The 144179-nt window shown below is 39.5% G+C and overlaps 1 protein-coding gene across 1 annotated transcript; it reads left to right on the top strand.

Moving 5' to 3' along the window:
- Nucleotides 1-58849: 58849 nt before the first annotated feature.
- Nucleotides 58850-143730, top strand: htr2aa (5-hydroxytryptamine (serotonin) receptor 2A, genome duplicate a). Its single transcript, XM_003449546.5, has 3 exons — nt 58850-60907; nt 114931-115131; nt 138157-143730. Exons 1-3 carry the CDS (start codon nt 60466-60468, stop codon nt 139017-139019), a joined length of 1506 nt encoding a protein of 501 aa, XP_003449594.1. The 5' UTR covers nt 58850-60465; the 3' UTR covers nt 139020-143730.
- The last annotated feature ends 449 nt before the right edge of the window (nt 143731-144179 follow it).

Raw genomic sequence — 144179 nt, 5'->3', positions numbered from 1 at the left:
AAATAAAAATCCCAAATGTCAGTTTACAAAACTGAACATTTCCACAAAATTAGATCAATCAGTGCAATAGCTACTTTCTCCTTTCATTCCCATTCCCTTGCTGAGCTCTCACTGTTAATGCCAGCTGATTTAGATTTATTTTCGCATGTTAAGCTCTTGGTAAGTCTGCTTTGAAAGGTTTTGTATAAATAAACTCTGTTGTTATTAACGTGATCTCAGGTCAAAACCTTCCTGTGGATGATTCATTAAAGCCTTCCAGGCCAAATATCCTTGATTGCTTTGTCCCTGTTTCTTTTCTAACTGTATATCACATTAAGAGGAGTTGGGTTGTAGTCTTATTTCTGTGCACATGCAATGATAATCAAGTTGCATTTTAGTTTAAAAGCAAAAGGGGAGAAGGTGCTTTGTTGATTCTAATGCTTATAGCAAAACCACTAACAAGTATATTATCATTTCAATAAGTTTTCCAAGTTAATTACTTTTGCGCCTTCACTGAGACCTGCACCACTTGGCAGACTGATGTTTTCTCCTAGATGGAAACCATCTAAAATGCCCCAGAAAAATCACAAATTCCAAGTTTCTTGGCAGTGTCTAAGAAGCAAATCTCCTGTGGATAGAGCTGTGGGAACTCGGGAATGTCATGCTGCAAAAATGTGACATCAAATGGCATCATCTGTACGCTACAACACTTTCAATAAGAGTTCTGACCTTTCCTGACCTTTTGCTGTCCCCTATTTGTATTCAGTTGGATTCTGTCTGGAAGGAGAACAAAATGGCTCCAGATGGTAGATTTCAGCTGCAGAGCAGGTGAAGGCTGTGGATAAGGAAACCAGCCAAACAGACTGCATGTTTAACATCTAATGCATGATGTCCACATTTTCCTATAGCCTATCCAAGGCTTTTTTTACATGACTTAGCTTAATGTTCTCATAAAAAAATATACTGATAGAAACTTAGCAGGGACTGGAATAAAAGAATGACCCCTAAATTAACCCTTAAATGGGCTGTTAGTCACCCATAACTATATAAAAGGTATTTTATGCAATACATGCAATAGAGAGAACTTAAGGATATTGTTTGAATAAATGACACTCATACATGTCTATGATTCTGTTGCTCTAGTTCCCTTGCAGCTTATGTCTCAGAACAGCAATGAGATAAACTCTACAATACCCCACTACTGGGTGCACTGAGCATCCGTTATCTTAATAACTGAGAGATCATCACATGTTTTATACCAGTATCAGTCTAATGACATGAAAGTTTATTTTGAGGTGACCAATGCCAGAGACATGCTGCATAGCTAAGTAAAAGCTAGCTTGTCATCTATCGCCATGTAGAAGGGAAATGTTAATTATACAACTTTGCTTTGAGCAATTACATAAGTTAATATTATGGATTACAGCCACAGGGAATGGCTAATATTTCGCTTGCACATATTGAGGTAAATTTAAATATATTAGACCTTTAGTTTGTAGCATTTGTTGTGCTCTTGAATACTTAACTCTAGTTTCTAATTTAAGATCAAATTTTAATTCCAGCAGAAGTGGAATCAGGTTAGCTGGTCATTTAAGTAATTAAATAATTTTGCAAGCTACCAAACTGGTAGCTTGCAATAACATTAGCAGGCAAACATAGCGAGCCAAAAGTCCACCGTTGGGCCATTTCTAACATAATGCTTTCCATACTGCTTTCCTATCTGTTTTATTATTATGCCAAAAATAAAGACTAAGCTTTTACTTAACTAGCTTTTACTCAGCTATGCTGCATGATTCTGGTGACAAGTGTAACAATAATTTATAATCTTAGCAGATAAAGTATTTGAAAGTTGAACCAATAAGTTACTGGTGGAATCCAGAGATTAAGATAAATTAATGGGACATATTTAATATTTTAATAGAAGATTGTACTGTGAGAAGCTAGAAGCTAACACAGATAGCGCCTGGCTAACCTTGGCTGCTTCCTGGCTAACATTGTCACATAAATACTTTCTATATCAAAATGTGTCAGTTTTTTGTTTTGGTTTGTTTTTTTTTGCCCTCATATGGGGTTTGCATTGGAGTCTAACTGTACCGAGCGTTCCCTTTGAATACCAAAAAATTGACATATCTTTGGTATTATTAAAGAAAATTAGACTTGGTTCCTTCAAATACAAGTGCTTCCAAAGTAATAGAGGGGGTTAAGGAAGGTCTCATACTTTAGTTATGTTAAAATTCATTTAGGCATTAAGAAAAAAAGCTTTTAAAACATGAAAAAAATATTACCCAATACACAATTTCATAAATCATTTAAAAAAAGAACCATACTTTTATTTAAAAAGCTAGGGGCCTTTCTACTCACTTTCAAAATACATCCACACCTCTACAGCTTATGTTGGTCCTCACATTCACCACAAAAAACACGTACATGAGCAGGCTGACCTTTGTGCTGGTCACTGGGTCCAGTCTGCTTCCCTCAGTTCTCGTGTCGCTGCCAATTACAGATGCTTCCCACTCGTCTGACAGGAGCGGAGCGGCCAATCACAGCCAATCATTGTCATTCAGGAACAGCGTGACAGCAACTGTTTCCAAGGTACCCTAACGCTACATCAAGGCAAACTAGATCCCATCGAAAGTATCTGCAGACAGACTGTAGCATACACACACACTCACTATATTTGGTTGTGAGGTGGCTTATTGCGCTGTCAGGTGGTTTTATTTGCTCTAGCTAATGCGTGCACACACAAGTACGCAAACACACACGAGCTGCTTCTCTATTTGTTTGATTGACAGCTTCCTCTCCAGCTCTGAGCATGCTCCATGTGAGAGCAGCAGGAGAGAATAAAAAGGTATTTCATTATGTTGGGTCTCAATGCTTTGCACTGTTATCGCCTTCACGTCGACCCCACCCTTGGTGGAGTAACATGCAAAGCCCCTGATACCTAAAACATATGGTATTTCAGCCTTTGCATCCTCTCCAGAGTAAACCAACCACATCGGACGGTGATCTCCAATGTCTCCCATTGATGCCGCTCTTTCCTGTGCTAAATCTGTGACACAAGGAAGAAAAGAAAAGCAAGCACCTGCAAAGTCACAATGTGAATATTGGCATCAAACAAATTAATAGAATAAAATAGGACTTAACCATAAACTATATATGAAGACCACTTTGACGCTCTGCATAAAAGTGAAGCCAAAATATCTGACTACAATCTTGTGGAAAGTTCTTCAGACTGAGTACTAGACTAGTAGATTTCAGACACACAACTCTGACAGTGTATAAAGGTACCATGACATCAACCACTGGTTTGATGAGACTTAGGTGTGTGGTGGATTTTCAAAAAAGGAGGTGTCCTATTTCCTGTTCTGGAGGCTTGAAGTGAGTGTTTTGACTTCTCATTTTGGTTTCAAATAACCGGATGTGACAAGAAGGGATGCGTCTGACTGTGAAACTATGACTGTGACTTGTCACTCACAATTTGTTAGCCAATGTGCATATCATAAACAATTCTCCATTTTGAAACATAGTACAAAGACTTGCAAAACGGACTTAATGCATCCTAAGAGGCATCCCAGTGAATGACCAGTGCTTGAGAGCATCTCTGTATTAATAACAATAAGCAGGCCTCATGGTCCTACTAGTCCTACCAGGAAGCAGGTTATGTTCATTAAGGCAGAGGTGCAGCCAAAACCACAGACCAGAGCACCTGCTTGAAGGTGATCTGGCTTTATGGTCCTGAGACACAAGTCAGGACTTGATTAACCCAGGTGAGGCGAAGTGTGTGATTGTGTTTGCCTTTTTTAATTCATAATGAATAAAGAAACTAGTCAAATGACCCCGATCAAAAGTTTACCTGAAGGTGAACATAGTTGAACTTTATTCAACAGTAAAATGACTTAAAAAGATTTCCAGGAACCTGGGAATGCCAATCAGCAGTGTTCAAAATCTAATTAAGAAATGGAAAATGAAGGACTCTGTTGAAACCAAGCCACGGTCAGGTAGACCACTGCAAACTTGATCCAGAGCTGCTAGAAAAATTGTTTGGGAAGCATAGATAAACCCCCACAGAAATAACAAAAGCTGTTACTATGCTAATGGCACAAAGCAGCCCATTTTTAATATACCAAACAGCACAGAGACAAGCCTCAAATCCTCTGGAACAAAGTTATTTGGAGTGATGAGGCCAAAATTGTGAAGTTTTTGGCCACAACCATAAACACTACATTTGGAGGGGAGTCAACAAGGCGTATGATGAAAGTACACCATGCCTACTGTGAAACACTGACGTGGATCACTGATGTTTTGGGGATGTGTGAGCTACACAGGCAATTGGTCAAAATTGATGGCAAGATGAATGCAGTGTGTTTTCAGAAAGTACTGGAGGAAAATTTGCACTCATGAGGCAGGAAGCTGCACATGGGATGCACTCGGACATTCCAAAATGACAATGATCCAAAACACAAGGCCTGGTCGACCTTTCTTCGGTTACAGCAGAAAGAAGTGAAGGTTCTGGGAGAAGCCATCTCGGTCTCCTGACCTCAGTATCATTGAGCCAGTTTGGAAATATCTCAAACATGGAGTTCATGCAAGACAGTTTACAGGATTTGGAGGTATTTTGCCAAGAAGAATGGGCAGCTTTACCATCTGAGAGAATTAAGGTGCCTCATCCACAACTACCACAAAAAACTTCAAACTGCCATTTATGTTAAAAGAGGCAATATATAGTATTAAGAACTATGGATAAAGAGGATAAACACTGTAAGTGTATCATTTCCATTCTCTGTAATAAAAAATACAAAAGTTCTGCTGGAGTATGTAACTTATGAGCATAACTGTAGGTAGAATGCAGGTTTAAGGCATTTCTGCATGGGCAGCTACGTCCATGTGTTACACTGTCTACGCTCTGCTGTAAGCATGCAAGCTCCGCCCAAATTCTTTTCCATTCTTGTGTTTTATATGCAGTTAGAAGAAAACTAACTTAAAGGGAGAAGAAACCGGCTCATTCTTCTGTACAATTCTCCAACAGAGGTTAACACGTGAATATACTTGCCGACATGCTTGGACAAATCCCAGATTAATAAGAAATATGTGTACTTCATAAACTGTGTTTGGGAGAATTTAATTTGAGGGATCATGTATTTTCTTTGGTTGTAACGTGAAGGGAGCTGGCTTAATATCCTATACTATACCCCCTTTATATACAATCTGTCATTCAAAAAATGCAAAATAGCCATTGGTTTTCAAACTTCCCTCCTTTTTATGTTGTTCTGCAGCACACGATAGACTGTACAGAGAGAAAACACATAATGAAGCCCGAGTCAGAGAAAATGTTTAAGGAGTTGTTTGAACTTTGAGTCAGCTGGTGTTTGGTTTTAGTTTTTATGCAGACATATGTTTTTTTCTGAAAGCTGAAGAAGCGCTCAGGACTGAGAACCTGTTTGTTGTTTGCAGTATGTGTGTGCCAGTGTTGCTTGGAAAAGTCCACACTGAGAGTCTGTGAGTGTTTGCTGTGATGACTATACAGAAACACTGATGCAGTCGGAAACTTAAGGTCCTATAAGAGACACAAATAAATCTCATGCTGACAGACATGTATTTCACATCCACACAGAGCTCCTTTCAGCTGTCAGACTCGTAGTCCCGCATATCACAGACAGAATATTAACAACACTGATATACTGCAGCTGGGAAGAGTGAAAGGTCTCTATGGAAGTTTTTTAGTCAGAAAAAGCACAGGCATATTTTCATATTTAAAACATGTTCTTGTACTATTAGAGGTTTGTCTTACAACTTCAGCACTAGTTTGACACAAAATGTGTCTTAAGACTAGTCGCCATGGTGACAAATGATTTGGGATCAGTGGCTTTCAGTTCCCTGAATTATTTGAATGAATAACGGCACAAACCATGCATTTCTCTTTTATCACAGCAAAATCATAAAATAAATGCTCAAAACCTCACTTATGAAAAAGGAAAGGTGGGTAAACTTTACCTAGTGCATGAGTGTCTCTTTGTTTCGGTGTCCTTGTGCTTAAGTGAGGTTCATTATTATGATGCTCTTCATTTTAACTCACTGCTAGTTTTACAGCACTCTTTAATCCAGCTCAGCATCACTACTTGTTTAGGAGCATCAAACCAAGAACTCTTACAGTTTTAGTGAATGAGTACAAATTCTGGGAGGCTACATACACAGGAGGGCAGCATCTGAATACACCCTTAAACAGTGTTTGTAATGTCTCTGTTCAAAGGTTATTGTTTTTTTTGTTCTGCGTTTTATATTTTTAAAACCATTAGCGAGAAGGTTGTTATAGTCGTTTAAACCAGCTGCATTTGTCAGTGTTAGGAAAATTAAGTCTGCTGTGATTAATAGAAGAAGAGCAGAAACTTAAAAAAGTAAAGAGAAATGGTCTGTTAGCCTCCTTCTCTACTGGCTTATCAGAACACAAACTCTGGGTTAATGAAATAGAATAGAATGCAATAGAATAACCACTTTGCTGGTTATTTGCTGGCTGTTTTGTGTATATTTATTTAGTTTTCTTTTGTTTTTTAAAAAGTACTTTAAAGTACTTTGTAGTGCTGTTAAAATGGTCTATATACATCCATCCATCCATCCATCCATCCATTTTCTTCCGCTTTCCCGGTCCGGGTCGTGGGGGCAGCAGCCCAAGTTGAGAAGCCCAGACCTCCCTCTCCCCAGCCACCTCCTCCAGCTTATCCGGGGGAACACCAAGGCGTTCCCAGGCCAGCTGAGAGATATAATCTCTTCAGTGTGTCCTGGGTCTGTCCCGGGGCCTCCTCCTGCTGGGACATGCCTGGAAAACCCCTCCGTGAATCGCTACCTTATCGTGGTGGAGGGCTTTGTGTGTCCTAGGGATCCCAGGGGCTATGTTGTCTGGGGGCTTTTGCGTAGGGTCTCCCATGGCAAATTGGTCCTGGGTGAGGGACCAGACAAAGAGCGATTCAGAAGACCCCTATGAAAAGACCATTGAGGGAACAGTTCACCCTGCCCGGGATAGGGTTACCGGGGCCCCGCCCTGAGGAGCAAGGCCCGGGGAGGGTGCCCGAGGGCGAGCGTCTGGTGGCCGGGCCTTAGTCCGAAAAAGGGACATGGGCCCATCTCCCTGCAGGCCCACCACCCGCAGGAGGCACCGTAGGGGTCGGGTGCAATGTGAGTCGGGCGGCGGCCAGGAGCGGAGGCCCTGGCGGACCGATCCCCGGCTACCAAGACTGGCAATTGGTCTATATAGAAATATTAGTAAAAGCTAAAAACTATACATTTTATTAGAAATACATAAATGTACAGTTTAAAATAAGCAGGCAGTCAGAGAATCCTGTGCAGAAATCTACAGGAGTCAAAATAGCCAATCAACATCAGAGCATGAAACCTATTAATCAGTCAAGTTGTCACACAAAGTATAGCAGAGGTTCAAAACTGAATGTTGAAATTCTGTGCGTGAGAAATAGAAATACAAGTCACAGACGAAAAAAAGAATAGCATAGCTGCCACACAGTTTTTAGTGGATGTGACTTGATATATGCTGTTTAATGATCCAGTGACCATTAAAACTATAGTTATGGCTCTATCCCCATCTTTTATATTCAGACTTCAAATAAACCCCCTGATTTGATCTCTCAGATGGTTGTCGAGATGTAAAATTGTGCAGATGTACAAAAGCAGAAAACCTTCATATAACCAGGTTTTGAAAAACTTGTTTTACTCTTCAAACATTTTGTCGAGATCTAAAAATACTTCTAACTTTCTGCACATTTTCACTCCTGTCCTATCGATCAGCATGTGCGCAGGAAAAAAATAAAAATATCCACATTACAGTCTCCTTCACTTACATTTGGACTTCAATTTTCCTCACTTTAATATGAAGTAATCCACTCAGTGAGATGATGTGAGGAAAAATCAAAAGGTCTCCAAAAAGTGTGGCATCTCTTCCTTGGAGCCTCCGCAGTTTTTCTCCCATTGAACACATGGACCTACTTTCCCTGCAGATGTGCTGATGGGATTCCCGATCGTGCTTCAGTAAGAAATGATTATGTTTGTGCTGTGATGTACATGTAGTGTGCTGGTATGTTGTAAACTGCCCGGATTTGCTTGGAAAGAGAAAAATTGTTTTATTGCATGAAATAGCGCTGATTGCTTCAGCTGATTGTGCCACTCGGTGCACTTAGCCAGACGAGGAAAAATCATTTTCTGTTTGGCTGGAGAGAAACTTGTCACCTGGCTCAAACAGACTCTCCTCCACACAAAGTGCTACAAAAACACAAATGTTATGGCTAACAGCTAGATTTTCATGTTTGAGTGCAGCTAGCCAAACAGCAGAGAGTGAAAGTGAAAAGCATATCCTTGTTTTATTGTTGCAGCCAGGGGGAGCACAAATGTGATTCTCTTAAACTGATTTTTAGTTTTAATATCGATGTTTTCCTCTGACTAATTCTGTCAGTAGTTAGCAAGCATAATCTAATGTAAGTCTATTAGCAGCAACCAACGAACCACATAACGTCATGTTCTGCACTGAGAGAAGATGGCACTAAACATCTTTTTAAAACTTTAAGCACTTATGTCTTATATCCAGCTTCACAGACGGAGTTACATCTATGTCAGTTTTCGAGAGCAGGGCTCAGTTGTGTATAGTAGCCTTAATGTGTGTAGAATTTCATGTCCATTTTAAGTGAGACAAAATTATGAAACGCCTTCAAGTTCATATTTGGGATGTAATGTGTTAATTTGTAAGGCATTTTGAAAAATGTGGTTGGCATACGTGCTGTGTATACTGAAAGTATGCTCTATGTATCAAATTCATAAACATTTAGGGCATTACAATGAAATATCTTGGATTTGTAAACATAAATATCTGGTGTGTTTTACATGAAGACTAGAGTTGTCGACGTACATAAACATGTGCGGTGCTTCATAAATATATTGGGCATTCTATATAAATATTTTTGGAAGAGTCCACAAATATCCGATTCGAGGTGCAGAGCATACATCCTTGGGCATCCTGCACATTTGTTGGCATATCCAAATATTTGGGGTGGCATTATATTTTTTATATTCTGAATGTCTGTGCTACATAAATATTTGGGATGTACTGTGTACATCACATTGCTTCTTACTACTGATGCGCTTTTCCAAGATCTAGCCATAAATAAGTTATACTTTTGTTTATCCTAAATTACCATATTGCAGCAGTCAAAACATGAAAACCAACATAGCTCTATGAAACAAATACAATATTAATAAAGGTAAACAGTTTTAAATAAATAAATGAAACACATACAAAGAAGGAGCTTGATTAAACGGAAAATAAAGCAGAGGCTGGTTTGGATCCAGTTATTATTTGCCATACCCAAAGTCGTCTGGATAATCTCTTGCCAGTTAATGGGAGATCCGAACAATGGATTGATTCAAAATGAAAACAGACAGCAGCGTTGATGGAAGAAGAATTCCCTGTGGATGCATTCCCACAGCTAACATTTCAATAGTCAGGCCAAACAAACACTGCTTCCCAATAACGTGACGGGATTACAATTTTCAGTCTTCTGTCCCCCAAAAAGTCCTGATGTCATACACTGTCGCTGAGTAAGTGTGAGTCCAGTAACAACTTCATAAAACACACCATCACTCATTGCGTTCCTTTGGGGTTTTCCCCAAGATCATTTTTAATATTTAAAAAACCCCTCATATTCCCCATGATAATAGCTGGAAGAGTTCCATCTGTGGAACAGTTTCTGTCTCCTCTGCAGTACAACTGGCAACAGCTGTTGCAGATTCTCCATATACATACATATAAGAGAAGAACAAACTCAAGAAGACTTGCAAAACTTTATAAAAAACTTTTACCATTACAGGCTGATAAAGCCATTAAAATAAAAATCAAAAAACAACAACAGGATGTGCTGCAACAGACTGCCCCTCACTATGGCGCCAGGAGATACAGATGCTGCCGCCATGCTTATCTGGTGCCCCAAGAATCAAAGTCTGATTATACACATAAATTATAAAGATGAGTCATTTCTGCCCATATAAAAGCTCATTATGCTTTGGCACAGTCTGATAAAAATGCTGATAGTCCTGAAGCACTAATATTAATGGTTTTAGTTTTAGCATAGTGGGCAAAGAGCATTCTGCTGATGGTGCTAATGAACATATTTTCATTCCAGCTACAGTGATCCAGCTGCCATGCATCTACAGCATAAGGTTCCTGCACTGGTCTGAGGGTAAGTGAGCGGATGAGGAGATGAGCCAGGAGAAGGAAGCATGAGCAAAGAAGAGGTGAGAATGTAGGCGGACACCATGAATACAATAGTTACTTGAACTTACTTTAAGCCAGTGTGCTTTCTCCTTTCTGTGCGTGGTTAGCCCACAAAAGCAATATCAACCACTTCATTAGGCATGAACTGTAGTACTGGGATTTTCCCACACAGTCATCTCTATGATTTACAAAGAATAGTCAGAAAAAAAAAAAAATCCAGTGAGAGAGAGTTAACTGTCTGGGTAAAAATGCACTGTTAATGTCAGAGGCGAGATGAGATTGGGCAGATTGCTTCAACGTGCAACAAAGGCAAGAGTAACTCAAACAACAATTTGTTACAGCAAACGTATGCAAGAAAGCATTTCTGAACTCACAACACATTGAACCTTGAAGCAGATGGGCTGCAGCAGAAGAAAACCACATTATATGCTGATCCTGTCAGCTAAGAACAAAAAAATAAGGCTACAATTTGCACGGTCCTACCAAGATGGGAAAACCTGGTCATGCTCTATTGAATCTCAACTCCTGCTATCATTTAGCATCCGCTACCATCCAAATGTTGACCCTGCCAACTAGGGATGGGTACCGTTCTGACATAAACAGTAGTAACCAGACCGAAAAGCAGCGCACATTTCGGTGCTTTTTTTTTTTCATGAGATGTCATACACTTTGGATTCTAGCCAATCATTTTACCTTTCCAAGGATAGTAGGCGAGCCCAGGTACATATGTTCTTTTAGAGCAGAGCTACAGATTAAAAATGCCCAAGGCGAAGCGGTCAAAAGTCTTGCTGTACTTCACAGCAAAAGATGCAAACTCAGCAGCCTGCAACAAGTGCTTTAAGCCCCACGCCCCCGGTACCGGGAGCAAAAAGGAGGAGATCAGGTTTAATCAGTTATAACACGGGGTGAGAAATATAAGTCCAGACATGTGTGGTATCCACAGAAACCTCTGAATCTCAGCTAAAATGTCATATAAACCATTTCTACAATCAGCAAACTCGACGAAAACAAGCCATGATTAAACGAGCAGTTATTTAAAAGCGCACAAGTCGGCTATACAAACAAGGCAAACCAGAAATTCTCCAGACTTCATGTAACCGGCTAAAGATAGGCTGGTTATCTTCCAGAGCTATCACCAATTCCAAACACCAAGTTTCACCACACTCTGACCAAAATTCACTGAATGAGCCGCAAAAGAAGACCACAAAAACACACAGCGGCGCAAATGCGCTAAGACAGAAATTGCCTTACCCTCCAGATTTCCTCCGTTATTTTCGCCGGTAGCCGGTAGCCACGTGATTATCAGCAGTTACCATGCCTACCTAGCTGCATCACAGCCCTTTTCCGTCAACAACCTCCATTTTAGACCCACCTACAGACACTTGACTGGACAGACGTCACATGCAGTAATTTGTGCCCAAGTGGGTTTTGGCCTTGGAATGTCTGATTGGTTGAAGTAACGTGAACGTGGCATCGTTACTGTGACTCTATTGGCTCAAACAATTAAAAAGAGGTGTCAATCATGCAAATTGACCAAAAGAAACCAAAGTTACAGCCCCTCAGAGTTTAAAGGGCCAGAGGCCAATTAAGCGCTCCATGCGCAGAAAAGGCCCATTACCATGTAAATGTGTGGTTAATTCTTCAAAAATGTATTTTTTTAAAAAAAGCATTTTTAGGCATGTTAATAAAATTAATTAATTTCTGCTCTTAAATACCTAAAAAATTCAACTGGCAAGGTGTCCAATTGTGTGCCAAAATTGGACATTTTTGTACAACGTCTGGATATTCATGTATTGACAGCGCTGTAATTTTTCACTGTTTCACTTTAAAAACATAAATCTTTGCACAGATGATGTTTATATGTTGGTACGGTTCTTATCATTTTGCAGAAAAAAAGAGACCGCTAAAAATAAAAACATAAGAGGTTTTTGGACAAAGTTTGTGTTCTCCATTCTTTTAGCACCGGTTCGAGTACCGGCACCGTTTCAAAAGTACCGATTTGGCACCGGTATCGGATAAAACCTAAACGATATCCATCCCTACTGCCAACATTCAAATGGATTTTGGATTACTATTTTATTGGCACACATTAAACCTCTTAGCACCCATTATGCATCATCAAAATGCCACAGTATTGTTGCTGACCATCCCTTTATGACCATGGTGGACCCATCTTCTTAGGGCTGAGTCCAGCAAGATATTGTGACAAAAGCTCGCATCATCTCCAACTAGTTTCCTGAACATGACAAGGAATTAATTGTACCTAAATGTCCTCCACAGTCACAAAGTCTCAATCCAATAGCCCACTCTGCGATGTGGAGGAACAGCAAATTAGCTTAAAAAATCTGCAGCACCTGCATAGTGCTGCCATGTCAATATGAAACAAAACTTAAGAGGGATGCTTCAAGGACCTTGTTCAATCTTTGCCACAAAAAAGGGGAGTTCTGAAAGCAAAACGGACTCAAACTCAGTACTACCAAGCTGCACAAAGGCCATTGAGCATAGAGCAGTAAGCAATAAAATGACTGTTTACATGACTCAACATTCAGCACTGATTGTCTTTTTAGATGTAGGTGTAGCATTTATGCACCTATGAGATCTAATAAAAGCATTTCTTAATTTTTATTACTCATTTGTATCCACAAAGGTTGAGTTAATCATGTCTGACAACCATCTGGTGGGCTAAAATGACCCAGTTTTTTTTCTTCTTATAAATAACTAATCACCTCTAACTAACTTCACTTTTCTTAGTGTGATTAAGTATATCAGTTTGTCAACAGCACAAATAGACGATACAAGTTTAGGTCTACAAAAACATACAGATTAGGCTCCAGGTAAAAGATTAAATATATGTCACAATATAATGACATGAGGCATTCTCTATTGACAATAAATATTCTCACCACTTTAAGGTCATTTAATCATTAGTTATTATTATTCTCTTCCACAATGTGTCTTTCTCCTGTCTTCCTCCCCAACCCCAGCTGGTTGCAGCAGATGGCCGCCACTCCCTGAGCCTGATTCTGCCAAAGGTTTCTTCCTGTTAAATGGGAGTTCTTCCTTCCCACTGTCACTAAAATGCTTTTTAACAGGGGGTCGTGTTGTTGCTGTTTTCTCTGTATTTTTGTAGGTTCTATACCTTACACCATAAAGCGCTTTGAGGTAAGTGTTATGGTTTGGCAATATATAAATGAAGCTAAATTGAAATGAATTAAACTGAACTGAATAAAAGAACCGCTTCTGACATTATTCCTCTAATTTCTCCACTTCGTTCATGCTTTTTATTGGTATACAAATGCATGTGTTATTAAGAAATACCTATGAATTCAGATTAATAAAGAAGTGGTTACAAAACCCAGTTAAAATACGTTAAACAAAACCCTCTCAGCAGATTGATGTTAGTGCGGGTTTCTTATAGCTATATTTGCCACAGTTCAGAATGCAGCCACAGGTGGAGAGATGCAATTATATCTAGAAAACAACTGATTTCTGGAAAATCTGAAACAGTGCTCTCCGTGTTATATAATCAATTTTAAACACTGTGCTAGGGTTTGTTTTTCTGATGTCCCAGAAATGTGACAGGCAATGAAGAAGACAGCCCGGAGGCTTGCAGGACCTCTTGAAAGAACTTGAAGGAATCTGGGTGGCAGAGATGCATCGCTCGGTCTTATCTCACTCTGCAGACAAACCCTCCAGCGTTTCATGCTTTGAATTTCCACCTCTGCGACAGTCCTACACCACCAACACCTGAGATATCTGCTGATGTGTTTTATGTTTGCCACTGTTTGTGGGGTTGTGTTGGCACAGATGAATAAACCATGCAGAAAACCAGTTGGACTGCTGTCAATTTTTAAATTACAAATCTTTTCCTGGTAAGTTTCTTTGCATTATGTTTTTTTTTTAATCTCAAACTTGGCAGTATTAGTTCTATGTTCATGAAAATAGCACTTGGAAAGCCCCATATGGACAGGGTTTATTTCTCTATATGAGTTGAGGTAATAATTACCTGTCATCATGAACAATTTGAATTCTTATTTTCAGCAAACTAGCTTTAGAACTAGCTGTAAATTTTAATCCAGTCTGGAGTCATGACCTTCAATTTGAAAGCGAGTCTCTGATTTTGTCAGGGTCCCTGTGCCTACCCGGTCGGCTCAGCATGGCTATATATGTTTTTATTTTCATTTTTGTTCCTGCTCTCTCCCTTCCTCTCTTTCCCTCCTCCCCCGGCCTGGGTGGAGCTCACCTGTGGGCTCCTGCCCCTGACCCACGCACCTGTGGCTCATCACGAGAGTGTTCCAGCTCCTTTATAAGATGGCAGCTCTGTGTCTCTCGTCGCTGGACCGTTGCCGACCCTCATTCCCTGGACCCACCCCTGTGTTTTCTGAAGTGATCGAGTGTGCGTAAGCCATCGTGCTTTCTGTGGAGTGTGAAGAGGAGCGTGTGGAGTGGACGGAGTGTGTGCGTGGACTTTCAGCGTCTTTCCCTTTCGTGTGTGGACCCCCGGAGTCTGGCCTCCCCCTCACCTTTGTAAATAGATCACCTGGTGTACTGTGATAAAGACTCTTGTGTTTTCGAGACTTAGGGCCTGCGCGTGAGTCCGTTCTGTCCCGCTGTGACAGATTTAGCCAAATCCAGCAGTGTGAAATTCGACTTTTGAGTGAAAACAGGGGAAGCTACACACTGTAAGCTCAATAATTTAATGCTGTTTTTTGAGGAATTGGTACCTGCCTTAAAGCAAGATTAATTAGATATCAGCCAGAAACTGTGATAGTGAAAACTAAAAACATGAATTATTGTCAGGTTATCTTTGCATGGTTTCTAATAGAAAAGGGGTAATAGAAGTAGAAAATTACCTTTGCAGGAAGTCCAACATTCTTAATTTAGTTGAAACAACAGCAGAAAACAGTGGCGCATGAGTAATCACAAGCAAGGCAAGGCAATTATACAATTGCTGGGTGATTCATGGTGTTTATGTGTTTAAGGTTCAGTTGAAGGCAGTTCAGTACATAGGGACTTTTTTAAGCCACTTGAGTTGTTTAAGTATTGTCCAGCACAATAAATAAGTGATGCCTCTTCTTGTTTAGGTCTCATCCTGGGAACTTTTGGCCTAGAGTGTATCCTCTACCTGATGACCTGAAAGGTCCACACAGTTTGGATGGTGAAAGACATGTCAGCAACAACAACAACTCACTTGTGATGCTATCTATCCATCCTCCAAACTGTTTAATTCATTTCAGGGTTATAGTTATAGTAGTAACAGCAGAGCAAAGACCCTCAAGCCTTCCTCTCTCCTGCCTGGTAGATTTCTCAAGGGAGTCCTGGGATGTTGTTATCAGGTTCCCAAATCCACTCAGCTGGATCATCTTTATAAGGAGCAGCAGCAGATTAACTCTAGGCTTTTCAGAATTTCTGACCAGAGAAAGTTCTGGCCTTGTTATCAAGTTCATACCACTGGTACTATAACTACAGTCTGTTCTGCAACTATTAGAAGAATCCCACTGGGTATGATGGTGGATCAGTTATAGGAGATCACTTTCACTCAGGTAAAACATCTATAATTTCTTTTTACTTCCTAAAATAATGTCCATTCATCTGAGCTATGAAGCTGCAATACGCAAGTTTTCAACTGCAAAGATGGCAATTATAGGTGAGTATTACAAATTCCATCAATTCTGCTTTGAGTGCTGAGGGTAAACATGCTCGTCGTACAGTTTTGGCTAATCTCAAGCCTGGATAAATGTGGAGGGTTGCACCAGGAATGGCATGAGGCACAAAATTTTTGCTGTCAAATATGCCAATTAGAAGCAAAGAAGGTAGATGATTCACTGACAGTTTTTATATAAAAAAGGAAAAGAAGTTGCCTGAAACAGTAAAGACATAGGAAACAGAACGTGCTAATTAAATGAAATTTGAGAAATACAAATTAGAAAAAAGATTATTTTGGAAGAAGAAATTCCTGTTAAACATACTGGATTCCACACAAGAGACAAACCTCAAGGGTTCACAAATTGTGGTTGGCCCAAAAGTTAGCTTCAGCCCAGTAACCAAATGTTTACAGCCTGGTATTGAAAAAAAAGAAAAGACTTTTTGTCTCTATAACTGGCTTTATATAAACTTTCTAAATAACTCCTTCGTGTGTATAAATGTATGTAATAGTAATGCTAACACAAGCCGCCGTAGACCTTTGCTAACTGCTAAGCCACACCTTTGCTAATAGGAGTCACTGTGTAAATCACTAAATTGTGTTTGAGGTCTTGGTGCTTTAAAACAAAATCTGACGAATACTAAGGCCTGTTATGTGGTATAATTGGTCCAAGAAGTGACTCCTGAAGTGAAAATTGGGAAGTGAAATCTAGTATTTTATTAACCTGTAGTTAGCACAAATCAGCAGTTATCATCACGATGCCTTTGTTCCTCTGTTAAATAGTGTTTGATTTTCCCTGATGTGCACCTTTTATCCCATTTTATTTGTGCCTCACAGACAAATGAAAAGGAAGAAAGCAGGAATTTCTACCTCTGTTCAGCAATAATGAATCTGTCTGCATATTCCTAAACTTTACAGTATGAGCGAAGAAGAAATTGATTTTGTTCCACTTGTGGCAATCACACAGCTCCAGGAAAGAGAGAGAGAGGAAAAAATAAATATGTTTCAGTTCAGTACTCCAGCAGCAGATAAATTAATGTATTAATAAGAAAACCTCTGTGAGAATTTGAACCAAGCTCTGGTCTCACTTCATTTCCCATCCGGAGAGAGTGTTAGGGTTCAGCAGGGATCTATCTGGGACGTGCACACGTGACTCACACTAAGTGACACATAACAAGAGAGAGCGCCACAAAAAAACAAAACACGTTACAGCTTCTCGTCTGGGTGCTTGCAGCTTCAGGGTGAAGGCAGATGAAGGCAGTTATGTGTAGTTTTTCAACTACTTGCTTCATTGATGTTTAAATTTAAGTATAAATGACTCTTACAGTAACTTTAGTCTACAGGCCTTTGAAAAAAGCTGTAATCCAATCGTTAATCTTGAAAAAAATATTAGTTCAGTCAGGCACAGCTTCACGAATGTTAAGACTAAAATGAAGATTAATGACTAAGAGACACTTGAGGGAATTTTGTAGGAAGTGTCCCTATGAGCAACCAACATTTTTAAAATTGAGGCTGTGAGTGAATAACAGTGTTATAACGGGTGCTGAACCTGATATACGTAGGCTGTTGATAGAGCAGGAAGGAGGCACAGTTGCTATGCCCATTATAGTGAGAGTACCAGGCAGACTCTCCATTTTAGCCATTTGGAGAGACTCAGGCAGTGGGCCATGATTTAATAACATATTTCTGGTGGAAAGGGTTAAAAAACTAATAAATGGAATCGTGCTTTGCCACAAGCAGTGGATGCTCAAGCATGGAAATAATAACGGCATTAAAGAAATGATTTCTTAAAGTTTAATTCTAAACACAAATATATTTCTGCTTATCAGAAGCCACAGAGTAAGTAAATGGATGTAGGTTCTGTCCACTGTTAATTTAGTTTCTCTGTTTTATTAATTTAAGTTCACTTTATTAGCTCATTAACATTTATTTATTCAAATACTTTTCCATTTGCTCTTTTAATATTTCAAAATGACCAAAAATTACCTCATGACTAAATAAACTGCATATTAATCAAAGCACTCTGTGAAATGAAGAGAAAAACACAGGTCTGCTTAAAAAACTAACTGTATCAGAGTCTGATACAAAAAGATAGTTTGAAAAAGGATCACAGTAAGTGGTATTTTAAAATAATTTGGACATTATAAATATCAGCTCTATTATGTCATAAGGACCCTTAAAGTGCTGAAAATCTTTCTTTTATTAACCCAGAGTGGTTTAATTTATAGTACTTATTTGTTTAACTGAGAGACATTTAAAAAGCACACTCATGAGGCTGTTTTGTTTTTGAGTTCACAAAAAACAGATTTACACAGATAAAGTATATAACATTGGAGTGTTTTTTTCTTTTACAGTGCATTACTATGTTTTACATAAGGGGAATAATCTGAATAATGCTTTGATCTCTTAAAATTACCAAAATCATACTAAAAAGTACTAAAAATATTTGTTGTTTTCCGATTTTTCTTGACCAGCCCCTGTGCAGGATCACACTGAGTGTCCCAGTCCTGGACGAGGTGTGTGGCCTGGAGGACGTACCGCCAGTCCACAACTGCTGTTAACAGGCAAGTACAAATGTAGCTAAGAATCTTGTTTTGTTTTATTAAACAGCATTTTGTTAAACTGTTTTCTGCTAAAGAGGATTATGCTGTTTTGTTTCCATCATTTTCTGTTTTTGCATATTTCTGAATACATCTTTGTGATGTGGCAGTCGAGACTGTAAAGACATGACTGGAAATATAATAATTAGGTTTCTTTAAATCAATTTATTCATAAAGCATAACTTACAAACTCACAAATTCTTGAACTAATTTTGAATTAATTTCTTAAAACAACTGAACTAATCTCTTAAGTATTAAGAGATTGGTTAAGTATTAAAAGCAATCTGTCCATCCTTTCCCTGCTTTCATGCGTTGTCCTCTCCTCAGCTTCTTTTTTCTGTCTCGAGTCCTCTCTGATGAGGTTTGTCAGGTCCTCCCTGCCTTTGCTTCCTCTCCTGACGCTGAATATTTACAGTCCCAAAGACAAAGGAAATCAAAGAAAATCAAAAATGGCAGTTGACAAAAAGAGCAAAAGCTTTTAACTTTTGTACCACTACATTTTCATATCCTTACATTTAAAACTGTATTATTCTCCCACTTTGACCACCATTTTTACAAGAACAGAAATCTCCCGTTCACCTTTCAATTAATTTTGGGATAGGGTGGGGAAATCCTGGAAAAAGGAGGATGCAGTTGTGGGCTGTGTTGGGACGAGCCTTCGAATGTGGACAGCCTCCATCGTTTCACTGTGGTGTAATCGGCCTTCCAATGCTACCTTTTAATAATAACCACAAAGGTAGGTGTGTTTTTTTTTGGTTGGTTTTGTCATGTCCAATCACTCATATGTACTTTACATAGAAATAGTAGTAGCAGATCCTCTTCAAAAAGGTTTCAGCAACAGCCATAAATAGCAGGCGAACAGGACCTAACAGCAGCACTTATACTTACAGATATCATCAAAAATTCATCTCTGTATCACTGTGATTAATTAGAGATGAGCTACTTTGACTCATTGACAGTGTAAGGAGTAATACACAGAAATGTGTCAATATCAAAATGTAATAAAAATCAGGTACAATACACCAACTGACTTACACTAAATGTCTCATTTCAAAGGACAAATTTGTGGCATTCGTGGTCTTTTGGATCAAGCTTGATTTTTCAGTCTTTTCACGTGCAAATAAACAAATCTGGCCAATCAGATTGTAGCTCAAAATGTGCACCATTACTGAATATGAAAATAATAAAATAATACAGTTTTATCTCAGACACACTGCTAGATGCTGCTCTGGGTCAATTGGCTCTTTGAACTAGTTTGGATGTTGTTCCAACAAGTTTGCCTCAAACAAATTCAGAATTTCGTGGTTTTTGCAATGTCCAGTAAATACAGCACCATCATCCTCACTTTCACATTAATGAAACAAAATGTTTTTGGGTGAATGCAATAATAAGCTTTTGAAAATGACAGAAGGTGTTTATGGATTGAAGAAGCGAAGAGCAGGCAGGATGTCCTCCAAGGTGTCCTTGTTCTAAAACTCTAATTGGCCCTCACAAAGTAAAGGAGTGAGCACTCTCACACAAGCAGCTCTTCTGTCTCTTCCACAGCACCACAGACACAGTACTGCTCTCTCCATCTCATTATCTTCTTCACTGTTTACCATCAATCATAAGTTTGTTTACTGGCTACTCTTCTTCAAAATTTCACTCATCTGTTTTTCTCTTCTTTACCTCATGCAATCTCCTGCTCTCCTTTGTTCCCCCATTCCTTCCTGGCTCAACGTCGGTGAATAAAACCTGGACTTTTGTGCTTGTCTTCCTGCAGTACAGTACACCCTGCAGGCTGCAGTAAATAGCAGTGTTTGTGTGAGCAGAATCTCCTGTAACTGGAACACAGATGGGTTCCTCCAGCAGCAGCTGAGCTACAGATGGACAGTAAGTCCAAAAGTAAATGTTAAATGGGAAGGGTTGAGTTTCTATCAAACTTAAAGGCTTCAACAAAGCAATGTGGGAATGGTGTTTATTGGGACAACTAGTAATGATGGAGCTCGGCTATACTGAACAGACACAAAATAGGCAAAACATAAGTGCCATAATGGTGGTAGGTTACTGCACATTAATACAGGAATGTGATGTTTCAATCATGTTCTCTCAGTCTGTAGGAGTCTGAGGTTGAGGTTTGCAGAGGTTCTATATAGAAAAGCTGCACATAAAAAACTGGGACAACTGGGACTAAAACTGGTATTCTGTCCATTGCTATTTGAACATCACAAAGCAAGACTCATTAGTGTTTATTTTACTCTTTAGATTCAAATATGTTATAGTCAACACCATTTACCCAACAGCAGAATGTAGTGCATCCTCTACACTGTAAAAAAAAATACAACAAATACATATTAAAAAAGTTAAACAGAATAAAACACAGTCACACTTAATGTAAACTGTTAATGTAAATCATGAAATGTATTAATTCATAAGACAAGTGAAAAGTAAAAGGCTTTGTGCTTCACTTCTTCCCTTATCGACCTCTTCACAGTTCTTTTTGCTACCGAGACATCCGCCCCCTGTTGGCCATAATAAAGAATGCAGTTTAACGGCGCTTTTTCAGACCTGAAGGCTGTGTTCAGCTTTTATATACAGTTGTTTCCAGTGATTTTGCCTCTGTACAACACTGGCAGATTTTAAATCAAACAGTCAAGATGTGATTGAAGTGCAGACTTTCACTTTTTAATTCAGTAAGTTTTACAGAGATTTTGCATTAAATGCCATCATTCACTTTAACAGACTTATGTGATGTTTTATGGTAAATGGACTGATTCTTATATAGCACTTTTTCTCTCATGGAGCACTCAAAGGGCTTTATACAAGATGCCACTTTCACACAAGCACTTTCTTCTATGCTTTTTAAGTGCTCACTAACTAACATACATACTCCGATGGATGCATTGGAGAGAAACTTGGGGTTAGTATCTTGCCCAAGTATACTTGGCATGCAGACTGGGGGAGCCGGGAATCGACCCACGATCAGTAGACGACCTGCTCTACCTCGTGAGCTACAGCCACCCCGCTGTAGCAGGCTTTATATTTAAAATTAGAATGAAAGGCAATGAAATACAAATTCAACACTTACATCAAATTCACCAGGCATTAAAACTGCATGCCAGTCAATTGTCCAGTTAATTCGGAGCAAAGGGAAACTGTGTATAATAATGGTTACAACTCCTAAAAGGTTAATTGGAAATTTGTATAAAACTCCTTTAAGCTTAAACTGAAAGATTTATGGTAAAACTCTAACTTGTTCCAGAGCAGGCCATGTTCAAGATATTACTGCACTGGACCCTGCAGGAACACAAGATAGATAGATAAGAACACAGAAAGTATTCACAGCATATTCACAGACCTTCAGATGCACTGAAAACAGAAAGCTATTCAGGAAGTTATGGACAGTGTAAGGTTAGCCACATGAAGCATCAAAATAAGTCAAAATCATTCCTAAGTTTTACACTGTTTTCATACTACTGGTCTGGCATTATGGCAGAGTATTGTTACTAAAGTCACTAAAGCCACTGGATCATCCCTTACCTTTTCACCAAATCTAATGTGACATCTCTTTCTACTCTATTTCCACATTTATTGAGCATGTTTTTTAAGTTTCTTTGTTTCTGAGTGCTGCTTCCCAATAACTCCTAAAGTCAAGCTCACCTTCAAGTGATGCTCCAAGCAAACGGAAATTGACGTGGCCCCGTTGACATTTCCGTGAAGCACAAGATGCTACGTGAACCAGCTGACCTCATCTGCGCCGGCGTCGTCTCTCTGTTTGTGTCGCCCCTGGGTCATTACCAAAACCGTCTGAGTCTGCGTTCATCCTCTGTAAAAAAACAGAGAAGAGGTTAACTACTTCCCTCTCACCATCCCATGTTTACAAAAAACATGCACACGCGTTCAAAGGCACCTGCTGAGCCACCTGAAGGGCACTGTCTAATACAGAGTTTGACTGACAGGTGGTATTTGAGAGGGCGAGCCGGGGGGAGAGAGGCGCAGCAGTCGGCACTTGCGATGAGAGGCGCCGAATCAGAAAACACAGCACTAATAGCGGTGACACAAACATACACAATGAGGCACGCTGCAGTGCGTGCACGCTCATCACCATAGGGAGGAACACTGGATGAATATAGTTTTTGACTTCACCTTTAGGCTTAGAAAAAGCTGGCATTTTAGATGTGTGCTTTTGAGTGCGTGCAGTATATTTACATTTATAAATGAAACAGGCATAATGACAACCTAGCAATGACAAACAGGTGTGCTTAAGCATTGTTTCACCAGATTTTTTTGTTTTCTCGGAGTATCTGCACACTAAAAATCAAACGGAATCACTCACTTTATTATGCAGTCCAATAAGATTTATTTCCTTTCTCCTTGTTTGACCTACTGCAAATTTTGGTATCGATCTGATACCAAATAAATGCAGGGCCAGTATTGCCAATACTGATATTGACACAGATACCTTTAACCTTTAAAGGTATCTTATGTAGGGGAGAATAGTGTGTCGTGATTTATGAAATCAGTCATCATAAATTATAATGACACACTTTTCAGCCTTTTCCAGCATTTTGGGTTAGCTTCTCTTGTTTAACTGTACTATCGGTTATAAATAAAATAGATGGAACAGTCAACAAAAAAAAAGATATTTTTCATAGCGTATGTGTTTTCATTTCCCCCCCAAAAAAGAGAAAAAATGTACACAGTTCAGGCTACATGGTGAACTTGGAGGACAGAAACAAAGTATCAAGCCTATCACACTGGTATCGATCCAATACCAGCGTTGGTATCGATAGTACCAGTCTGCCCACCTCTAGAAATATCATCTGTGTTCAGTCTGCCACATCTGTTCCCAGTCAGCCAGTGTGTAACTGGTATAAAAATGTAGCTGTTCCTTAACTTAAATCTACTTTAAGATGAATTTTTGGGGCTCTTATATTTTATCATCATTATTATTATTAATGCTTTTTACTGATTGTAAAAAGTGAGCTGTCACTTATGACAGGCATGGTCTTTCAAATAATTATGTGTGATTATTTATGCAAGTGTGACTGGATTTTCCTTAAAATGCACCAATATGTACTCAAATAACCTACAGATAACAGCCACAACAAAACCCCGAGTTAGCAGATTTGGAACTTTACAGGTGGAGTTGAAGAAGAGTATAGGGCTAAATAAAAGTAAAGGCTCCAAATTGGAAGATCCAGAACACCAATTTCAAGCTTTTTCCAACATCGTGATGAGCAGGGAGAAACGATGAAAGTGGGAAATGAAAATGACAGCAAAGGATGGAAAAGAAGCACTATATCCTACAGTAGAAAAGGGTGGAATGAAGATAAAAGGGGCAGAAATGGTGTGACAGCAAAAAAAAAAAAGGCAAGAGGAAAAGAGGCGATTCAGCGCAGGTGATGCAAGTCTGCCTGGAACTAATTCTGCTTAATCTGTCTCACCTACAGCTGTGGAAAACAAACTGGCTAATGGGCTTAGGAAGCAAAGGCGGCATGTGTGGAGAGAAGTGAGCTGAAAAAAGGTGAGGGTGTTGATTTAAGAGAGAGCAAAGAGGCAAAAAGGTGAAGACTTTAAAAGGGATAGATGGGCAGACAGAAAGCCTGTGGTTACTTCAAAAAGGGGGGTATTCACTTGGTAAAAATGATGGACAGGGAAATGACATAACAGAGATGTAGACTGTCAGGCAGAAACCGGGGATTTCCAGGACAAGTACTAAAGTCCTCCGGAAGCTTTTTTCTTCCTCTGTCACTTTATTCACTGTCTCAGATGAAATTAACTAGAAGTAAGAGTGTGTTTTGGTGTTTCTGGTTATCAAAGATCAGTTGGTAGTATGTCAGTAAAATAGGACTAGCTGTAGCTCTCTGGGGGCTTTACAGCATCCTTGAGCTCATGGTTTAGGCATATAAATAATAAGTCTCAGTCACAGCCCATGGGTTTGTACCTCTCAAGTACAGGTATAAGCACGGCAAAACACAGAGCTTAGCACCTCAAAGACTCTTCTATCCATATGGATAAAAAATGCCTAGAAAAAGTGATGTGCAGTATATGTAATGTGCACTTTTTTAGGTACCACTGGATGTACAGACAGCAAACAGTACACTTAATAGGTGAAAACACACGTGTTAGCTCTGTTTTAATTTGACATTTTCTGTCACGTATTAAAATGACAGATTTTGAAGTGCTTTACTCAGTTTTGGACATATTGACTATAGTGAATATGATGGAACAAAACGCCACACATCTTGTGGTGTTCAAAGTGCCAAAAAACCCAAAACATTTAGAAAAACATGTTCTAAAAATCCTAAAAACACATATCCTAAAGAAAGTGTGCAGCTTATCAGTCCAGGAATGTTTACATCATGTCTCACTGTCACAAGCATGAGCTTTGTCACGAGTTCAAAATATTGGGGATGGATACAAGAGGAAAACCAAAATAACAACACTGGTCCGGCCGGGTCAAGTCAAACGACGATTTTAATGCACACACGTGTGGGAGATGAACACTGCACGCAGACAGCACCAGATCTCTCACCGAAAACCACACAACAATAGTTTTTATGAAAATCAGGGTATTGGAACGCCCCGTCATGCGTAAAGTAGGTACACTACGATCAATGTTGACAACTTTTAACACATTAAAAGAACATCTTCTTCTTCCCGAGGCCAGATCCTTCCCGGTAATCTTCTAACTCTGCTTATCCCCTGGAACAAACAGTCTCTTCTGCAAACATAATCTTACAGCTACAAGGCTTTGCAAACTATTATTTGAATATCTGAACTGTTACCTAAACATGAGTCTTAACTACTGTTTGTGTGTGTGTGTGTGTGCGTCTCGACCTCAGCATCCACTCTGTCTATAAGGACAGAGGCCAACTCTTCATGTGTGCAATAACCTAACTGAAACCATACATGTAATATGTTGAATAAATGTTCTAATCAAATGCCACTATTCAAAGCTTAATAAAAGAATATAAATGAATAAAGGATAATAATAAATCACATAGTATATGTGTTTTGTAAGCGTGTTCTTTCCATAGCTCAAAGTCCTTAACACAATAGATTGTTCGGACCTCGCGCCGAACAAAGCTTCCGACCCTCCGCTAGTTGACCGAGCCCCCTCATTGGCAAGCACAAAAATACAATGCATGTATATCAAAATGATTATCACTGCACCTGTAATAGAAAATGTTAATATGGGATTATGACAATACCTGTAAATAGAAGATTAACATGAGGTTATAACAATCACTGTCATCCAAACTTTAATGTAATGTCAATAGCTTCAATAAATGCTTTAATGCAATGCTTATTATATGATTCTGATGCAATGATAAAATAACAGTAAAATATCTCTTCTCAGCTTCCTGTCAAGGGTAGATTCATGCTTTTATCTTCACACTGACATGACTTGTGGGTGCAGTAGCAACAAACAGCTCCTCCATGAAACTGGTGGTTTCATGGAGGAGCTGGTAATGACAATAGTGATTGTCTTAAAAAAGAGAAGAGTCTTTTGAAGAATGCATCACTGCTTCTGTAGTTGCTATGATGTCCCACAATGGCATTCTAACAGGGTCAACCCCGACGGTGTGCTGTGTGAACTCAAATAGAAAACAGATGTAATGCTTAAGTTCTCACTTCAAAAAATAACTGAATGACTTGGGACAAAACTATTCTGCTCTAAAGTAGTTCATGGCTTTGGAACTCTTAAATGCAGAGACACCTCACCTTTTAGTCACTAAACAATATACAATTCTACCCTATAAGTCACCTGATTGATGACCCCGTTGGTACCAGATTTGACTGCAGCATCTACTCACTTCAGTTCAATCCAATTTTATTTATATAGCACTAAATCAGTTCCCTCAAAACCCTTTATATATAAGGTAAAGTCCCCAACAATCATATGACCCATTTTGAGCAAGTCCTTTGGCGACAGCGGGAAGGAAAAACTCCCTTTTAACAGGAAGACACCTCTGGCAGAACCAGCCTCAGGGAGTGTCAGCCATTTGTTCTGACATGTTGGGGATGAGGGGAGGAAGACATGACAAAGACACGCTGTGGAAGAGAGTCAGAGATTAATAATAACTGATGATTAAATTCAGAGGTATATAAAGACATATTGAGTGAAAAGGAAGCACTTGTGTATATGTCACTTCCTGGGCTGCTATCATGTATTTTTAATATCCCTCTGCTTCTACTGAGGATTCTGGCTTAAGATGCTGCATATTCACATGAAAATCAACACTAAACCTGTCGATGGCTTCCAAGTGCTGCAACAAAAGATGTCAAACAGCAGATCAACGTCTTCTCAGTGAAAAACATAATGATCATGTTGACTCCACACAACCTAGGAACAGTCTGAAATATTAAAACAAGGTTGTCACCATGTTTGTAATGAAACAGAAACTGTGAAAAGTCTTTCTTCATCTCCGGCCATCTTTCTCAGCAAGAGCTAATGTGGAGCCCTGCTCCAGTAACAAAGACATCTCTCACAATGAGGGCGTTCACAGAGAAAATCGGCTTCTAAATGGCATTTGGTAACCAAAGTAGGCCATTATAATTCATCATTGTTCATTCATGCAAGCCTCATACATCATCACAGATAATGTTACAGGCATCAGGAATGATATTAACCGCTTCACAGATGCAAGAAAGACAGCCATGGATTCACACACTGATGACGTCGTTAATAAAGCCCGTCGATACAGGAACAAACACGCTAACATTTAAAATGACATTTGCGTATAGCATGCCACAGCAACCACACAAATTACATGTACATACACAGACGGCAGATGCAGCAACATCATCATAACATCCATCATTCAACAGTCCAGCTTCATGGGCGCCAACACACAGGACAAAGATTACTCTCAGTCGAGCTGCTCACAGTGTTTCCAAAGCACCTTGTCCACCAGACCTACTTTTCTTATTGAATATGTTTAAAGCTAAGCACATTTTAAATGTAATATTTTGTTCAGTCTGTATTCCATAAAAATCTGTTTGCAGTGTTGATGTTGAAATCATGTTTTATTTAAAGATATAAAGATGTTATTTTAGATGATGAACTCATTTTGAAGTTGCTTAGATCTAGGGAGCTGATTGGTTTCCCATAGACCTCTAACCAATCAGTTTGTTTTGGAACCAGAACAGTGATCTCTGCTGGCCATCAGAAAGAAAGCAGGTTTAAGGCATTTTCATACCCAGAGCCTATTACCATCATTTCCAGTCCCACAGTAACATTGAATTGGAAAAAAGGAAGAAAATAGATAAGAATTCATCATTTTAGTATAACTGCCTTCCCTGATATGAGTGTAAGCTTGACCAGACTGAGTAGCATTCAAAGATATCAAGGCTGAACTCTATAACAACTATTAAGCTACATTCTCTGATTTCACTGAGACATTTTGATGATATTTATTATATATTTCTGCAACTACTCTTGAGCACGTTTTTCTTAATTTGTGATGTTGTTATTATGTGGCTGGCTGTCTCAACTTTGTAAATATTTTTGTACACAGGTCTGTGCATCATCCTCAACTGTAGTAATCATTACTTTGACATCAGCAACAGCAGAGGCATTTTACGAACGCGTAAGGGAAAACTCAGTGAGTGAGGATGTGGGACGCTGAAATGAGGATAACTGATATGTGTCTAAAAGCTGGCTTGTGATAGATAAATATTTCTGTGTCTAATGTTACACTTTGTTATGTCTCTGGAGGACAGAATGACAGTAAATGGCACAGGATTATCTTAGACGATCTGAATGAAGGTTATGAGAGGCTTCTAATGTTACACTGGCCATACAGAGTATCAGGCCACCCCTTACATAACTGGTTTCTAAGACTGGTTGATTTGAAAACTTTATGGTGAATTATAAGTAGCACTGCTTACTTCTAAAGACTGAGCACAGGGCTGAGGAGCACTAACAGACTGTTCTATTGTTTGTATATTTTATTTATTAAGGCTATTTGCCTGTATTTGATAGCTCAGCAGTAAAGAGTAGAGAGGAAAGATAGCGCAGGGGGAAGCAGACATACTTGTACCCTGGACACTGCATTTCAGGTGTAAGGTATATGGGGTACCTGCTCAACTAGTGAGCTAAACTGGTGCCCATATTTCATTTTTTTTTTCATGTAGATGGATCTGTGTATGTTTGTCTGGGAGGTATGTATCTCACAATTCAAAACCAAATTAATACTGATAGTAGAGCATATTATGTTAATTTTATTGAACGTGAGAGGGTTAAATGATATTGTCAAGAGGCCTAAAGTCTTCCAACATATTAAACTCCACATAGCTGATACTGTCTTCCTCTGTTAAACCCACCTTAAAATTAGTGGTCACATGAGGTTTAGGGGGTCACGGTTGAAACAAGTATTTCTTTCCTTGTTTAACTCAAATACCAGGGGGACACCTGTTTTGATTTCCAATAAGCTTCAGTTTATAGCAGAAAAAATAGTACCTGATTGCAAAGTGCTGGAGTCTTCATCACTGTCTCAGACTGAATCTTTAATATACCAGTTATTCTAGTCTGTCTGTATGCCCCCAGCTTTGATGATGACAAAGTTTTCATTGCACTTTTATCCTCTTTCCAAATATGAATACACATCATTTAATCTTTTGAGGAAATCTAAATTGTGTTATGGAAACCCAGCTGGATTGCTCAAACTCCAGGGGATATCACTCTGTCAGTGATGCCATGATGCTAAAATCATTTATGAAGGACTATGGAAGTTGCGATCCCCAGAGACTTTTGCATCCAGATTCCAAAGCTTTCTCATTTTTCTCATGTGCACATCACATCTAATCTAAGATAGATAATTTTGCAATGAAGAAGCTTTATTATCATTTGAACACTTCTTTTAGTATTCAGCAATAGTCTTATAAGACCATTCCACTTTATTTCTTGACTTCAGATTTTATTCTTCTGCAGCTGGAATAAAGATCTACTCCTACTGTATAATGATGCCTTCTGCAGTTCAATAATACAATAAAAAAAGACAAACTGAAGAATTATTATCTTTGGGCAACTCAGATGAGACAAATATATAATCAATTTGGGAAACCTTAAAAGCTGTTCTCAGAAGAAGAGTTAGCTCATATTTAGCTCATAGAAAGCTGAAATAATTCATAAAAAAAATCTGATGTTGACAGGCAATTTGTGATTAATCCAACTTCAGAGCATACAAAGAGAAGGTTATCCCCCATTAGAGCACTTCACTCTCGTACTGCAGGCCTACTTGTTGTTCCTAGAGTAGAATGGGAGGCAGAGCCTTCAGTTTTCAGGCCCCTCTTCTGTGGAACCAGCTTCCAGTTTGGATTCGGGAGACAGACACTATCTCTACTTTCAAGATTAGGCTTAAAACTTTCCTTTTTGCTACAGCATATAGTTAGGGCTGGACCAGGTGACCCTGAATCCTTCTCTCACCCCAACCGGTCGCAGCAGATGGCCGCCCCTCCCTGAGCCTGGTTCTGCTGGAGGTTTCTTCCTGTTAAAAGGGAATCATTTGATTGTTGGGTTTTTCTCTCTATGTATTATTGTAGGGTCTACTTTACAATATAAAGCGCCTTGAGGCGACTATTGTTGTGATTTGGCGCTATATAAATAAAATCGAATTGAATTGAATTAAATTGAATTATCCAAAGTCAATTCCAACTCTCTTGAGATTGAGATATATTGAGATTAAAGGGGACAATCCATGAATGCAGTGATAAAACAAGTACTCTGAGGCTCTTCAGGTCATTAATTAAGCAGAGATTTGACACATCTGTTAGATCTCATTAAGGGTATCAATAATAGTAAATAAGACTGGGGACCTGTCCAGGGTGTACCCTGCCTCTCGCCCTATGACAGCTGGGATAGGCTCCAGCGCCCCCCGCACCCCTGAAAAGGATAAGCGGAAGCGAATGGATGGATGGATGGATAATAGTAAATAAATAAATAAATGAGTTCTATGAAAAAAGCTTCTCAATCATTTTTTATGTTTAATCACTCTCTGTATACAGGAGTTCTGACCAAGAGTTGAACAGAAGCCTCAGTTTCAGTTAATTTTAAAAAAAGAGCCCAACAGAATGCACTTCTTATCAATCTATTGTGCTTTTAAATGTTGATGTTAAAATATTAAGAAAAGTCCCAGCAATGTAAGTAGAAGAATATCTCTCCTCAATAAAATCTGAAGACCAGACTTCCTACATGAAAGGATGACATTTATTCTCAGACTTAATCCATCTGCTCAACATCATTTTTGCCCCATTGGAAGCAACAGACCCTGAAGTGGTACTTTTTTTGGATGTGGAAAAAGCATTTCACAGAAATGAGGATACTTCTTTAAAACTGGGGTTTTCGTAAGGCTTCTTTATTTATCACGCTAAGCTTGTGTCCATAGAAATAGTCAGTACTCAGCATACTTTCCACAACCCTGCAGAATCCATCAAAAATGATCATTCTCACCATCATTGTTCACACTCACACTTGAACCCTTAGCTTTAGTGCTGAAAGCAACAACACAGCTGCAGCGCAAAAGATGGGAAATTGTGGAGCACCATGTCTACCTGTATGCAGATGATCCATTGCTTCATATCACAGCGAGAGCAAATTCCTTTTTAACTCTCATCCAAAGGTTTTCATTATCTAGGGATTAACCTTACCCATTTAAGAAGTTCCATAAAACTACTAGAATTAAGAAAGGCACTCTGCAGGTTTGAGAACCAGAATGCTTTTTAATTCTAGAAGAAATTATGTAAGTGGTAGCAAGATGGGAGGAGGGCTTTTTTAAATTTTTTGTTTTATGCTTTACTACTGGGCAACAAATACAGAAAAAAAAAAAAACGTAGTTGGAAATATGAACATGCATTAGATTTGTATCAAATGGAGTCCAGTTCTTGTCTAACATCCTCACTGCTGCCCCTTGCCAATGAAAGCAATGAAACCACACATAAAATCTCCTGCAAATAATTTATTTTCTGCTATCTTTAGGTTTGTTGTTTGGTCATATTACTGCAGCATATTCCCACATCTACATGGGGAAGAATCAAATATTCTAGATAAACCAGCAAACCCAACGAGGTTATATACTGTACCGATATTTTTCACTCTGACTGCTCTCCACTCACTTAAATCAAACAAAAATGCGAGGCTGAGATGGAAGTGCAGCTTTAGGACTCCTGGTGGGACAAAGTCAAATTGAAAGTTAATTATTTCTCATCCTGGACACATCTTAATATAATGCAATTTAAAGAGCTGCACAGAAATCATCTGAGCAAAGCTAAATTAGCCAAATGTTTTCCTGGCACTGATGAGGCCCACAATACCTGTGCCTCTGTCCTCACCCATGTAGCCCATACCATCTGCTTGTGTTCAAAAGTAACAGGATTTTGGAAAAACTTTTCCACAATCATATCTGAAATCCTAGAGACTGAAACCATACCCTGTTCATTCACTGCTGTTTTTGATGTTGCCTTGTACTATCCTGAGTTAAAACATGAACTGTTTTATCATTTGCCTCTTTGCTTGCCTGTAGATGTATCATCCTGTGGTGGACGCCTTTTGGAAGATCAATTTAATCTTTTTTTTCTTAAACTGGAAATATTAAATTTTCTCTTTGAGGATCAACTGAGAAATATTACACCAAATGGCAGCCTTTTGTTCACATGTGGTAAAAGGCTTACAGTTCTTTTTATCCAGCCAAGGACTTATTGTGACACACTCAGTATTCTGTAAAACACCAAAAGGTTTTAATAATATATACGAACTGCATGCTTGGTATGCTATGATATATTCATTTACAAGAGCAAACTAATTTGGGATGGGATGCTGTTTATTCATTGGTTATATCCTTTTTTGGTTATTTCCCTCAATAAGCAAATATACGGTTATAAGAAAATACAAATTACAGGTTTTTATACAGTTTTATACAGCATTGGCTGAAATAATATTTGTACGAGATATACCAAGAATGGGGCAAATTTTTAAATACTTACAAAACAGTGATCAGTGAGAAGATTACTTTTAAATAAAGTACAAATAGGTGGCACATTAGCTGTATGACTTCCTGCTCACTATAGAACACTTGTCAGAATGGGTTGTTTGCCTCAAAACTCAGTGTAGACGGGGGTCATGTTATTGCAGACATAGTGACTTTTTTAGTTATTAATTATCTCCCCTTTTCTTTGTAAAGATAATTTAATAATAAATTGAGACTAACATCCACAAATAACGTCAGCCACCATTACTTAAAAGAGTTCTCCAAATTATAAACACGGGTGTTAAATACCTGCTGCAATTGTCAGTCAGCAGTGATAACATCAGCATATTTATACATTTCCATTTCCCTTTGCCTTATTTATTGTACTCTGAATAGAAATGCCACATATTTTCAAAACATGTCATTGCATTCACTGTACCTCTGTCATGTCATATGAGAAAACAAAGTTTGAAAACATATCCACTAGTTTTTCTAACCAAAATTCTGGTAGAACTCACAGAGTAATAATGCACAGATTGGTCAAATAGGGGAAGTTAAAAAAAATGCTGTAACACCGCGGAAAAGTCAGGGTATGTGGGAGTAAAAGCTTAATTTACCTCCACTTTGGCCCTAAAATTTAACAGAAAATCAGAACAGTGCATGCTGCTCTGGCTCTCACAGCTCACAGGGTCAGTGCCAAGCTCATGTCTTCATTTCTTTTTTTTCTCTTCCCCCGTCCTCTCCTGACTCATGCAGTCATCAGGTATTAGTCAGTCGGGCACATGTGGAGTATCAACATCCCTGAACAGCCTGTGGACAGACAGGTCCTTTAGGTCCAGGACCAGAGAAAAATACAACCTATGAGTTTTTACTTTAGTGCTATTTACAGATTTTGTTGCTTTTTTAAAGTTCAAACTCTTTAATAGTGTTGAACCTGGAAAGTGGTACGCTGCTTTCATACTTCCTTCAGCCATTTAACAGAGGATCAAATGGCATGGTGATTTAAAAACCATGAGGATTTTTTTAGGCTAGAAGACCAGCTTGAAAATAAACCTAACATTCTTATTAATAGGTGCTTTTAATATGCGTTATGCATTCTTTTTCTTTCATGTGAATTCTAATGCATTACACTTTCAGTTTCATTTAGTTTTATTGTTAAATGTGGAAGAAAAGTGGACTTTATACAATGTTTGATATCATGTCTATGTTTTTCCATTTTTTGGAAAGTAGAAGTGCTAACAAGTGTCTAACATGTCATGAACAAAATGTGCAGAAAAGTGCCATCTATGACTGATATTTCTGTTTTACTACTGATAGCAAGTTTACTTCAGTGGTTTTCCAAACCGAGAACCTCCATAGTATCACTGTGAAATGACTAATGGGATTAATAAAGAAGACAACTTTAATTATTTGTTAATACACAAATCTAATCTGAAGAACTAATGAATTATCCACTTACATATGTGAAGAGTTGGTCCTCCAGTTTGTTGGATGTTGGGGAAATGGGCAGGTGTAAAGACCTGAGAGGTTTTAAAAAATGCTAAGTGATATCTTGTATGGTGCTTTGACCAATGGTTGTGTGCCATTTTAAAAGTCATCCAAGACAGGGAGCGAGTTAATGAACTGGCAGCACAGTGTTCAACGGTCACTGCTAAGGGAAAAGAGGTAATCTGTCTGATATGAATTGTGCTTCTAGGGCAAAACATGCTTGCATCACATCCTGACGTGTATTAGGGAGACTAAAAGCCCATGCCGACGCTCTCTGCCATTGAAAGTGTAAAGAGTTGACATGTAACATTTCCCTAGACATAACAGAAGATTGTTGCTTATTTTATGTAATAGGCTTCACGTCACATGGATTTAAAGCTGTCCCCTGTCTATTCGGGGAAGTGATGGCACAGACTCAGTGTGGGAAGAAGACAAGTCAGAGGAAGAGGTGTGATGCTCTGGGATATATTCTGATGGGAACCCACAAGTACAGGCATGAATGTGGGCATTCATTTGAAACACACCACTAACTTAGACACTTAAACCTGGCAGGGGCCTCTTTGTGCTGTAGAATGTCAGCCATACTGCAGATATCAGAACATGACAGACTCATGAAAGTGTTATCCCAAACTCCACATTCCTTGGATTTCTATCTGACAGGTTAAAACAAAGTCAGTTTCTTTAAATGTTTGAAAAATTAGCTTTTCTGTAATTTTTTTCCCTTTTTTTCAATTAGAGGACAAAAGGGAGAAAAATGGGGAACTCAAAAAAGAAGAAAGCTCTGTCATTTCTGCATCAACAAGCCTCCGTTTGATTGAGTTTCCAAGTCACATCTAACAGGACTTAAAAGATTTGCATTTGTCTTCTTCCTTGTGGCTGCTTTAGCAGCACTCACAGCACATTAAGAAAGTAGTCATAATGTTTTTATTATTCTGTAATTTGATTACACTTTCTACTTAAATTATTATACTAAAATTAATTAACACTTGTCCCTTATACAGAACTGATTAATCATCTGAACATAGTAAGAGGTTAACAACTTGTATAAACTTATGACACACTTTTCAAATCTTATATTTTTAGAACTTTAGAGGAGAAGAATAATTTCTCTGAAATTATATTGTAGTAATGACAGCGATTCAGTTATTTCCTGTAACCTTGAAGCCATTTAGTTACTTAAACAGAGTGTGGTGTTGGGACCTGCTGATGATGTAATGCATAAAACATTGGGGATCAAATGAGTCAATCCCTTTTTTGCTCTGATGTTTGAGCTGTTCTTCAGTGAATGTGGATACTAGTGAAGATTATTTTCAAGTGAAGTTTTTCCCTCCTCTGTTTTGCTAAAACTGTCCCTGTTACTGTACACGCTGATAATTGGTGGATCGTTCAGTGAATGACAGTAAGGATATTTATTGTAGATAACAAAAAGAGAGAGGGCACATTTCTACTACATTGGCTTCTCTTCACTGGCTCCCTGTTAAATCCAGAATCTAATTTAAACTCCTGCTCCTCACATAAAAGGTCTTGAATAATCAGGCTCCATCTGATCTCATAATACCATATCACCCCATTAGAGCACTTCGCTCTCACACTGCAGGCTTACTTGTTGTTCCTAGAGTATTTAAAAGTAGAATGGGAGGCTTCAGTTTTCAGGGATCCTCTTTTGTGGAACCAGCTTCCAGTTTCAGTTCGGGAGACAGACACTATCTCTACTTTTAAGATTAGATTTAAAACTTTCCTTTTTGCTAAAGCATATAGGGATGGCTCAGGTGACCTTGGATCCTCCATAGGTATGCTGTAATAGGCGTAGGCTGCTGAGGGATTCCCTGTGTGTTAGTAGACCTCTCTGTTTATAATTATGTGTTATCATTAATCTCTGCCTCTTTTCAATAGCATGTCTTTGTCCTGTCTTCATCCACTCACCCTCAACTAGTCGTTGGAGATGGCCGCCCCTCCCTGAGCCTGGTTCTGCTGGAGGTTTCTTCCTCTTAAACGGGAGTTTTTCCTTCCTACTGTTGCCAAAGTGCTGCTCATAGGGGGTCATATGATTGTTGGAGTTTCCACTGTTTTCTTTGTATTATTGTAGGGTATACCTGATACTATTTCCCTGAGGAAACTGTTGTTGTGATTTGGCGCTGTATATATAAAATTGAATTGAATTGATTGTCAGTGTACGGCAGCACAACAACACAAATCACAGAGGAGTGCTTAACTTCTGCAGAGTAAAAAAAAACGAATAAAAACTGTTGTGTTGGTGTTTTCCACAAGTCTACTGTGTCTAATTATCTGAAAGTCTGCACGCTTATATACACAGAGATTTCCTGGATTGTCACTGTTGATATATTACATAAAGAAAAAAAAGACCAAAGAAAATGAAACAAAAAAGCTCCAGTCTCACCAGTCTAGAGACTTTGGCAGTGGCCATCTGGCAATCACTGGGCTCTAGGGCTCAGTGGTTGAAATTGGTTTCAAAGACTTATACAGTGTTACACTGCTTTGGCCACCAGCATGTTACCACAGTCATTAGTAGTTTAGATGGAGGATGTCTTGTCAGAAAACAATACTCAACAAAAAAGTGAGTGCAATGCAAACCAGAAGCACCTAAAACATGTTAAAATGTGTTGATTGCAGTAGCAATGCACGACTTTTCCTTTGAAAGTGAACAGTCTTCTTCTGTGGTTTGTGATGCACTGTGTAAATGTCACTACTTGGAGAGTAAAAGGTGAATGTTTGAAGACAAGTAAGCATCTTCGATGCAAACTACAGATGAATCTGCTAGAGCCAAAGTAATCACAAGGAGCTTTTTGGTGTGGCACCGTTTTTGGGAACAGGCAATAATGTTTATACTAGCTAGTAGATTTGCAAGGAGCAGCAAGCAATAGTCAGTGTTAGTGTACCTTATTAAAAATATAATGGCTGGAAGAAGTGGTGGATGCACTGCTAAGGTGCTTACATCTCTATTCAGTCCCAATGCATTACCACTTATAGGTTGGTCAAGGATCACCTGACGTCTTGGGGGTTTAGCTGGTATTAGTTCTCTTTGGCAATATTAGAATTGATTTCATATGAATCTTACTGCAACACCTTGTAAAGCAAACCAGAAAACCAAGGGAAAGAAAGCCTGATAAGTCTGATAGAGGAGCCACATCACCATGACACGTTTGAGTCCGTGATTTTTACCCAGTTACTTGTTTCAGATGCCTTTCAACTACACAATGAGACATCAGCACAGAACAAAGGATAGTTATACATTTAAATCAGGGTCAGGAGCTCAGTGGAAGACAAACAACAGCCGGACAGATGTGTGTCAGCTGTGAGCTATTATTAATCCTGCGGGGAAGTAGGGCCGACTGATTCCTACAAAACACAAAATGTGTACAGTGTGTTCACATATTTCTTACATAAGACAAGCACTGCTGAAGAAGGATTTCTGCATCATAGCTTTGCAATATGAGTGTGAGGATCTGGCTGGGGACTTTATATTAAAAAAACCCCCTTTTTGGAAATCAGTCAGGAGGGCAAAATATAGCTAGATTTGTGTTTCGCTCCAAGTCAGATTCCTGATGTGTTTTAATCTCTCTTGAATCACAGGAAGAAACTTCATTAGCTTATTTTTTGCCTCAAAACGTTTGAGACTTGATTGCGAGATGTGATTTTCTGAAGTTCACAACATTTCACTCTCTCCTCAGCACTTCAGAAGTCTGTGGTGATTGTAGATTAACTTTTTAAACTTGAATTGAAAAGGTGGAAAAAGCTTCATGCTTTGACTTTCACCCCAAATAAATGTATGAATAATAATGATTTGACAAAAAGTACTATAACCTGACGGTGACCTTGCGGTTATATTTTTGTGTCTGTCAATAAATTTCACTGAAAGAAAAAAAAAAAAGGATATAAAGATATTTTTCTGCAATAGTTTATTTTTAATTGAATGAATACCTTAAAACCTGGAATGCCACATATCCATCTACCAGCCCCAGAACACAACCTCACCGTATTCTGCAGCAAGACATCTCTATGTCTTTGTGCATTTCCATGGTGTTGAGGCTTCCTGTAGATCTGTGATCATTGCACATGTACCAGAAACATTCACTGGACAAGCTGTATTTCACAATTATGTTAACTGGTGACATGCAAGCACACATGCATGTGCAAGCATTTTCAGAACATCTACTGTATTAAAGTGCCTTGGAATGTAACAGCCTCAACTGATTTTGACATGGACTGAAGCCTCCTTTTTCCCCGGTGAAAGGGTATGGAGTTTATGCTACCTCCCAAGGCTTTGCCTCAGGGCCTCTCTTCAGTACTGCACTGTTGGTAATTTGTAGCTAGCCAGCAAATGTTCAGTGTCTGTTTGGCAATGTTACATCTAACAAGATGTTAGTGGAGTGGTGTGGTGGTTAGCGATGTCACCTCACAGAAAGAAGGTCCTGGATTCAAAGCCTACCTGGAGGCGGGCCGGTGGGCAGGGGGCTTTCTGTGCCGAATTTGGATTTTCTCTCCAGGTACTCCACCTTCCTCCCACAGCCCAAAGGCATGCATGACATTTTGGTAATTAGTGATTGTAAATTGACTGTTGCTGTAAACGTGAGCGTGACTGGTTTGTGTACTCTGTGTACTCTGCCTGTCAGCCTTATACAGCTGGGTAGGCTCCAGCCCTCTTGTGACGTGCAAGCAAAAGAAAATGGATGGATATAAAGACAAGTTAAAGAGAGAGAGCTGAGATACCAAGAAGTGCCTACGCTTTGTCTGTAAATTATAAAAAAACCCCTACTGCTGTGTTACCTGTCACCCTGCAGCATATGCTCTGGGTTATTTGGTTAAAGAGTGGTATTTGGGGCAGTTTTGGGGTAGGAGGTGTAAATGAGTGGGTTTTTTATGCTTAGACATTACTGTGCCGTGGAAAAGGGTTTACCCCCTTTCTGAATTCTTAGTTTTCACATATTCGTCACATTGAAGAGTTTCTGGTCATCCATATTAGACAGAATAACCCGGAACACAGCTTTTTTTGACAATGTAATTTATTAAGGGGAATAAAAGCTATCCCCATCTACCTGGCTCTATGTGAAAAAAATCAATTGAGTTTCATTTTATTTACATAGTGCCAATTCACAACAGCAGTCACATGAAGGTGCTTCATATAATTGCCCTCTAAACCTAATAACTGGTTGTACCACTCTTGGCAGCAAGGAGTGCAATCAAGCATTTGTGATAACCAAAAATGACTCCTTCATATTGCTGTGGAGGAATTTTGCCCACTCTTCTTTGAAATGTAATTTTAATTCAGCCATATTGGAGAGTTTTTGAGCATAAACAGCCTGTTTAAGGTCATGCCAAAACAGTTCAGTAGGTTTTAATTCCAGACTTTGACTGGACCACTCCAAATCATTCATTTTGTTTATTTTGAGCCATTCATAGCTGGACCTCCTGGTGTGTTTTGGATCATTGTCCCGCTGCATAACTCAAGTCTTTTTGAGCCTCAGGATATGAACTGATATCCAAACACTCGCTTCAAGGTTTCTGGTAAAGAGCTAATTCATGTTACCACCACTTACAACAAGTTGTCGAGGTTGTGAAGCAACAAAGCAGCCCCAGACCATCACACTACTGCCACCATGTGTGACTGTTGGTATGAGGTTCTTGGATAGTTTGTTTCCCCCCCATTTATAGATGAGTCACCATTTGAAATCAGCATTTACTTTGTCTGACATTAAAATGTGATGATTTCAGTTTGACAAATATGCAAAAATACTGAGCTATCAGGAAGGGAGCAAATACGTTTCCACTTCACTGTACAGCATGCATGTCCCTTCTGTGTTTTTTGGTTTTGTCACTGTTTTTGTGTAATGTGTTGCAACTTTTTTCATGAGCAGCATCAAATTCATGGACCTTTTGGGGGATTCTTTTATAGTCATCAGACAGTCTGCAGAAGAGTGCACATATGAAACATATCAACATTTTATACTGATATCTTTTTCTTGAAACATTTTTTAAAATGGTTGGTGGTAGATTGCAGGATGCCATAAGGAGACTCCCCAGTGTTCGACTTGGTGAAAAATGTCTCTACATTACTTCAATGCTAGACTGCTGCCACGAACAACTACTCTTGAGTATGTTTTTTGTGATGGAGAGATCATTCAGAGTAGAGGACGAGTTGTATATGGGCATCACATATAACAGAAGCCCACTAGAACCCGCAGTTCACCTCAGCCACCCATCAAGAAGTCCTAACCAGACTGGTCCTGAATATGGACTGGTCCATTTCTTTTAAAGCAAAACTAAACTTTATGGGACTTTAATAGTGACTTTGGAGAGGGCCAGTTTAGATTCCTAATGGTATCTAATTTATCCCCTGCAAAGGATTCAAGAACTAAAATACCAAAAAGAAATGACTTGCATAACAAGCTGAAAGGCTGCAAAGTACAGGGTGGGCCATTTATATGGATACACCGTAATAAAATGGGAATGGTTGGTGATATTAAAGTCCTGTTTGTGGCACATTAGTATATGTGAGGGGGCAAACTCCTCAAGATGGGTGGTGACCATGGTGGCCATTTGGAAGTCGGCCATCTTGGATACAACTTTTGTTTTTTCAATAGGAAGAGGGCCATGTGACACATCAAACTTATTGGTAATGTCACAAGAAAAACAATGGTGTGCTTGGTTTCAACGTAACTTTATTCTTTCATGAGTTATTTACAAGTTTCTCTTTGTTCACAGCCATTGACATGTCGAACAGGTTAACACGTGAGGAGCGGATCGAAATCGTGTTGATATCTGGTGAACGCAGTAACCGGGTCATTGCAGCAGATTTCAATGCAAGACACTCTACGAGACCACCCATCTCCCATGCTACAGTTATCAAACTGCTTGCTAAGTTTCGTGACACTGGTTCAGTGTTGGATTTGCCAAAATGTGGACGCAAGAAAACTGTCACTAATGAAGAAACATCAGTGGCTGTCCTAGCTTCATTCAGCAAGAGCCCACAGCGTAGCACTCGCCGCATGTCAGAGTGGCATTAGTCGAACATCCCTTCGGCGGATATTAGCTACTCACAAATGGCACCCTTACAAACTCCAGCTACTGCAGCATCTCAACCAGGATGACCCAGATCGGCGCACAGAATTTGCAGGATGGGCAAAACAAAAATTGGAACAGGACCCTCAGTTCACGCAGAAGATTTTGTTCAGTGATGAGGCAAACTTTTATGTGAATGGTGAAGTTAACAAACAAAACCACCGCTATTGGTCTGACACTAACCCACATTGGATGGATCCCTCCAAGACTGTTGGAACAACAAAAGTGATGGTTTGGTGTGGTATATGGGGTACAACGATAGTGGGTCCATTCTTCATCAATGGAAACCTCAAGGCCACTGGATATTTGAAATTGCTACATGATGATGTGTTTCCCTCTTTATGCACTGAAGCTGGCACGTTCCCTGAGTTTTTCCAGCAAGATGATGCACCACCACATTATGGGTGCCAGGTCCGAGCATTCCTAGATGAACAGTTTCCTGGAAAGTGGCTTGGTTGTCGTGGGCCAGTTGAATGGCCCCCAAGGTCTCCCGATCTGACCCCCCTTAGACTTTTATCTTTGACGTCATTTGAAGCCAATACGAGATGAAGATACGAGATACGAGATGTGCAGCACCTGAAACTACGGATAGTGGATGCCTGTGCTGGCATTTCTGATGCCTGTGTTGCTATCAGTGTGTGAAGAGTGGGCGAAGAGGGTTGCATTGACAATCCAACACAATGGGCAGCACATTGAACACATGTTATAAGTGGTCAGAAACTTGTAAATAACTCATGACAGAATAAAGTTACGTTGAAACCAAGCACACCATTGTTTTTCTTGTGACATTACCAATAAGTTTGATGTGTCACATGGCCCTCTTCCTATTGAAAAAACAAAAGTTGTATCCAAGATGGCCGACTTCTAAATGGCCACCATGGTCACCACCCATCTTGAGGAGTTTGCCCCCTCACATATACTAATGTGCCACAAACAGGACTTTAATATCACCAACCATTCCCATGTTATTACGGTGTATCCATATAAATGGCCCACCCTGTAGTTTGTTACTGCACTACAAATCCTGCTTTATAGTGCAGACCCCTGAAGTTGTTGAAATGAATCCAAATGAGAAAATCTGAGCTAAACAATCAAAAAGAGATTTCATCTGACACCAAAACTGGGAGTGAAATGTGAGATTGAATGACATTTTCATGGCAATTTAATGAAAAATCTGAGCCTGCACTAAAGCTCACTGACTTTAACAATATTGAATATATAAAGTACTTCAGTTAATGCACATTATATTCATGTCATTCCTTGATTAAACCCAGAGTCCCAAAGGCCTGTTGCTAAAAGATACAAATTGCTCGAACAGTACACAGTTTGACCTTTGCTTGAAGACTCTGCTTATTTCCATTCTTAGAGACTTTGATTTGCTGGTGATTGATTTTTTTTTTTATTTTGTTTTACTTAGTATTCATTGTGGTTTAATAGCTCTCATGCAGACACCCTATTAATGTCCCGGGCTAATTACGACAGCCAATAAAACCAGTCAAGCACACTTGTAATTATGAAATATGAAGTAGTTTCAAAGGCAGAACAAGAACAAGGGCGAGAACAAGAGTGGATCGAATTTCCACCAAAAAAGAAACCTGTCAGTGTTTCCCTCCATTGTGTTCCACGTTACTCAGGAAGTGTAAGTTATTTGTTATTGCTTATCTTTCATAATATTGCTGTAGTTATTACTTAGTATAAAAAAAGCCCCTTCACTAGTACCTTCAGAACAGTGATATAGAGATGTGAAGCCAGGTACTTGTTTAATTTCTTTCACATTAATTGGAACAATACAGAGTAATTTCTGCGAGAGTCATCACAAACACAGAGGGCTAGTGAACAGAAAGCAGTACTCCTCGTGGCACATCTGGCAGAGATGACAAGGAGCTGTTGAAGGAAAGAAACCAGACTAAAGATGCATGGAAGATGTTTAACACTTGAAATCTTAACATACGCTTGATAACAACAGAAAATTACAGAACCAGGGCATTAAAAAAATTGTATGCATACAGGTTTTCCTCTATATAATTACTGGGCTTTGTGAGATAGCTGAACATATGAGGATTGCTGGTTACTTGGACTAACCTGAAATTCATTTGTGGTCTGAAATAGCATCACAGCCAGCTAACTTTACTAACTTCAACTAAGTTAAAGCAAAGTTAGCTATTATACCAATATGGCTGTTCTACAAAGATTATGTAGTGGGATAATTTCATTTAGAGACAGTATAACTGAGAATTTAAAAGAACTTAAATGTTTAAAACTGAATATTTTTGACTCGCACTTGATTAGATAATCGAATCATTTCATTAACTTTAATTAAATTTGTATCTGATATCCTGAAATAGTTGCTGGAACACCTGGAAATGGACCAAGACTGTCAGCTACAGATAAGGTATCCCACTCTGATCCATCCTCAGTTTTCTATAATACACTCGTAGACATTATCAAACACATTATTTTTATTTCTATCGTTGTATCTGTGCGAGGAAGTCACAGTTTGAAAGTCTTCTTGAACATCTTTAGGCGGTGATGTCTTGTTCAGATAATTATGTTTCAGATTGTGTCATAAAACCCTGCAAGGCTTTATGTGGCAAAAAGTAATTCTTCACTCCAAGTTGTCAGTGTGATGCTGATGAAATAAATAGCCTCTAATGTAAAACATATTCCACTCAATGCATTAATGACTTTCGAAACTGCATTTCGTTGCCTTGTACTTGTGACATGTGCAATGACAATAAAGTTGAATTCTATTGTATTCTATTCTATTCACGTATGTTTTTCAATTGAGGGATGGTACTGATTAATAGCAGTGCATACACATGCAGGCAGAGTGTGACGTCAAGGTGTTTGAACTGAATGGGACATTGGGGCTGTTTGATAATGTAGCATGATTCACTGGTCCTGGTGACAGAACAAATGAGAACTTTTCTTCTGGAAAACACTATGGTGATGACATCAATTCCTGATACTGTCCAAAGTTCCAAAGCCAGACATCAATAACTTTCACAGTGAGTTCAGTGAACATTTTGGACCAAGGACCACAGATTTAAACACTTTTCTAAATGTAAACTTGAGTCCTAAGGCCGTTACACATTGAACACCTTGCAGAAAGAGACATGAAATTCTGAGTTTTATGAATCTAAAATTGACGTGTAAGCTATATACACATCGAGCTTGTTGTGTTTTTGTGGAAAATTTGTCCTCAAAAAACACAATGTGAAAAAAATGAAGTTGACATGAAATGATTATGAGCTGGTCTTCATGCTCCTAAAGGAGAAATGGAAAAAAGAGGAGATTCTGGGTTCATCCATTTCTCCTTAGAAAGCAGCAGCAGGGAGAATATCATGGAATATCATATGAAAGGATGTGAGTGGGACAGTTTGAACTCTTGTTATTTCCCTATCATTGTACATTTAGTACTGGTGCAATATTTGAGCGCACTTGTTACCAAAAGAAGTGATCTGATTGGTCAAATCTTGGTTCAAATAAATAAATGCCACAAATTCGTCCAGTGAAAATACACGGTGGGTATGAACAGCTGTGTTAAGAGTAGGCAAGCCTTGAAAATATTTCACTAAATAGTCTTATTGATTTTACAGGTCAGGTGTGTAAAGGCCAAGGAGTCTTGGCTGGTCACTGTACACAGGCCTGTCTGAGTTCATTTTAACCAAATAAAAAGTTAATAGGTAAAATATATAGTGCACATTTATACGCTAAACCGATTTGAAACACTTTTTGTGCCGCCCCTGGCAGCAAGAACTGCAATCAAACATTTCCTATAACTGGCAATATGTTTTTCACATTGCTGTGGAGGAATTTTGGCCCAGTCCTCTTTGCAGAATTATTTTAAATTGGAGGGTCTTCAGGCATGAGCGGCCTGTTTTAGGTCATGTCAAAACAGTTGATTCCAATTCTTGACTTTGACTAGGCCACTTCAAAACCTTCCTTTTGTTTTTTTGGAGCTACTCAGAGGTAGACAATCAAATCGAAGAAATATAAACATTTTGTTTCCTGGATGTTTTGTCATTGATTTAGTACTCTACTGTGGTACGAAAGACCATAATATTCCAGCTTGTTCATGTTGACTGTACTAAACTATATAATCACTTAATCAATTCAATTAAGCAGCCCTTGTTTTGAACAGCTTTAATTTGACAGTTTCCAGCTGTCACTCTTTGTCAGTGGGTTGTTTAAAAAGCTCATTGGCAGCTTCCAAACACAGGAAACAACTGGTGAAATGCTAACAGTCATAAAATGTCTCAGGATACTGGAAAAACCCAACTTTCCTTTTGCATTTGTCATTTAATCCATTGAGGCTTCGAAAGAACTTGGTGTGCCCCGACAGCTATAGAATTTCTTCACCAAAGAGGGCATGCAGTCCTTCACATCAAGTCTAAATATATCAGCTAAATCAGAACTGAAAGGACAGAACTCCAAAACTGTCATGCCTGGTGTGTCCCTCCTGAGTTTCTTGTCATAGCTGTTTTCACCTGTGCTGTTACTGAAAGAACGCTACAGAAACATCAAACTTGCTCACAGGATCACCAGACACTGAATGGAAGGTACAAAACGTGTATTTTTGTGTTTTATTGTGGGATTTGTTTTCTCTGCATGAGTGCTCATCTGGAGGATTTTGTTATTTATATGTGAAGGATAACAGGTGATCCTCTGCTCCTCTTCATCCCTCTTTATCTCCTTCCTACCCCACTGACTCCATCCCTGACTCCATGACTTATCCCTGCTGTCCATCTCTCTCTGCTTCTCTTATTGCTACAAAGGCATTTCATTGTGTGTGTCGCATTTATTTTCTGTATGTTTTACAGCTCTATTCACAGTTTTTAAATTTTAATACTGTTTTTGGTCATGATTCTTTTCACCCATGCACATCCATTCAAAATGTGTGTTGTGATGTGTCAGTGGGAGTGTCTGGTCTCTCCTAACTTGTCTTTTGCCAACAGTCAAGAGTGTGTTGTAACCCAAACCTCTATCTTTTCCTAAACCTAACCACGAACATTTTAGTGCCAAAACCTAAAAAAGTTGTTTTTAAAGCATAAACCCAACAACCCACCAAAGGTGACTAAACGAATGGAAAACACTAGGGTTCGACAGGGATGCAAGTCCCCTCCCCTTTCACATCTGTAAAACAGGGCTGCTCAGTCCTGTGGATCAGAGCACCAATGCTAAAGGACTCCTTGCACTTAATGGGAGGATGCAGCAGGGATCTGACAACATTGCAGCACACTCACATGTTTGATATTTGCTGTATAAAAAGTTGCATTTTCTTTTCTCGCTTTTCTAGCAAACATGTACAGTATTATATGAATCAAAATGCGCATTACTTTGTATCTTGGTCTCCCTGACAACACTAATGATGTTTTGATTTCTGTCACTTCTGCAGCTAATCCATCACATTATTCTGTCCTTAAAAATCTTCTATTGGGTTTTGTGGTAGCGTGGTTTTGTCTACTTCCACTGTTTTATTCAACTTCTGTTGTGTTTTGTGTGTTTTTCTATTTGATGGTGTTTTCTTAAGTTTCTTAAGTCTGTTTGATCTTTCAGGGCAACCATAATTTTTATCAGTTTGACCTTCAGATCAATTGACCTTAAAGGAGAGGTCAGAGATCAAATGTCACAATAATTTAAATATTTATATTGTAATTTCTATATGTTGGGAATACATACCACACTTGAACCGACCCTGAAGACCTTGGTGGATATAAGGGAAATATTAATGTGTTGTTAACATGACCCCACTCAAGACCCATACAAAGGTTTTATCAGAATTCATTCAAAACTATGGTGTTTACAGACAGAATGATGATACGCATGCACACAAACACTGACAAAAGATGTTACCACCTTGGCAGAGGTAATGAGAAATTGGGCAAAAAGTGTTTTGTGCTTTGTTGAACTATAAACTCTGATGCAAGGTGCGATTAAATGTGATGTGAATGGTGAGAGTTAAAATAAAATCAAGAGAAAGTCACATTCTAAACAGCAGTTTGGTAGACATGTGCATACACACACACACACACACACACACACACAGTGTCAAACAGTGTATCTCTTTTGGCCAAGGCTTTAGCTGATTGATCTGTCAATACAGGGTTTCTGTTTTTTTGAAAGGCTCTGTGAGGCTGTAATTCCTGCTGTCGCTGCAAAACAGGGACAGGAAACAAATTAGAAAATGGAAGTGCAGAGCGATGGCTCTGCAGAGAGGTTGACACACAAGTCAGCTAGAAAGAGAATGAAACTGAGTAAATGAAAAAAAGTGCAAGAGACACTTGGAAACTCAGTGAGTGAACGAGGGAGACAGTAATTACCCTTCTGACTGAGAAGGACCATAAGGTAGAGAGTGAAGATGAGTTAATGTGAGAGACTGGCTGAAAAGGAGGGTACTTTATCTAAGACTCACTGCACCCTTAAAGCCTCTGATGCAGTTTCAAAGGAGAAAATTATTCCTCAGTGGATAAAAGGCAACATTTGTTCAAATTACTGTTGTGAAAAAAGCTGTTGAGATTTTACATAACTGACTAAAAACAAACAAAAATCACATCAAACACACTTTTGGTCCACTTATCAAAACAAGTGCTTGAATCAGACTAGAACACATGCATGGCTTGTTTTTCTATTGGACTGAGGATGGAAAGCTCCCTGGAGAAAACCTTAATTAAGAACATCAAATCAGTGTTATAGGCACAAAGTTCTGAACAATTAAAGGGAAAAATCACTATCTACAAATAAAGTCTGTCCATTTTACTACATTTTACATCCACCTTGTTGTTGCAATCCATGTTTAAGTGGCTATAACTGAAATGTGACCAGAATGTTTCAGCTGAATTAAGTCAACACAAAGTAACTTTAATTATTGATGACCTTGGTGATTTCCCAGTTTGTAGCATTTTATACTTCTTAATGATTAAGTTATAGATTAGGCTAACATAAAGTTATGACTCATAAATAGACGCTATAGCTTGAAACTTCTTTCCACTGCATTTTTTACAAACCTTACATTTCTCTTAGATGTGAAAGCCAAGTTGGTGTTTGCCGACTCCTGCTACCAATCAGTGTCTATTAAAATACCACCATATTTTTAACTGCAGACAAAATATAATTATTTTGTCTGCAGTTAAAAATATGGTGGTATTTTAATAGTTTGAAAATGAAGACATAATACCATATAATGATCAATGAAATGTTATAATGTAGCTACAAAAGCTTTAAAATGTTAACCTGTGTGTTTTGTACTATAATTTATAGCAACATTTTATTTAAAAAATGCACAGTTCTTTATGGTAATTGTAAACATAAAACATTACAAATTACTAAATTACAAATGACAAATGTATTTGACTAATCAGTATCTTTAAGTTTCCCCATTACACTGTTTCATAAACTTCAGTGTATTATTATACATATACTTTACACATTTCTTATTTGCAATATTCTAATTACTTGATCCAGCTCTAATGTTACTGTAGGGCTGGATCAGGTGAGCCTGAATCCTCCCTTAGTTACACTGCAATAGGTCTATGCTGCTGGAGCTTCCCATGATGCACTGAGTGTTTCTTCTTTAGTCACCTTTTTCATTCACTATCTTTTTATACACCACTCTGCATTTAATCATTAATTATTATTAACCCTTTCACGCATAGTGGTCACAACAGTGGACAGCTATTCAGAGGCTGTTTTCTTTTATTTGCATCAGTGTTGATGGTATACTTGCACATAAACCACTACATTGGACACTGATGTGTCACTCCATACCCTGCCACCCACTGGTCAGCCAGTGTTACCCACCTAAGTGGGCATGTAAAAAACTCTTTGAAAAGTATATGTTTACAAAAATGAAGTTCAAAAATCTTTTTTTCATGCCTAAAGATGAATAAAAATACTTAAGAAAAAAAAGGCCTGATTGGGTTTGTCACAATTCATGCATGAAAGTGTTTGGCTCTCTTCCACAGTGTGTCTTTTGTCCTGTCTCCCTCCCCTCACCCCCAACCCCTGCTCCCTGAGCCTGGTTCTCCTGTTAGAGGTTTTTCTTCCTTGTCACTGTTGCCAAAGCGCTTGCTCATCAGAGGTAATATGAATGTTGGGGTTTTCTCAGTTTTTTGTGGGTTCTTTGCCTTACACCATAAATCACCTTGAGGCAACTTTTGTTACATTGTACAACTTTCCTCTTTATCATTAACCCCATGTTACCATTTTAACATAAAGTGCTCCCAAAAATACATCTTATGCCTTTTTCCCATAATGTCTCACGTTCTCTTTTCTGTCATTTCGTGTCAGCAGAAACTTGGACTGTAAACTGTGTAAAAACAACTAATGCAATATGATAATTCCAAATGTCACCTAAAAAGTGTAACATATTTATTTCTAATAAACCTGTTTCACATACATGTGGGCTATTTCTTTAAGATTTTCGTGGCAGTGATAAAGTAAATAAACTGATAAACAGCTCGCCTATTTTCCAAAGAATAACAAAGGTGCAGTCCCTCTGCTGTGAAACGTAAACAGTTAATGTGGACAGTAAATCATTCTTCATAATGGATCTGTCCTCTCACACAAAGAGCAGTAATAATGAGTCTGAGCCTGGCTTTGTGGCGTGCTCGGTGTGGTGAGGAGGAAGAGAAAAGAAATCAAGTCCTCGCCGTTAATTCATTTTACGTATGTGCCACTGTATAGAGTGCAAAATGGACCAATACAAAATGAAGAATACACACTATTTGTTACAATTAGTGAGAAGCATGTAGCACAAAAACACAATTAACACAAATCGAAAGCTGCGTTCACTGCTGTTGTCAATGGGCTTTTCTTTGCCTACAAAGGGGGGAAAAAGCATATTGATGAAAAAGAGATGGTTGTTAGATCAGACACTCATTACGAGCATGAGTCGGAGACAGAAAGAGGCAGTGCAGGAGAAAATGAGGCAAATTGTCGGAGAGAGAAAGCAAATGGTTTATGCTCTTCATTATGATTTTCCTTTAACAGCTTCTGCTTCATTGAAGCGCGTCTGTGTGGTGACGGCCTTTTGTTTCACCAGCTGTTTTGGAGCGTAAAAACACCTTTTTACCTCACCTAAAGGGAAGTGAAAGGAGAGTGTCAGCAGCACAGAGAAATTACACAGAGTCGGATTCAAACATCACATAAGTGGTATCGCTGAAAAACACACCTGCTGTCGTTCGACACCTTTATTACAAGCAGTTGCATGTACCATAAAATCTCAAGTGAAAGCTGGAATTCAAAGTGAAACTGACATGAACAATTTTAAAATGAAAGGTTAAAGTATAAACATTCATATTCCCACCTGTTTAATGCGCTTCCCAGGCTTTAATCGAGACACAGACTGTTCTGTTATTTTGGTCACTTTAAGTTTAAGCAAATGACATTAAACCTTTTATTTCCTCATATAGTTGCCTGCTGCTCTGTGCAGAAGTCCTATGTACATTACACCTACAGTAGGCCTTGCAAGCATTAATAGAATATAACCTGCAGCACAGCTTTCCAGCGGAAACAAAAGAAGAAAAACTGCATGGAAATATCCACAAAGATACACTCTGAGATGTAAATACACGTGTGTGTTAACCAGCTGTCATTCCCAAGGCACTGACGCTCCAGATGAAATCATTAGCTCATGATCAAAACATTGTCTGACAAAGGAAGAAAAACACAGGTTAATAAGAGCAGCTGTGCCGTGTGATCCGCCATGCTGACATTTAAATTGAGTGATGACAGAAAGTTAGCAGGTTGTCATGTTCAAGTACACATGTGAAGCATCTCAATGGGCCCCTTGCAAAATGTTTTATAGCACGATTGAAAACAATGGGTTTTAGAAAGTGTATTTAAGCAGTGACTCTGTCCTCAGTGTTCACAAAAAGGGCGCTAATTGCACTGCTATCTCTAGTAGCTTATTTACTTGTGAATTTGTAGCACTTAAGTCTTGATGGAAATTTTATTTGATTGATTTTATCATCTTACAAGAGAAGAATGCTGCATCTGTGCATGATTATTTTCTTTACTGACAGTATGCACTGTATGTGTGCCTGATCTGTTACAGTGAGTTATTATTTGATAAGGCTTTTTCTTATGAGTGACTTGCTTTTGTCTTTTTTGTTTTCCTTATTCTTCATCAGAAATTGGGGGTGGCTGTAGCTCAGGTGGCAGAGCAGGTCAGCCACTAATCAGAAGGTCGGTGGTTCGATCCCAGGCTGCATCCTGGCTGCATGCCAAATATCCTTGGGCAAGATACTAACCCCATGTTTGCCTACTGGTGGTGGTCAGAGGGCCCGGTGGCGCCTGTGTCCGGCAGCCTCGCCTCTGTCAGTGCGCCCCAGGGCAGCTGTGGCTACAATGTAGCTTGCTATCGCCAGTGTGTGAATGTGTGAATGACTGAATGTAGTGTAAAGCGCTTTGGGGTCCTATGGACTAGAAAAGCGCTATACAAATGCAGGCCATTTACCATTTAGAAATTATTCAATTGAGATATGAAAAATAGTGAGAGTGTTTTTTTTGTTTTTAGTGAATGAAAATTTCTGAGAATGATTTGGTGATTATGCAGTGGAGTTTCTAATGTCTTCCTCCAACACAGCACAGAAAACACTAGGGAAGAGCCTCTCTGAGTCTCCAGCTGAGGGATAATCTTAATTGTTCCCTTGCCCAGGAGTGAGACTATTTCCTTCTCCTGCAGTGTTGAATTGTGGGATTGTGGAAGCTCAAGCATAACCCCTCCACAGTCCATATGCATTTTTTTCCCTTTTTTTTCCAGTCACCTTTTTCTGTTATTTTCAGTCCACATTAATTTCGTTGGGCATACTTGTCACTCACTTGCAGCAAACTCAATGTTTTGTTACTGAAAGAAAATCTGTATCCAAGGGTCATTAATCAACCATAATCATTATGTTATTATCAGGCAGACTTTTGCTGTAGAATACTCATCAAAAATGGGAATTGTGCAAGTTTTCCTTTTATATCACACAACAGAAAACTTGAAGTATGGTGTGTGAATTTGTGGCTTGACATTTCCCTCTCGTATCCAGCCTAGTATACGCTCCAACTGTGTCTTTGTTAATTTGAAAGTTCACACTATGATGGATAACACCAGGAACTCCATTTTTTCATTGTTGTTATTTTTTACTTCTCTTTGTATTTTTGTGTAATTCACATTTCAAATCTGCCATGTTCGAGCCAACACTTGCCATCCCAGGTGTTGACGATTTCGCCTCAGCTTGGATTTGTCCAATAAAAGTTTTGCTGTGTTTGAACTGTCTGTTTGTCATCTATGTAGTGCACTGTATTGTTAATCGCCCATTTTGTAATGCTGTTCAAAATCTAAAATGTGAATTTGATCCAATGTACAGTGCACTATATAAGCATCATATGAGACACGGAAACTGACAGAGACCTTCTTGCATTTTGGCTCTTATATCTGTTGTCAGAAGTTAAAAAGAAAAAAAAAGAGGAATCAGGGAGCTAATGTGATTTTCTTCAGTGGAAGCGCCTACTTCTCAGAAAAACGGGACAAGGCTAATCTCTCCTTTCCAAGCAACAACATTTTTTTTAAAAAAGTCTTCTTCTGGATATATCGGCATACAATTCAGCCACATAAATAACAGTATTCAGGTGTCCATGGCTTCAAATGCTGTTGTGATGACCAAGATATGACAAATTCAGTTTTGTCTATATAGCACCAAATCGCAACAGTCACTTCTTGCTTTATATTGCAAGTTAAAGAAAGACCCATTTGAGCAAACACTTGGAAACACTGGGGAAAGAAAAACAGGAAGAAAACACTGGCTGAACAAGGCTCAGAGATGGCAGCCATGATTTGAATGATGGGATAAATGATTATGTGGCAGTGGTACAACCATAGAGAGCCCCAAATGATCATGAGCTGTGTGTGCTGTTGTACAGTATTTATGTCCAGACCTTTATTTCAGTTATTTAGGTATTTGTGTGATGACTAGTCAAAGTGGTGAACCCAAACACAGACACAAAACACTCAGTGATAGTGGTTGCAGGCTGAGCTCCTGAGTGGAGGGGTTAATACCAGGGATGCACCAATCTGATATACAGTATCAATATCAGTCCAATCCTGACCTAAATTACTGGATCGGATATTGGGATGAAATAAAAAATGTAACCCGACCAATTAAATATCACAAAAGCGCTTCACAAAACTTGCGACATCGCATAACCCAATGCATGGTCTCACACATGTTGTTGTGTGTGAGTTACTTCAGAAAAAAAAAAGAGCAAGACCGCAGAGTTTGACTTATGCAATGCAAGTGTTTCACGATGGCAGCAGTGTTGGGAACTTTAACACCACTAACATAATTAAACACTTGCAGAAACACCAAGGAAAGGAGTACATGGAATTTATACAAGCCTCCAATGCTGAGAACAAAAAATGTACTGTATCAACAAGCACTTTTGGAAACCATTCAGAAGCATGAAAAACTCCCTCCAGAAAGCAACAAAGCAAAGCTGATAACAGAGAAAATTGTTGATTTTATAGTGCTTGATGCCCTTACTGCTGTGGAAAATGCTGGTTTTCAAGGCTTAATGGAGCATTTGGTGTTGCCAAACTGCCATTTCATCTCCAAGCAAGCTATCCCAGAGATGTACAAGCAGCTGTGTAAGTTCCTCTCTGAATGTTTGGAACGCATTCCCACATTAAACAACTGATATTTGGATCTCGGACGTCTGTCCATCGTCATTTCTTAGTCTGACCACACAATTGACAGGCTCAAGTTTTACTTTTACACTATAAAAAAGCAGTGATGCAGGCTAAACAGTTTCATGGTAAGCACTCAGAAGAGTCCATCTCTGCAGCTATGGAGGAAATGTTGGAATGAAAAATTTCGAAGAATTAAGTCCACGTTGTTTTGGAAGACAATGCAAGTTACAAGTTTGGGATGCTTTGAGCACACATTGCAATTCGTGGTGAGGGACTGCTAGCACACTGTAGTGGATGTGATGCTGTGGTAGTTGGAAGAAAAATAGTGGGTCATCCTCAACACAGGCATATTCATGTTTAGAGGACATTTGAATGGAGCTTAATATGCCACCAAGAGGAGAGAGTGTGTGTCAGAAAATGGTGAGGACATTCGAGATTAGATTAGATAGACTTGTTGTTCAGTCCATACACCACCAGTGAATGTTAGAAAATACGTTGCCTGGCTCAGAATAGTACAGCAAAGTATGTTGAGATCCAACATACTTTGATGGTAGAGGTAAGGAAGATGGACGAGGTTTTGAGGAGAACTATTTAGATTCATCAGAGTGACATAATGTTTAGCAGTCTTGGAGTCAGCAAAGAAGACTCCTCGGGTGGAATCTTCAAGCCCAAGACACCTGAAACGGTTTTGGATAAAATCCTGAAGGAAAACACTGTGAATCCTGTTCCTCAGTTAGCCACGACAATTGCAAATGTGCCTCAGTGAGCCAACCATTCAGCGCTCAGACAATCCACTGCTGTACTGGAAAGTCAACCAACCTAGATTACCCACTCTGGTTTCTACAGCAGCTAAATTTCTCTGTGCACCTACAACAAGTGTGGAGAGTGAGAGACTCTTCAGTGCAGCCTCTATTATTATTGATGAAAGGAGAAGCAGCCTGACAGCTGAGAAGGCTGAAATGCAGATCTTTCTAAAGAAGAACCTCCCTCTCATGTTAAAGTGGACAAATTGTTACAAAAGGGTTATTTTTTTTCTTTAGGGTTTGGGCAGCTAACATTTTATCATAAAAAAAAAGTGGTATCGTGCCATCCCTAGTTAATAACAAAGGGACTGGGCAGGTAGAGAGCTGAAGAGTGGACAGACGGAAATCGGCTTAAAGGGGAAGAGGAATCAAGATGTTGCTCTCGAATAAACAGAAGCCTGAGACACTGAGACACATACCAGAGGAACCAGTACAAGGTTGAAATCACCAGAATGCTAAAGACAACTTGAACTGAACTGGTTACCACATCACTGCAATGTAATAATCTGGCAATCAGTGAATGAGTCCTTTTATACAGGCAGTGATCAACGGATGTTGCAGGTGTGCCAGCGAGAAGCCAGACTGGTTAGAGAGCACGCCCTCCTGGAGGACATCACACAGCTGGAAAGACCTGTCTGTATTCACACATGCTCACAAAAAATGGGTAAAAGGGGGAGAGAAAGAGAAGACAAGAAAGAGGAACAAAATGAAGAAGAAGAAAGGAGAAGGATAGTCCTGTTAGAGGAGGATAAAAGGGGGAAATCTAGGAGCTGACAGGCACTGATTGACAGCCCAGCTGTAATAAATATCTACTCCCTTTTCAGAGCACAATCAGGTGAGGAGAGTGTGAATCATGCAGAACCCAGATGTTCAGAGGCTACCTTCTGGTCCTGAACACAGGTACTTTCACGCAACAGAGCACAAAAGCAATGTTGGAGGGGAGTGAAACTTGTCCATTACAAGTCATGGTTGTACATAAGGCATTGTAAAAGGTACCTTTTAAAGTGAGCTGAATGGTTCCCAGCATTCCTGGGTTTTAGTCAGACTTCTAAACAGAGATCAGTCCAGAAAAGCAAAACTGCAGAGAGCACAAAAGCCTGTGTGTGTATTTACTGCAACATCACAAATCATGCTCATGACTTTTTTTGTTAAACTTCCTACTAGTATTAGATATTTAACACAAGGTATTAAAATCTAGGTCGATATGTAATCATTGATGTCACTCATGTATCTGAAATGAATTTAAAAAATATCTGAATTGTCTGAGTCATGTCTCATAACTAATGTGTTCCTGTACAATCTAACAGGTCCAATCGTACACATAAGTGGATCTGTATGGCAGACTTTTGTTGTAATGAAGGATTCCTTCTCTGTGCTCCACCTGTGCTTTCAGATGTATCCAGAGAACAGCTGCCTTTCCTCCAAGACCCCACAGAGTGCCCATCAATCTCTAACAGAAGAGTTTGCCCTGATGTCACAACATCGGTTTTCCTTAAGCTCTCTCTCTTTGATCTAAACTGCCATGTTGCTCCCAGAAACAAACACTTGAATAATACCTGCATTTTTATATTGGATTATGTTGGTTAGTATGTTACCCACTACCTCAAGAGGTGTGCTCATTTTTGATCACCTAATTTGCACTGCTTATGGTGGATGTCTTGCATTCATACATTTATGGATTTTTTAAAATTTTAGCATCCCAATAGCAGTGTGCTTGTGGCCTCTGTAATATGTACACGGCTGAAAAAAATGTGGACAGTTTAAACACAGCCTTTCTGTAGATTACAAAGCACTATGAGCTGCTTCCAGATATGAATCTACTTTTTAGATGAATGCCTTATGTGTTTGGAAATGTGAGATTGCTTGTAATGTATTTATATGAGTTAGACTACAGTCTCCTCAGTGCTCCTGCTTAATATGAAGCTTTGTGTCTTCATTTAGAGTAGACTAGAGGATGGAAACCTGCAGTAAATCTGTAATTGACTACATATATGCATTTCAGGCTTTAGCACTCTTGGCTCAGCATTAATTTTTTTGATGAGTTGACGTCATCCATTGACCAATTGAAATTGTGAATGCTTTGCTTTACTTGTGACTATGAGCTGAGTGTTCAAACACCAGCACAGATGGCAGCAAACTAAAATGCATCTGTTCAAATGTATCTGCACTTTCCGCCAGCCAACCAAATCATGTTGTGAAAATATTGGGCAATATTGGCAGCCATCAAAAATCTTCTCGTATAATTCTGGGTGGATGTTTGACCATTTTTCTTGTCAGAGTTCCTTTAAATTGCTTTGTTTCCTGTCATTTACCCAGCTTTTCAGTGTAGTCCACATATTTTCAACATGGTTAAAATCAGGGCTTTGGGAAAGCCTTTCAAGAAGCCTATGTCTGTGAAGGTTGTCAGTCATCCAGGTCATCGTAGTCTAAGGAGCTTGGAAAGAAAAGCGTCTGGACTTCATTAAGTTTCCTTAAAGATGTTTCACCTCTCATCTGAGAAGCTTCTTCAGTTCTAAGAGCAATTGGTGGAGAGTCCCAGATTTTAAGCCCTATGGGAGTGTCCCCAGGAGGGTCATGGACCCCCTATTGATCCTCTACCTAATCACACGAGCCAAGGTGTGAAAAAGGGTGTGGGTCATAATCAGCCAAGGTTTCGGGTGAACCCATTGTGAAGCCTAGCCCCACCCTATCATGTGATTCCCTGAGGTCAAATGGCCCAGGATGTGAGTGGGAGTTAAGGCATCTGGGAAGGGATTTCAAAACTGGATTATAGATGGCAGATAGTTGGTGTCGTAAACCACCACCTCTGTTTAAAGATGGTCGCTCACAGTGGACATACATCACTTCTTTCACTGCTCTTTCAAACCATTTGTCTTCTTTGTCCAAAATGTGAACACTGGCATCCTCGAAAGAGTGACCTTTGTTCTTTAGGTGCTTTTCTTTCCAAGTCCTTAGACCTTTCCAGAAGCCTAATGTTAGCCTGCTTTATCCACTTCAAATATAGTTTTGATGTGTGTTTGGGATAACCGTCCTGTTTGAAAACTGAGCTGTGTCAAGCTTCAACCGTCTAGCTGTAGATTTGAGGGTAAGTTGAATCATTTGTAAGTACTCATTATTTCATCCACTTTATGCAGTACTATTAGCAGGAAAACAGCCCTAGAGGCTTGATGCTATGATGATTGACAGCTGGCAAAATGGCCATAAAGCTCAATCTTTGTCTCATGTGACCAAAATTTTTCTCCAGAAGGCATTTAGCTTGTCCATGTACACGGTTGGAGCAGGTCCTTCTTTGTTGGTTGGCACCTTCTCAATTCATAAAAATGTAAAACACCACCTGGACAATGATGCTGGTGTTCCAGTGGTTTCCAGGCTTGAGTCCTGGTGGTTCCTGGGTTGATCCTGAATAATTCTCTCATCTGAGGGTGACAACTGAGGTCTTCTCCCAAACCTTGGCAGTGTGGTGGCAACATATCTAAATAATTTGAACTTATATACAGTTGTTTAAACTGATGCTCCTGGAATCTGCAGTTGTTTAGAAATGACCCAAAAAGCTCTGACCTCAACCCTATTGAGAATGTGTGTTCTACACTTAAAAGCCCGCTCTGCACCAGGACGTAAACTCATTTAAATGAAGTCTACTAATTTTGCCAAGAGGAATGGTCAAATAGCCAGGCAAGGTTGTTGATGGCTACAGCAAGTTTGACCAGTTGCACCTATATATATTTGTTTTTTTTAATATATATATGTATAAAACACCCAGCACGCCCCTGAGGGCGGTTTATCCTTCAAGCTCGGGTCCCCTACCAGAGGCCTGGGAGCTTGAGGGTCCTGCGCAGTATCTTAGCTGTTCCCAGGACTGCGCTCTTCTGGACAGAGATCTCCGATGTTGTTCCCGGGATCTGCTGGAGCCACTCGCCTAGCTTGGGAGTCACCGCACCTAGTGCTCCGATTACCACGGGGACCACCGTTACCTTCACCCTCCACATCCTCTCGAGCTCTGGATAGCGTAGTGGTTAGACTGCACACCTTTGGAGCAGAGGATCACAAGTTCTTGATTCCTGCCTGGGGCGTCTGTATCCAGTAAGGGTCCTAAAGCTAGACCCCCTATGCTAAGCGAGCCTACCACAGACATGAGAGAGAAAAAAAAAAAAAAAAAAAAAAAAAATATATATATATATATATGTATGTATGTATGTGTATGTGAGAGAGAGGGCTTTGGCATATTGCTGAATATGGTAGTGCTAGTAAAGCCATTTGAAGTGAAGTGAATTGAGAGAGATGCAGGTTTAACTTGAGTGAGAGAAACACAGAGAGAGTGTGAGAGAGGAGGGAGAGAACAGGACTTCGAGATTCAGCAATAAGAAGAGGAAAGAGAAAGCGGCACAATAAATAGAAGAGAGAACGCTTGAGAAAGCGAGAGAGGGAGCATACCAATATGGTATGCGGGGGAGAGACCCTGGGTAAAAAGGGAGAGAGAGCAGGAGATCCCAGTGAGAGAGCTGCAGAGAGAGAGGGAGGGAGAGAGAGGCTGCATGTGAGAAGCAGCGTGAGCGAGTAGAAGCAGAATAGCATTCAGCTCCTGTTCACCACAGAAGACGACTCAACAACTTAACGACACTCTCCTGGAAAGCTGAAAACACACGGAGCCTCTTCAGTCTGCTGATGGGAGAGAGAAAAGAAGTTTGCTTTCCTCCTCCTTTTCCTTCTGCTTCTTTTTTAGTTTTTTCCTTTTTGGAAAGTGACAAGATGTGCAGAGTGAATGATCAAGGTCTGTGAAGGAAGGAGATCTGTGTTTATTCATGAAGGATTTGAAGAGTGACTGACATTTTCCACTGAGGGCTTATGCAAGCACAAGGAGGAAAAATGTAAGGAATATTTAATTCTCTGGAGGTCTGACATTGTTCTTAGTTACAGCAAACAAAGAATACTTTCTTACTATGAGTCAAGAAATGCAAGTGAAGGAAGGAAGGAGACTGGAAAGTTAGTGACACATACTCACACATGTCAGATATCATCATGTTCATCATCCATGTCTGTCGGCTGCCGACGCACTCTCACAGGTGCAGGGATGAGTTGAGACGAGAGAGCGAGGACGCTTGAAGATTTCCACACACATTAGGAAACACACACGTGCAGCATAATGACATCTGTGCAGGAGTGTCAGTTAGGATAAACAAACTCTGAACATTCACACGTCAGTCAGGGTTTGTGTCAAACTGATAACACCAGTATTCCAAGGCTGGAGGTTTTTTTTTATTTGTTTGTCTCCTTAAAGATCATACATTAAAGACTGAAAAGAAACAAAGTTACTGAATAACTGCTTCAACCAGGCAATGAAATTCTGATTTGTAACATTCCCGACTTCACATGGACCTGATATTTTTAACATGAACACAGCCTTGACTTCAAACTCTAAACAGGAGAAACCTGCAACTGCCATCGCACCAGCTTTGAGTGGATTCTATAATAAGAAGAGAAGTTATTTTTTTCTAAATCACTGAAGATATGGGAGTCAAAACAACTCCGTTCTGTTTGGGATATTTTGGGCAACGGAATACTTTTGTTTCTTTGTTTTCACAGAGCCAGATGACGGACTGTGGGCACAGGGAGGTTATTAACCAAGCGAGATATCATTTTTAAGCGTTCGGCATTGTCCTGTGAGATCAAACAGCTGCTCTTCTGGTTGCGCTGAATTCAGCAGAATGCTATTTTTGTTTCCCCGTTGTGAAGATGATTTGTTGATCCTCTGACAGTCAATTCAGGGATTTTTCTTCTTTTTTTTATTTGACATGATGGAGCAAAGAAGTGGTAAACCATATTGAATTACAGGTTAATTGCTAGAGTGATGAACGGTGTTGTATTTATAATATTCAGAGCAACGGGAATGGAAAACAAGTGAGCGATGAACAGACTTTCCTCTTTTCTCCGCCACTCTGACCCACTTTCCAGGCAGCGGTCCTGAGCATTTATCGAGCTGACACCATGAACCTGCATGGTGGCAATGTGTCACAGTTGATCTCTAACACTGTCACAGCCGTTACCACTCTGGGGTCTAACCCCTGGCCTCCACACGAGGAAGGTGGCCTCCAAAGTGGCAATGCCACGAACCTGGGCTGCCAGAGGAACAATGTGGTTCATAATGGCAATGACGCACAGCTGGGGAACTGGTCTCACCATAACGTGGCGGGAGTCTACGGGTCTCAGTGCCCTCCCTTGGAGCAGCTGATGCAGAAAAACTGGGCAGCCCTGCTGATTTTAGTGGTCATCGCTGTCACGGTCATGGGCAACATTCTGGTGATCCTGGCCGTCTCCCTGGAGAAGAAGCTGCAGAACGCCACAAACTATTTCTTGATGTCACTGGCAGTAGCTGACATGCTTCTCGGCATCTTGGTCATGCCGGTTTCCATGGTGACCATTCTCTATGGTAAGCATTGAGTGACACTCATATTGGGCTTCACTAAGTTGACATTTGGTGTGTTGCTGACTCGAGTCCAGCAGGCACAGTGCTTTGTTGTTGTTGGTGTGGGTTTTTTTCTCCTCAAATGAATGAATGGTTACATGACTAATGACTAAACAAACTCCACCTGCCTGCATGTGTAAGGCTTTGTTAAACTGCAAATCATTTCTGAGACATTGGTGAGAAAAGGAAGTGAAGAAATCACATTAAATCTGATGTTTTTCTTTGCATTTTGAAAAACGTATGTTTGCTTTTTAGAGAACTGCTCTTGAAAATATGTCTTATGAGGCAATCCCAGTCTGTGCATGTTAGAATTCATGCATGGCTGTAGCTTGAGGACAGATGGAGAGCAGCAGTGATGGAGGTGTTCGGTGCTGTTGTTGTGAGTGAAGTGTTTACTCCAAGTGCTACTTCAGCATGACAAGAAAGGGGCACACAGAGGTGGTGCAGAGACCAAGTTACTGCAGTCCTTGAAATCACTGTTGCACAAAAATACGGCAGCATGCAAAAGTTTGGACGTCTTCAGATTTCTGTTGCTGTCATGAACACAGGGTGAAGTGGTCTTTAAAAGGCATAAAGTTATAGATAAATACTTTCTTTTCAACATTTTTAGAAAAAAAGGGAGAGTGACAGTAAATACGAGGAATATGATTCAGAAGTTTGGGAGACTCTTTAAGAGAAATGACCTACTATTACCAAGTTGTGTCAGATTTGTTTGTTGTGCTTGGTCACACAGTAGGCATCAGGAAAGTATTGCAGTTTTCAAATCTAACGGATCCCCATTTTCAAAGAGAATGCTATAAGAACAAAGCAACAAGTAGCTGGTCTAAGGAGCTTGGAAAGAAAAGTGTCTGGACTTCTTTAAGTTTGAGACGTTTCACCTCTCATCCAAGAAGCTTCTTGAACTGAAGAAGCTTCTTGGATGAGAGGTGAAACTGCTTGCAGTTCTAATCCTTCCATTTAAGTGCAAAAGATGTTTAGGTGTCACACATGCACAAATATGACCTTCATGGAGGAGGCATCAGAGAAAAAAATACTTTGTTCATCACCATCAGAAATTTCCATGCATTTTGAAAACAAATATTGTGGACTAATATAGTTAAAACAGAACTTATTGAAGGCAATGAGAAAAAATGTGGGAGAAAAATGATGCAGAATTGTTAAATATAGGGCTGATCAGTCACACTTATATATCTGTTCCAACCAGTAACACTATGAGCGAGCAAGAATGAATTTCATTAAATATCAGTGAACAGTAAAATAAATAATGAATAAAAGCAAAGATTAAATTAAAATGTTTTCTATAATCCATAGGTGGAAGCTGAAGGTTTTACTATGGCCCTCATAGTCACCCTGATCAAAATATCAAAAATCTTTTACTTCAAGACAGCTGCACATGCAAAGCAGCCAAGAATTTTCAAAGAACTACAAACCTTTTGCACAAAGGAAGAAAAGGCAAAAATCCTCCCAAACAAGAACTGAACAAATCTTAGCTGCTACAAAAGCTGCGATAATTACTGAAGGGTGAGCTTCTAAGTTCCCAAAGCTTTTCTTCAGACTCCTTTACTCATTTGCTACTTTAAATCTGTTCTGGAAACAGAAAGTTGTTTTTTCTTTAAATCAGGTATAACAATATGATCACTGACAGATGCAGTAGATAACACTTATTATCTCTTCACCATGGCACCTGTTAGTGGCTGAGATATATTACAGAGCAAGTGAACATTGATGGTGAGGGATGATGTGTAAGAAGCAGGAGAAATGGGCCACATTGTGATAGTTAGATGACTGGGTCAGAGCATCTTCAAAACTGCAGCTCTTGTGGGGGGTTCCTGGTCTGCAGTGGTCCAAGGAAGGAACAGTGATAACCAGTGGGTCATGGCCTGCTAAGGCTCAGTGATGCACACTAACTGGTCTGCATTGCTGCAGAACAGTCAGGGTGCCCATGCTGACACTTGTCCACCACAATGGAGAGCATCAGAACTGGACCATGAAGGAATGGAAAAAGGTGGGTCTGATGAATCACATTTTCCTTTATATTATGTGGATGGCTGGGTGCATGCGCATCACTTATTTGGAGGACACCTGGCACCATTATGTACTATGGGAGGAAAGGAAGCAGGTGGAGGCAGTGTGAGGCTTTGGGCAATGCTCTACCGGGAAACTTTGGGTTCTGCCATCCGTGTGGATGTTATTTGACATCCACCACCATCCATTTGAGATCTCAAATCTAATTTAAGCATCTGTGGGATGTGCTTGACAAATAATTCCGATCCTTGGAAGCAACAACTCACAACTTTTTCAATGGAACAAGCAACATGGGGACCAACACAATATTAGGCAGGTGGTTATAATTTTGTGCCTGAACAATGTATATATTACCAGCAATCACATAAAGCCATAGTATTGTTAGGTCACATTTAGTTCAATTTAATTCAGTTCAGTTTTATTAATATAGCACCAAATCACTGTGGCACAGCCAAATAAAGATGTCGAGATGTGAAATGACCACAGGGAAACTCACAGTGGATGCATGCCTGTTGTTTGCTCCCAGCTCCTATTGTCTCATAACCCAAAATGAGGTTATTCAGAATTCAGAGACTGCCATTTAGCACAGCCTCTGGGTGTCTCTGGAAGTGCCTTTAAAGAAAAATGGAGACCACATAAAGGATGAGGGAGGGATGATTATCACAAAAAAAGAAGTCCAATGACCCAATCAAACTTTCATATTTGGGGTGAGTAGAGATGGCCTCTCTCTCCATTGTATGTAAGCACTGCTGTCATTTCTGGTGGTTCAGGTGCTGCTGATTAATGCCGCAGGAAGCTGAGAGTTTCCTCTGCCCTCCTTCATTTTCTTTGTTGATTTGCCTCTCACTGTCCCACCATACTCAGATAACCTCACCAAGACATACACACATACACCCACCTTCCACCGTCCTTCACTGTTGCCCATTTCCTGCTGATCCATTCTCATCTTCCTTGAGCTTCCCTGTGTCTCTGTAAATGTCACGAGCTGCTGCTCACATAAGAAGCTTTAAGCCCTAAGTAGCAAATTCATTTGCATGAGAAGAAGTGCAGCAAATTAGTCAAAAGGAAGAGTGCTTCCAAAAGAACGACCTCCAGTGCCTATTACTCGCCTTCCCTGGTCTTTAATGAGAAGACAAAGGAACTCATTAGCCACACCGATGCAAAACAAACACACCAAAAGCAATTATTTTCTCATGTTGTTACACCGTCGCAGTGATTCTGATTTGTTTACTGATTCACTGAACAAACGCAGCTTTGTTTCAGGGTGAGAAGGCATAATGATGATATTACAAGTGATCTTATGAAATGTGATAGTGGCCATGAGTGGGATTGTAAGAGGTTATTATTGATGTCAAAAGGAAGATTATAGGCGAAATCAAGTGGCGCGGTTATGGATGGTTATTAACAAGGTCACAGATGAGTTTGTGCTGCTGAACTTGTCAAGATTATATTTGTAATGGGGTCAATAATGAGGCTAGGAGAGCCCACATTTTATGCATAATAATAAGTGAGATCACTGATAAAGCTGAACCAGTTGAGAGGCCCTTGGGCAAAAATTTATTGCGCAAGTGCCAAATTACCATTCCAGCCAAACCTCCTGTGCTGAGTCATAAAATTCTAACAGCTAAAACGGTGCAATTAATTAGAGAAAGTGTAGAAGTGAAAGAAGCCAGCTCAAGTTAAAAATGTGGGCTATTTAATTACTTTTGGCAAGTTAGACCTTTCATCAACTAATTGTGTTGGAGAAAACTCATCTAGCTAGCACCTGCTCCACCTGACTTTCAGTCTACAATCTGAGAAGTTTTCTATCCATACACTGGGATAAATTGCTAGCTATAATTTAATAAACTTGTTCATTTTGTTGGCACTCAATTAGAGTTTGGCTATGACTTGAATCACCTGATAACTCTCTTGGGAGAATCATCGGAGCATCATCTACCACAGTTAGCATAACTTGCCTGTTTTGCTTGTTCAAATGTTCACTAATTAAGCAATATGGAACAGGGTGCTGCACCAAAAACCAAGTTGTGATTACTTTGATTGCTAGCAAGTTGCAGCTGTGTTTACACGAAAGACATGAAATTCTCCTTGAATACTCTACATTTATTCTCTGAGATGTGCTAAAACTTGAATAAGTGGAATACAAATGGAGATGGAGAACATTCACCTATAAAGTTGCAGCAAGTGAACGGATCAGTTTCACTTTTCACAGCTTACTACCATTTGGCAGGTATTCAGGATCTTCCATGCAAACTATAGGTGACTGTGACAACCTGCCAGACACAAAAGTAATCGCAAGGAAGTTTTTGGTACAGCGATGTATACCTCATTACAACGCCAGCAACCATTCACAACCCCTAGCGTACTGGTTGCGGACACTGTACTTTGCTCTAGTGACTGGTAGTTACCAAGATATCACTGACCAGTGTCTAGGGCTGTGCAAATGTGGCTTTAGCAATCACTTCATATTGACTTCCACCAACGATTTGTGGCCAACTGGGGAATAAAGTTACCAGGGTTCACCAATTGGTCCCTAGGCCCGTGTGACAGTGGCTTAGGATGGTAAGCATGGTAAATAGTATACTGGCCAAGTCAGCTACTATGAGACAGAAAATGACAACCATTAGACACTTCAGAACGATGCATAATAGCAATAAAAAGTCAACACGACTACAGAGAGATACGTCAAAAGACACACAAACAAAAGTGATTACAGAGGTGTAAAACCACTACAAAGAGACATAACATGACAAGTACAAAGACACAAAACAGCAACATTCAAATTGCTAGAGCAGGGATAATGCAACCACAGAAGCATATGAGACAGAGCAAGCTGGAACGTAACTACAAAGAGACTAAAGGTAACTTTAAATCACTCTCCATTGTTTTATTTTTGTTTTTTAAATCCTGCTGTCCTGCTGCGTAGAGGAGTTTGGGCCTTTTTCTTGCCTGTGCTCAGGGACTCAGTCCATGGCAGCCTAGGCATGCTCACACTGTCACTGTATATGTGTTGAAACTCATAGCATGGTGTCTCACAGAGATGCCAGCATAGCTGTTATTTGCCTTGATTTTGGGAGAATCGGATGTACCCAACATGAAAATGCTTTGTCTTTAAAAAGGCCTCCGGAAGCTTTGTGGAGCAAAAATACGTTTCTTCACTTTTCACACTGTTTTGAAATTGCATTCCTTGAACGAGCCTTGCTGAAGCAGTCAGGTTTATTCTCTTCAAATTCCCTGTTATGTTACTCAGGCAGGAAGCATAGCCATATATCTTATTAGGGAGTATGTTAAACATGCCACGTGCATATCAGCTTACCAGCCAAATGCTAATACTTTGTGGTGTTGGCTGGTGTGCCTGTCTTGTCTGGCCATGTTGGCAAGTGGCCAGGTGATGATTTAGAGATCCAGTTCTGCTCTAAAAATCTATTTGGCTAAAACAAACACCCCAAGTGTCTTGGGAAATTGAGGATTAACATAACATTGTGGCTGTGTGAACACTGTGGACACAGAGCTTGTTTCTCATCCATTTTACATAAAACCACAGGGGGCAAATACAGTTCTTACTGTGCAGTGCTGGTTTGCTTCTCCCCTCTTCCATGCCTTGTTTTTGTCACGCGGTCCCTGGAGATGAGCTGTCAAAATATACTTGACAGACTGAAGTGCTCTCACACCTTATAAAACCCTCCTGACACTCCTCTTTAGTGCTTTAAAGAGCTTGAATAACTTGGGTTTCACTTGACTAGAATTTGCACCCATGATAGTTGAAGATGTACAGTCATACATCACCTAAAACAGAAAAATAACTGTTTCCTTTTAACAGATGTTTCCACCAAGTTTTAGAGATTTCTTTGGAGACATTCAGGGACTGTTTACTCTCCCTTCAGAGATTGACTGTGTTTTGTAATATAACTTTATTTCAAGGGGAAGGTGAAAGTGTGATTTGTTAGACTGCATTGGAACTCTTTTGCTGTTCTTCACTACAAAAAGAAGCATTGGAAAACTTGCCATCGGAAAATGCCAATATTTCGAAGTGACCGAGTGTTAAAAGTTTAGGAAGCACAGAACTGGCAGCATCCTCGAGAGAGAAACTTGCCTAATTGGCAAGCCTGAACACTAGACAAGGAACTTATATAAATAGAAGTAGTTGTCATGTTATTCTTTGGCCATTGTGTTCAAAGGCCAGTTTGCTCAGTTAGCAGCAGTAAAGTGCAATTCCTCCGAGACCTAATGTGGGTTAGCTAGAAGTTACATTATTTTTTCACTTTGACATCACTTGGACTTGCAAAAAGAGCGTAACTAGTGTTGTTTGACCGCGTATACTTTAAGTAGGGACATTGCAGTCTGTCGTTATGTCCAGACTGAGATCTCTTGACAGCTACTGGATAGATTATAAAGATCTAAATACTAATCAGTGTGAGTTTCTAGCTGTTAATCTACAAACTGCATTCATTTCTCCAGCATGCTGCCATATACTTGAATTTTCATTCTGAGCTTATGTTTTGAGACTGTGTGCAACTGCCAGGAATTTGAAAACATGATACAGAAAGAATGAGCAGTTACTAAGAAACACATGACGAATGAATACGAAACAACCTGATAATTAATGAATTCATATTAAGTGGTTCCTGAGCAACACAAAATTGCAGGGAACTACAGATAATGATGAGTTACCATGGCCCCAATTTTGAAATACTTTAACAATCATGAGGTAGCCTTACTTCTGTAAAACAAAGACAAAAAAGTCAGTTTTGTGTGGCACAAACCACAATCCCTCATTCATTAACTAACAGTTAAATTACTTGTTGTGAGTTCCCCAGAAAGAACTCAGTGGCTGTTTGCCATATTCAAGTAATGAAAGACTACATAGTAACTACCCTGTAGAGAAGGGAAACAAGGCTTTCCTGAAGAAACTAGGCCTTATGGGAAAGTTCTCAGAGGATTCACTAATTCATTCATTAAACAGCATTCAATGGCCGCTGTCATTACACAAATGCCTAACCGTTGGCTTTGCCGCTGACATTCAATAAGGGTGTCTTCATGCATTTTCATCATCATTATTAAGTGCCACCGACTTCATCTGCTGTGACATTCGTAAATAAAGGAAAAAGGACAGATGGCATCAGGAAGAAGATATAACATGAGAACAACGAAGGAAAAAGTTGCTAATACAGAAGGTGAATGGTTAGTAGGGAAATTAAATAATTACTTTTGGCTGAGTAAAACCAAAGCTTATCTGTAACATTACCTCACATGTAAAGCATTATTATAAAACATGTATTTGGACTGCAGTAAATAGATTACATACTGTGGTCCTGCCGTGGTAGTCAAAACACAAGTTATACAACATCATTCAGAGGATTAGGATAGAGATATAACTGTGCAAGGCAGTTGCACATGAAGACCACATGAAGCATACCATCAGTCTGATATCATTAAGATTTGATTCATGAACAGTTTATTGAAAGTAAAGATTATGGTTTACATCTGAAGTCGTTTGTTTTTGGTGGTATGGCTCTGTTCTGGCACCTGAGCAAGCAGCAAGACCACAGATATGACATTCACTAAGTCAAATACAGCATGAACAGAGGAGCTGTGGTGAAGGTGGGTTCCAAAGTGGTTTGCAGATGTGCAGAAGCGTAGGCACCACAAATAGTGCATTCACTGAAGAGTATCAGCCGATGTGGGTTGGCACTGAGATCAGCTGATCTCCTGGGATTGTGGCTGAGTGTCACTATATAGAGTGCCAGAGATAAGGATAGGCTTGATTAGAGAAATTATGAGTTATTATTAGAAATTATTAATTATTAGTTATTAGTTGTATTGTACACTAAGGTAAAATCAAAATAATTATGAGCTTGCTAAGAGTTAAATTGGGCTGCAGCCCTGGATCAACCTCTCTCGCTGAACTTAAATCCACTCCTGATGGACTTTTAGAAAACTTAGTGTAACTTCTCCTGGTTCTAAATCCTGCAAAGGAGGAATTAGCCATACCATCTGTTCATCAGGAAAACTAATGAATGCAAATAAGAGGGAAATATCCAAGCATTTACTCTTGCCTTATGACCCCAATTCCAAAAAGAAGAGATTCAGTGTAATAAATAAAAACAGAATGCAATAATTTGCAGATCTCATTGACACGTTTTATTTAGTATAGAACAAAGAAAATTAATAAAAAGTTAAGAAAGAGGTAAAGAGAATATGTACTGAAGATCACGTTTACCAGCATGAGGATCCTGTTTTCTTTTAATATCAGTCTGTAAACATCTGGGGACTGAGGAGTGCAGCTGCTGGACTTCTGGGAGAGAAATGTTGTCCTGTTCTTATCCGACAGGATTCTAGCTGCTCAGCAGTCCTGGGTCGTATTTATCTGTGGATACATTTGACACTGTCTTGCTGCAATAGGCAAGGCTTTCCCTGAGGTACGATCTGGATGGGAGCACTTGCTCTAAAACCTGAATATACCTTTTATCAGATGTGTAAGCTGCCAGTTCTATAGGCACTGATGATGCACTGCCATACCATCAGAGATGCAGGCTGATAATAAGTTGGATATCCCTTCTCCTCTTTAGTCTGGAGGATGCACTCAGTTCTAGTTTTCCAAGTTCAATCATCCGACCACAGAACAGTTTTCCATTTTGCTTCAGTCCATTTTAAATGACCTTAGGCCCAGAGAGGAATGCAGGATTTCTGGATTATGTTCCGGTATGGCTTCTTCTTCAGAACTGTAACCTGCATTTGTGGACCGCACAGTGAACTGAGCCCACGCTGTGATTTCAATGACAGAATCATACCTGTTTTTAATCCAGTGCCTTCTGAGTGCCTAAAGATCACAGGTATCCAATACTGTTTTTTGGCTTTGTCAGGATTGGATGATATTATGTATGTGATATTCAAAGTTTTAGGATTTTATGTTGAGCAACATTATTCTGAAACTCTAGCTCTCTAAGTTGCTCTTTTTAATATCCAGTCGTGTTGCTCACATGTCGCCAGTGAATGCAATTATTTGCAAAATGTTTCATTTTAGCAATTCTTATTTTCCAGCCTTTTGTTGCTGCATGTTGTTCAAAATGAGCTAATATTTTTTTTATGAAATAGTGAAATGTCTCCTTTTAAACATCCGATATGCTTTCTAGGTTCCATTGTGAATAAAATCTGGGTTTATGAGATTTTCAAATGATTGCTTTCTCTGTATTCTTTGTCTTCATTTTTAAATCACATTTCCCAGATACTGTTTCCTACCTCATAATGAATCAGAATTTATGGAACAAACTTATCACCCCAGGGCAAGTACATATCATTCTTCACTCAGCCTGTGCTGACTGATATCAAAAGACGTTGTCTGTAGAAGCATGTGTGTTTAAGTGATTTAGGTGTATTCTGTTCAGTGTGGACTAACAAAACTGTCCACACACTCAAACAACTTCTCAAATGGAAGCAGTGTCTCTTCGGAGCATAAAAGGCCAGCCTTCTTTCCAATTCAGTTGGTTAGTCAGTGCTTGTTGGTGCTAAAACACTAGTCACTGGTCATTTGGTCAATAGAGACAATAGTGAAAAACAGGCTCTGTGGGAACAGAATTTTCCAGCTTCAATGAATGCTTGCCAGGTTCTCCAGTTTGCCAACTTCTTCTCCTGCTCCTGTCTCAGTCCGACCTCTGCTGTCTAGATAATTTAATATCATATAGATTTTTTTTTTTTACATTTTAGCTTCAAATGCTCATTTTCTCCCTCTCATCCCTCCCTCACTCTGGGCTTTTGGGCTTGTTAATGTCTTTCCTCTCGCAGTGCATCATTTGCTGCTTTTGGTTCCTGTGTTTCTGAATTGAAAAGTTCACCTCTTAGAAGGTGTCTGGTAGAAAGAAAAACAAGCACTTCTGTATCAAAGCCACTGGATTTTGCCCGCTTGTCTTGGATGGGCAGCTGTGTAGAATGAGATTTACTTAAAAGATTAGGCTGTGTTTCTCCTGTGGATTCCCCTGTGATTCTCTGCCAAACCAAGCACTGACTCCAGATCTTGTGCATGTTACATAATTCAATGATGGAAAAACTATAAAGCCAAAAAAGGGAATTCTTTTTTTATTTACTGTCTAGATTTATTAATAGAAGTTAACTCTGATTTATATCAAATGTCAGCAATATTTTTTTATTTATTTTTTGTTAATATGTATTAACCATTCCCGCTCATGCTAACTATTAGGGGTGTTATTATATGCTAATTCTGATACAGCTCAATGTGCTGATTATGAAGGACAGGGAGGTAGCAATTCAAAAATAAAACCATGCTTAAGAATTACAAGTAAACATATAAATAAATAAATAAATAAAAGGTTAGCTATAAAGCATTAAAATGCAAGTGAGAATGGAGCGTGAAATTCTCCGGGTAGATTTGTGTTCGCTGTAATGTGAGAAAGCTAGCAGAATGTTGAACAGGAAGCAGAGGCAAAGGCAAACCTTTGATCTTCTTTCCAATGCTCCCCTGTGTTCATGAACTTTGAGGAGCAAACTAAAAGAATGAGAGTGTGAATACAAGAAATGAATTTCTTCTTTAGGATGTCCAGGTTCAGCCTTCAAGACAAGGTGAAAAGCTCAAACATTAAGTTCAGAGTCAAGCTCGTGCTTCTTTAGATTGGAAGGATGCGGTTGGAGACCCAGGGGTAGATCCCGAATGGGATAAAACGATTATGTAATTCATCCAGCCTGACAATTCCCAGGATCTCCAAGGAGGAGCTGCAAGATCTGGAATCTGGACTGGCTTTCTTTTCCGATAGCGACCCAATGTTTAGGTCTTAATTAAGTCCTTATGTGAAGCCTCGAGCTGCGCATTGACTGAGAAATCATGGGGTACTTCACACTGAAACAGTAGCAATGGTACTCTTGTGCTTTTTTTCTTTCTTTCTGACTCAAATGAATTCCAAAAAACATGTTTTGTAAAATAAGACTTAAAACTTGTGACTCAAATAATAAACTCATGAGCAAAGTATTGTCTGCAATCCCAGTGAAATGAAGCTGGTGTCCATTTTCGCAATAACTCTTAAGGTCATATTGCGATCACAGGTATCGCCCCCTGTGTGCCATTAGAAAGAATGCAGGTTTAAAGTACTTCAGTTTCAGATTCGTAGGAATCCGTAGGAATACAGCTAGAAAACAGCTAGCTTAAAAACAGGCCTAAGTAAAGAATGAGCCTTTGATGCATAATATTTTGTAACATAGAATTTTCCTTTTTTCACTGCTACTGTGCTTAATAAAAGAACAAACACATTAATGAACCTAATGCAGGTTTTTCTTCTTGGCTATAAACCAGTTTACAGACTTTTTAGTTCATGCAGAATTGAATCATTTGACTGAACATTCACTCTTCTGCAGTAAATTGTAGCTCCCCACATTATCCTTTGTTCCTGTGTTTAAAAAACACAAACCTTATAAAAATTCACAGGTTTCCTAGAACCTTGAACTTAACCCTGTCCAGCTCCTCTAGGATGTACTAAAACACAGACCGTGAGCCAGACCTAATTGGATGTTACATTTAATAGCTACTGAAAAGGGTGTAACTGCATGTCTTTACAGCAGCAGCGTAGTGATAATATTGTGATTTCTAATGATTCCCATTCAGGGAAATTTATGGCTGTTGTCTTTCTTGCCTGTGTTTTCGGTCCTGACTGTGTGATTTTATTTCAGCAGCCTCCATGTTTTTGTTCAGTTCATTGTTTTATACTTCAGCAGAGTGAGTTCATGATTCATGTGGTAAACAGCCTTATCAAGCAACAGATGAAAATACAGCTGAAGTCATTACAGGCCGGGCTGTTTGTTCTTTCACCTCATCAGGTTTTGTACCATCTACTGAAATAACACTGCAAGAGCAGCTGGGTTCTACACCATCCCGGTCCCCACACATTCAGAATCAAATGGTCCCCAAGTGTAAAAATTGAGCAGTGTTATATTCTAAAAATTCTAAATCATAATAGAGGCCTCTAAAGGCTGCGTTGTTTATTACATTTGTGTAATGTGCAAGTGACATAAAGAACAAAATTGTAATTATGAGACTTAAAATTTAAAAAATCACATTGGTCCACATTAATCTCCATGGGAAGTGTTGTACTGCCCTCATAATCCATCATTTTATGCCAACCAAGGGACACTTTCAGCACTTTAGTGTTAAACGATTACTTGATTAACTGCTTAGTTGATTCACCATCTTCGTTTTACTCACTTTTTAGGCACAAATGCCCTAAAAATATGCTTATTCCAGCCTCTCATTATAAATATTTACTTTCGGTGCAACCAGGGTAGAAAAAGCTGAAAGTGGCTTTTTCTACCCTCACACAACCCTGAAGAGATTTGTGTCTCCTTCTGGGCTCAAACCTGGCACAAGTGTAAATCACTACACTACACTGAAAGTCCAAATACAAATAAAGTTAACAGTTACAACCAACATGATCATATCAACACATTATGCATTATACATAAAATTATAAAATATTCTTGCTATATAAAAAAAATCTGCTATGCAGATGATACCCAGCTTTATCTGTCCATGACGCTAGATGATACAAATCAATAGTTAAACTGCAGGATTGTCTTAAAGACATAAAGTCCTGGACTTACTCTAATTTCCTGCTTCTAAATTCAGACAAAACTGAGGTTATTGCTCTCCACCCTAAATATCTTATAAAGATGGTGTCTAGCGATAATCTAAACATGTACTGGACAAAAGAACAAAATGGAATACAGGTGTACGAGAACAATGAGCAAGGGATAGATAAAGTAACATGCAAGACAGTGGTGACAAGGTAGCAAAAAGAATGGTTTGTTAGCGTGCAGAAACATGTCTCAATTTTACTGTGTGGCTAACTATCCACTAATCATGAGAGAGAGCACAATGAAAACATTTTGTAAAGCAAATCAATACATGAACATGGATTAAAGTTTACCAGTGGTTGTTATCCCAATGCCCAGTTATGTGTGTGCACTTACCAGTCTGTAAAAAGAAGCAGTTCCAATAACAATCTGCTGCCAAGGCGGGAAAGAGTGGAGTCTTAAGTGAGGCAGGTAAAAGGAAACTGTAGTTATTCTAGCCGCACAATTAGCAACTTAATGCTAATTTGCTGTATGTTGTTTCTGCTGCTTGCACAGTTACTTGGTGGACCTTGTGCCTGCTGAAGCTGGATACACAAGCCTAGGCTTCATGAATATATTTTGTAATAAATGCTAAATAACTGCTTTAACACACCACTTGTAGCCCTTGTAGTATTCATATCTCTACACTTTAAGACCATGCACAAACATTAGCCAAACATTTCAGAAGAGGCATTTAAAGAATAGTAGAAGAGATGCGCCAGTCTTTGTGAGAACAGGTGGTAGGTCAAAAGCAGAGCAGGCAGCAATATATGGACAGATATCTCTGAAAAGCCGTAATAATAATTCAGCTGCAAATGTCGTTATCATCACACAACTACAGTACTGATAACAACATGTAAACACAGCATTTGTGAATTTCTCTTGTTGAGTAAACTTTTCTCTTTTGGTCAGATACCTGCAGATGAGCTGACTTAGATGTATGTAGCCTTCTTTTACAAAATTACAGTCTTGCAGGTGTGGCGGCGCAGGTGTGAGCCTTCAACATAAAGCATTCATGTAGAAAACTAATTCAAATGCCTTTTTTTTAAAGGAATTTCTCAAAAGCTATTAATATATAGCACTACAGCATCTTCCAGCATCCCTTTATGTCAACTTCTTAAATGCCGAGACCAAATAAAAACCAACTAAGAACAAAAGGTGGAAAAGGTTAAACAGATCAAACATGGCTGAGGAAATTCTGTTTTATGGTGCTCTGGGGTGCTTTCCTTTTAGAGATAAGGACTTCTGACAGGCTGTGGACACAGTTTGAGCTTTAATATCCTGAGCTCACATTTTACACTGTGAAGTAGGGCGGGTGTAACAAGACTTATGCAAGAGCTAAAAAGTCTTCAGACGCTGGTTTTGTGGTAGCATTGATGAGGCGTTGACCGCTCTACGCAAAAATACTCTCTAATTCCTCTCTTGATAGAAGTGGGGATAAGGAAGGGATGTAAGCAGAATGTGACTGAAAGTCAGCTGAGATACAACGTCCCATGTGGAAAATATCCTTTGTTGTGCTCATCCATTTGTGCTCAACTGCTCGAGATGGAGGAGATTTTTCTTTTTGTGTGTCTCTGAGCCGTAGAGCGAAGCACAAAGCAGCCGGAACAAAAACAGAGCAGCAGGCAAGCGTTCAAATCATCCAACATCCTCCTTCTCCTGTTCGCTCGCATGACCAGATGGAACAAAGTGAAACAGATGCAAACAAAAGGGCAGACCCATTATAAGGTTCTGCTTCCCAGATGTGAAACCACCAGGCAAAAGGTCAAGATGTGAAAAACAAAAACAAAAATATGATCATGGGTGGAGGGTAGTGAATAGGTTAACAGATAAATAGAGATACTGTATAGCAAGATGAGAGGAGAGGGGGCATGAGATGAATGCAGCCTCTGAAGTCATTTAGGGCAAATACAATGGCTGATATCTTATATAACACACTTTATTTACATAGAAAAGCCAGAGGCAAAATTCTGCCAAAAAAGATGAGATAACGTTTCATTGTCTGTTAACACGAGAATCTGCCGTGGATCATATGTTCCAACAATCACCAGAATAATGATGGTAGAATATAAAAGAAGCTCTAAAAATACTGTATAAGAACATAAGCCAAGTGAGCAGAGCAGTCTGCAAGTGCCATAAACAAAGTCACGAAGAAAGAGAGACAAGTATGTTTACAAAATTATCTCAATTTCAAATTTTATTCTACATGAAAAAAAATCTCCCCACCAAGCCAAATTTCTGAGATGAATTCAAATACAAAAATCTCAATGATTTTATTATTGATAAAAATGTCAAAAAAGGTTTCAGGAAAAACAAACAAAAACACTGAAAACTTGTATAAAATGTTAAAATGCAAGAATAAAATGTCAATTCATCCCTCTCTAAAAATGTTGGGACAGAAGCAGCACAGGTTGCAAAAGTGAGTGATGCTAAAAAGAGAAAGCTAAAATAACATTTAACTAGTTAGTTTTACTGATTCAAAAAAAAAGCATCTTAGAAAGACAGTTTTTTCTGCAAACCCCCCCCCAAAAAACCCCCCCAAAAATGCTAAAGAAAAAAGTGGAATAACATTAGAATAATGTTACTCAATAAAAATAGACATAATTCTGTCATTGAAATCACTGCATGGGCTCAGGAATACTTCACTATGAGCATAGTTTACTATGCTAGCCACAAATGCAGGTTAAACCTCTATCAAATGAAGAAAACACTACATGTAAACATGATACAGAATAAGCTCTCATTTATGTGTATGAGATGTGCAAATTGGGGTTGCACTGCAGGACTGACACAGAGAGACAGACAACTATTGACAATCACACGAGAAACAATTTGGAATCAATCAGGCCTAAGAAACAGGTCTTGGGGAGAAACCCGGAGTACCCAAAGAGAGGCGATGCAGGCACAGAGAGAACACGCAAACTCCACAAAGAAAGGTCCCGGCTGGCCGGCCGGTGGATTCACTGGCCAGCCACAGTGATTAGCACTGTCACATTCTTCCTGTGAGGTAACAATGTTATTTACCTCAAAAAATGCTAATTTTGTCAATATTGCAACATAACTGGAAGGGTCTTGTGAATTGATCCCAGTGTCTATACTACCTTTTAATTTCAATAATAATCTCTATAACAACAGATACTCAAAGAAAGGCACGTCTTTTAAAGTGGTGAACCAAACCTTACATTATTGCAACTTATTGCAAAATAATCAAGAGAGAAATCAAACACTCTTATTTCAGCTAGTCGATAGTTGTGGACGTTCACTTCTAAACACTTTTCTCCTGAGTCCTGAGAGCAGCATATAATTAATGTTGAGTAATTAGGGCTTATGATGCCACACTGAGTCAGAATGTTGTAATTTGGACTGAGCACGTTCGTTTCATTCTCAGGGGAGGAAAACTCACGTTTCTGTCCAAGTCCACTGAAGATGAAACTCATCAGCTGCCTTCTCACACGTGTAGCCATCTCAGTGCTGTTATGTCACATACCCGTTATAGAGTACATGTACTCTATAACGGGTAAGTGACACAATCTATAATCAGACACATATATGCATATGTGTCTGAGTTATGGCTGACCTTTAACTTAAATTTCTGTCTTGTTGTTGATTCTAATGAAATGTGAACATAACCAGTGTTGCACCTGCCATAGCTGCCCTCTTTACCTCTTCACCTTACTCTTCCTTTAAATAACTTCAAATTATATTTTGAACTTATATATTGAAACTATATTTTTACATTGTATTGTGAAAAAGCTCTGTCTCCAGCACAGACATAATTTCCTTCATTGACTTGAAAACATCTTTTCAGCTGTTATTGGTACCAAAGCTAAAGCCCCACTGTTCATTGTTAACAGTTTTTGTCATATGGTGCATGAGGGCTAAGCCAGCTGATGTAATGTGCATTAAATAAAAGAATTCACTGCTCACATCCACTGGAAACTGTTACTGCTTTCATGATATTGCATTAGACAATGTTGCATCTTGGAGCTTATAGATGTGTTAGCTGGTCTAAACTGTGGATGGAAAAATCCATTCACATAACAGTATCGATTCTTATTTTCTAAGATTCACTGCTTATAGAAAAAAAACCCACATTTTTGTAACACCTGAATATAGGCCTTGAGAAAATTACTGCTATATTGACTGGGATCAGCTTTGCTTTAGAGCACAAAGCCTCACAATTCAAACAATGAAACCGTTTAAAATAACCAGCACCACAACAACATCAAATATGGTCTCCTAAGAATGTGTCCAACACAAAAATCTACTGTTTAGTCTGTTGAGGTAAATATGTGGAATGTGGGTGATCTTGACCCAAAGAAAACTTTCATTGTGGCTCATGTTCACAATTAAACACAAACATGAGGAGCAACGGTATCTTCTGGACAACAGAGCAGCACAACACAGTGTTCATACTGTATATACGGGCGGCTGATTGGGGATAAGAAATGGAAACGTGAAAGTAATCATACACGGGTGAGGACAATCACAGAAAAATGAAGGGAGACAGGAATTAAAAACAAAAACAAATCACATAAGGAAAGAAACTGTCAAAGTAAAGTAGGGAACAAACCAAAAAGGCAGATGATTAACAGGAAGAACATGATTAAAAGGAAGACCATAGTCTGGATTTGGTAACGTAATAATTAGCTTCATAAAGTTTTGAAAATTTTGTGCTCCGTTGACACAGATTAATGTCTGCATCCAACTTCAGAACATCTGACCACACTGAAGCAATTTGCAAGTATTTAGCTGATATCTGCTATCATTAAATATATCCACCATATAAACAGATTTCTTAATGGCAGCGCTGCATTTGGTCATAATTTGGTTGCATAATTTTGTAGCAAAATTACCAAATGCTAAGCAAACTACACAGAGGCTTTTCTATAGATGTGGATGTGTTTTACTAATCTAAGTATGATGTTACATGAAACTAGTGGTAATGCTATTATAATGCTATTATCAGCATGTTGGGTCCCTGCCTGATTGCTGGTCACATCAATGTGGGCAGAAACTCTGAGGCAAAACCAGAACATGCTAGAGGGATTATATCCCATCTGGCTTCAGTGTCCTGCGCAATGGGGGCAGGGGGCTTATCCTGATGTCACCCTGAGCTTGGCCTAGTTGGATGGATGGACTTGCCATTCTTTGTCAGAATAAGAAAATGAAAAGAATGAAACCTGGACACTTAGGGATCTGTGTCCCGAGGTTTCACAGGCCGACATCCACATTTGTGGAAATGAGATCACGCCTGAGAGATTTACTCAACTTCAGTCTCATCAGACGCTGCTTTTCAAAGTAGCCGTGTACCATGAGTTAAGCATTGAGAGTTTTAAATTTATTTTCTGTTATTATCAGGTCAATGAAACAGGATGTTTGAACGGTAAGTATCCCTTTTTTTGATTTACCTCTGTTTTCATGTGGTAGTGTTTAACTGTGTACATGTGCACTGTGTCTGATCTCACCATGTGCTCATTGCAAAAGCTTTTCATGTGCAAAACAGAGTCTGTCCCAGCTAATTAAATATCTGTTTAATTCTTTACTCTTTTGCTCTGAACAGTTCGACAGAAAAGACAATTAAGATGCTGACAAAGTTCCCTGCAGCAACAGAAACACACGAACACAGATAAACTCAGACACACACAGGAAGGTGGTCGATGAGGATTAAATAAATCGCAGCAGGGGTCCTGTTGGTTTATTTACATGCTTTATCTTGTTAGCTCACAAGCTAGTCACTAGCTAATTAACTGCGTGTTGACAGTAATAAAGCATGGCAAGGTGTGTTGTCAGAGCCCATTCATAAACGGAGATAATTTCCAACACGAGGGGAGTATTGAATGGGTCTACCTAGCAACTCCCCAAGGGGCCTAAACGTTTAGAGAAAAATGTCTTCAAACCAGTTTCACAAAAGCTCTTCAAAGAAGTCATATTTAATGTTTGCATAAAATGATGCAAAAAAAAGGAAAGAAATCATCAAGAGTGTTTTAATTTAAACTCTTCACAAAAATATGCGGCAGCAGCCCTGCTGTTTAAAATTTGCTAATATTTCATCCCTTCTAGTGGAATCTTCACTAATTGTTCAAGTAAAGCAGAGGTTAAGTCAAGTCAAATTTTATTTCTACAGCACAATTTTAAACAATGTCAGGTGCTAAACAAATAACTGTTCAGGTTGTACAGAACTGTCAACAAATCAATAATACATACAATGCAAATAAAATAAATAAGACTGCATGCTAAAGACAGAGAAATCTGCCCAACTAAACCTGAGAGCAAGCATGCGACTGACACACTTAAGAACAAGTAATACCATTTTAAACTGGATCCTGAAGTGGACTGGAAGCCAGTATAAGGAGGTCAATATGGGTGCAATGAGACCATGCTGTTTCTTTCCTGTCAATAGGCGAGCTACTGCATTTTGAACAGTTTGCAGTCAACAAAGTAATGACTGATCAGAGCCAACATATACAGAGCTAATCTGTTTATCAAGAGTCACACCAAGGTTCCTTGTAACTGGATGATAGTAAGAGGCTAAGAGACCAATGACACTGTCATACCAATCTAACAGGCTAGGTTGCCCAAATAAAATTTCTGACTTGCTTTTGTTCACACTGAAGATGCTTATATCTACAATCATGACATCTCTAAGTACATCTCTAAGACAGTTCACCAGTACCTGAATAAAAACATGGATGCTGCTTTATCAGGGCAAATATATCTGTAGGTCATCCAAAAAAGCAATGAAAATAAAAAATGGACCTTAATGGAAGCATATATAAGGAAAAGAGAACAGGGCCCAAAAGAGAACCTTGAGGTACCCCACAACAAACAGATGACAAATACTACCCTAAATTCCCATCTGACAAATATGACTGGAACTAATTAAAAGCTGTACCTTTAATATCTACATTCAGTTCAAGCTGTGACAGAAACAAGCTCTGATCTATATTGTCAAATGCTGCAGTCAGGTCCAAGACCACGAGGACAGCAGAATTACTGGCAACAAAACTTAAAAGAAAGTCATTAAAGACTCTAGAAAGGATGGTTTCTGTGCTATGAGTTCAACCCTGGTGTGCCACAGATGGCAACAACGAAGCAAAAAAGGCACACATGCAAACAAACAAGAAGGACCACAGGCCTTTGTCACAGGCCATCGTCAGCTTGCGATAACTGTCTGACTTTCTCTTTCAGATTACCTGAAAACAATCACTATCGACATTCTTGGTTTACAGGGACAAACGTTAATCTCATGCTCTTTCTTTTCTCACTTACATATATGACACAAGTCTATGTAAATGTATGTGAAGCCGTTTTTTTAGACAGAACAGAAGTTACATGGCCACTGCAGCTGTGTGACTCATGGACGCAGGGATGAGGGCTGTGCGCACACGTCTCATGTCAATGCCGTTACCATGGGTGATTGTAAAGCCCATCATGTTGCTGAGTGGAAATGCAGGTTTTAGTCGTCAGACACACAAAGAAAGAACAAAAATATATTTTAAAAAACCCTTGATTGTAGCCCACACAAAAGAACTATCCATATACAACTGCAGGTTTGTGAGCAGCACATCAAAAATCACATAATCATGTGTTTACCATGATAGATACATTTCAAATTTATGTTTAACGTTATATTTCTTTAAGTAACAAGAACATGACTAATTTCTAGTAAACTTTTTTTTGTTTTCCAAAAACTGCTAGAATGTTTCAGGGTGCTTCACTTACTGACTGATTTTAAACAATATCTAAACATGGGGCCTTACAGTACTGCAGCAGTTTGGACTGTTTCACAGCAAGACATTTCTGGATTCAAGTCCACCGTCCAGCTGTGTGGAGTTTGCTTCTTCTTTTGTCAGCATGGACATGAACTCAGTCAGATTCCTCAGTCCAAAAACATGCATAGGGTAAATCGCTGATTCTAAATTGGCAGTAGGTGTGAATGTGAGCATGAATGGTTGTGTGTTTTTCTGTGATAGACTGGCATCTCTCCAGGCGGTATCATACTTTTTGGACTGGACTGGATAAGCACAAGACGTTACACGGATGGAATATGAACTTAGTTGTAGTTGGAAACTCCAATAAAATTGCATTTCATACAGCATTCTGAATCGAGATCATTTTAAATTTTAATTCTGTTATTTATATGGTGCCAAATTACTACACGAGATACCTCAAGGCACTTTATATTGTAAGTCAACGATCAACAATCAAACAACGGAAATGGTGATTGTGGGGCACTTCGCATATTTTGACCAGCCCAAAAACAAAAGTCAGTTTTAAGCTATTATTTGGAGCTAGAGCTTATCTTTGCATCAGTATATTTAAGCTCTGTAATGATAATCTAAGCATATACATTAATTAATAAGTGAAGGCTTAAAATGAATGTAGTTTTCTAAATGCTGTACCCTCCTTTAGACATGCTGCAGGTATTGCTGCTAGAAAGAGAGGGAGTACTGTTTCTGTCAACCTCAAATAAAATTCACAGAATTTTAATGGAAAATTTGAAGCTTTTTTTTTTAACAAAGGTAGGACTTTGGCTGTATTTAGACAACTTTTTGGGTTTTTTGTGGTGGTGGAGGGAAGGGGGGGAGGTAAAAAGACAACATTTTCTATGTTTAGGCTTATTGAACAATTGGTTTGATAATGGGTATTTAGTAGCCCATGTTTGCTTGCACTCAGAATAACGTGTGGTCACTTCTGAGTCATCGAGTCCCCGGTTCTTTTGAACACCAGAGTAATAAAGATACGTTGTTGAGCATCTTTAGACTTAAGCGACTTTGAAATTGTCTTTTGGCTCCTTTGTCAACACTCAACAAAGCCAGAGGAAACTGATGTGATTAGATGAGACAGCTCCTTGACAGACAAATGACTTGGCCTTTTATCAAGGCAGTATAATGTAATCAAAAGAGCAGATTATATGCTGTCAGAACGTCTCAGAACAAAGGTGTGGAAGCAAAAGAGAAAAGAAGTCCAGTTCATCAGAAGATTAGTGTGTGAATTAGCTGGTGAATCAACTTCCTTTCTCTCACACACCTGATTAACGGTCACAGAGTATCGCTGAGTTTGAGATCATTTAAAATTTAAGATTTGCAATGTACTGCTCAAGACTTCATATTTCAAATGAGTATTTTCTGACTTGGTACTCTAATGGTGAAAGTCTGCTACAGTATTTTACATTTCGTGCATGTTGTGAGAGAGGGGAACTCTTTAGTGTGACAAGATGAAACCACACGTGCATGTTGGCTCTGGTTTATATAGACTGCAAGGCCATTGATATAATGAGTTACTCTCTTGATCTTAATTTGAAATAATTTCACTTAATGTCAAAGATTTGTTGTTTTTGCCTAAGGTTTCAGTGCGTGCTACCATAATGTTCCACTCTCCTGCTAAATGTGTACATTAAGGTCATTGTGGGAGGAAAACATTAATCACAGAAGCTCACAGCTCTCATTGTAGAGTTGCTACCAAGTCTTTGTTGTGGCTGCACTGACAGCTCACTGTTTACTGATTACAGTGATCAGAGCTCTTATTTGTGCAATTACATTAACACCGAGAGAGTGCGCAGTGAACTTTGAACACGAGAAGCTTGAACTTCAAATACGGAACGAAAAAAGGGGCAAAATACTAAATTGCAAGTGTTTGACACATGACTAATCGCTGTATGTAGCTTCCAAACACATCCACTGGAAATTATGTAGATAAAACACATATTCAAAGAGCTAGTTCATCAGTATAAGGACAGATCATTTGCCACTGCTCTTGTTTCGAAAACTGTAAACATGCTCTCTTTATCTTAAAGCTGTGTTTCCTGAATGATCATGATTAACAGAAGGAAAGAGAAAAACAAACAAGAAAACTAGATTTAAAAAAAATATATTTTGTGAAATTATGCAATGCAACAGTCTGGGATTCATGCTCCAGGTGAGGCTGCTGGATACTTTATGGTGTTTTGACAGAAATCTTTTGAACTGTACTTGGGGAAGACTGGAGCAGGAGATTGACGGAGGAATTTTTACAATCTCTACAGCACTTGTTGTCAAACATATGGCCCAAAAGCCACATCCAGCCCGTGATACAATTATATCCAGACTGTGAGATAATTTAATACGTCAATTATTAATGCCCCATTGGTATGTTGGAGTCAAATCTTCAGTCCTTCCAAGAATCCATGCAAAAGCAGACTGGGATCATACCATTAGGTCAAAGAAGGAAGGAGGGAGTGAGGGACTGAGTGAGGTCAAAACTCAGAACACTAGGTCAAAACTAGGACCATAACCAAAGATATTGGAGACTGTAAAGCTGAGTGTGGAAATTATAAAATTAGGAGCTGGCTAAAGTGATACCTGTTTTTATTTTCAGCCATTTTCCTTTGTGGAGGACAAAAGGTTTCTAACTTGTCCAGGCTTTAAACCTGATGTATGTTCTCCCTAGTAAGTAAGTGCACAAAAATAAGGCTTTTATGAAAACACTAAATACTGAAATTACACTTATATAATAATAATAATAATAATAATAATAATAATAATTATTATTATTATTATTATTATTATTATTATTATTATTATTATTATTATCATTAATCATTATTATTATTATTACCTTGTTTGATCTGCTGCTCACCACAAACAAGCGCAAGTAGAAATGTTGGACTTTTTACTGTGTTTTTACAGCTTTACATACTACTAATGATATGGTCGTTCACACTGCACAAAATAACTAAGCAAATGACAAAAAAGTTTCTGTTTTTCACTTTCTACCGTAGAAATTTCAGTTTTTTACTACTGCAGTCCTAATATAATTATTATAATTATATATATATAATTATATATGTATATTATAATTATAATTTAACTCCAAAGAGCTGTACTGACAGATTTCTTTCTTTGTCACTACAGTTTTTCTTTATGCGGTACAAAAACAGTTAAGTATGTAACTTCTTTACACTGACAGGAAGGGGAGTTTCACTGGTCTGGTATGTAAAATGAGTTTGACACCCCTCTTCTACAGTGATGCTATGGCAAAGAGAGAGCTGAGCAGTAAGTAAGTGATCTGGGTAGTGATTGATAAAATAAGTCTTCAAGAACAAAAATGAGCTTCCTCCCAAGGGTGTCTTTGGTCAGCTTTAAAGATATGATGAGTTCAGTCATTCAGAAGGGCTTCAGAGTAGACACGCAGTCTTACACATTGTAAGGAGTCTCTTGAGGTAGGTTAAGCATCTGTCGAAGATATGTCCTGGATGCATCCTAGGAGGGTATTTTTATTTTTTTGTGATATATTTAACCAAGTGGAAGCACACACTCAAGAGTTTAAATCCCTTGTCTGGCTTGGGAATGCCTCAGTATCCCCTTAGAAGTGACATCGGAGTGACATCTTTAATCAATTTAGTAATTTTGGGACGTACAGTTTTGGTCCACTAAAAGGGTTGTTTTGTAACGCCAGGGTGCCTCTTTTTTTCTGCATCTACTGAACGTCCAGTGTTGACGTCTGTAGGACCTCCATGTACGGGCTATTTATAATCCAAATGTGGCCATTGTGGATGTCTTTTCAATGTCAAACTCAAGACTCATTTAAATGTTGTTTTTTATAATGCTTCTATAGGCTCTGTAGTCCCATGTTTTCAGAGGGTGGAGGGAATGTTTTCTATACAGAAACAGTTACATGTGAAGGAATGCAGAGTGATCAGCAGACATCTGCAAGATGGAGCAAGCTGTTGATGCTAAAACAAAAAGGAGCAGCTGCACAGTGGATTTGGAGCAGAAATGTCCCCACCCTCTCTCAGTCAGATAGTCCAGTTCATACATACACACTTGTGCAAACTTCTTGTATTTTCTGTCACAACTTCTCTCAATCTTGCTACCGATCCCAACCACATTCACTTCCTCTTACAATCAGCTCTCAGTAAAACAGGTTACTTGTAAAAATGAACCATATATAATGCAAATTCTGAATTTTTTCTAAATAATTTAGCCATAATTATTTTACATTTTAATATGAATTTCAATGTTTTTACTATTTTCAACACATTTTACTAAATGACAGTTTTAACCCAGGTACAAACAATTAAGTTGACTAATTAAAATAAATAAGACAGTTAAAGAAAAGCATGAAAATGTAAATGTTAGTTCTGACGTTAGTGTCTTCTATCTCTCCTTTGGACAATAGATTATCTGAGCAGGCTGTCTGGCAACCAGCAAGGTCAAGTTTATTTATATAGCACATTTCCAAAAAGTCCACGCTGCACAAAGTGCTTAACAATGTAAAATGCCACTAAAATAAATAAAATGCAAAACAATGATGTGTTGAAATATAGAAAAACAAATAAGTCAATAAAAACAACTAAGGCTGTTAAAACCACAGTGTTTAGGTCAAAGTGTGTTAAAAGCCACACCATAAAAATGTGCCTTTAGTAACAATTTTAAACGTTTGAGTGTTTGTGCAGATCTAATATTAAGAGGAAGACTATTCCAGAGTCTGGACCTGCCATAGAGAAGGCTCTGTCACCACGAGACTTAAGTTTAGTCCATGGAATAGTTAAGGATAGTTTTGACATGGACCTCACAGTTCTTTCTGGAGCATAAATAAATAGGAGCTCAGACAGGTACAAAGGGGCTCGGCCGTTAAGTGATTTAAAAACAAAAAGTACGGTTTTAAATTGGATCCTGTAATGAACTGGGGTTACACACTCCTTCCGTTTAGTGCCGGTTAGTAGATGAGCAGCTGCATTTTGGACCAATTGGAGATGATGAAGAGAGGCATGGTCCAAACCAAAGTCAGAGAATTGCAGTAGTCCAGTCTGCAAGTAATGAACAGATGTATAACACGTTCAAAGATATTAGCTGGATGGTATGGCTTAACCATGGCAAGCTATCTTAAATGAAAAAAGCTGGATTTGACTAATGCGTTCACCTGCCTACACAGTTAAAAGGAACCACCAAGGTACACACTGAGGTTTTTAACATTTGACTTACAATCAGAAGATAAGGGGCCCAGAGGTGTCAGTGTGTTTATTAACAAAGTTGCCAAAAATGACAACTTCTGTTTTGTTTTCATTTAATTTAAAACAATGTCAAACAAAAAAACGTAATCAAGGCAGTGTAATAATGAAGTGAGTCTGTCCCTGCTTTTAAAGGCAGATAGTTGCAAGTCATCTGCAAAACAGGGAAATGAAAGGTTGTACCGTGAGAAAATAGATCCCAGTGGCAACATATACAGTGCAAACAAAGCAGCAAGGTGTTGATTGCCCAGATCTTCTTCTTCCCATTCAGCTGACTGCTCAAGACATGCATTACTGTTGCCTTCTGATAACGCAATTGCCTTATGAAAATAAACTTTAAAAAAATACCCCTCTCGCCCCTGTGGGCGGTCAATCCTTCAGGCTTCAGAGGCCTGGGAGCTTAGCACTGCACTTTTTCAGACAGAGATCTCGGATGTTGTTCCTGGGATCTGCTGGAGCCACTCGCCTGGCTTTGGAGGTCACTGCACTGAGTGCTCTGATTACCACTGGGACCACTGTTACCTTCACCCTCCACATATTCTCGAGCTCTTCTCTGAGCCCTTGGTACTTCTCCAGCTTCTCATGTTCCTTCCTCCTCATGTTGCCTTCATTCTGTACTGCTACATCTATCACTGCGGGTACCCTGCTCTGCTTGTCTACCACTACTATGTCCGGTGCTATGTCCTTCACCATTTTGTCCGTCTGTATCTGGAAGTCCCACAGGGACTTGGCTCTGTTATTCTTGACCATCCTAGGGGGCATCTCCCATTTTGACCTCAGGATTTCCAGGCCATACTTGGCACAGATGTTTCTGTATAGTATGGCGACCACTTGTTTATGGCGTTCCATGTATGCCCTGCCCTGCCACTGCTATTATGTGCTGGACTGTCTCAGGGGCATCTTTACACTTGCACCTGGGGTCTTCCCTGTTGTGGTAGACCCCGAACTCTATGCATCTTGTGCTCAGAGCTTGTTCCTGTGCAGCCATGATTAACCAATTCACTCTTCAGAAGTAAGTTGGGAAAAAAAACAAATATTTATAACTTATAATATAATTTATAACTCCTAAAATCAGTACCTTATCACTAATGGAGTCAAATCTGAGAATGGGGAATGAGAACTTCCAAAAACGTTTTGGGACAGGAGTTGAGGAAATATAGTGCATGCTAAAATGGAAAACTTTTCTCTCAATGACTTAGAGCAGAAAGTTTGAAAGCTTAATATGTGATGGAGATGTAGTGCTTACTCAGTTGCTTGTGTGATTTTCTTCAATTACCAGGAATTCTGTAAAAGTATGGGTGCGTCTTGCTGCCTTTATAGATTTATTCAGTCACTTCAAACACAATTGTGCTCAGTTTGTCCTTCATCTATTAAATCTTGCCGCTTTCTCATGAGACCTTATGTTTAGTATTCAGGAACTGGTTTTATCTCAAGCTGTAAGTCAGAGAGAACCCTCCCGCTGACCTCTTCAGTCTCTCCTGACTTCATATTCACATTGACCTCCTGTCTGCACACTGAAACACAGACAGCTGCTGTGATGCATTAATGTCAGCTCCTGCAACATAATTCAGTTCCTCAGATATCAAAAGGCACTAAAAACAAGGGAAGTAGTTAAACCATTTTACGAAGGACAGTGTTCAATATGTGTGAAGGATAAATCTCTTTAACATACAGTGGAGTACAAAAGCCTGAGACCACTTGTGAACAGACTTCTCTTTTACATTCATTTCCAATTAAAATCTTAAAATATTAAATTACAAGTGATAATTTTCAATTCAATTTTATTTATATAAATAAAATTACAACAACAACAACAGGTGCCTCAGGGAGCTTTATATTATAACCCTACAAGAGACATGAAGGACTTTGACAACTTACTTTTTTCTTTCTTTTGTTTCTATATTTGCTGAATATACAGCTCTTTAGCCCCTGGGGCAGCAGAAGGAGCACAACAAATACTACCCAGAACCAGGCAGAATGTAGGTTTTGATGCACCTAATAAAACACCCAACTGTCATCAGAATCCACCCACTATCCATCTTCTGCTCAAATTGAGGGTTGCAGGGGGGCTGGAGCCTTTCCCAGCTGTCACAGGGCAAGAAACACTGCACACCTTAGACAGTTTGCCCGTCTGCTGCAGGGCAAAGTGAATGCAGCAGTTCACACTATCCTTGTTTGATTCATGCTTGACATAAATAATGCAAATATCCCTATATAAAAATATTTTAACTTCTAACAGCTGATTAGTCTGAACAAATGTGTGGGGATTTTGATCCTTAGTTTAAGACAACTTATCTACAGTTTCTGGTCAAACAGCTACCATGGAACAAGTTTGGTATTACAGAATTAACTGAAATTTGCACCACTGCAGTTTGTTAAAGTCAACTTTGAAAAAGCTGTACGAGATGTTCAGCCAGCACTTTCTCAAAATCAAGGGGCTTTTATTGCAGCAGCACTGCTTTGCTTTAAAGAAATTTGCATACTGGAATTCATTAGCATTCAGCTACAACACATCCCACGAGTGTCAATCAATGGTGCACTGTCACAGCTGCTGAGGTCAAGAGCAAGGAAATACATATTGTGCTTTGGGCACAAAGAGATTTTCCAGCAGCTTCACGCAAACGAAAATAGATAAAAAGTTGAGCTGACAAGCGAAAACGCCGGGTCACAGAAATGAAAAGACCATCAACACCCATCACTGAGGAAAATGAAAGGAAAACACAATGAAGAAGTGACAAAAGCCTGACAGCCTCATCTGGATGTACTGTGGGATTCATATTGTAAAGGAGCAGCACAGCAGTGATTTGCCTGACCAGCTCTGGCTGTTTTTGATTTCCAGTGGCAACCTTTCACTTTCAACGATGACTCAAGGCGCAGGAGTCAATTTTGTTTGTTCTGGCTTTTTCTTCAATGTTATGGTCTATTTCTGCACTCAGTCTGATTCTAATGCTGTAGTGACCCAGGTATGGGATGGTCCTAAGTACCATTTGACCCATTTTCCAATATCTGTTTTTCACAGTGAGGAAACACTATGAACCTCACTCAGAAAGTTTTGCAGAGGTACTATTAATTCAAGAAGTGAGTCCTTTATTTTCTAACTGAGACACGAAATGGTAAAAGCCGAGCTAGTGTATATTTTCTATAATATATACACTCTCCTTGTATTCTATTATACTCTTGAAGCTCAGTGAAAGGAGAGTGTGTGAAAGACATAATATGAAAAGGTTTAAATGAGTAACTTCCAGTGCAATCAGCGCTTTCATTTTGAGGGCTTTCACATCTTGGAGTTTTGTTTATACTAGTGGGAATAATGATGCTGTCTGTGGATTTAACAGAGTGTGATGAATATTTTTCAGCCAGTGATGAACACACAAAAAGAATACCACCACATTTTGCATGATATCATGATGTTTGCGTTGCTTTGTTCTCAGCTTTCCTTTTTTATCGTACACTGAGTCACACAAAGTTTGAGCTGCTGGAACCCATAATCCTTCATTCCCACCTGCTGCACCATCTCAGGGTTTTATATTAATGTTTTTTCCCACTTTTTCTTGTTTTTCGTCTCCTTGTAATTGTTGGTTTGAAGATTTAGAGTTTGATAATACAGGAAAAGTAGTAAGCTGGTATTTAACCTCAACATTGTCCTGAAGGGTAACTGAGATCATCATTACAGTTTAAACATAAAAGCAGAGAAATACTGAATTTTGAATGACAGGTATTACAGTCTTTGTTACACACTGAGCATATACCCGTTACATTACTCAGTACCACATCTGTAGCACTATGTGCTGTGAGATGTTTGATCTTTGTAGTTATCTCCATGACTCCTGCTGCTTCCATGATTAATAATCCTCTCAGAGTCACCTGCAGATGAATGTGTTGCTGATTATAGCAGCTCATGGTATAGCTGCAGAAAAAAAGTCAGCCAGTTGGAGTTTTCTATATTTTTGCATAGATATGACCTACTTGCATAACATCATCTTACTATCACAGAGCTCTTCAAAGTAGAAAAAAGGAACCCAGTAATCCAAACGAAATGAAAATATTGAACCTGGTCATCTTTTTAATGAGGGAAATTTTTATATATGATCTTATATGTCTGATCTCATATTGTGATCGCCTTACCGAGCAGTAAATGCAAGCAGGTGCTCTCAGTAACTGACAGCTAGTTGTAGGTATTAGCTTGGAGAGGCTTCAGGCAATTCCTCCATCCAGAACTGGTGGTTTCCTCACAATTAAGGTTTATATTTAAGATATTTCAAGATACTTGCGTTGTATCTTTCTACAGTGATACTTTGTCATTGTAGAAAGATACAACGCAATTTCATCTGGACTCTATCAACCAACAGAAGACACAAAAATGGAAATAATAAAAAAATATTTAAAAAATAGACATAAAAAGCAGCCTTTTCATATTTGTGTCTCTGCAAACACAACTTAGAGGACTTGTGAATATGGTTCAGTGTGAAGTTAAGGCCTTTACATACCAGACACATAAAATTGGTGTGAACATTTCGTACATTAAAAATACTTCTTGACTCACCTGTTTTTAATCAGCCATTCACACCAGCTGCGTAATTTAATCTCGATTTTTCCAATTTTTTTCATGCAGATAAACAGATCTGACCAATCACACGGTCATTTAGTGATGATACAATCAAAACATTGTAAACATTCATTTATTCTAGACACAATACTGATGTTACACGATGCCCCTTGGTCACTCACCTCTCTGAAATAATTTCTCTGCCTCCTCAGATGTCCTAACTGTCGTAATCATCACCAACATCCTGAAATCTGCATGAAAGCAGTCATGACACAACTTTAACTCCTGGATCAAACCATGTAACTCTCCCTGCTGCTGCCTTCTGAGCCAGAATCTCCATTTCTTTAACTTCTTGTTTAGAAACATCAGCACTGACTCATCATTGCTTGATGTCAACTCCATTTTCTTTTTTGTAGTACATCTGCTGTGTATGTACGTACGTTAAAAAAAGAAAGAAAGAAAGAAACATCCTGAATTTGATGACATTCTTTCGTGACACTTTTGATGTGTAATAACCTGAAATCCTGAGTTGTTTTGAGCCCAGGCAGCTGGTCTTTGTTAGTGACCACTACTGGTTTTCAGTTTCCTTCATATGCACGAAGTTAATATTTTTTAATCTCATATGCATTAACAACCAGTTTTTAGGTCCTCTGGAATCTCTCTCGCACTCTTTAAGGTTTTTTCTGAATATTATTTTTTAATTTTTTTTTTCCATGACTCACTTCTTGGAACATACTTTGAAAATCAGATGTAGAGCCCTCTTCATCTTCTTCTTCTTGTGGTTGCTCTGGGACCTTCAACTCCTCTTCATGTCTTTGTGACATAGATCCCTGTTGAATTGAAAAATACCTTGTTGTTGATATTTGTACATATTTGCCCCTTTTTGTTATGTAGTATTTACCTGGGTGCTCTTCTTCTACTTTTAGGACTTCAGTGAAAATCTGATACAGCAGTAAAACCAGACAAAAGTCAGTAATGAAATTAAAATTTAAGGCCTCAGTGGAAAAAATAGAAATCTCAAATGGTTCACCGTCTTTTACTACAAGTGTAGCTAATTTTGTGCTTTATTTCTTTTTATACATTTGTGAGCATTTTCATCTCTCTGTCTCACTCACTTCATTTTGGTTAATCATCAACATTGTCTCTTCCTTTTTTTGGCTGTTGTCATCATTATGTTATTTGGGTTTTGACTCCTTCTCTGTGCCTGCATGCTTCGCAATAGTGTCTCTGCTCTCTGTTGTTCAGCTGCTGGCTTTCCTCCTGTTTCGTCTCCCGTGCTGTCATTCTGCTCTTCAAAACTAGCACAATCAACTTATTTTATCACCACAAACATGCTTTAGATGGAGCACTGGAATAATTACTGGCTGAGGCTTTATTTCAGCTCCGCTGGGTGCTGTGGTTCTCTGGGGGAACAATTGCATTTGCAGCTGAGCATTTTCCACCCTGATTTCTGGAATAAAAAAGCAGCATCTGAATATACAGCTCTTTAAACCCCGAGGCAGCAGGAGGGCTGAGTAGAAACCCAGAATTAATGGTTTATTTATAGTCCCAATTTGGGAATTTAACATGATTATCATTATAATTCTCTCCACATTTTCCAGGAGAGTACACATTTCACCTGTTGTTGTCAAACCCCTCCAGTGCCGAAGAAAATGATACTTAATCTTTAACCATTGAGTTGATGTTTCCCTAGGTTTGGCATTAAACGTTTCAGTGTTGACAGCATGTTTGTCACTAATAAACAACACGTGAGAGTCCTTTTCTAGTTTGAGAAAGAATATATTGTTGTTTTTTAGACATTGAAAGCTGTTCTAGTGGAAGGACATGGCCACTTTACTTGGCATGGATGGGGAGTTGTAAATTCTTCAAGGTTGCAAGACCTTGAAGAATTTGCCTGTGAGAATGTAGCCTGTCAGGACATGAACTCAAAGCCTGTCGCATTAATATATTTTTATATATGTTCTAATGGTGATGATTAACTGTTCCATGGATCAAGAGTTTTGACAGCGGGGCAGTTCACTGCAGAAGGTCCAGGTCACAAGCCTAGAAACCAATGGCAGCCATATGAGCTTGCTCGTAGAGGTTCGTCTGAGTGTTGGGGTTTCTTTGTAAGACCTTTACCTTACAGCAGGGGTCGCCAATCCCAGTCCACGAGGGCCGGTGTCCCTGCAGGTTTTAGATGTGTCCTTGATCCATCACAGCTGATTTAAATGGATAAATTACCTTCTCAACATGTCTTGAAGTTCTCCAGAGGCCTGGTAATGAACTAATCATGTGATTCAGGTGTGTTGACCCAGGGTGAGATCTAAAACCTGCAGGGACACCGGCCCTCGTGGACTGGGGACCCCTGCCTTACAGAATAAAATGCCCTGAAGTGACTGTTGTTGTAATTTGGAGCTATAAAAATAAAATTGAATTCAATATGATTGACTATGACAACCACTGGTCATGAAAAATCCGTATTCCCAGACCATTTGCAAGAGCTTGTTGGAGATTGCAAGCTGCTTTTAAATTTTTTTTTGCCAAAGCATCATTAAGACAGGCCTAGAGACCGGTCAGTTACAAACTGCCAATCGGCAGCCAGAAAAGGTTATCTGTGATAAGTTGAAGGGTGGTGGCAGCTGCTTGCAGGAAATTGGTCACAAAGAAGTATGTAGTGCTTTGTGATTACTTTGGTCGCTCACAGGTTCCCTGTATGAAAGATGCTGACTGGTCTGCAAACACATGCAGGCTGCAGAGAAACTGGAAACAGAGACTGTTCACCTTCAAAGTAAAAGTTTTGCCTTTTGAAATGTTTGCAGTAGTGAGATACAACTTCCACTCTCTGCTTTCAGTTTGTGTTGCACTTTTTCCAGGCTTCACTGCTGCTCAGAGAGTTAATGACAACTGTTTGCAGTCAAGTCAGCATCTTCTAAACTACAGCAGACTGTAGCAGCCAGCTAGCAACCAAAGCAATCACAAAATGGACGGGGCAGTACCGTCTTTTGTGACCAGTTTCAACAAAACAACAACCAGCCAACTTCAGCAACCATTGACCAACTGCTTAGGGAATGAACTTTTTTCCCTAATGATGGGAGATTGCCAGGGGGTCACCAACTGGTTAGGCCTTAAAACAGAGAACCATACTGTGAGTCGATGTACAGGACACAGGCACTCTAAGTAGATGAAACACTCTGAAAGCAGACAAAAGAGGAGGAGCAGCAGCATAAAAAACAGCAATTACATTAAAAATTAAGCTTTTCTAGCATGTGTGTGAGTGACTCAGTCTAACTTGAGTGAGTTGCAGCAGTCACAGAAAAGTGAAGCTGTCACCTTACTTCAGTCAGCCATAAAACATGTAGATAAACTGAGGCTGAAGTATAGAGGGAAGACAGCCGTGAATAGTGGAAGAGTTGGTGTATGAATGACTGTGTGTATGTGTGTTTTTGACATGATGGAAATTATTCATTTTTTAAAAATGACAGCAATTGTTATGACTTATTTATCACAATACCCCTTGTAGAGACAGCTCTTTTTAAAACGTTCTGTGTTTTCCTGCACTGAAATGTTACTACATTATTCATTTTTTATTAATAAAAATTTTATACATGTTTTGGTGAGTAATGTTAATTAGATGCGATATTGATGCTACAGACAGTTTCTGGCCACTTATGGAAAACTCTATTAGTCAAAAGGGAGATTTTCCACTATATTGAAATATGGTGGGAGAACATGGCAGCTTCCACAAACTGGTGCCCTCTCCTATATATTTTAAAAGATTATTCATACATTTATGAAAATTTAACCACTTGTTGTAAGGCGGATTTACAATAGCCTCAAAACATTACTGACTGTATCTTTAACTCTTTACTAACATCATTATGTTTAAGTCTTCAGGAATTTAATGTAGATGAGTGTGAAGCTTTCTAAAATCAAAGACTGTGTGTGTGTGTGTGTGTGTGTGTGTCTGTGCATACGTGTGTGTGTGTGTGCGTGTGTGTGTGTGTGTGTGTGTGTGTTAGAGAGAGAGAGTCTTCTTGGCTTCATCTTCTTACATCTGGCAAATATTCACATGAAGTAAACACATCGGATTTGGGGGAGACGGGAGATCCGGCTTCAAGAGTTTGGATATCTAAAGCGTTGTGATTCAGGTGTGTGTGTGTGAGAGAGAGAGAACATGAGTCAGTGTGTAGAATTCACGCTGAGTGTGTTTGTGCGTGATCATCTGTCTTCATCTTTCCTGCGCAAACTCTCCTCCTTCCTCTCCTCCTCTTTCTTTTCAGCAGATTTCTGTATCTGTCTTTTCTCTCTGCTCCTCTTTCATCAAATCAACCTTTCTGTTTGCGACTCTGCCCTTGTGGGAGCTCATTTTCCCGCTCTCCATTTCCTGTCGCTCTCCTTCTATCAATTATTTTCATATTGCTTTGCTTTTGAAAGCACGCAAACTTGGCCAAGAACAAGGTCGTGTCTGAGCCTTTGCACTGTTCTTCACTGTTTGCTCTCGCTGTTGAGATGAAATCCCACCCTCTTAATGATGACAATATTCTGTTTCTTCTCATCTGCGATCCTTTTCTAATCAAAAACCAGACAACCTTGCGCCCTGCCTCTCCAAGCCTCTTCTTTGTCTTTACTTTAAAAATCTGCATCTGTTTGCAAATGTTGGCTCTGGACAGAGAAAGTCTGAAAGCGTGTTTGTCTCTTTTCTTCATCTGCACTGATCCAGTTTTATGAGTTACATCACAAATCTCTAAGCTTCAGCTTCTGGCTCCATCTCGTTCTGAGTACTTCGGATTCATTCATTTTCTAGCCAGGGTTTAGATTCAAAACTCAGTAACTGAGTTTGAAAAGAGAGCATGCATATATACTGTATAAGTAGCCACATATTGCGAGGTTAGGTTAAAGTGCTGCAGTTTTTTTCATGTAATTTGCATTTGAATTCCAAAAATGATACCTTTCAAAGGAGAGTGATGCAAGAACAGCCAGATCTGTCACGAAGACTTCTGAATACAATTTAACTCCATCCATAATGGAGTCGACTCAAAAAAAACCCCTTAGACACAAAACTCTAACAGCAGCAGTGTCAGGATGGACTAGCCATTATCTGTCCATTCTGTATACCCATTTGATTATTTAACCCTTGTATGGTGTTCGTATTTTTGTTACTCAGCCAGTGTTCATGGGTCTGGTGGACCCGCTAGAGTTTTGGCTTTCCAATTAACACTATCAAACAATTTTATGTTAAATTACTCAACAGATGTTTACTTTATCCCAATTACGAGCCATGTGAACAGCAAACATGGTTAATTTTTTCCTTTTACCTTTGTTCGATCACATTTATGAATTAATGTGCTTCTCGTTTTTTGTCAATAAAATGTTATAAAAAAAAAAATAAAATCAGTTCTAATCAAGTGTACATATCCTTATACCATATTTTGCAGGTTTTGATGGTATATACTGCCTAAAGGGGCAACGGCCTCTAAATGGCATGGGTCTCACAGACCCGAACACCATACAAGGGTTAATAGGCAACTGCAGAGGTAAAGAACAGGTGTGAAATAATAACATGTAAATAATAAATGTGCATGTAACACAATGGTAATAAAATAATGTCCCTATCTAGTGAGATAATAGTGCTCAAGATCAGGCCTATTTGAGACCATTTGACCCAAGGACACAACTAGTACAACCAGTACTTTTTCAAGTACTGGAACTTCTGAAGACTTCATCTCTGGTGCTTACAGTTTTTTCTGATGGCTTGAGCACATTTTTTGTAACTATTGGCTATTTTTGCAAAACTCTACACACAAATAAGAAAACTCTTCACCCAATCAGCAAAACATTGTAGTTTTCTTGTAAAAGCGAATAACCCTTGCTTAACTCTCCACACCTTTGTAAAAATGGTATTTTCGTATCCAACAGTTAACACAAGCCAAGTAACAATTTCAGTATTTTTACATCTATGGTATTGTTGTGTTTCTCATTAGCATATGGCAGTGCTACAAATCTTAGTGCAGAGTGACTGTACTAACCGATTCTCATTTCAAAATGTCCTTATGATGCTTGCTACAGTGTAGCGGCTCGAGTTAGGCTGAACCCGTTGGCCAGCTTCCCTCAGGGTCATTCCATGGTTGATTGCATGGTCCACTATTGTAGCTCTGATGTCATCAGCAATTCTATTTCTTACTCTTCTTACCCTTCCTCTCCCCCCTCCTCGTCCTCCTCTTGCTCCTCCTTGTCCTTGTCGTCCTCTTCATCCTACTTCTTCACCTCCACATCCTCTTCCTCGGCCTCCTCTACTTCTCACTCTTCCTGCTCCCTCCATTGTACTCCACACCCAGAGCTTACCTCTATTATAGTGCATAGGCTGATTGCAAAGTCAACTAATTATCTAAAAAAGTTTTCACATGTGACAGTGTGCCAGACAGTTGGCAAAATAGTGTAAATAATGGCCTTAAATGTGTATAGTTTTGCTAGGAGTGTGTTGATCATTTGGAAATTGAGTGTAAAGCAGTGAGTTGTGTTCACAGTTCTGCAAAAAGAGTGCTGTGCAGTTGACTGTAACTACAGGTTTGCAAAGTGTGTGTTACAAAATGGCAAACTGAGTGCAAAGCAGTGTTTGTGCTTTTAGTTTTGCAAACTCAGTGAGTGGTTTTGCTATAAGTTTTAATAGTTTTAGAAATTGTGCAATAAGAATCACAGTTAGGGTTTAAGCATTCAGAAAAAACTGTAACTGTGAACTGAGGCCTTTGTTGGTAGCTTTTAAGTTGGTTCCTATTCTAAAACAGCACAAAGTCTGGGGAAAAATGTTGACTTAAAGTGGACTTACTATGTTTTTTGCCCTATTTTCTGTTGTATTATTACTGTTAATTCTACTAAGGTCTATAAAACATCACTGCCATAAATGATGTTTTCTACCCTAATGCTGAACTGAACCGTGAATCAGAACATGGAAGAAAGAAAACAGCCATTCTGGATTTCACACAGCAAAAAACCATTTACATATTTATCTTCTTTGATACCCCAGAGGCTCAGGTCCATCCTAGATCATGCATGACCCAAACAAATATGATTGCAATCTCCTCAAGTAGCCAGGACCTGTGATAGTAAATATAATGGTTCTTAAATAACGTCAAAGGAGTTTGCAAAGAAAAGCATCTGGACTTCTTTGAGTTGCTTGAAGACGTTTCACCTCTCATCCGAGAAGCTTCTTCAGTTCTAAGGTCAAATGGCCGAGAGTCCCAGATTTAAACCCAGTGGGAGTATCCCCCCAAGGAGGGACAAAGGACCCCCTGGTGATCCTCTAATCACTTGCGCCAAGGTGTGAAAGTGGGTGTGGGACCTAATCAGCCAGGGTTTCGGGTGAGCTCATTGTGAAACCTGGCCCCACCCTAATCCTGGCCTTCCAGGGGAAGAAGATCAAGTTTGGTGATGATGATGATGACTGAAAGTTGTTGGCTGTTTGTGTAAAGTTTAAATTTCACTCATTGTGAAACATGGCCCCACCTTATCATGCGATTTCCTGAGGTCAGATGGCCCAGGATGTGAGTGGGCGTTAAGGCGTCTGGGGAGGGAACTCAAAACTGGATTATAGATGGCAGACAGTTGGTGTCGTAAACCACCGCCTCTGTTCAAAGATGGTCGCTCACAGTGGACATAGATGGCCTCTTTCACTCCTCTTTCAAACCATCTGTCCTCTCTGTCCAATATGTGAACCTTGGCATCCTCGAAAGAGTGACCTTTATCCTTAAGATGCAGATGGACTGCTGAGTCTTGTCCTGTGGAGGTGGCTCTTCTATGTTGTGCCATGCGCTTGTGAAGTGGCTGTTTGGTCTCTCCAATGTAGAGGTCTGGGCATTCCTCGCTGCACTGTACAGCATACACCACGTTGTTCAGTCTGTGTTTTGGAGTTTTGTCTTTCGGGTGAACCAGTTTGTGTCTGAGTGTGTTGCTGGGTCTGAAGTACACTGGGATGTCATGCTTGGAGAAAACTCTCCTGAGTTTCTCTGATACACCGGCTACATAGGGGATGACAACGTTGTTGCGTCTGTCTTTCTTATCCTCCCTCGCTGGTGTCTGATCTTCTTTTCTGTGCATCTTTGCTGATTTTATGAACGCCCAGTTAGGATAACCGCATGTTTTCAGTGCTTCCTTTACATGTGTGTATTCCTTCTTTTTCCCTTCAGGCTTAGAGGGAACAAGTTCTGCCCGGTGGTGTAGGGTCCTAATTACTCCAAGTTTGTGTTCCAGAGGGTGATGGGAGTCAAAGAGGAGATACTGGTCCCTCCTTGGGGGGATACTCCCACTGGGTTTAAATCTGGGACTCTCGGCCATTTGACCTTAGAACTGAAGAAGCTTCTCGGATGAGAGGTGAAACGTCTTCAAGCAACTCAAAGAAGTCCAGACGCTTTTCTTTGCAAACTCCTTTGACTACGATGACCTGGATGACTGAGAACCTTCACAGACTTCTTAAATAACGCTTTTCTAACTGATGTGAGAACTTGAGGCACTTTATTCAGCATGTCGCTTTCTTACAAGCACTTTTTTTTTTCCTCCTACATGTAAGTGCTTTCTATCTAACATTCTCGCTTCATTGAACACATCTGGAGCAACCAGGGAACTAACCATCAACCTTCTGATTAGTAGATGACCTGCTCTACCTGCTGAGCCACATCCATTTGTGGTGCTGTATGGTGCAGACTTTTGTACCCTGACTACAATCTTAAAACTCAAATTGCCTTACAATATATCACACCATGGGGTCACTGCTGTGAGCTGGCGCTATATAAATAAAACTAAACTGAAATAAATAGAAATGTCTGGGGAGAAGCAAGCAAATGTCCCACATCCTGGTGCACATCAACCTGCAAGCTTCATATCTCACAGTTACAGTTACAGAGGCACACATCAGTGCATCTGTAAAATTTTTCCTTAAAAAAAAAGCATGTCTGCCTACACTGGGATTACTGCGCGCTATGGGGCGAGTTTCCACATAATGTCAGAATCACACTAGCAGACACAGAAGGGCATGTTTAAGTGGCAGAGGAAGCAATAAATTATTAAATATCGGCTTGATTATTTCATTTAGAACAGTGAAGGATCAAATGTTTAATAATTTATCTTCTGGTTTCCCATTTTCACTTTTAATATTCTTTCCTGGTGGATTTATTCCCATGAAGATTACACCGCTGCGAGCTACGAGTCAGACTCCATCAGTTTTGTTTTGTCGTTCAAGTCTAAAATTTAACAAGCTTAAAAATGCATGAGTTCTGCTTTTGTGTGTGTATGAAAAAGCCATCTGTTAACCAGCAGTTGGCAGATGTTACACATAAAATTCCCTGTAACTCGGGCAGTGCACTTAAACAAAAACCTCAAATGAAACACACACAAAAAAACCCTCCAGAAACATCTGAGACCTGCAGTTAACACAGAGCTAAAGAAATAAAAAATAAAATCTTTCACTTATGTTTGTTGTGTTTCCTCAGGGCTCCGACCTGCTGAAGACCTCCAGCTTGACAGCTTAACTGTAGGTTATGTCACATTAAAGCGTGCACTGTGCTTAACAGTCTGAAGCATTCACGCAGCGCAGTCACCCAGATTTAACCTCCCTGAGAGACGACTGAAGTGATCCAATCTATTTATGTCTGTGTCCATTGGCAAATCGATACTTTGCGCTCAGTTCTCCTGCTGTTCAGCTCTCCAGACAAACCACATCAAAACCCCAAAGAAGATTTAAAAGCCTGACCCACTGTTCACCCTAATGGTTGCACAATGAAAACACCCCAACTCATCCCTCTATACCTGCTGGCTCTCCAGCTCCACGGTCTCACCCTGTAACCGCAGTAAATGTGTCACAAAAGCCTTCGTCAAAGTAAAACAAAGGCTTGCTGATATTTCTGTCATAAATCTCATTACACTGTGGGTTTTTTGGTGGTCACAGTGGAGAGAGGCAGGAAATATGAGGAAAGATAAGGAGCAAGGTCCCACAATTAAACTGGAGACTCACTGCCGGATGCGTTTGAACCCATGTGGTATGTGCCCTAACCACTCAGCTGGGGGATCTTTTTTGAAAGATACAGTTCTGTACATGCAAAAGTTTCAAGCCACCGTCATTTCTTTATACTTCCAAGGAGACAGATTTTCTTCTATTTTTTTTTTTTACGTGCTCTTGAGTGATAGTTATCCAGGGTTTCTGAACCTCTGTCTTTGGACATTGGCTGCTTTTTCACTTATTTTCCATTCAGTCCTTCTACCTGACCTTTTTTTGTCTGCACATTACAGACAGGTGAACAAAGAACCATCTTTAAATTACATCTTTTGGCACTTTCTTACAAGCAGCATGTCAAAAAAAAGACATCACTTGTTCCAATTTCTTTAGTCTAATCAATAAAATATTGCCAACGATAATGAATGTGTGACATTCATAACATTGTATTTTGCACCAACAAGCCATTCTCAAAGAACTCTTGAAAACTTGGCAAATCTAGTGTCCTTAAAAATTGCGATGATTTTCCAATTTCCCATGATCCCTACAGCCCCCCTTTTTTCAGGATTGTCACAAAGTTAATGTGCTGTAAGCCTGAAGTTACAAACAAACAGTGAATCTGAGCAGTGGACGCTGCACATTGATATGGTAGTGGTTTTTAGCGAGCCAAGTAGGCTTTCCCCAAAGCACACCCTGTTTTATCCTACTTTGTGACTCCAACAGGGGATCATAATTTACAATATGAACAACATGTTTTATTCTATAGGAAACTGGGGATGACAAAGCCCGAAGAACACAACGGTTCTTTGGTCTTTGAACTGTGCTGTGTCACCTGAACAGGCAGAAAATCCATTGTTTTCCCACTGATTGAACCGTGGTACAGAGCTGACTGGGTCTAATTGGTGTCAGATGCTGAGAAATAATGTCACAGTCTCCTGCGGTCTGACACCTCTGAAGCTGTTGAGGCTTTACAAGCTGGGGAAACAGCAACATCAAACTACTGGTGGCTCTTTGAGAAAAGGAAGGGTGAGGTGACAATGCTGGAACATGTTGGGTATAACGCGACAGCAGCAGTTTCATGAGGACAGCTCTCTGTGCATCAGCAGGAGTGGGAGCAAACAGCTGCATCTTGGTGGGTCCTAAGAGATTTTTTTTGCTTATCCTCTTTTTTTTAGGTACATGTTGGGAAATCTCTCAGAGAGGGATAATTCAATGTGGTTCCAGGTCATTGCTATCAGAAGTTATGGAGCCGGTAATAATGTGATACTTTGTCGATCCCTGAGGGGGATTGTCTTTGCTCAGTGGGAAAGTGAGAATGGAGGATAAGCCACAGCCCAACATCCTTGTTTAAACACAAGATCCAGCAAGCGTTAATGCAGGTTTTTCTTCAGTGTATGCAACCCCTTAATTTCAGCTGATCTCATGCACATCTATGTGCACAGGACAAGGAAAATCGCTTGGTCATCAGAAAAAACTTTAATTTGAATGAAACTTGCCTTTATTACCCACTGAGTCTATTTCAGCACAGCTGCCATTTAAAGTTTCATTATCTCATTCAGAAATTAGAAAACAGTTGACTAAATGTTCAATGAATCATCAAATTAAGTTATTAGGAAACACTGTTAGCTTATTCAGCCACACAAATGCTCTGCAATACAGGAAAAATTCACCTTGTGAAAACATTTCAAGACATGATAGAGGCCTTTTTCATATTTCTGTAGTCGTAATGTGTTAAAAAAAAAAAGAAGCTCTGTCTCATCAAAATGAAAGCAGTGCATACCAGCTGTGTAGAACGACAGCAGGTTTCCACACTGACTTATTTCAAGCTGATGTTCATTACTTGGGTGCCAAGGGCCAAGTAAGGGCCATTTAGGAATGTTTTGTCAGAGTCTCCAGCAACTCATAGGAACAGAAGGTGTCCTGGGGTGATGGAACTGGTTTCCAACTCTTCCCATGTCAAAGCCTGGAATCACACTGAAATACACCCTTAAGCCCAGTTTTTCAGCGTGCATAGTTAATGTTGTGAATTGACAAAGCAAAGCAATGTACAAAATGCAGACTTGCTAAATACAAAACAAATGAAGTCTACTAATTGTAGGTCTTGTTAACACTACCCTGGATTTTATTTCCCTACACATGAGTGTAAAAAATTACTTGATTACACACTGATCTGGCGCCCAGTTTGAAATACGCGTAAAGCCAGAGTACAAATGCTCCTCAGTTTAGCAGTATTGATCTTTTAAAATGACAAATGTCACCAATGGCAGCTCATAAAATCTGTAATGTGTGTGTCTATTCTGATTGTTTAAAAGAGGCATCACACTGTGTAACAATGGTAAAAGTTCACATTGTTGCTGTTAAATGCTGTTTTTCGACTCTGTCGATCGACTTTGGATCAAATAACTGACGTACAATTTGGGAAGATGTGCTATTCTAATGGGGTGAAAAAAAGGTGACAGTCTGAAATAACAGGGTGCTGAAAATTATTTGATCAGCTGATCGGTCAGTCTGAGATAAGAAAAAAAATCCAAATTCTCCACGGCCCTTGGGGTAGTACCAGGACATTAGACTGAAAGGAAATACATTCAGCAGAAACTGAAGTTTTTAATGAACGATAACATATATTTCTATTGAAATATATGTTTACATCAAAAGCTTACAGCTTTTCATTTAGTGTTTTGTTTTCTTTACATGCCATTCATTTATTTTATTTATATTTTTTGACTAATCCAGATTTGGAAAACTGTATATAATAAGCAAACGGAATTAGTATTATTATTTGTTATTACTATAATAAATTAAATATATTATTACAATCGCAGCATACATATGTATATATACTATACTGTCAAAAGCATTTGCTCGTCTGCCTTCACACACATATGAACTTGAGTGAGATCACATTCTTAATACATAGGCTTTAATATGCTTCTTACAAGGTTTAGGAGTGTGTTTATGTAAACGTTTTAAAATTCTTCCAGAAGACTGGCTCGCAGTCTTCACTCTAATTCATCACAAAGTTGTTGTGTTGGGTTGAAGTCAGGACCCTACGCAGGCCAGTCAAGTTCTTCCACATCAAACTCACTCATCCATGTTTTTGATGTAAGATTTGGATGGAGCTGCTCAGGCATGGAAACTCATTCTACGAAGCTCACTATGCACTGTTCTTGAGCTAATATTAAGGCCACGTGAAGTTTGGAGGTCTGTAACGATTGACTATGCAGAAAATTGATGATCTCTGTGCATTATGCCCCCGAGTTTCTGCTGGAACAGCTCTGTGATTTTACGTGGTCTACCGCTTCATGGCTGAGATGATGTCATTCTTATATCACTTCCACTTTGTTATAATACCACCAACAGCTGACTGTAGAAAAGCGAGGAAATTTCATGACTGGACTTGTTACACAGGTGGCATCCTATTACGACACAGCACTGGAATTGACTGAGCTCCTGAGAGTGACCCATTCTTTTGTAGAAGCAGTCGACATGCCACACATAAGTGCTTGATGTTATACACTTGTGGCCATGGACTAACTGGACCAAATGAAATAAATAATTTGGGTGGTTGAGGGAATACTTTTGGCAACACAGTGTAGGTCTGTAGGTACTCCGTCGCCTCCTTAAAAGGTGGGCCAGTCTGAACTGTTGCACCTGTGAATTTGCAAAGACATTTGTTTATATCATTTCATTAACTTGGCTGTGTGTGGGAATGATTGTATAAAAAGTACAGGAGAGACAGATAGATATATTTTTAAAAACTGGAACATATAATTGAACTGTAGGTCTAATGTAAATAAGCAAATAACCAGCAAGTGCTATTAAGAAATATTTCACAATTTCTAACCATCCAACTGATATCCACTTACTGTATGTTGGTTAATTAAAGTCAGTTAGACAGAAGATTTGTTCAGGCTTAAAGTGAGAAGTAAACTCCCAGTGTGTGTGTGTGTGTGTGTGTGTGTTGTGCGTGTTTTCTGCATTTGAGTGACATGTTGTGCAATATCAAGAGTTTGCAGATAACCACCCCTGCCACCAAGCTGCAATGTTATTGGCCATCAGTAACGCAACAAGGGGAGAATAGGAAAACTATTACCCAGTGGTTATTAGAATTCCATTGATCAAAACTGATGCTAAATCATTTTCATACAGTTGCCACGAATACGAAAATAAATAGACACTAAAATTGAATAAGACACATGGCTGTAAATATGCTTTTTCATCCCCTGAGAGTTCTCCTCAAATCTAATACAGCACGAATTATACACATTCAATATTAATACTGATAATATCAGTAACTTCAAGCATTTATGGTATTTAGAGGACAAAGTTGAAAGATTTTGGCAAGCTGCTAACTTTTCATGTTGTCATGTTGCCTCATTAGGTGGCTCTTTAAATCTAATTTGGAAAGTGTTTTCATTTATTTAAAATCTCATATGAAAACAAGCAGAATCTGCCCCCCTGGAACACCGGACAGTACAAGTGCAGGCCATAAAAGAGAGAAAAGAAAGTGGTTTGTGATCAGTGCTGGAGTATAATGGGCCTGATTGAAAGAGAGAGAGAACAAAAGAGATTCACAAATGTAAAACAAGGTCGGAGAGACAGAAAAGGACATATAGGCAGACAGAGGACAGAAATAACTGTTCAACATGACCATCAGACAGAGACGATGACATAAGCAACGCAATTAGAATAAAAATCTACAGGAAAAGAGGAAAGCAGTGAAGTGATGAAGTGATGATGACGGTGAGGAGAAGGCGGTAGAAGAGAGTCTGGCGGTGACCATGGCGACATCGAGCAACGTGGATGAGTCATCTCCTTCCAAATAATAAAAGCCTGGATCGTGTTGTCTCTCACCTGTCGCATGGTGGGAACAACAGAGAACGGAGGTGGATGAGGAGGAGGGTGCGTAAACACTCCATCATGATCTGGAATATGATGGTGCTCATGATGATCTGGCTCTAATCCCCTCAGCTATGGATCTATTTTTGTCAACACCCTTGGGATGAGATCCTGGGGGAGGTGGTGACAACTTGGCCACAAAAATCTCCCAGATACTGACAGGGACTTTTTGTCTACATATTCTATATGGGCTGATGTTAAATTCACATGGATGAGCTGATTTATTCAATCAAGGGCTGGTTTCTGTATGCTTACATTCGGTTTTTCATGATTATGCAAAATTAAAGTGGCAATTGTCCTTAAAGATCTGCATCAAATCCTCAATGCAATTGTTGAAATCTCTTAAAAAAGCAGACATGGTAGATGCATTTATTCTTGCTTTTCTTATGGTCTTTACAAAGAGCAGGAGGGGGCCTGGTTGCAGATGCATGGAGGATTACATTTTGTGAGGACTGTAACTCACCATAATGCCAGCTATTGAGCTGTGAAATTCAGTTTTAAGCAAGCACTTGGCAACAGTGGGAAAGAAAAACTCACATTTAACAGAAAGAAGTCTCATGGTTTACAGAGGGGCAGCCATCTGCCATGAGTGGTTGAGGTTTAGGCAGAGCCAAAAGACAGGACAAAAGGCACACATGAGAAGAATGACTAATGGTTAAATGCATTAACCATGCATTTAACGCCCCAAGGTTCCGGAATGTTCGGCATTCAAGAATGCGCCAAGGATCCGGAATGTTCCCTAACGCCCCAAGGTTCCGGAATGTTCCGGAACGCATTCCGGAATTCCGAACATTCCGGAACCTAGGCGCATTCCGGAATTCTGAACATTCCGGAACCTTGGAGCATTCCGGAACCTTGGCGCATTCCGGAATGCTGAACATTCCGGAACCTTGGGGCATTCCGGAATGCCGAACATTCCGGAACCTTGGTGTGTTCCGGAACACAGAGTGAAAAAGAACTGAGTTAAGAAGAAACACTCATCATGGGAGGCCCCAAGTCTCCTAGGGCTATGGCAGCGTAATTAAGGGAGGATTCAGAGTAATCTGATCCAGCTTGCTCAAAACGGAAAGTTTCAAGCCTATTCTTAAAACTAGAGACGGTGTCATTATAGTTCCACAGAAGAGGGCCCTTTCACCCACATTCAGTTTATTAAGACTCCTATTGTGATAATATGGTTCTATGAGGTCTTTAACACGAGAAGGAGAAGTTGAGGAGAAGGATATTGAATTCAGTTCTTCATTTAACAGCAACCAACAAAGAGAAGGCAATATGGGAGAAATATGGTTGCTTGTTCTATTCTCTGTCAGCATTCTCACTGGAGTGCTCTGGATCGACGAAGTCTTTTTAAAGAACTTTTACAACCTGATGATGATGAAATAATCCAGACTAGAAGTAAAAACTGCAGTATTTTTAGTTTTTCAGTGTCACTCTGAAAATATTTTTTCTAATTTTAGAGATATTGCACAATATCATATTAGGATATATGATATTGTGGACTTGCTACCTTTGCTCGCAGAGGCTACTTGGGCCGGGCTACCTACACAGGGTTGTTTTTTTTATGGTGTGGATTCAGTTATCCAGATAAATGAGTGTGATCTATAAAACTACAACTCAACAACATTTATTTCAAGTGCCATTAATGCTAAAGGAGGGCAAAGAGTGAATAAACATTTGACAAATTGAGCAGGAAAGTGCTGCTGCTAATGGTGCAAGCGTATTGATCTAAGCTAGCAGAAGCTAACCTAGCGAATCACTAAAGACACAAGAGTGAGTACCATTCAAAAATGGTTGAGATCTCTTCGAAAAGTGTTTATTAACTGGGACATTACCACATTTTTATCTACATATGCCATTTATAGATTTATATGTCTATAAATCTCCTGATGTATTGGGATTGGTGCAATGGAACTAGAGACCTGTTTGGGGTGGGCAATGACTATCACCTGATGTCAGGTCTAGTGACACACCCAAAGCGGCAAATGACAAAGAACTATGATTACGTTTGCAACTTCAACGTTTTTTAACCCTTTCAGTGACGAAGTCTCAGTAGTAATCTTCACTGTTTGTTTTTAACTTTCCGTGTCTCCCATGTAATAGCTACTGCTGAATTTGCTTTGTACAGCAAATGTATGTTTTTTATTATATTAATCTGCACTCAAATTGGGAGGCTTTTATTTGTTTTTCAGTTTTTCACTATTTCTCATTTCATTCCATTTTGATTTTATAGTTTTAATTTTCACTGCTCTGTTTCTGTGTTATGCAGTTTTGAACTGCCCTGTGCAGAAACAACCTCTATAAATAAACTCACCTTGATCTATAGCACATAAAAAGCATATCTGCTTCCATTCATGATAATATTCATAATATAATATAATTTACATCAGCAGTTGAGTAGTTTCAGGACCAATTTAGAGGGCTATATTTAGAAATGACTGCTGCAGGAGCAGCACGACAGCCATGAGGGAGACATGCTGTGGTTGTGTCTGTGTGATCTGAAGATACGTGCATGTGTGTAGAAACATATAGTTCCAGCCTGTGCACCTGCAGTTTAGTCAGTGGTGGATGTATCTGGAGCGCATTCTCAGTTCGGGGCGGGTCTAAAAGCCTTCGGCCTTGTTCCATCTGTATGACTCATTCCATTTATTACTCTGCAGTCACTGTGTGATCAGCCTTTTAGAGGCTAACAACACACGAGTCCATGAAAACCACCATTGTAGCACAGCTAATGTTCTTTAACACAGACACAAGTTAAATTAAAGCAAATCTGCAGTCTGGGACAAAAACAAATATTGTCCCTGTGTGTCATTACTATTCATATTAGAAAGACCAGTTGCAAAGACCTACAAAATAAGCCACTGGTTATCATGAAGCCACCTCCCTTCATGGGAAAATTTCCTGGAGATATGAAAGGAGAAGAGAGACTTCTCTGCTTTTAAGTGAACTATGAAATACATTGCTAAGTTTTGAGGGACATAGATGTGACCCGTTCATGTGTTACGCCTGTTGTTGTTGCGTTGTGTTCTGGCGTGAAAGTAAGAGGCTGGAGACAGCACTTGGGTCTTTGGCTCTTTACTGCACATCTGCAGGGTCTGATCTGTGTGTGTCACGCGCCTGCCAGTACACCTCTCCTCCAGCCATGCTGAAAGGAGCTGTGACTGCAGCTTCATTAACACTATAAGAATATAATAAATCAAATACAACAAATTGTTTTAAAACATTAACTTAAGCTCTCAAAAACAAAAAGCACAAAATAAATAATATGTCACTGAAAAATCATCAAAACAACTTATAAAAACAATAAGCAAAATAATTCAAAAACAAATAAACAATTCAATAACCAGGACCCAATATTCTAGTGCTTATAGTTTAAACATTATACTTCAGTACAATCATATTAATAACTGCCATACATCAGGCATTACAACACTGTACTTATAAAAACAATGAATGAAAGATTGCATCTTCAAAACATAAGAACATCTCCATACCTGCAACACAGAAATACGAGTCTGATCTGTGTGTGTCACGCGCCTGCCAGTACACCTCTCCTGACGAAGGAAAAAAAAGAGTGCACGCTGTTAAAAAAACTGCAGCGAATATGCTCACAAGCCGCTAGCGATCAGGCTAACTTAGCATGCTAGCATTTCAGCTGCGTTCTCGGCTAAAACTCATTAAAAACGTATATTAGCAAACTCCACAAAACTTATCCCGAACGAGTCTCTTAATGACAAACAAAAACGCGGCGGTTCGGCTGTATTCACATTGCAGCTTGGTGTCTGGACAAACTTTAATTCACAGAGAGCAACGTGGCAGTGTCTCACCTCTGGCCATGCTGAAAGGAGCTGTGACCGGGGCACACATGCACGTGCCTACGTCACCACGCAGCGCACACACACACGAGCGCACACAGACTCAGATCACACAGGTAGGAGATTGAGATGCAAAGTGAAGTATATAATAAAAAAAAGGGGGTCTTTTGGGTGAAATTCACAAGTATTTAACACATATGTTACATTCACCCCCCCTGAATTTCACCAAAATCACTACACATCTGAATGGTACTGCAATACCGAGAGGCACAACGATGCTGAACTACCATCACCTCCGGACCAGGCAACCCAAGGATCTTATCCCATAGTTCAGTTAAAAAACTATCCGTAAATGGATTAAAAGAAGTTGGATAGGTTGATCAGGCCTCCAACCCTTTCAGAACACAAAGGTGCAGCCTACACCTCATCAAACGGGGTCCCATTAAAGACGCACAGGGCAGGTGTCATGATGCCTCAAGCAAATACACATTCATAATACGCAATGGGATGACCAAAAAACAGTCTATGTCAGAGGCCGAGCCTCCCATGGCGGTAACAGGCCCCATGTAATAGGTTTCTGGATCATGTTTTCTATCAGCCTGTTGACTGACTTTACCACCCGACCTGCTCTGGTAACCACTCTGCCTTGAACATTGGCACGGTCAGGGTCATGTCTTGGCAAGTTGGATGGCTGCCCAGGATACGGCTGACCAGAGGTCTGATTCATGTCTGAGCCAGAAACAGGAATAGTCTGCGGAACAACAGTGTCCCCATGGCAGGCACCCGGAGCAGAAACTGCATGAGACTGTGTCACATCAGAGGTGGCGGAACAGTCAATCGGAGTAGGAAGAGCAAAGTGCTGGGCCTGACCAGAAGGACTTGCTGAAGTGTGAGTTGTGCAAGTCTGAGAGTCAGGTAAGGCATTGTCCAAGTCCGCACCATCACATGAACCGTGCTGACGATCCGTGGACTGTGAGGCATGCTCTCCCGCCACAGAATCCACATCCACCCCATGGCTCAAATCCGAAAGGACCCACAAGGAAGTCCTTGCTGCGGTAGACTCTGTCTCTAGACTGCCAAGGTCCTCCAGATCCCACAAGCACTGAGATCCCCCTCACTGGAGAAAAGGTCCAGGGACTGACTTCCCAATGAATCCTGAACAGGAAGGAAACTCACGTCCAACAGAAGGTTTCTGTGTACAACCTTACTCTGGCCTGAAGAGTCACTGATCCTGTAAATGTGGGTCCTGGGATACCTCTCCACAACAGTATAAACCTGAGGCTCCCACTTGTCTTTCAAGTTTCTTCTTGCCCCGCTCGCCTTTATTGGCAAGCAGGACGCGATCCCCAACATTCAGAGACACACCTTTGATTGTCTTATTGTATTGACGAGCCTGATGCTCCTGCTTATTGCTGGTGTGCTCCTGGGCGATCTTGGCAGCCTCAGACAAGTATGACAGAAGAAGCTTGGAGTAGCTGTTAAAGTCCACCACAATGGGATCATGCAAAACAGACTTGAACGTCGACCGGTAGTCGTGGGACACGGCCGAACATCAAGTAGAATGGGGCATATCCAGTAGTCTCATGAACAGTTGCATTATAAGCAAAGGTCAATGTCTGAATCTGCTGCGGCCATTCCTGTTTGGCTCTGAGAGGGAGAGCTCGCAGCATATTGCCAAGTTTGCGGTTGAACCGCTCCGTGCTACCATTGCCCATAGGGTGATAAGCAGAAGTCTGCAGAAGCTCAGAAAACAATTCACTCTCAAAGCTGGGACCTTGGTCTGAGTGAATACGCTCAGGGAAACCATATACACAAAAAACCAAGTCCCACAACTTTCTGGCAACCTGCCTGGCAGTCTGATTCTTGCACGGGAAAGCAAAGGCCATTTTCGTGACATGGTCAGTCGCCACAAGCACATCAACAGAACGCTTCTTTTTGTCCTCTGCTGACCAAAAGTCAATGCAGATGAGCTCCATGGGAGCAGAGGTCTTAATGCTCTCTAATGGGGCTCATGCTGCAGGCTCTGGAGTCTTGGCAAGTATGCACCTTCCACAACACCGAACATGCTCCTTCACATCCCTCTCCATATTGTGCCAGAAAAAACGTTGCCTTGCTAGGTGGAGGGTCCAAACTTGACCCTGGTGCCCTGCCAAATCGTGGACACCTTTCAAGGCCTGCGCCCGTAAATTTGCTGGCAACACCAACTGGAGTCTCTTTGTTTTGCTCACAGGGTCTCTCGTCTCCCTGTAGAGAATGCGATCCCGAACCTTGAGCCTCTCCCAGTGCTTCAATAAGGCCAGTGCCCTGGAGTCCATATCATGTCTCTCACGCCTGGAAGGGCGCCTCCTGCGGGTTACGAGTGGCAGGACGGCGGAGATGATAGTATCTTGAAGTTGGTGGTCCTCCAGCTCATGCAAGGTAAGTGATGGCAGTATATCATTGCCAACTGGTTGCAACTGCTGAACAAGGTGGAGAAGGGAGGCAGCTCTATTCTCCGCAGCGGTTTCCCAGTAATCATGGTGAACCAAGGTAGCCTTGACTTCCGACGAACTGTAGGAATCTTCTGAGGACAGAGCTGGAGCAGGTTGTTGGGCAGCCTGAAGATTTTGGACACCAAACCTGAAAGCGTCCTGCACCTCATGAGCCGCCGCACCTTCTGCATTCCACACCAAGTGCTCGTAGGGCTCCTGAAGCAAGCGCCCACCAAGGGGTCACGACTGAGTGCATCTGCTACAACATTCTTTCGACCTGGGATGTACCTCAAATCAAAGTTGTAGGATGACAGCTTGGCCACCGACCTTTGTTCATAAGCGTCCAGCTTGGGCTTGGTCAATATATGAACGAGCGGGTTGTTGTCAGTCCACACTGTGAACTTGTGCCCCTTCAACCAACTTTTCAGAGATGCTCCACTTCAGGGCCATGAACTCAAGGCAATGAGCTGGGTATCTCTGCTGTGACCTGCTTAGCGCTCTGCTCGCGAAAGCAATAGGGCATGCCTTATCCCCGTCGATAGGTAATTGTGATAAAACCGCTCCCAGTCCATCCAGAGAAGCATCCACAGACAAAATGAATGGTCGTGAAAAGTCAGGATAAGCCAACACGGCACAGTTAAGGAGGTCGTCGTTCAGTTTATGAAAGGCCTTGTCACACGCAGGGCTCCAATCTGCAGCAGTCAACTTCCTGAACATGCCAGCACCCCTCCCAGCCTGACTAGTCCGTCCCTTCCTCTTCTGGCCAGCCGTCAGAGCAAACAGAGGCTTGGAAATGGCTGAGCAACCAGGAATGAAGGTACACGAGGTATAGTGACTGTATTTTTCCAGTTAGTCCTCACGTTTCATCTAGGGATGCCACTGAGACATGAGGATTTACTCCACAATCACTAAAGTTAGATTTATTCTGTGGCGTCATGCCTCCTGCTTTTTCTCGTTCTTGTAGTTATGCACCATGGTTCCATACTTCCCGTGATGTGGCCTGAGCCACATCAGCAGACTCCTTTTTGTGTTAAAGAGCACAAAATCAACTCTGAGCTCCATTTCCTCGCCCATGTCTCTGAGTCCTGTATGATACAGTAGGAAACAAATTTTATGCCTCCTCTATCCTCGGTCTGATTCTTTCAAACAGTACATAAAGCTTGTAAAGATGAGAATGCAAAAATACCGTTCACTCAGGCTCAGCTAATTCTTCAAAGCAGCATACTGTTAAAGCAGTCACATTACTTCACTTGGGACAGCAAATTAAATATATCAACAAGAAGCAAAAAAAATACCCAAGCATGAGGTCATTTTACATATATTACAATCGTATATTATTCTTAAGATTCCACTGCAGCAGTTGAGGTTTAAACTACCTCCATTTCCAACCTGGATTCAGCCATGAAGAAGTAAAACAGTGAGGTCATGACCAGGTTAGGCTTTGTTCCACTAGCTTAAATGCAAGCTCCTGTGGGAATTTCAATGGTCTTTGTGAAAAAGGATAAGCATTCTCTTGAGTGTTACTTTGTACTGCTGCTCAGACACATTTTATAACAAAATTAAACCTGGATTCTTGTTTGAGAATAATCCAAGAAAAATATACAAGTTTAATTTCATATCATGATCTCTTCTAATGTCAGTTCTGTGAGGACCTTTCAGAGTAAATAAAATAGGATTGTTATTCAGTGACAATAATTTATGTTTGGAAGTGGGACTCTGTTCTGAGACCTTCCTGGCCCGCCACGCACAAATATGGAAAGTCAAAAGGCAGCGAGAGCAGCTGCAGATTTGTCTTATCAGTAACAATGACATGACTTTAATTAAGTGAGAAAGAACATGAATAGCATGATATGGAAGAAATGAGGGTGGAGGTGGCTTTGTGAAGGAGCTTGAGGGGTAGCTGTCACTGTATGCAGGCTGAAGCAGGTTACAGAGTGCACTGCATGTGAGATTTGCCAATAGGATGTTCATCAGAGTATCCGCAGAGCCATCAGCTGATGATTTTGAAAACAACTGATCTGCCAAGATTGCTGGCTGAGCTTCAGGCTACGGCCTGCCAGAAACAATGCTATGCAAAGATTTTTCAACATTTTCAGCAGCTCACACAGTGTTTTTTCCCTCTGTGATTTTGTTATTTCAGAATTTTGTGCACCCAAACTCATTCATGGATTCACCTCACTGGTCAAGCGCTGACAGTTAAGATCAATTTTTTTCATTGAAAGTTGCTAAAAACATCAGTATTTGAAAAAGTACAAATTCTGAGTATTTTGAAACACTTTTTTAAGTGACATGTTATCAGTAAATGGCCTGTACTGACTTTTAATTTTAAGTCTGTGAATATCAGTCAGGTGTAAATAAAGCTTACCTTTGGGAAAAACTGAAAAATGCAGTTTTAAATTATTGAAACAAAGACATTTATTACCCAAGAAGCAGAAGATGTAATATTGACACCACACAGCACTAAAATGCATCACTTGTTATTGAATTATAGCCAGAACTAGCAAAAAAACAGATGGATTAGTCTTTAACTTAATGTTCAGATTCGATACATTGCAGTGAAATTACCTGTTGGAGGATATCATCCGGAACACTGAGACTAAAGCACCATTGTTCATCCAGGCAAAGCTATTTTCACAGATTCAACAAATATGTACTCTCTGCCCTTCTGCAGATTACGGCTGGCCCCTGCCCTCTGATCTTTGCCCCATCTGGATCTATCTGGACGTCCTGTTCTCCACAGCATCCATCATGCACCTTTGTGCCATCTCTCTGGATAGATACATCGCCATACGCAACCCAATCCACCACAGCCGCTTCAATTCTCACACCAAGGCCCGCATCAAGATCATGGCAGTGTGGACCATTTCAGTGGGTAAGTACACACATGCAAACCTAAACACCAACTATTTACAGTCTATGTATCTGTCAGTAAATTGTGGGATACTGAGGTCTTCACAGGCCAAAAATGCTGCATTAGATTGAATTTGAGATGTCTTCAACACTAATAGGGAGAAAACACCAACTGGCAGCAGCATGCAATATGTCAGTGAACAGAGCAACAAGGATATGATGGGAGATGTGTGGGACATTTTCAGTCTTGGCAGAAGAAGCTACGAGAAGCAATGAGAAGGGACAAGAAATGATGGACGTGCAGGCGGATCAAGACTGGATATTGCACTTCACACTGATTTAAAACTGGGAGAATACAACTTTGAAATCTAACCAAAAATAAAATGATTCAGAAAACTGTTATGAATCAAATAACACTAGAAAAAAATCAAAGCACATTCTTCTGAAACACAGCTTGAAAAACCTTTAATTTCCTCCAGTATTCATTATTCCCCGGTGAATAAAAAGCCTTCATGTCAGGGTCCAAATACTTAGATTATGATTTTATGGTTCTCATTTTCAAGCAAGTCAACAAAACCTGGAGGTGTCCATATTTTATTTTTTAAGTTTCTTATAGAAAAACCTGTCTTGTACTGTAGGTATTAAGCATCAGACAGAGAAATGCAAAATCAGTACAAAATGGCAGCGTGGAATAAAAATCAAAACAAAAGACATGTCATGTGACAAGATCTTGGACCATGTTTGCTTATGTGTCCTTAAGACCTGAAAAGATGTTAAGCGAATCTTTAAGGTCGTGATGCTTGACTTATGATACAATTTTCTTATTTACAGAGAGGGGACCCTTCTTACCCATGGTCCTAAGTATGTGATAGAGTTAAGACACCAGTTAACAATCCATAAGTAACTCAAAAAGCAAACCCTGTGGGACACAAGAATTAGTGAAACACAGATTATTTAAAGATTGCTGATTTGTAAATTTAAGCTGCCAAACATCATCCTGGGTAATGCTAGCTTGCCAGGTACAATAAGGCCTCAGTCACGCAGGCCTATGTGACCCCCCTGACAGCCTCCGGTTGCAAGAGAAAAATGTGTATTCCCTGAAGAGGAGCTGCTGGATGCTCCTGACTATTGCTAAGTGAAATCGGTCAGAAAGCACCCAAAATCTCTTTATGATTGCTTTGGTTGCTAGCACATTGGAGTTTTCACTATCAGTTTGCATGAAAGACACTGACTTGTCTGTAAATACTTGCCAATTATTATTTGAGCTGTAGTAAAACTAAAAAAAAAACATCTGTGATACAACAAAGAAAGAGAGACTGTTTACAAGTAAACATTTTGTCTTACTACTGCAATTAACTCATTTGCAAAGGAACATCTTACTTTGAAGTTTCTGATTTGAATCACACATTTAACAGTTTCAATACAGCTCTTGAGTAGTTTGTTAGTGTTTTCAGGGAAACATGAAAACTACTGGCAACCACAGCAACCTGCTACAGACCAAATTGATTGCAAGGAGGTTGTCAGTGCAGCACTGTGTATTTCTTTGTAACCAGTTTCTCATTAGGGACTGACAGCAACTACTCACCTCGCCTCTGTCAGTGCGCCCCAGGGCAGCTGTGGCTACAATGTAGCTTGCCATCACTAGTGTGTGAATGTGTGTGTGAATGGGTGAATGACTGAATGTAGTGTAAAGCGCTTTGGGGTCCTTAGGGACTAAGTAAAGCGCTATACAAATACAGGCCATTTTACCATTTCCTTGCCAGCACGTTGTAGAATTTACACTTTTCCTTTCCAACTGGTAGTATATGACTGGGGTCTAACCATGTATATAGCCATCTACTAGGTCATCAAGGTGTGGTCCTTACCAGTATCAACAGAGGATTCAGGCCCGGCTCCTTTCAGAGCGAGAGAGGGTTTTTGAAACCTCTGCTTTGTGCTTGATTTGAAAGGCAATTATTTGAACATTTAAGTTCACTTTGTATCTTATTCTGTTTTTATAGACAGTGGGCTAGCGGTCTTGTGTGTCTTGCCTAAAGCGGCATTCATACAAGGAGTCACTTTTATTGACTACATTAAAGTACAGAAAAGGTGAAATGAGGATAATGTGCTTCTTGAGGCTAAGAGACATTTTCCCCAAAGTTTCCCAGCCACACTGTCGAAACAGTAATGGGAATGAGTCAGTACACTGAGGTTTTAAAACAGTGGAAGTACAGCAAACCTAAATCACTCTCAGAAGCCTTGGTCTACATATTTTACATTTATTATTTAAGTTCAGGATTCTTTTCATTTTATTGTTTATTCTGCTGAAATAAAAAAAAAAAAGCAACTCTGTAAAAATGTAGCCATGTACATGTAAAATGTTGCCTCTCTTAATTCTAAGGTGTTATGTGCCAGAGCATCATGGAAATGACCTTATATTTAGCAGGTCTTAAAACTACTTACATAAAAATGAACAGTAAAGCAAGAATGTATTTTTTTATTTAACAAAAATGAAGTCAAAATGCAGAAGCAATGTTTGAAAAACGAATTCCATCCTTACTACTTCCACAGGAAATAAGAGGGTAAGTAGCAGCCATCAAATTACTGGATTAACTAATTATCAGCAAATGTGAGCACCTCTATAAAAATATGGTTTTCGCTGTTAAAAACATGTCAAAGAGGAAAGACATCACTAATCTTAGAAAAGCAACTGTTGCTGCCCATCAGTCTAGGAAGTCTACAAAATATGTGATTTCTTTATCATATGACTATACTATATATTAACAACACTGTCTTCACCAGATTTACATAAAAAATTAAATATTCACGCAAATATTTGCTAATTTTTCAATAATTTACTGTTGAACTCATTATGTAAACTAGCCTTAGAGGACATTTTGGTGATTGATTTGACACAAAGGTTAAGGCAGTACATCAGTGCTGTATTTTATTTAACGTATGCTCTTTGTAAATATCAGACCTCTAGTAAAGACCAGGATTTTTTTTGCTATGATTTACTTAGATAAAACAGCACAAATTCAAGTTCTCTGAGTTCATAAACAGCTAAACTGAAGTTACTTAAGAGAGAATATAGTGAATGCACAATAATGTGAAGAGGAATAAAAAGAGTACAAACCTATTCATCAAAAATGTTGCAGCCAGCTCCTCATAAGATGCAATTTTCCACAAGATGTTTATAGCTTCATATAATTTTTTATAAAGGACAGGGAACAATCAAGTCTTGATAATTGGTTTCTGCTAGTCTGGCTGGCCTCCAGCTGTTCAGTTCAATGGACATAGATGAGCAGGAAATGTAATGATGGGACAGTAGTCAAAGACCTGCAGCCATAGTGGTGGGATGGGCGTGCATATTAGCTTTAATTATTTAATCAGAAAAACAAGAAACATAAAGATGAAATCAAAGATCTCAGCTTACCTTTTACTTGCTGTAAGTGCCTCCTCATTTGGCTCTTTTGGTTTCCTGCCTGACTTTCCAAACGTGTGGTGTTGTGTGTTTGGGGTCTGTGATCTATGAAATACCTAAATACTGATGTGTTGGCATAGTGTCAGACCAATAGCAGCACAAAAAAACAACAACTCAGATTCACCTACATAATGTAGTCAATTTGCATGTGAAAAAAAGAGAGAAATTACACACAAGAGTCAACATAGCCACAAAATAACATCTACAGCATAAAATGACTGCAGACAGAACCCAATTACCGTAAAAAGAGGCAAACTTACTATAAAATGATGCACAACAATCAAAGGAGAAAAAACTGACTAAACAAGAAACAAAATTAGTACAACGATAAAGCTGCAGAGAGATAACAACAACCAGAAACACAATACTCACAAGACCCCAAATCAAGATTAACAAAAACAAATTTAACCCAAATTGTGTCCAGTCACTTACGTGAAAAACCGAGTTATTTAATGTGATTGTTCATTAACTCTATAAACATACTGCAATTGATGCCCTTTAAAAATGTCTAATTTTACAGGGAATAAATTCTAAAGTATTAAATATAAAAGATAACTTTAAAAATGATTAAAAAGAGTTTAACGTGATGGATGGCGCTTGGTCTGGTGCAGGCAATGGTTCAGTATGTGGGGACTATGTGGAGACAATTGGCAGCTAAGACTTGCCCATCTACCTGCAGCTGACATCTGTTGTCAGATGGAGGCTTCTCTTGCTTGTGCTGTTGTAGATCCATCAGCTGCCTGCAGAGAAGCTTACAGGTGGGTGGATCGATCCAGATATTGCTAGTATCGATACCAGCGCTAGTATTCGGATTTATGCTGTCATACCTCAAACATTAGCTATGACAAATGTCTGAACTTTTCTGTGTTGACTGTCACCTCTCTTTTAATAATAGCCCACAGCAAATTTAACCAACAGAAATGAACCCAAAGTGCTTTAGAGACAGGCACATTCATGTTCCCAGTTTCAAAAACATATGAGAAAGCTGAAAGGTGTGTTTTGTTCTGTTGGCTAATTATTTTCGCACTGCTGTCCCCTACATAAGCTGTCTTTACAGGTTAAAACTATCACTATTTGTGTCAGCAATACTGGCTCTTTATTTACTTGGTATCGGAATAATACCAACATTTGGAGTATTATATAGCACTAGAGAAGAACAAAGTTATAGCACAGAAAGAGCTATAATAAAATGAGGGTTGAAGATAGTTACTGCAGTCACTGTCTGTGTTTTTTCTTTTATCTTTGGTTGCTTTTTTTGGGCTTCTCCAATTCCCACAGAACGATGTCTCTCACTTCCCTGTTCCAGCCAATGATTTAACCAACGGGCATTAGACCGCTGTTTGTGCTCATCCACATTGGGCAACAGTCAGTTTGGATTTTGGAGGACTTCTTCAGAGCAGATTGGCATTGGTTTTAAACCCCTGTCTATAAGCCCTCTACACGTAAATACATACACAAACCAACACAACCATGGTGGCAAAATCTATGCGTAAGGCCCATCCTCAAAGGCAACTGCTTCTGGTATGCAGCCTCAACCATGATATATCCACAAGTGCACACAAGGACAACAAGAAAGTCCAATGACAGTGGACTTTTGGGTCTTGAAAAACCATCAGTTTTAGCTGCAAAAAGAGCAACGGAGAGCTGAAACTGCCAACCAGCTGACTCCTTGGGCGCTTGCTGCCAAACGCAAGCCGTGTGGTAAATCATTGGAGATGTGGAGACAAACACAGTTGGTAACCCTAACCCTAACCTTATATACAGGAGAAAGGCAAAACAAAATGTCTTTGGAAAAAAACGTGTCTATTGGGAAGATTTTTTTTTCCTTTTATTTCCTACTGATTGCAAATACTTTGGGGTGATCAGAAGAAGAACCAGAAGATCCCAAAGAGTTAGTGACGTTTCCACAGAGTTACTTACAGAAACCTTTTGCATCTTATTGAACTTGTTTACTAAATAAACTCAATTATAATAAATTCATTATGTTGCCTTGAGCCAAATTAATCTGTGACTGAGTTTGGACCTTTAGGGAGGGTTAGAATTGCAACACCGAGACAAACCAGTGAAAAACGTTTTCCCTGAAAAAAGTTCTGATTATTAATGAAATAATGATTAAGTCTAAAAATCAAGATTAAAAATCAGCATGATGCTTAGCTAAAAAGAAGATAATGTCCGACCTTTGTTACCCTCTTGTGCTTTTATGTTAGTTATGAAAATGGAAATTACTCATTGTGTTCTTTAAATAGGGGGATGATTTAGACAAAGTTAATATTTCATCAACTGGAGAAACTGTCAGGTTAGCTCTGACCAATTTCTGACCTTGTAGCTGTGACAGATGCAGCAAAAATCACTGATCTGATCTTTGTTCAACAAAATACTACTGTCAGTAAACACAACATTCACAAATAAATCTGACATACCTGAAAATCTTCAGCTCTATATAAACACATCAGTCCAATCTTCAACACACAGTTAAACAATAAAGGTAAGAGGAAAGATCTCGATGAGCTTTAATGAAGCATCTCAGCCTCAAATAAGCACAATACAAGCATCAGCGTGAAAGACATTAGACTTTCTAATGGTAGAGGTAAAGCGCACTGGAGGAAACCGCACTACGAATGCATTAATGTTTTTGGTTATTATCCCGCTTTTTATACAAAAAGCATGATGTAAAGAATAACAAAAAGACCATTTTTATCTTCTTCTAATTTATTTCAGTGATCTCAGGGTCTAGTCTGCTGCATCTATACCACAGTCTGTATATAAAGAAAAAACTTTTCATCACAACAAGAACTTGAAATCAAAATATTGTAGATACAGATGTGTTATTAAGGTCCCGCCTTATTTACAGTGTAAAAAGTGTTGTTTTTAGCACATGCTGTAACTCTGTGGAATTCCAGCTCCAGGTGTCAGGAAGAGTCAGTGAAAAAACTGCATTCTGTGTAATATGTTTTAATCATTGCTTTAATGCCAACAGCATTATCCAGCCTCTCTAATAACATGTTGGGACCAGAGGGGACAAATGCAGCACTGACATCTAGCAGGACAAGCATGAAGAAGAATCTACTATCTCACGACTTTCCCCAGTGCTGTTTCTGTGAATCTTTCAAATAAAAACATAGTTACATAGTTTGAAGGATTATGAACACTAGTTTGGCCACAGGTCTGCAATTTGTTAAATCACCTGGATCAGTAGAGGGGTTTCTAATCAACTTCAATCACAAGCTTAGAAAGACTGGTGCATAGCCATTTAATAAAGGTCAGATCTAATGTAGGTGTGTTAATTAGTGCTTCAGTATCCTTGAACACTTTAACTTGGATGGTGTCTAAAAGACATTTGATGTTCTAGATAAAGGCATTTCCTGTAGTTAACTCCTTAATAGTTAACTCCTTAACTCCTAACAGCCTTAATATTAATGAATCGGGTCTTACAAATGATTTCAAAGATGCTGCTCTGGATGGTAAAACATGCAACTTAGAGAGTCCACAAATTTGGACTCTGGACCTTCAGGGGAAAAAAGGTGAAGATATACAAAGTAAATGGTCACTTAAACACTAACTCAACAGCCACAAGCCGATGATTCTGTGATGATCTAAACCTAAACACCAAAAAAAAATCAGTGGCGAGACCTTAAAAGAAAAGTGCAAGCAAACCAAAGCATCCTAAAAGCATCCTATGGGATTCTATGATGAAAGACGTCAGTTTTCTGATGCTGCAGTGTGGATGAACTGAAGGGTGCTGATGCTTACAGGCCCAGGCGATAAAAGCACTCCTGCTAGCTAAAGGATAAAACAAAACTAGAACTGTGATCATAAAAGCTACTGTTGGGTGCGATTTAAAATCTGACAAACTTCCTTTTTGTAACTTTTTCTTGAGGTTTCCTTTTGCTGTCTTTTATTTAAATACATTTAATTTGATATTTGTACATTTTCAAATAAGTCTTAGGTGTCCAGATATCTGTTTCCAAGCCAGTGAAGAGATCTAAAGGGAATCTGTGCATCTTTATGCTCATCTATAAAAGAACCTTCCTTGCAGTTTGATTCATTGTTGGTCAAGTAGTTGCAATCAAATTCAATAAGTGATTTATTTTGGTGTAAGGAACTAGCCACAGTTGTCTGTATAATAGCAGATCTAAAGGTCTTAAAGGGCTCACAACATTTACAGATAAAGAAAAAATGAGAAAGGAGTTCAAAGGAGGGAACGTCCTTCGTTTGATGGCTGAGGAGGCAATAAGAGCTGTAAGGAGGGAAAAGGTGGATTACAACAATTTAATATTGTTACAGTGTGTTGTTTAGAAATACACAATTCAGCACTGAAATTATAATAAATTGACAAAGTCTGTTGCTATGACAGGACCATCATAATGAGTCAAATTAAACAGTTCAAAGAAATGATTGTGAAAGAATGAATTCAATAGCAGTCTTCACATTTGATGAAGGAGGTGGGGTGGAGAAAAGAATTAAAGAAGAATTAAAAAAGCAAAAACAACCATAAAAAACATTTATTTATTGGAAAAACTGAAACAAGAGACAACTTCCCTCCAAATGCTTTGTCCATTAAACCAAATAACATTTTGTCAAGTCATTATATTGTCTCCAAACTTTATTGACCAAAAGCAAAGACACTGATTTATGTAGAGCGGTCAGCCTCCCCTAATGCCGCCGAACTCCCGAATGACCCTGAGTTCCGTGTTTGCTTCCTGTTGGCTCCACTTCATTAACTCTGTCCTTCTGCACCGTGGCTGCTAATGACTGATTCATGCCACAGTAGCTGACTAATAATTTAGCCTTCCATCCTAGCCCAGATCCACGGCACGATAGCTAGGATTCACTCATCATTTACTGTATACTCCAAATAAACTGACGCAGGTAAGTAATTGCCATGAGATCCAGTTTCAGGCGGAGATAAGTTTGACTGCTATAATTGTGCTGTTATACATTTAATGGTAGTGATGTGCAATACCACTGATGCCCTTTCCAATCTGATACCACACATGACTCTGCTTACAATCAGCCATTACTGTCAACTGATTCAGTGAGCAGATGTGTGTGTTTTATTGCAATAAAAATAAAATAAATGTTCATATCTCCACTCCTCAGAAATTGTAGCTGCACCACCAGTTTTGTGAATGTGAATTAAAATCAGCTAACTGAAGCTCAGTAGCTCGGTTTGAAAAGTAAAAGCTAAGTAGATGTTGACCGGTCAGTTAGTGGATGGCTCACTCTTCTTCCTGTGTCGCATCTCCCCAGTAGTTATTTTGTGTATATTGTTCATCTTTCTTAAGCCTACACATTGTCAGCGTAATTTAGTAGCGCAATGTAACTCAGTAATAACAAATGCCAAAAAATGCAAAAACACAAAACCAACCAAAGAAGAAGAAAAAAAAGCTAATTGCTAAAAAGAAATAGTGCTATTTTTAAAAAAAAACGTAAAACAAAGAAGCAGTGTACAAATGTGGCTCAGGAGGTACACCTGATTGTCCACTAATGAAGACTTTGTCCACATATTCACATTCTTTGTTGTGTGAGTGTGTGTGCGACATCACTGTATGAACATGCAAGCAGAAAAATACCATAAAGAGACAATTTAAGTAAAACATTACAGCAGAAAAAACCTAAATAAAGGACTAAATCTACTTAAAATGGACAGATATAATTACAAAACAGATAAAGTGTGAACACAAGATGCAAAAAAGACCACAGACACACAAACAACTAAAAATGAATGTAACCAAAAAACTGAGATGTAAAATCAACAGAAACACATAATGACTTTAAAATCACCCTGAAAAATCAGAAAGGGGTTCACAGAAAGAGCCACTAATAACGAGAAAGAGGTTAAACTGAAAGCTAAAAGGATAATACACACATATGTGCAAAATGACCAGAGAGATATAATCAAAATGAAAGAATGAGTGACAAATCAGCCACAAAGAAATTCCCAACACATCTCAGTGTCTCGTGTCTATGAGGGGAGAGTGGGGGGGCTTTTTCACATCTGTGTCCAGGGGCTTTTTTCTGATTTTGATCATTTCACCCGTCCTGCTCAGTTTCAGTTCCACACTGTTTCCCCAAAGCATCTCTTGTGCTTCGTTTCTGACAGGAGACATGTTTTCTGTCCTCCAGACTTGAGGGGCTACATGACTCACAGACATTAAAGTTTGTTTTGGTGATGCAGCCTCAGACTGGTAAATGTTCGGCTGAGAACTTTTCTTCATTACTCTCGGTTATTTCACGCATGCAGGAACATTTCTGCCCGTGATTAGTTGTAGCTGGAGAACAAACTTGTCTTTCCAAACATCCTCATTTAAACTATCACATCACATCTCTTCAGGCCACTGGTTATTTTCATTAGTTGTATTTCCTGGCTAAAGCAGTTCTCCTCTTACTGGGCTTCAGCCTTGTGACCTCTTATTATCCACCAGTGGGCATGATGGTGGTTAGCACTGTTGCATGGGCTAAATTTACTGGTCACCCGGGGTCTTTCTGTGTGGAGTTTTCTCCTGTTCCCGCGTTGATGCCCCCCGGGTGCACTGGCTAAAGCCTTAATCATAGTTTACTCGTTTGTCCACATGCTAGGGTCTGCTTCGGTCCAACTAACATAAAGTTCATCATCAGACCATGAACGGAAGAGTCCACGCCAATGTTTGAGTGCCTCCCTGTTTTTTGTGACTGCACAGACTCAAAACAAGACTGCAGGTGATCGTGGCTCAAGAGTTGGGAGTTCGCCTTGTAATCGGAAGGTTGCCGGTTCGAGCCCTGGCTTGGACAGTCTCGGTTGTTGTGTCCTTGGGCACGACACTTCACCCTACTGGTGGTGGTTAGAGGACCCGGTAGCGCCAGTGTCCGGCAGCCTCGCCTCTGTCAGTGCGCCTCAGGGTGGCTGTGGCTACAACGTAGCTTGCCATCACCAGTGTGTGAATGTGTGTGTGAATGGGTGGATGACTGGATGTGTGAAGCGCTTTGGGGTCCTTAGGGACTAGTAAAGCGCTATATAAATACAGGCCATTTACCATTTACAATATACCATGCGCTCCTGGCAGCAGACTTCAAAGTATAACAGGAATAACTACTCATTATGTTGCTAGCACCAGAGTACAATCAAATATAATATATTCAAAGCTTAACTCAACAGTCCAAAAGCAAGCCTGAAAGGTTAAATAGTCACTCTAAACACAGCATAGGTGTGGATGGGAGAGTTTGTGGCTCTGCGTCTCTCTGTTTGCCCTGTGGTTGGAGTGCTCTCTCCTTCACTCCATGGTGGCAAAGCAATTGAGAGTATTAATGGACACCCATCAGGTTACCTACAACACTCTAAGAGGAATTATGCCAAAGCTGCATTTTCAGCACATAGTAATCAAGAATCATTACAGGAGCTAGAACACGTTCCGGTTCAAAAGAATTCCCTTACATTTCTTCGGTATTCTAGTATAAATTCACTTTGGGTAAACCATTAAGATGGAAAGTCCATAGAAGGTGGATGTTAACAGGTTAAGGTCTCTAAATAGTTAATATAATCTGCTCCTGGGACTCTGGGAAGCATTAATCCCCTGCAGCAGAGGGAACTCTTGCTCTTTCTTGGGGCCATCCTCATGTGAGAGTTTCATCACAGTGTTTGATGGTCTTTGCACTTTAAACTTTCAAAGTTGTTAAAAACTTTCCAGATGTGTTGGTGTTATTTCTTTTTTTCTTATTTTGGTCTTCATTATTCTTCCACACTGTAAACTGTAAAGCAAAGGGGAAAAAAATAAGCCTTTGGCTGACTGGAAGGTTCGATATCAGTCTAAAAGCTGAAGGTATTTTTTTAAATTGCTGAGTGGTGAAGTGCTGGTAAAGTGCACTGCTGCATATAATGGATAAAACCAGCAGTATGTTCTTTAATAGCGCTCAGTTTTGATGTTCTTGGTTCCTTTTAAGAGACCGACCCAAGTCTCCCTGACATTTTCGTTTTATTTTCTTCCTTCCTTACTCTCGTCTTTCTCGTCTTTCTTTCAAAACATTACTACATTGCATTGACATAACACTGACTCTTTCTTCAACATGATTTTTCTAATTAACATTTTAAACTGCACTGACACTGAGTTAAGAACTCAACTCCCTGATATTCAACGAACTTTTCAGTTTAACTAAAATGAAGCTGCTGTTGATGAATCAGTCAGTATGTGAAAATGTCGAGATGCAGGGAAACAATCAACATGTGACTAAAGATTATGGCTACGCTAATAATGTATAGTTTGTTTAGAATGACGCCTGCTACAGCGGAAAAATGTTGCCACAAAATGCTGGAAATGCCATTGCTATACAGAAAAACAGGAACAGGAACGCCCTTTGCATTAAGTTTGTTCTAAAAGCCAAGGACACGTGACTAGCAGGCAGTATGCAAGACAAAATGTGAAATGCACTAAAAATATTTCTATAAATTGTTTAAACAAATCGGTTTAATTACACAAGTGCAGCCAGCAATCCAACATATGTAACAGTGTGAGGAAAGAGATCACAGCATTTAAGTATTATTTGATAAATAGAAATTGTTCCCTGCAATATTTTTGAAAGCCTCCTGTAAGTGCTTAGAACTTTTATGTGTAGTACACTATGCATGCAAAAACCTCAGGGCTAAAACCTATCAACACTGTGACGCAACTAAGCGGAGGCTCCAAAGAGTCAACATCAGGATGAGTTGAATAATGTGATGTCAGCTGGGCAGGCAGCCAGTGCTGCCTTCAGGCACATTGGAGCAGCCCGAACACGCCTCAGTGGCACACCACCCCGCCTCCTAGGGATTGAGTTTGTCTGGGAAAGGAGGAGAGCGGAGCCCCGTGGCTTCCTTGTCGGAGTGTCGTGGTTGTTGTTAACTCACACCTGCTCAGGCTCCTGCGGTGAGCTCAGGTTATAGTCTGCTCCGACTGGACCTAGCATCAGGACTTACACATTCCTGCACAGAGGAGGATAGGAGGGTGTAGATGCTCACACTGACATGCATGAATGCATGCTGATGATGTGCTAGTGTGTGAGATAGTGAGAACATCTCTAGAGTTACATAACCAGTCTGAAATGTTCGTGTATTTCATTACAGATGCGTTACAAACCACACACACACACACACACACACACACACAGGCCTCAAAAGCACCCAGAAAAGAATTTTAGAATGCGGCAAATGATAAACTAAAAATTGTAAACATCCTTCAAGTGTTCTCTGAAAACATTGTAGATAAATTTTGCCATTGTTGTAAAAATGAGGACCTGAATTTTTACAGTTTTTAGATTTTTTAGATAGGTTATTTTGACGTTGACCCCTGCATGTGCTGAGGTCGCTGTGCTGACTTAATCCTGAGAGCAGACATTGAATTAGGCATGAACAGTTTTTTTGAAGAGTAAATGTTAAAACTGAATGACCACATAATCTTTCCTGCTTGATGTAAAAGACCTTAATAATAAATGCATCAGTATTATGTACAGAGGACAGAGGAGGAGAGAGGTACAACACTGAGCATCTACAGCCATCTGTAAAACACCTCGAGGCTCTGTCATGATTTTGGACTGACTTTCAGCCAGTGGTGTTGGACATCTTGTTAAAATTGATAGAATTACAAGTGCAGAGAAGTACTGCCAGATCCACCATGCAATACTGTCTGCAAAGTGTCTGATTGGAGTTGGCTTCATTTTTCACCATGACAATAATCCCAAACGCGCTGCCAATCCAATAAAAGCATCACCTGGTTAGAAAAACATACAGTGGGACACTCAGTCATGGCCTAAATCAGAGGTGGTTTAAAACATTTGTACAGCACTGCATATATTTTGCTTGGGAAATTCCTTATATAAGGTAAAATTATTCAAGCTCTATTTTATGAGTGCATAGTTATCTATTTATACCAGAGAGTATCTTGAAGTGGAATCAGAACCTTTTAGAAAGAAGTGCCTACTGTTCTAATTTATGTTTGTCTAACTTACAGCATTTTCTGTCTGTGAATGGCTACCCAAGCAATATGGGCTATGTGGGTCAGCTGCTAAGCTTGCCAGGGAGAAGGGGAAGCTTCCCTTTATGTGTCACTTACATGGTTCACGTGCATCATAATATATTTACTCAGTCTGATTTCCTGTACTTTGTCAAAACACTGTATTTAACCAAGCCTGAAAGATTATTAGATTTTGAAATGAAAATACTTTCAGAATCTCAGCATCAGGGTTTGAACTCAAAATGCACCTGAAAACTGGATAGAAAGAGTATTGATATGATGTATAAGCAGGTTACCTTATGCAGATGAGCTACTGCATAACAATCAGCACATCGTTTGTGCAATAACAAACAATTTAGGTGTCACAATCTGTAACATGGCTATAATAATGAAAGTGGAGATTATATCAAAGAGGAGAAATGTTTAGAAGAAAGTGTTAGATGACAAAAAAAGAAATGAGAAATGAGACAGGGATGTTGGAAACGGGCCAGATGTATCTCCTTGTAACAGCAGTTGATGTGTGAGACATTCGTAAAAGTGAGACTCCATCTGCTTGTGTGGGACAAACATCTTTAAAGACTCATGAATTTCTAGCATTGCCTGTTAAGCATGAACACCACAAATATTGATTCACTGGAGTGGAAACATATTTTGACACAAACCACATTTATTACAGACCATTTCCTGAGAGGCTTGTTTTCACTTTTCCGCTCAGTGAAGTCCGAGAGAAGACATCTGCGTCACTCAGCACTGAAGTCCTCTTTTGTTTTTGCTGCTTTACTTCCTGCTGAGGCGCTTACCTGATATTATGTGAATAAATGATCACGAGGCAGAAAGCTTCAGAGTAAGCGGAAGGGACTGCATTTCAAGTAAACACAACATTCAGTTAAATGCATAACATTTACATCACTTATAAACAGTTGCTAGTGTCCAAGTGCTTAGCAACTTGGCAGAAACTATTTGCATATAGATGGTTAAGATCAGGCAGAGCATCAGAATAGGGGAATAGAGGGGATTTAGGTGACTCTGATTGTGGAATTCAGAGTTACTTAAGAATGTCATAAATTATTTCAGAAACTGTTGAGCTACTGAAATTTTCCCGTACATTCATCCATGGGGTTTACACAGACTGGCCTAATAAAGAAAGTATCCAGTGAGAGGCAGTTGTCTTGGCACAAATGCGCTATTGTAACCAGAGCTCAGAGGAGAATTTGGGCTGACAGGAAGGCAAAAGTAATTCAAATAACCACTTGTTGTATGCAGAAGAGCATCTCTCAATGCACAACAGCAGAAGACCACACCAGGTCCTTCTCTTTTTATCTAAGAACAAAAAACTGAGCCTACATTTTGCATAATTTTACCAAAATAGGACATATGCATCTTGTTTGTTTACGCAGTGACCTTTACTCATGTTGAATTTCATCAAATTTCAAAACCTGTTGCAAAAGAACTGGGACAAAGCAATCCCTGAACTGTGGAGAAGCTGAAAACCTTTCATCTGTTAAAAAGAAAACAATAGAATTTTCAAATTTTCGACTGGATGTTTTGTTTTTGTAACATTCAGGAAAACATTACCCAAGAACTTAGACTTACACTAAGCTCAAATAACTGACGTTTATCTCATTCTCAGTTTGAAAGGGAAAAGCCTAAGTATGCTTCCATCATACCCTTCAACTTTTCCTTTAAGTGCAGTTTACTGCTGTCTTCGTCATATTGCAGCTCGCTGTACCAATAGTAAAATTAATTTCATTAAAAAGAGATTATGATCCAGGGTGCTGCAGAAAGATCCAAAATAAACATTCATGTCTGGAGACATGAATGGCACAGTACCGTGCATGAAGATAGAAAACAGGCCCATTCAAAGGTCAGAATTAAAATGGATTTAACAGAAGAATAACATGACTTGGATGCTGCCAGCTCTTTGCTGTTGGCTTTAATTAGTCAATTTTTCACAAAGACCAGAGTCTTTGTCACCACAACATGTTTGCCAATTTTGTAGCCACTTGTCATCCTGGTGTGTTCCAGTACTGAATGTCAACATATTTACAGCAGGAAATAAGACTCTAATCCATCTAGAGCTGCTGCTGTGATATGAACAAACCCTCATCTAACTAACACAGTCTGCTGGCTACAACACAGAGCTGAAGGCTGGTAGGAAGAAAAAAAACCTCATGTGGTTGTGGTTGTATTATTTTTCAGTCTCAAGATAATATATATTCGTATAGGTTTACAATCTATTTCCTCTGCTCCTCTTTTCTATGATTGAGAACCTGATTTTCTTCTTTGGCCCGGAAACAGCATTTATTGAACTGGTTGGTTCTGGGTTAACTTCAAGATCACAACTTTCCTGAAATTTCTCAAACTGAAGAAAGTTTCTTAAGAAGTCCTTATGGACTCTGCAAAATAACAAACGAAAAAAATGTCACGTGCTTTTGATTTGAATGTGTGCGTGAGTGTACGTTCATGAGATGCCTACAGTAGAACTACACATCAAAGTGCTTTTGACTCTATTGTGGACAGTGTGATCAAAATGTATTTTAACTGTGTATTTCAGACCAAAATTAAGGCCAAGTATAAAGATGGGTGAGGTCTGGCCCATGAGTACTCTTGTAATAATGTGGTAATGACTACTGATACTACTCATGGGCTTGACTATCACCAGTGATTCTAGATGAATCACTGATTTCATACTCATCACTATATCCTCAGTGGCTCGGATAGGGCAGAGCGCTGGATTTTCTCCATTTGAATCATCTCATAGCAGCAATTTAGCCAAAAACAGACACAAACAGCTCAAATGGATGACACATCTGCAAACCTCTATGGCAAACAAAATCAAGAGTCACAGACCAAACAAACCAGCAGTAAAAAGGTTGGCCAAACCTCTATGTGTGTCATGTCTTATATACTGTAGATGAGGAAAACAGAAAAGAAAAGAAAGGCACTGAGGCCCTGCTAGGCAGAGCAAAAATGTTCTTTATTGAAAGCTTCTGTGTGTGCATGCAAAAGCCTTGACCAGTTTTGTGTTTATCTTTATACAAAAAGTACTGCTAAAAAATTAAAGGAGCATTTTTATCAGAGTATAGCATAGAGTCAATTAAACATCTGGTCAGTTAAGCAGCAGAGGGGGTTGTCATTCATTGGTTGCATTGGTAGTCCTCCAGTATCTGCAGTTACCAGGTTTGTCATGTCTCTCAGCACAGTCTCACGAGCATTGAGGAGCAAGCCACTGCTGTGAATGTCTCACTATCAGAAAAAGATTTCATGAGGGTGGCACTGCCCTGCACCTTGTAACTCAGTTGGTATTCACCACAGAGTACCAGAATTGGAAGGTCTTAAACCTATATTTTAGTACAGATAAGAGCAGATTCATCCTAAGACAATGTGACAGACATAAAAGAGTACAGAGAAGCTGTGGAGAACGTTATGCTGTCTGTAACATGGATGAGCATGACCGGTTTGGTGGTGGGTCAGTCCATGGAGGGACACACAGACCTCTACAGGCTATGCAACGGCACCCTGACTGCCAGTAGTTATCGGGATGAAATCCACTGTCAAGCCTACACTGGTGCAGTGGGTCCTGGGTTCCTCCTTGTCCATGACAATGCCCATCCTCATGTGGAGACAGTATGTAGGCAGAGGATGAAAGAACTGATATCAGTGACTGCCAACGCTGCCAGGTTACACCTCAGACTGTCCATGTGCTCAGTGATGCCTTTGTCCAGATCTGGGAGTAGATCCTCCAGGTAAATGTCCTTCATCCCATTAGGAGCATGCCTCAGCATTGCCAGGCATGCATACGAGTGTTAGTCATACAAACAACTGAGTACCATTTTGAGTTGCTGCAATGACATTTCAGCTGAATGGACTAGCCTGTTGCATCATTTTTTCACTTTCATTTTCGGAGTGTGTTTGAATTCAGCTGTCTGTAGGTTGATCATTTTCATTTCCATCAAAGGATGTGCCATTCTTTCATTCCTAACACATTAACCAGCCCACATCAGTATAAATATTCAGCATGATAGTGTTTTGCCATTGGGATCTGATATGTTTTCAAAGTGTTCCTTTAATTATTTTTTTTGAGGAGTGCACAAATGGCTATCACCTTGAAGCACAATGTTATTCACTCTAACTGACTTTTCACTTTTTCCAACTCTTTATACCCAGTGGCACAAAGAAAATGAAAGAGGGCACCTTAAACATACATTTCAAATGTTAGACAGGTAAAACAAAGACAAATAACTGAAAAACCACAATTTTACACTTCTCAATCACTGTATTACCATCACCCCCCATCATTCGGTAACAATAGTATCAAACCATGGTAGGTAATAAGTGCTAAACAGGTGTATAAACCAACAGAAGTAGTTTAAATGTTAGGTTAGGTTCATGAATTAATGAAATTGTTTCCAAACTGTGAGCCTCCCATTTGCAGCCACAGTGGAATTACATGATTACATTTACCTGATTACATTTCTTCCAATCTTTAACTGTTTTGCTGTGTTTTAGCTGACCAGCCTCAAATTACTGTTCTATGCTCTGACAAGAGAAACCCAATATCTTCCTTAGTAGTCCATTTGCCTCGAGGCTGAATCTGTGCTACAGTAGCCTTTCTTTCAGCTCCAGACAGAAAACAAATCTAAACAAAAGTTTTTCCATCTGTAGAACTGCAGCTGTATGGACTCTTTTGTAAACACACAAAAACAGTAGAAAATTCACCGAGTTCACTGAGTTCACATTCTCTACATTCTTATGTTTGATATGAACATAGACTGCAGCTCCTGACCTGCATCTGCAGGATTGTATGCACTGCACTTATTTCATTTTTCAACGCAAAAATTTCCCCATCGTAGGATCAATAAAGTCTTATCTTATCTTATGATTCCCTATTTAGATGAAGAAGCAGGTGTTTCAAAAAAAGCTGCATGTTGACTGAAGTTAGAGTTTTGCTTACCCAAGCATTGAGTGAAGATAAATATGCTATCATAATTCAAAATATATTATCCTACAACACAAGTTTGTGGAACATCTGGTATCAAATAATAGAGACAAAATGAATACAAGTTATTAAATGGTTATAAATCTGCTACATTTCTTCAGCTCTTTCAGTTCTGATTGTAGTATTCCTGTAGTTTTATCAGTGGTCCTTTTGGCGTCTCATCAACAATAGATACAGCCACTCAAAGTTGCCGGGTTTAACCAGAGGTCAGGCAGCAGTCAGCCAACAGGAAGTCCCTCCTTCTTTCCTTGGGGCGTATCTGCTTTCCACTATAAACACGCCCCTTTCACTCAATTGCAGAGTGTAACCAAGAGATGCCGCTTTCTTCAAAAAACCTTTGACTTGGATTGTTAGCTACAGATGGTTTTCTCTGTATTATTGTTAGGTCTCTCCCTAATAACATAAAGCATTGAGGCCACTGTTTTGATTTGATGCTTTGATGCACCCATTAAAATATTTAAAAAAAAAACCCTTAAAATTAAGTTTTGAAAATTTAAATCAAATGGATAAAACTTTACAGTCAGTTTGACCATTCAAACATTTACTCTGCAAATCACCAGCCATTCCAATCTACTCTAATAAATAGATACAATTTAAAAGTAAATTAAATACAGAAAAATAATATTCTTGCACACAAGCGTCCTCATAGATCCCAAACCAGATGTGGAGTTTATTTCTGAGACTGGTCAGAACTGCATCAGGCATCCAGCATTGTCCTGTCAGGGATGAGCCATTTTAAGCGGCTGCATCTGTTAATTCATATAATGATATTCATATTATGTAAGCAGTTATTAATGGGAATAATTCAAGCAATGAAAAAACACTATTATTTTGTGCTATTTTGTCCTTTCTGTATTTGCAGCCTGTTCACTGTGTTCCTAAATGCCTCTTCTTCTTTGGTAAATTGATGATGTTGTTAACCTAATTTTCCTTTTTTGTGTATTTGCACCAAACAGATATTATACAATATAACAACAGGTAAGAAAGTGCCCCAGGCAAGATTCCTGTAAGCTTCTTTGTGTCTTTCTATTTCTACAGAGCTCAGTTTCCTAATCCCCAGTGACAAATTTCTTTTAAAATCTTTTTATCAGCTATGTCGGCCCATATAAATCCTAATGCACATCTAAGCAAAGTTATTTCTTGGCAGGAAAAATAGTCCCCTATTCCTTAATCTAACAGCTCATTCCACCTCCACACCTCGCAGTTTAAGCAGGTACAGAGAACTAAAAGAAATCACTGCTTTTATCAGATGAATGCAGTACAATAAAAAGCACTTATAGTCATCTTTTTTTTTGCTTTCAGAGTTCTAAGCACAAACCAGCTGTTTGAAGCATTTTCCAATCAGATTTCAGGCTGCACTGATTCTCCTAAATTTCTTGATTTATACTTCCAGAATGAAGCATTCTCCATCATCTCTCTCTTCTTCTTCATCTCCTTTGTGTCTCCCTCCCCTCTGTTTTCTCCCACTTGATCGTCTTTCATCTTCTTTTCCACCTCTGATAACTTATTTCCTGTCCGATTTGTTTCATGTGCTCAGTGTTGAGTTTGCCATCAGGGACAAGTGAAGGAGGCCAAAAAACAGACAAAAAAAACAACTAGCTTTTGATTTCTGTGATTCTGTGTGATGGATGCTTGAGGGACTTATCTGAAGAACAAAATTAATCCAGGGACTTGTATCACCGTCACCTCGACAAATAATGTTTGATCGGCTGGATATGAAGCAGACAGCAATTTAAAGTTACTAATGATTTTTCCTTTCTCTTTGAATCCAGCTCTGTTTTCCTGTGTTTCCTTTTCTCTGACACCTTCAGTCCGTCAGCTGCCTAACCGCTCCACAGTAATGATGAAAAATACGTCTGTGCCTAATCACCTGCTTTTTAAAAAACATACAAAGCCACATATCCACAGCAGACAGCCTCTACTCACCTACAAAATGTAATTTTGTAATGAGGAGCCTGATAGCACATCGACATTTAGCCTGAATGTTATCACCATGGAGTTTAATAACAGCACAGCAGATGCCATATCATGCTTGTCTGTGAGCCTCAGGGTCTAAAAGCACTCTTCAGCTCTCAATCAAACATTGTGAGCGTGTCTGAGTTTGCATTTGTCACGGAGGGACAGGCCTGCCACATAAGAGTCTCGGGCCCAAAGTGTCAGGGCGGCTCTGGGTAAAATCCATCTTTCATGTTTCTCATTAGAAAGTTAATCAAGCAATAAGACATGCAAGAAATGACAAAAAGTTAAAGACTCTGACAAACTCAACCTAAACTACATAAAAATTATATAAAGATGTTAAATGGCAAAGAGATCAAATCCAACCACAATAAGACTGAAGACATCCAAAACTCCTATATGAGAACAGTATCATATTTTATATAGATATTCTTTATTCTTTTTAAACCTACTTTAAGAAGTTTGTAGCAAAGTCAAAGTGAGATAATGGAAGCAAGACAGATGTTTACTTTCATTAACCAAACTTTTATGGGAGCAGGTAATGGATAATGGGTATTGATTTGTGAATACCTGGACATGAATAACTTTATTTGATTATATAATACTAAACCACAGCACATTTCCAAATAACTGGTCAGCTTTTGTTTTTTAGTGAGTTTGCAAGAATTTCAACTTTACATTGTAACAAGTTCAAAAGTTCAAAACAAACATTCAAAAGCATTATATTAAAATCCAGGCAGAAGAGACAAAAAGGCTGCAAAGTGGCAAAAAGTGCCGTTGTATTATTATCATAATCATACACAGGTTATCACAACCTCTAAAGTTGCCTATTAGACTGCACACTAAAGATCTTCAAAGCTGTTGACATTTCTCCCAATCAAAAAAAAACAACTATAGTATCTGAAGCAGCTGTAAAACTAGATTATCTTTTTTTTTTTCATTTTCAGATTTTGCACAAATAAAGCATAAACACTCATGAAATATGTACAGCTCTTTGGACTCTCACAAAAGCTTCTACAGTCCTTTTGTGTTTTCCAGAGGACCAACAGAGCCAGCAACAGCTCAAAGTTACTACAACTGCTTTAGTACAATTCCCAGATGATGTATCTTATTGATTTTGTTGATGTCATTGTTGTGTTTTGTGATGCAGAGCACCTTCTGAAACTGTACTACAGCATTTGCAGCTTTAATTACAATACCATCGATCCTTTTAAAGTTGAAGGATGACAGTCCGCCCACCCACGCTCCCTGAAGCAGGCAGCTGTATGTCCCTCTATGTTCCAGAAACACTGTTGTCATGGTGTTTCTGTTTCAGGTTTCAAAATTATACATGCATAACTGTTGTCAATAAACTGATTAAGTGGCTGATCATTTCTGCACCATCTTTCTCTTGAGAATAAAGCAAGACGAAGGCCGACTGGGAGGGGAGTAAACATCTCTTTTATGAGGCCTGCAAAGCTTCACAGTGAAGCACTGAAACCAGTTTTCTGTCAAACCAGCCAAACTTAATGAGAATTATCCATATTTGACCCTCCTGCTCCTAATGTGCAGCAACAATTTCAGTCTGCCTTCGCTGCGCCCGTCCATCTCCAACCATCTCGCCCTCCTCCTCTCCCCGCTCTATCTCTGTCTCTTTCTGTCACTTTCCTTCTATTTGTTATGAGCCGGTAATGAGAACATGGCGTGAGGGAGATTGCTCAGTTTATCTCCTTCTACCCAGTTCCTGCTAGTATCATCCAAAACCTTTTTTTAGACATTTTCTTATTACATTTATCATAACGTGTGACTGCCAAAGCCCCTGCAGACAATTAAAAAGAACAAATAACCCAAAACAATAAAGGAAGTTCACCATCATGAATAACGTTTTAAAGCGGGTGCTTTTCCTGCCGATGTATATCGGGTAATAAAATGGGCAAGTATACAAGGTGAACTGCTACTGTCAGCCACAGAGAGAGAAGGAAACACTGTCAAACCTCAGATTCAGCCCACGGGAGTAAGGTGGAGGCAAACCTGCACTTTCCTCCCACACTGTGACAGACAGAAAAATTGAAAAAATAGTTTTAGCTTCAAACTTAATGGAAAATTTGACACCTTTAGTTGGGAACAGATACGGTCCAATTGTTGTGCTTGTGTGGTGAAATAGAGCAGACTGGTGAGCTCCACTCAAAATAAATATTTGTGCTCAAAGATCTGACTTAAAGTCATTTGATTACATTCAAATGTAATCCATGTAATTTTGTTACATAATTACAACGTGAAATGTTAAAGTTAATGGAATCTGGTCAAATAAGTGCGTTTGAGTGGTATACATTGTCTATACCAGGTATATTTTACTTAACAAATAAGTATTTGACTACATAAACCTTTGATTTAATAAATGTGGGCTGTGGGATGTGAACTTTTTTCAGCTTCTGCATGCCAAAAAATGTTGTTGTTTACACAGATAAAGCCTGAAAATCAGTATGCTCCTATAATAGTTTTGATTTATGACTACACAACTTAAACTCATGTGAAAATCCTTCCACTGCTGCACAAAGCCAGGTTTCCTCTCACCGGCCGACCCTAATCTCCTCTGGTACAGACACAAACACTAATATCTACATGAATCACAGAGGTTGTTATCTGTTTAATGTTCTCCTCATCTCTCTGCTGTTGTCTTTCTCTCTGTAGGGATCTCAATGCCGGTTCCTGTGTTTGGTCTCAGAGACCACTCCAAGGTCTTCAAAGATGGCAGCTGTCAGCTGACAGATAACAATTTCGTGCTGGTCGGCTCCTTCGTGGCCTTCTTCATCCCCCTCACCATCATGGTCGTCACCTATTTCCTGACCATCAACGCCCTGCAGAACGAAGCCACCCTCTGCTTGGACCAGCTGGTCCCACGGCCCAAATGGAGCACTACCTTCACCTTGAGCTTCTTTCCACAAACGTCTTTGTCCTCCGAGAAACTCCTCAGGCGATCGATCAGCCGTGACACCACAGGCAGAGGGAGCACCGGCGGGCTGGGTGGTGCCCGTGGGAGCATATCTGGCTCTCTCTTTGGGCGCCGCACCATGCAGTCGATCAGCAACGAGCAGAAGGCTTCAAAGGTCCTTGGGGTGGTGTTTTTTCTCTTTGTGGTTATGTGGTGCCCGTTTTTCATCACCAACGTGCTGGTGGTGGTGTGTGAACCTGACGTTTGCGACCCGGGAGTCATGGGAGGTCTGCTGAATGTTTTCGTCTGGGTAGGCTACTTGTCCTCTGCAGTCAACCCACTGGTCTACACGTTGTTCAATAAGACGTACCGCGCCGCGTTCCTGCGATACGTTCGCTGCCAGTACCAGCCAGAGAAGAAACCTCTTCAGCTGATACTGGTGAACACCATCCCCCCACTGGCTTACAGCTCCACCCAGCTACCTTTGGGAGACATCGGGAAGTTAGGCAATGGAGTGGCGCACTGTAGCAGCGGGGCGAAGGAGTTCTCTTCTCCTGGGCAGGAGACGGAAAAATCCAGGCAGGACAAAAGCCACGGAGACAAAGACGAGAGCTGTGTGTGAGACTCCAATACAAAATCCTGGTTAAAGGGCAATCCAGTGCAAGCAATTTCAGTTTCCCCCTCTGTGGTTACAGTGTACTCTGTAGGAAAGGGTCTGAGATTTTAAGTGCCAAAGACAATGTGCCTCAAAGTCAGAAGTTCAGAAATACAGAGGTCACTGAAAAAGCAGAAGAAGCCTTTAAATGCTCAACATTTCCACAACAGTTTCCTCAGATTCACACAGCTTCATCAACAGAGTCTGGATCAGGTGAACGAGGTCTGTGATTGCTCCTCAAAAATGTTGTTAACGAGCACGTGCATCATGGATCATCATCCCCATTTTCAGTCTCGCTGTTCTTTCAGAATCTTTTGTACACTGCCACAAAAGACAAAATTACTCTTGAAAACCATATCAATTTATTTTTTTTCACCAAACAATCTTTGAACGCTATCTTCCAGTCTGAGAGCCAAATCAGAGAGATGAAAAGACGGTACCGTCCGTGTGAATGATGTGAAACACAGTTGGGCACATCCCAACATAACAGTTCTATTTTGTTACAACACTTTGGACAACAAGGGTGAAAAAGTCAGACATTGTTAACATAACTACATTTTCCACGGATGCTCAGCTGCTCTGACCTCAGCTGCCCCTTCTTTTTGCCAGCTCCTTGGCATCGGTCATGTGGTGTCTACCTTCCATCATACCTTTGGGTGGATCAGTGGGGATTAGGCTGGATTTCCTGCCACCTTATCAGATGATAGTGGTGGGAGGAGGGAGATCCAGGATGAGCCTAATACACCAGAACTCCAGACACTTGCAGAGGTCAGATGAAGCTGCCAAAAAGGGATGAAAAAAAACTTCTGCTGCTTCTGTATTTTATGTTGAAAACAACAACAGGAAGAATATGCCTGAGGCAGACATTCACTAATTAGAGAGAATCCATAAATGAATCTATATTTGTATTTTGTGCACATTTGTGAATAAATGTATATGACTGTTGAGGTTAAATAGATTTTATTTGCAAATGAGAGGATGATTACTGAAGCTGACATGGTGCAGTATGAGTACAGCAGAGTAGAAGACATTTGATTGGCAGGAAAAAGTGTATTTAAGTGCAGTTGTATCCACTGTAAAGGTCATAGTTTATATTATGTTCAAGCCAAACTATCCGTGCACACTGGCATTTTCATGATGACATTTCCAAAAAATAATGCTCATATACTGTCCAGTGTTTTATTTGGAGGTTTTTTTTTTGCTAATATGAGGAGAGGGATGTGAATGGAGGAAAGTAGCTGAATCAGTGCATGAAGGTGAGCTTGTACCATGGATTTATTGCCAGGAAATATTCGGAGCGGCATTTCAGACTTGAATTTGGTGGTCTCAGTGCCTGAGACTTGCATGGGCTTGGTCTAAAATTGTGAAAATCACTGTCTGCACTATGAATGCACACACCAACCTTGTCTCACCCCTAGCTCATCACATAGTGATGTTTGGTCAGGAGCACATGGATTCAGATTTTGACACCCTGGATATCCCTTTAATGTTGCTTTTACAAAGTGCCGTCTGGTAAGGTTTACCCGGAGTCCATCATGTATGGATCAGGCAATGATGAGCCTGAAGGCAAAAGTAATCCTGTGGTCTTTAGTCCATTTAAATCCAACTAAAAAATGGACATAAGAGGATACACCCATTATTAGAATTAGAGCAGAAGAAGTTTCTGACCAAGGATCACTATGTAAGGAGTAAGGAATCAATTTAAGGTGCCCTGTGGAGTTGTGTTTAAAACAAACACCAGTTATGTTCAGCAGTTCTTACCAAACCCACTCTGTTTATGAGGTTGTTTCAAAGAGGTCAGAATGACACAGTGTTAGCAGAACCCCAATTTTCAGTTAGGTCCCAGTTAGGTTTCAGCAGGTCCCAATGAGCCTCAGCAGCAGTCACTGTGAGAGCTAAAACATTTCACCTACTGGTTACAAACCTAGAATATGTGAACTCCCACTGATAGCACAGCCATCAGTGTCATATTACATGGTTATGTATTACTTTACCATGAATCTTTGCAGGGTACCTTTAAGTGAGTCACTGTCTTTTAATACTGCACCCAACATCCCACCAAAAGTCACTAACCAAGTGTATGAAAGGACAAAAGGAAAGTAAACAAATGGTGTTGCATATGTTATGCAGTTGAAACACACACCTACTCAATAATTTAAATTAGATTAGATGAAACAGATGGCATCGTCATGGCAAAGATTCAATGAATAATGAGAGCAAAAAGAATGCACCTTTTTTTAACACGCTGCTGTTTCAGTGGTTTTATACACTGAGAGGATGTTGAAAAAACAGCTGTTTAACAAAAATTAAGTCCTTGGAGTTGAGAAGTCACGATCCAAGTAATGAATCAGTTGCAGTTTAACATGTCAGGTGTTTTGTGGACACCTATCTATGCCTCATATGAAAAGCATTATTTTAACCCCTTTGTGGAGCAGATCTTCTGCATCAGACAGCTTCTCTGGTTCTGCTCTGCATTGTGACTAAACAGCCAGTGATTTTTAAAGTGTTAGAAAACCATCAATACCTTCTCATAGGAAAACGGCATCATTATACTCAGTGGCTGAAATTTAATTTTAAAGATTGCTATATCTCTATGAAGATAGAGGATATTGAATTTTTTTAGAAGCTGTACAATTCACTAGGTTGTAATAAAATGAAATATGGTGTTGGATGATGTTTTTCTGTGGTACAAAGCCACCGTGAAACAATAAATTTGTTATTAGCCTAAACATGCTGAGCATTGTGGGACCTGTGTGAGACCTTAATATTATCAGCATTCATAAGCAACAACTCTTTTCCTTGTAGACAAATTGTTGAGACCAATCAAATAACAGGAGAAGCTGGAGAACGGGTAAACATAAGTACTGGAAAGCAAAGACAACCCGAAGCAGAGATGGGAGTAAAAGCTGAATGTATCTGTATCTGTTTAATATTAATAGTTCCTCCAAATATTAGCTTGGCTTTTGTAAGTGGAATGTAATAGAAAGTTACAAAATGGTATTGGCTTGTAATTTTACAAGCTAATACGTTTTGTTTGTTGGTTGGTTCGTTTACATTTTCTTCTCTAAGTCATTCCATTCTGAAGAACTGGCAATATCATTGCTGAAGTAGAATTCTTCACATCCACCAGAAAGTTAAAGGGAGCTCAGAGAAAGAAAAAAAGGTTAAAGAGGTGATAGCTGTTGCTCTACATATGGCACAGAGTGACTGTCAGGTCTGCTATTTGAAGGAGGGAAAGGATTTTTCTGCTAGAGGATAATGTAGCCGGGTTAGTTACTGAGTGCCTCACATGTTTTTCCAACAGCAGGTGTAAGAGAACCGATAAAAGATTTAGGATTAGACCAGTGAGGCTGCTTGTAAACAACAGTAATGAAATAAGAGAAGTATGAGCTCTGGAACTGTCAGTTTTTTATTCAACATCAACATTAAGGGCTGACTCAATGAGTGTGGGCCCGATGGGAGAGAATAGCTAAGTGGCTAATAAATCCTACAATGATACAGAAACAATGAATTCCTGACTAAATTCAGTTTATTTGAAACCCAGGTCTTAATTTAAATTGTTTTGTGGATTCTATCCCAATCATTGTGAAATTATGTTTTCTTTTTATTTGCTAAAGTCAAAGTGCAAAATCAACTGTAGGTACTCAGATGCTAATTATGGTTTAAAAAAGAAAGGTTGGGTAATAATTTCAATATTTTCTTTTCTTTTGGTTTAGTGAAAACCTGTTTTAACACTGCAAGATTTAATGTAATTTTAATTTGGAAAGACTCTGTAGTATTTTACAAAATTATGTCCCTCCCTACAGTGTATCCAACTAGGTTATGTTTAGCAGGTTTGGTTGATGATTTAGGCACAAGAAACGAAGCAGAGCTGCAGTAAGGCTAGAGCCACTGACTAAGTCACTTTTCCTTTTGTTCCATTTTAATTTCATGTGAAGGAATAATTTTGTATTCTGTTGTATTTCATTGTTTTATACATGCAACACATATCATCCATCTCTCTCTATACACAGAGTTGATTGCTAGGTGGAATATAACAGTCATTTAGTTTATCAGGCCAAATTTATTTAAAAAAAAACTTGATTTAATTTTGTGATAATAATTATTAAAGTTTTCTCTGTGTACTTATTTGGTCAGATTGGTCAGGCTACTGCTGTATGTGATGTTGTGATCATTCACTTTGCAAAAAATCCCAATAAAGTTTTAGGAATTTTGGACAAAAGTATCAAAAATAAAAGCCAGGATATATATAAAGAGAATTTTCCTAAAATGCCAAAGTTTTCAGAATCAACTGTCTTTGTATTTTTGTAAGTGCAGCCATGGTGTGTAAAGGACTCTGTGGTTTGACCATATTGTTTGCCTATTGTGTTACACATTGTGGTAGCAATCCTGGTTTTGACTTTTTTCAAATCTGGACTCACTGAAGTAGCTGCTGTCTGTGTAATTCTGTTACTGTTGCAGTGATGTAAAGACCATCGACAAACTTATGCAGACAAATCTGGATCCAGATGTAACTCTGATTTTGAGGCGTTTTTATGTTTTATAAACTAGTGTCAGTTTTGGAATTCGATGTTTGACGGTAATGATCACATTTCTTTGATATGTCAACTGTATGGATCTATTTTGTTTGTTTGCTCTTGTTTTTAATTCAAAGTAAAGAGAATTATTGGAGATAATGTAAGAGAGTCATTTTTTTCTTTAAGACTACAGTGGGTGAGATAAAGGGGGAACAAGTCCATCCATCTATCTGTTACCTATTCTTGACCCACCCGGGCTCAGTGGCCATCAACAGGAAGTAATACAAAAGTATTATATATAATTACCACAGAAATAGTTAATAAAGATTATTTCTTTAAGCAGCAGGTGTCCTGAGGCCTGGTTCTGGTCTACAGCCTGGTGCCTATGAACATTTGCTGCCTATAGTTTCTGAATCCAAAAACCCTCACAGCACATCTCCCCTGACACAGCTCACTGCGATACGATACAGCATCACATACCAACAGCCAAAGACGCTCCACATTTACATTCACAGAATAAACTGGGTCAGGAAAGAAATGGGGCTAAGGTAAAAAAACTAAAAACCATGTTTACATGTGATGCTGGAACATGAATACTATAAAAACCCAG

Source organism: Oreochromis niloticus, linkage group LG16 (assembly GCF_001858045.2).
Source record: "Oreochromis niloticus isolate F11D_XX linkage group LG16, O_niloticus_UMD_NMBU, whole genome shotgun sequence".
Lineage (NCBI taxonomy): Eukaryota > Metazoa > Chordata > Actinopteri > Cichliformes > Cichlidae > Oreochromis > Oreochromis niloticus.
This window is presented reverse-complemented; position numbering and strand designations above follow the sequence as displayed.

What these genes read in the sequence shown, in the direction of transcription:
- htr2aa (XM_003449546.5), top strand. Translation starts at nt 60,466, where the DNA reads ATGAACCTGCATGGTGGCAATGTGTCACAGTTGATCTCTAACACTGTC. An exon ending in CATGGTGACCATTCTCTATG is followed by an intron (nt 60,908 to 114,930) that starts GTAAGCATTGAG and finishes GCCCTTCTGCAG; the next exon opens with ATTACGGCTGGCCCCTGCCC. An exon ending in AGTGTGGACCATTTCAGTGG is followed by an intron (nt 115,132 to 138,156) that starts GTAAGTACACAC and finishes TTCTCTCTGTAG; the next exon opens with GGATCTCAATGCCGGTTCCT.